The sequence below is a fragment of the Cibotium barometz genome, chromosome 7 (genome assembly GCF_041138505.1).
Source record: "Cibotium barometz isolate CiBa-2024 chromosome 7, ASM4113850v1, whole genome shotgun sequence".
Classification (NCBI taxonomy): Eukaryota; Viridiplantae; Streptophyta; class Polypodiopsida; order Cyatheales; family Cibotiaceae; genus Cibotium; species Cibotium barometz.
The window spans coordinates 29,775,747-29,919,925 of NC_141052.1; the positions used below are offsets into that span (position 1 = coordinate 29,775,747).

Genomic DNA, 144,179 nt, shown 5'->3' on the forward strand with positions numbered 1-144,179 from the left:
CATTAGTCATTTTGTGAAGCTTCATTCCCAACAATGCCCTCTCACTCTCAAGTTATTCTCTTTTCTCCTCTGATGAGAATTATCGAAATACTCATATGTGAGACCCACTCATATGTGAGACCGTGGGTCTCACATATGGGGGCCATTTAAGTTTTTCATTTAATTCTTTTTCTAAAGTTGATGTATTAACTTGTTTGTAGTTAATTTATTTAAATCAATTGCAAAATTTGTTGAAAGTTTGTACTGGGAGGAAGAATCCTAATTGAATCTTAATGGTGCAAAGAGTGGCCACTTAGAAGCTGACGTAGCCACAACATTTGTGAGAATGCATTGACAGTGTAAAGACTAAAACAGGCACCTCGGTGGTGGTGTTTGATGGGCTTCAATGGGGCAGGCCATGTCCTTGAGTGAGTTGGAAGACTGCGTGAGGAGGGGTTTCTCAGATCGACTGCTGGTTTCTCATGGCCTCTTCCGCTCCCCCTACCCGCGAGGCACCCATGTCAAGTGCGAGGTATGCCATACGTACACTGATCCCACACAGTCTCGCTTAGGAGCTATTTTTTCATTAATTGTTCCTCCATTTGCCTATTTTTTCTGGCTCCGGAAGGATTCTCAAATTGAACGTGCACATCATATATGGTGTTGGACTAGAGAAAATCAGCAAGGAAACAGCAATGATGCCTTTGATTTGGAAGGCTTTGTTTTTCTTCCGAAAGGGCAAGACCAGACAGCACGAGTTTGAGGAAGTAGCACCCTGAAAGCCCATTTTGACATATGTTTAAGACCTACTCCGGTGCTGATGACACGAGTGGGGATGTAGTCTATGCTATGCATGATGGAGTTGATGATTTGAGTAGACTCATGGAGTCAAGGTCTCACTCTGGTTTTTGTTATGTTTGGGAAATAACGTGGACTTCCATTGGTATATAAAGTTGAGATTCAAACCTTCCTGGTTTTGTTTTGTGGATGCTTCTCCATCCGGCATCAGAAAAGAAGAATTTTCTTGGGGAGCTCTACTAAGCCTTTTAGAGTGCCATTTTTGCATTCAATGTATGTCTAAATTGCTTTAAATACATGCCTGATGAAAGATGAACCCATCATTGACGACTTGGCGTGTCCTATACAGGTTGATTTGACAGAAGTTCCAACTTTGACAGAATGGTAAGTAGTGCTTATAACACGAACTCTTTCTGGAGTGGTAATTGTGAGGTTTAAAATGCAATACATCCGGATGTTATTAGCCTTATCTCTTGGCCTGTTTCAGGAAGGAGGATGACTCAGAGCTGGTTGTACAAATTGTAAAATGCTTTGAGGTTTGCTACAAAAGGTATATTTCCCTTTTGCTACAAAAGGTATATTTCCTTACTTGCTCATGGTGTTGCTTGAGTGAAGAGACAGCATGCTCTACATGAGATGCAGCCTTATTTCAGTTTTTGGATGAGGGTAATTTTGAGGACCTGTTTTTGGTTGTGATTTGGTGCATATAAATTAGATATAAAGTACCCGTGAAGTTTTACTGCTGAGAAGCTGTCTTTTCCTGAGCAGGGAGTGGTCAAATGAGACTGGGAACAGAGATGATCATGCGAATGCTGACATAAGAAGGGAGAATCCCAGTCCACGTGAGGTTATTGGTACACAAGGAGACTTAAAGAGCTTTCAAGGTTACTCTGATAGCCCAAAAGGAGCTACATTCTCATCTACCAAGCTCTTGAGTGCCTGCAAAGCCGATGCCCCTGTATTAATAGAAGGGGGTTCACCAGACAGCAGCTGGCATATTGGCCACCCGGCCCAAAATTTTGGTTCATTGGTTTTAAGTCTTATCTCCCAATTAGATCCACATGTCTCCCTTGAAGATGCTTCATTTGATGCTGTTCTGAATATACTACATCAATCATGTGTTGTGAATAGGGAAGATGGTGTCCCATGCTTCCCAAACCAGGCAAGCTCTGTTGAAGACTGTAAGTCCCGCTCTGAGAAGCCCGTGAACATGGAAAAATCTGCTTCCTTGTTTCAGAATACGAAGGGGAAAAATACTCATGCAAACATAGTCCCAATGCTAGGGGCTTGCAAAGTTGATGAGATCCTATTTCTCTTTTACCCTCCAGCACCGTTCACGTTGGAGAGCATTTTGCACTTTAGCCCAAAGGTTTTGGACGATGATTGGGACATCCGTTTTCTTGTGTACCAGATGCTTTCAGGTATAGCATTTTGCCATAATCGTGGTATTGTCCATGGTGATTTGAAGCTCTCAAATGTCCTGCTGACAGATATGCTGTGGTGCTGGATTACTGGCTTCCATGTGGATTCTCTTGGAAGTGGAAGAAAAGGGTTTGCAGACCCTCGTTGTAACCATTTGAACCCTGGTGTGCATAAAAATTTGGTACAAAAGGATCTTGCGGAGACAGATTTGGACAATTGGCAATCTGCTTTTAGGATGTGGTGGCAAGGAGAGCTAAGTAACTATGATTATCTCTTAATCCTGAATAGGCTTGCAGGGAGGAGATGGGGAGATCGCAAGTTTCACACAGTCATGCCTTGGGTTATTGATTTTAGTGCGAGACCTGACGAAATATCAGACCATGGATGGCGAGATCTAACCAAGAGTAAATGGCGCCTGGCCAAAGGAGACGAGCAGCTGGATTTTACATATGCTACTGCAGAGATACCACACCATGTCTCAGATGAGTGCCTGTCTGAGCTGGCTGTCTGTATCTATAAAGCTCGCCAACTTCCTCTCTGTGTTCTCAGGCGAACTGTTCGTTCCGTGTATGAACCGAATGAGTATCCTGTTTCCTTGCAGCGCTTGTACCAATGGACTCCTGATGACTGCATTCCTGAGTTCTATAGTGATGCTTCGGTCTTCTCTTCAGTCCATATGGGAATGAGTGATCTAGCTGTGCCATCCTGGGCCAAAAATGCAAAAGATTTCATTTTTTGGCATAGGGAAGCACTCGAAGGTGATCATGTTTCTAACCATTTGCATCATTGGATTGATCTTACGTTTGGCTATAAGCTGTCAGGTGAAGCAGCCGTCCGTGCGAAGAATGTTACTTTGTCAGCTGCTAATCCAGTGCTGCCAAGGTCACAAGGGCGATGCCACCTGTTCAATTTACCTCATCCAAAACGGCAACGTGCAACTATGTGTCATGCATACGGATGCAAAGATGGGAAGCAGACAGAAATAAGTCCAATAGACACAGATATCAGGAAGGCTCCATCTTGCATGACAGCCCAACCTGTACAGACTTGGCGGCGGTCAAATAATCCAGGAATGAGGCCCGGACCAGACCGTTCATTAGTGAGTTTGGAAAGTCTGGAAGAGGCCATGTTATTTTGTGAGAATTCACGACACCTGTCACCAGCATACAAATCAGGTACTGATTTGACTGCAGAACCAATGCAAGCAGGTGGGATGTTTGGCATTACAGAAACATTATCCCTGACATCTACGAATGACATGCCTAGCAGAAGCAAGCACAGGATTGCAGGGTTCAATCAGAATATTTTTGCGGAGCTTTTACAAGCTTTTGAGGTTGAAAGAAACAGTGAAGGAAACTATCAAGATTACCTGCTGTGGCAAAGTAAGGAAATGCATGACACCACATCACTGGAAGGTGCCTGCTGTGATATCTTTGCATTGGGATGCATTGTTGCAGAAATATACCTGGGGAGGCCGCTATTTGACCTGGTTTCACTTAGAGATTTTGACAAACATGGAGTGGAGCCTTCTTTGATTCAGCAGCTACCTGTTCATGTTCAAGCTCTTGTAAGATCCATGGTTGAAAGCAATCCAGTAAGGTATGTTTTTGATATGCTTAGCTGTATTTTCACTGTTTTATAGGGCTACCAATAGCTCCCATCCTTACATGTGGTATTGCACACACTATGTGCAGAAAATTATCGGCGGCACGGCTCCTTGAGTCACCTTTCTTCCCACCTACAGTGCGGGCAGTTCACTCTTTCGTCTCCATGCTTTATCTATTTGAAGATCAACAAAGTAGGCTTGAGTTGGTGGCCAGAGTAGCAAGTCACAGGGCTTTTTCCCTTATGGGATCATTGGCTGCTAAGAAATGCATCTCTTTCTGTCTCTCGCCTCTTGTTTTACCATCCAAGAACATTCCGGTGCAGGCGTTCATTGTTTTTCTGAATGGAGCCCTTGTGGGGTTAAAGCCACATGATGCAAAATTGTTGCTTTTACCAGTTATTCAAAAGTTGCTGCAGGTAAAGAATGTGGGAAAAAAAATGTTGCTACTAGCCTTACTTTCAGCATGTTTTTTGTCATGTGGGAGGTTTCTTTCAGGATTTTGGATTAGAGAAAGTAATATGAACGTCTTCAAAAGACCCAATGGGTCCATGAGACCAAAAGTAGTACAAGAAGACCATGGGATACTGAGCCATGGAAAAGACCCAAAAAATTCCAAAAGAGACTAGCTATCTGTCTATCTTGGCATCATAGTCATCAATGTGGATACATTTGAGAGTACACAATACAAGGTAGAGCTTATGTGAATATGAGTGCGAGTAGTAGCACTTTTCTCAAAGAAAAGATAGCCATCATTATGAGAATAACTTCCGTGAGGTGTCCAATTGTTTTCACGCAATTTGATCCATATTTCAGAAAAATCTGGATCAACTTCATAAGTTTCTTTCACAAGTACAAATGGTTCACTTTCAATAATGGAAATGTTGTTGATATTTGGTCTTCGACTCAAAGCATCGGCAACAACATTTTCTTTTCCAGGTTGATATTGAATCATAGGTTGGAAACTTTGAATGAAAGCTGCCCATTTGATATGCCTATCTGAAATAAGAGGTTGCGTAAGCAAATGCCTAATGCTTTGTTGGTCTGTCTTGATAAGAAATTCAGAACCCATTAGGTAATGCTTCCAGATTTTCAAAGCATGCAGTACTATTGCTAATTCCTTGTCATAAGTGCTATAATTTTGCTCTGCAAGCTTAAGCTTTCTACTTTGATAAGCAATAGGATGGTTGTCTTGCATAAGAACAGCTCCAAATCCTTTGCCACTAGCATCGGTCACTACTATAAAGAATGGTCTTTGAAAATCAGGTAGTGTGAGAACTGGTGCTTGTGTTAAAGCATTCTTGAGTGTTGCAAAAGATTTATCCTGCTTTTCAGTCCAATTGAAATTTGTAGCTTTCTTAAGGAGTTCAGTCAAAGGATGAGCAATACAAGCAAAATTCTTGACGAACTTCCTATAATAACTACATAGGCCAAGAAAAGATCTAAGATCATGTATGTTTCTAGGCGTAGGCCAAGAAGCAATACAGTCAATTTTCTTAGGATCTATACGAATCCCTTCAGCCGACACTATATGACCTAAGTGTTCAATCTCTTCTTGAAAGAAAGAACTCTTTTCAGGATTGACATACAATTCATTTTCTCTCAAAAGATTGAACACTTGTTCCAAGTGTTGTTCATGCTCTTGTCGATCCTTGCTGAAAACAAGAATGTCATCAAAGAACACTATAAGAAAACTTTGAAACTTAAGGAATATACGATTCATCATACGGCTGAAAGTAGCTGGAGCATTGGTCAAACCAAATGGCATAACCAAAAACTCATAGTGACGAGTTTGGGTTCTAAAAGCTGTCTTGAAAATGTCAGATTGAGTCATACGAACTTGATGATACCCAGACTTTAGGTCAATCTTGCTAAAGACCTTTGATCCTCTAAGCTTGTCAAGAAGATCATCTACCCTAGGAATAGGATATCTGTTCTTGACAGTAATCTTGTTCAATGCTCGATAGTTTACACACATTCGGTAAGTTCCGTTCTTCTTCTTAACAAGAAGTACTGGAGCTCCAAAAGGTGAACTACTAGGTCGAATAAGGCCTCTCTCTAGCAAGTCTTCTATTTGGCTTTGGATTTCTTTTTGCTCTAAATTGTTGACTCTATAGGGAGCTTTACAAGGCGGAGAATTTCTAGGCAATAAGTCAATACTATGATCCTCAGGCCTAGACTTAGGTAATCCTGGAGGCAGATCTTCCATGAAACAGTCACTAAATTTGGAGATAAAAAGATCAAACTTTGGACTTTTGGATGTGTCAGACTCAGCATCAAGCTGGTTAACCCATACCATATAAGTCTCGTCTCTTTTTCTTAGAGCTCTCTTTGCTTGAGTGTGACTCAACAAAGGACTCATTTCTCCTTTGACTTGACACTGGAGGATAATATTTTCATTGTCCTTCCTTAGAGAAATGCTATGAGTGTCATAGTCTATAATAGGATTATATTTGTGTCTCCAAGGCATACCCAAAATTATATCTACCCTTTGTAAAGGTGCAACTAAGAAATCTCTCTTTTCTGTTAAAGGTTTGATGCATAAATCCAAATCTTTCACCTCTTGCATGCAATTATACTTTGTTTCCTTAAATGCTGCTTTGACTTTATAGTGCGTAGGTGAAGAATGAAGATTCAATGCTCTAAGCGCCTTTTCAGAAATGAAATCATGTGTACTACCATCATCATGCAAAATAAGAACTTTATGTCCATTTATCGTTCCTTTTATTTTAAGCAAAGAATGAACATGAGGTTTACCTTCTTGTTCTGAGTAATCTGGATCGGAATTACTCTCTTGCTTGAATGATTCTTCTTCATTGTCGTCTTCTTCAATCATGTTGACTCGAGCTGCTGCTGCTGCTGGTGTTGAATTCTTGGTATGCTCTGGACAATTCGGGGCTATGTGACCTTCTTTGTGGCACTTGAAACATTTGATAGGAGATGTCTTCGGTTTGCCACCATTGACTTTCTTATTGGTACTCATGTTGCCTTTAGCCTCGTCCTTTCCTTTGTCATAACCTGGTTTATACATCTTCTTTGAAGTATAAAAAGATTTAGTAAATGGTTTAGAAGAAGTACCCTCCTGTGCTTTAATCTCTTTAGGAAAACCATTTTTACGTTCTGAATTAGTTGCCAAAGATATTGCAGAAGATAGTGAATGAGGTTGAAACATATTCACATCGGCCCTAATGGTAGATCTAAGGCCCGATATGAACTTTCTCTTTTGGTCCTTTTCGCTGACTCTATCCACAACCTGCACCTGTAATAAAGTATTCCAGAACTTTTTTACATACTGTGACATAGTTTCCTTTTCCAATTGATGCAAAGTGTTCCATTGGTGCCTAACTTTGGACTTGAATTGTGAGGGTAAAAAGTGCTTTTTAACCGGCCGTTGAAATGTTTTCCAAGAATCTGGCTTGTCACGACCTTGCTTTATTACACTCCACCATAAAGCTGCACTGTCTACCAAATGATTGACTGCACATTTAATCTTATCACTCTCTGAAAATTTTTCTCAGAAAAATAGTCATCTAGTTGACTAAGCCAAGCTAAAATGACCCTAGCATCCTTCTTTCCATCATAATTTTGAAATGTGAAAGCTTTCCGACTAATCTTGGATTCTTTTTGTGACCTTTGTGCTTGCAATGTAGCATTTACAGCCCTTTGAATAGTGTCATCTTCGTCATCAAAAGATAGCGAAGAGTCACGCTTGCGTCTACGACTCGTGAGCTGTCTTTCCAATTCAATACGCTTCTCTCTTTCTTCTACAATTTGATGTTGTAAAGAAAGGAGTTGCTCTTGAATTGATGGCGAGATAGGCAAATCTGCCATAGTGCTTGTGCAAATGATTTAGATAAATAAAATTTTACTTTATTTGATGTAAATAAATAAAGCAAAAATAAGTACTTATCTTGTTTTTCTCCCGCAATTTGATCTTGGTTGAAGCTGAACAAAGACGCTGTTCGATGACTGAATTGAATTCTCGTCGCCTCAAACAAATCCCGAATGATTCCGTGTGATTCAAGAGTCTTGGACTAGTCGAATTATTGATGAAATAATTTTTCTGTACTTTGAAACCTGCTGAAACAGTCCTGTAAACCTTGTCCAATCTCTGTAATATTTTCTGAAATTTTTTTAGAATTTTTCAGAAGCGATTTCGGAATTTTCTGGCCTTTTCTAGGCAATTTTCAAGCCTTTTAAAACCTGTAAATTACTTTTCTGTACCCAGAAATTTTCAGAATTAGAAACCTTTGAATTTCTCTTCAAATTTGAAAATAGGAGAAGTAAAGGTTCAAAAAGGAGTGATGTGACTTGCATAGGGATTGGGAAAAGTAAGCTTGATTAACCAAGATTAAGCTTATGAAGATTAAAGCTTATGGGATTAAGCTTGGAATTTTTTTTTTCTTCTCCAATCGCCGATTTGCGCCGGCAGGATGCGCCGTGCGCTTCTTCTCCATGAATTTCTTTGTGTGATTTTTTTGAATGGCTTTTACACTGATTTACCTCCTCCGTCCATTATAGATTTACTCATGCTTGAAGCTTTCTGATTTCTGAGAGAAACCCGTGAGGTTTTTGGCTATGAGGATTTCATCCATACGGTCAGATTTTGATTTCACTGAGTATTTGGAAAAACCACTTTTTGATAGAGAGGGATGGTTTTGTAGGGTGGTGAGTGGGTTTGAGAGTAGATCTAGTTTTGAATCTTTGATCTTTGGGTAAAGACCTACAAAGCACCCTTCTGTCCACTGGATAATTTCCTGCACTTTCTTGATTTTTGAGAAGTTGAAGCCCTTTCCTACCTTCTCCACAAATCTCCTAGCCCAAGCTCTGATACCACTGCAACCGGAATCTTATTCTAGGAATTGATTGTGGAAGAGTAGAGAATTAATTCAACCATAGAAACCATTGCTTGTAAGCTTCAACTAAATCAAATCAATTGAAAAATTAAACACTTAAACAAAAAATACTTAGCTCAAAAAGACCATATTGGGTGCAATCTTGCTCCCTCTTGTGCGTGGCCTCTCCCCACACAAGAGTATTTCTTTATTAGCTTTCTTTTTCACCAAAATTAGGCCATAGCCCCCAAAATATACAAGATGTGCTTTTTAGAGAGCACGGCACTCTTCTTTAACAAAAATAGAGTGTCAAATTGGGACTAGGGTAAAGCCATAGGCTTTAATAAATTCCACATAAATAAATGTATCTTTCCTAAAGTTCAAAATGGAAAAATCATTTGATAAGGTTACAAGCTACTATGCTTGCCAAAAATGAAATGTGATGAACCAAGACATTTCTTCCAAAGTAAACTCTTCAATTCCCATCGTCTTCATTACTTGAAAATATAAACCCAATTAATTATTAAATTAATCCCACAAATATTAAACAGGCACAAATCATCACCAACTCATGACTATCAGGCGTAAGTACCCCAGGAATCACCCTGCCATACAAACCTAACTGAAATAATCATAGGTGGCCTCAAACATACGTCATATACCGCACGTATTAATATTTATAGTGGTATCACCCACGATATTAACCTAGCCGGCATGACGCAAGAGTAATCTAGGCATCCCCAAATTACTCAAGAGGGGATAAATAATATTTTTCTAGAGGACTTAAAATATATTCTCATGACAGGTGAGGCTGATGTAGGCGGCAAAAACCAGCAGTAGTTAACGCTGCAAGAGAACCTGCTGTAGGCGGCCAAAACTAGCGGTAGTTAACGCTGCAAGAGAACCTGTTGTAGGTGGCGACAAGTGATGTGAGCCGTCTGTGTGTGCTGACCAGCAGGAGATGGCAAGGCACACTGTGATGTGCAGTCCACGAGATATCCAGCCTGCGATGAAACACAGATGTGAGGCGACCAGGGCACAAGAGAAACACAAATGCGCCCAGTTCACGTAGGTGGGTGGTCGTGAACACGAGAAGGGCCTCATATTTATATGAGAGTTTTAGTGGCCAGCATAGAAGTTGGCCAACATAGAAGTCGGCCCTTTTTGGGCTGAATGTCTTGGGTATATTTTCACACACCTCCTCTTAGACCAAAAAGGGATCATGAGAGAAGATGAGGGGAAAGAGATGGTTGTCGAAGATGAGGATTTCTGTGATTTGACCAAGGTAAAGGCATCTGGGATTGAGAAGTACTGGAAGAATGCCACAATGCAAGAGGTTTTCACATGCATGAATGCCCATTTTTGGGTTTTCATTCATACATGCGCTCCAAACACAAAAAACAGAATGCTATGCAGGATGGAAAAAAAATGCAATGCAGTGGGTTTTCACAGGAGCCGTGCCCTCGTGGGGTTTTCACCGACTCGTGCCCGATACAAAAATGGTAAAAAAATGAAGGGAGAGGTAGATCCCCCTCTCAATGAGAGGAGGGTGATGGTGGTGGACCGATGCCAATCCGATTGTGAAGACGCTCAAGAATGGGGTGGTTGACGGACTTCGTAAGGATGTCTGCTTGGTTGCTGCCGTAGAAATGTACTGGAGGCGGATGGTACCAAGCTCAACCTGTTCCCTGTTAAAGTGAAAATGGACACCCACATGCTTGGTACGGTTAGAAAAAATAGGGTTGCCAGCAAGGGCAATCGCACTCTTACTGTCGACGAAGATGGTAGAGGCGGTGTCGATGGAGATGCACATGTCGAAAAGTAGTTGACGAAGATACATAACCTCAGTGGTGGCATCATAGAGGGCTCGGTATTCGGCCTCTGTTGAAGAACCTGCAATAGTGTCCTGCTTTTTGCTAGACCAAGAGAAAGGGGCAGATCCGAGGGAGAACAAATAACCACCATGAGAACGTTGGGAATCGAGGTCACGAGCCCCGTCGGAGTTCGTGTAACCGTGCAAGGAGATCCTGTGACTGTAGTGAAGTCCATACAAATAGGTACCTGCTAGATAGGGAACAACCCTCATTGCTGAACTCCAATGTGGCTCCTTGGGAGCATTGAAATACTGGCTTAAAATGGAGGTGCAATAGGAGATATTAGGACGAGAATTTGTGAGCCAAATAAGTTTCCCAACCACTTATCGGTAGGCTCGCTCTTCATGTGGAGGTGAGTCCACTTCCTTTGATAGTTTAACGGTGAAATCCAATGGAGTGGCCACGGGGATAGCACCATCAAGAAAATAGGAAGTAATGAGTTGGAGACAGTAATTCTGTTGAGACACCAAAATACCATTAGGATGTTGGATCACCTCCATGCCAAGGAAATATGAGAGAAGACCGAGATCAGTCATCTCAAAAGTTTGTTTGAGCTGTGCCATGATGTCAACCATTTTGGCTTGATGGGAACCTGAAATAATTAGGTCATCGACATACAGTACAAGGTAAGCAAACCATCACCTGATCAGTGTGAATATAGAGATTGGGGTCACAGTGTGATGGGTGAAAACCTTGGCTGTGAAAAAATTTGTCGATGCGATGATACCACGCTTGGGGTGCTTGCTTAAGCCCATAAAGAGCTTTATGTAGGGAAAAAACTCTGTCCTCAAGACCAGGGAGAGGGAATCCCAGAGGTTGGTCAACGTAGACCTCCTCGTGAAGAATGCCATTTAAAAAGGCACTCTTAACATCCATCTGATAGATTGGCCATTTATGGTGGGCAGCCAGATTGAGTAAAAGACGGATTGTAGTCATTTGAGGAGTGGGAGCAAAAGTCTCGTCGAAATCAATGCCTTCTTTTTGGCGAAAGCCTTGCACGACAAGCCGGGCTTTGTATTTATCCAAGGTATCATCGGCTTTAAATTTGGTGTGGAAAATCCATTTGGTTCCAATGACCTTCTTATGACGAGGGCGATCCACAAGGGACCACGTGCCATTACGGTCAATGCTTTCGAGTTTGAGTTCCATGGCGTGTTTCCAGGATGGAATTTTAATAGCATCTTTTCATGAAGTTGGCTCTTAATGTGCCACATAGTCTGTGGAAAAAACAGAGGCAAATGAGGCACGAGGGGCGAGTCTGGTGGATCGATTAGAATAGGGTAGATGACCATAGTGAAAGTGCCATAGTCGTTCAATGTCGGAGGGAGCTTGGGTCACATAGGCCCGAACCCGATGAAACTCTGAGTCAACAGAAGATGGCTCAGTTAGAAAAGTGGACATTCGGTACAAACCATCCTTCTGAGCTTGTCCTTTGGCAACAACAAGACCAGTAGTTTCATCAATTACCTCAACAACTCGTTTGTTGAAGTAAACACCACGGTCGAGTTGGGTAAGCTGGGAGACAGAAAGAAGGTTGAGACCTAAATTAGGGACAAGATAGACATTTTCCAAGGTAGCTTGGTTGGGGCCATTGTTGGTGTCAAATAAGACGGTATGGTGAGTAGCGCCACTGTCACGTGCATCCCGCACTTGGATGCCACGTAGACATTCTGTACAGAAGGTGCAGGACCTGGGATGGTGAACTGGTCCCATGTGAGCCCAGTCCGGGACGAGTCAGCCAGGGATCCATCTCAGTCGTCCGAGGTCAGGTGTGCATTGTCCTGCACATGAGTCCAAGGTCAGGTGTGCAATGTCCTGCACAAGAAGCAGTGCCAGTCCGCGCTGTGAGTCTCCCTCTGGAATGATGTCAGATGTTCTGTGTATCTGGTTTGCAACTGGATGCCAGGCCTCTGTAGGCATGTAGGTTGCATGTAGAGATGGGGCCAGCCCATAGGGCTACCCCAGTGTAGGTGTTTGCATTGGCATAATTAGTATGGGCATGGGGGAGGCATAGAACCACCCCCAAGGGGCCAGGAGGGCCCACATTGTGCCCACCAGCCATGGCTTGGGCTGGAAGGACAGTCGGCCAGGCCTAGGGCTGCTGGACAGGCAGCCGACAGGGGTAGAAGCCCTGCCCAGTCAGTCGGCCAGGTGTGGGGGGCAGTCCCCACACCCATGCGCAGATGCCCAGCACCCTGGTGCTGTCCCAGAAGTACATGCGCAGGCTGGACAGAATTTATTATGGTGTGAATTCATTTATTGCACAAGACTCAGTCGTGGGGCTGATATGAAACCAGCCGACTGGATGTTAGGAGGGGTATAAAAGCCCAAGTCATAATTCATTTCATCCATCTCATAATTCACCAAGAGCTCCAAGCAACCAAGGGCCAGGACAGCCAAGAACATTGCTAAAGCTAAGGGGTGAAGGACTGAAGGTCAAGGGCAGGTTTTCCAGCCAAGAAAAGGTCAAGTACTTTGTATTTGTTTCAGATTTGCATCATTCTAATAAAGCAAATACACCATCCGTGGTGGGGGCCCTACAGAGGGTAATTGGGACCCAATACTGTGTCCTTCTCCATCTCCCCCTTCTCTCTCTATTTTCTGCACATCGTCTTTCAGGTTGTGCGTTAATTCCGTCGCGAAAAGAGTGCTGTTTTCTGAGTTTTGAAGTACCGATCCTTCTCCGAAGCTTCCGCATATTACAGTGGTATCAGAGCCTACTTCAAGGACGAAGATTCAGCAAAGAAAACCAGAAAATTTTTCGCTCGTGTGGTTGGTTTTTAGACGCCGGTGGACTACCCCTTTCGGAGTGACTCCTGTCCCTCGAAGGACGGTTGGTTTTTAGCCTCCGGAAGCCTCCGGAAGTCTCCCACACAGACAGTGGATGGTCAGATTGCGTTCCGGAAAGGAATTGCAGATTCCCGCTATGGCGAGCTTTGGCGACGAGAGAGAACCAGAACCATGGGACCAGAGTGCACCAGGCAGCCCAGCTAGGGCACCCGGCTTGAGTGTACAGGACATGTTCCAGCAGATGATGCGAGCAATCGCAGACCAGACAACCAAGTTGGACGAGCAGAAGGCGCGGATTTTGGCTCTGGAGGAGCGTTCTCGCTCTCCAGCGTCGCGTTTTCCATCTCCTCCTCCCTCTCCTTCCGTACCCCAGATACCAGATCCTCGTCACAGGGACCCTCTCGAGGGGTCACAGCCGCAGTCAAGCTCTTTGCTTGAGATGCAGATACGGGCATTGGAGATTCGACAACGAGAAGACGAAGCCATGCGACGAGTGGAACACGAGCGTTACCTCCGAGCTTTGGACGCCAGATTGACACCGGCGGCGCCCTCGAATCATTTTCCCGAGAAAATGAACTTCAGTAAGTATAATGGTAAACTCGATCCCACTACTCTGTATTCATGGTTACATCAATTTGAAGCTTACTTTGCCGCAGTTAGGAAAACAGATATTGACAAAGTGATCTTAGCCAGTTGGTATTTGGAAGGTGAGGCCATTCCTTGGTGGACTCAGTGGGCTCATGCCCACACCAGATCAGGTATGGTAGCTTATGGGTGGGACGAGTTCGTCCGTGACCTTAAGCAGCGGTTTTTACCGCCCCACTACCTTGAGCGACTCGAAGACGAGTTCAGGGGTGCGCGTCAGAATGCGCAACCAGTCCTTCAATTTGCCAATAGAATTTCGACCTTGTGTCTACAATTAGGCTTATCTGATTCGGACAAGAAAGGGCAGTTCTTGTATGGCCTGGACACGCAAATCCAATGGGAGGTGCGTATGTTTAGACCAGCCACCTTTGAGGACGCACTCTCGCTTGCGCAGAGTGCAGAAATGAAACACAATGGTGGCAAGCCCAAGACTTCCCAGCCGGCTTCTCCCAAGGCTAACACCTCGGGGGGCAAAAGCCAGAACCAGACGGGGTCTTCCCCAGGACAGAGCCCGGGAGCCTCTGGCTCCAAGAACTCGAACAATGCGTCTAAGCTTACTCCAGACCAGAAAGCGGAGGCAGGCAAGACAGGTGGCAAGTTGAGTGCTGAGGAGCTTGCTCAGTACAGGAAGGAGGGTAGATGTTACTTTTGTCACACAAAAGGACATACTTCTCGGGATTGTCCGAAGAAGCCTCCAAAGCCCGCCGCCGCCTCCACAGCTTCCGTGGTGAGCACAGCTCCGCCACAGATCCCAGCGGCTACCCCTAGTTCTTCAACCCCCGGTGCTTCAGTTGGAGCAATTATCAGCCGGGAGCTCGAAGATAAGCAGAAGGGCGCCCATGACCAGGAGTATGAGCGCAACGAATTGCTCAAGTCCTTTGGCTACATAGGTGGCCAGAGAGTCGTTGTCTTGTTTGACAGCGGCAGCACGGAGGATGTGATCACGGAAGAGGCCGCTAGGCGTGCCCGCTTCGAGCTCACTCCGGTGGACAAACAAGTTGAGGGATTTAGCACAGGTATGACTACGAGCGTCAAGTATGAAGCTCTAGGTGCTAAGTTAGTGATTCAGGGCATAGAGTTTGTGCGTGACTTTATGGTTGCCCCTCTTGTAGGAGCAGACATAATTTTGGGGATCCAGTGGTTTCACAAGTTTCTCCCTGATGTCAAGTGGGACAAGCACACGTTCCAGATTGATCGGAATGTGTCAAACACCCCTGTGACCATTAAGTGTGAGCCAGGTATTCCAAACTTTCCGCTCATAAGCCACTTGCAGGCTAAGAGAGCAGTCAGGAAAGGCGCACAGTGTGCGATGATTTACATCCAGACAGCCCAGACGGTGGCCAGTGCTTCCGAGAAGTACTCGGTTCTCCATGAAAAGTTCCAGAAGATTTTTCTTCGGGACAGTCTCCCTCCCCAGCTTCCCCCGTCCAGACCGGAGGATCACAAGATTGACCTCCTCCCAGGCTCGGAACCCCCGAGCAAGTTTCCGTATCGCCTTTCTAAGGCAATGGAATCGGAGTTGGACCGCCAACTCCAAGAATTGTTGCAAGCTGGCTTCATCCGCCCCAGCGTGTCGCCGTTTGCAGCACCGATCTTGTTTGTCAAGAAGAAAGATGGGTCTTCTCGGTTGTGTGTCGATTATCGTGCACTCAACAAGCTGACTATCAAGAGCAGATTCCCGATGCCTCGAATTGACTATATTCTCGAGAGGCTGAATGGAGCTAAGGTGTTCTCTAAATTGGATTTAAAGAGTGGGTACCACCAGGTTCGGATTGTTGAGGGGGACATCCCCAAGACAGCTTTCCGTACAGAACGGGCCCACTATGAATTTGTGGTCATGCCATTTGGTTTGACGAACGCCCCAGCTACATTTAACCGCATGATGATGCGTATTTTCCGGGAGTTGATTGGAGTGTGTGTGTTCATATTTTTGGACGACATACTCATATTTTCAGCTACAGTTGAGCAGCATGACATTGATGTGGAGAAAGTCCTTAAGTTGCTGGAAAGCAACGAGCTCTATATCAATGAAAAGAAGTCAGAATTTTATCTGTTCCAAGTACACTACTTGGGATATATAATCAGTGCCGAAGGCATTCGACTTGATCCGGCTAAAGTAGCCGAGATTGTTAACTGGGAAGTACCTCAGACTGCTTATGACATTAGATCATTTGTGGGTATATGCCAGGCATATTCCACCCACATTGACAAGTTTTCTGATCTCTCGGCAGACCTCACCGATCTGCTAAAGGGAGTGAAAACAAGGAGGCAAAAGATTCGAATGACTCCACGAGCGTTGGAGGCATTCCAGAACCTCAAGGTGGCTTTGTCAGAAGCGCCTTGTTTAGCCCTTGCCTCATGGGACGAACCATTCCAGGTGATCACCGATGCGAGTAACATCGCAATTGGCGGTGTATTGCAACAGAATGGTCATCCAGTAGCTTACATGTCTCGTAAGTTACTGCCCGCCGAAAAGAATTACTCAGTCTACGATCGTGAACTCCTAGCAGTCATTCAGGCCTTGAAACATTGGAAACATTTTCTGTATGGCCGTGACTTCGAGGTTCGCACTGACCATCAGGCATTGCGCTGGATTCAGACGATGCCAAGTGCACAGTGGAGTGATCGACAGCACCGCTGGAGTCAGATATTCCAGCAGTTTGGTGGCATGATTGAGTACCTTCCAGGAAAGGCCAATCCAGTGGCCGATGCTTTGAGCAGGAAGGGACAAGTATCTACGATTCAGACCACTAGACTAGACCTTGTTGGTACAGGACTAGAAGACATGAAGCACACGTACGCGGATTCCGAGGAATTCGGTACACAGTGGGAACAGGCATTGGATGCCACAGGACCATGCCATTTTCTGATACGCGATGGTTGGCTTTACTACAAAGGCCGACTGTGTGTCATGAAATCATTCCGGGCAGCTCTTCTCCATGATGCCCATGACGCCATTACAGGTGGTCATAGGGGCATGAATTCGACTCTGGAGAAGTTAGAACGGCAATACTATTGGCCAAAGATGAGGCGTGATGTGTTTACCTATGTACAACGCTGTGACATTTGTCAAAAGGTGAAAGCTCCTCGTGGAAAGAAGATAGGGTTGTTACAACCTTTGCCAATTCCTGAGGGCCCTTTCCAAGACATTTCGATGGACTTTGTCACAAATCTGCCTCCCAGTCCGAGTAAGCGTAATACACAGTGTTTGACTATTGTTGACAGGTTCAGCAAATTTGTGATGCTTATTCCTTGCAGGGCCAATGTGACCGCCGAGGATGTTGCCCAGCTTTTCATTCGGCATTGGTACCCGATTGGTGGGATTCCTAGAACCATAGTGTCAGACCGAGATGCCAAGTTTACCAGTCATTTTTGGAGGGCATTGTTTGATAATTTTGGTACTAAGTTGAATTTTTCCAGTGCATTCCACCCACAGACAGATGGCCAGACAGAGATATACAACCAGTTGGCCTTTGATGTGCTGAAGTGTTACGTCCACGATCAGCAAGGTAAGTGGGAATCGTTTTTGCCTTTAGTTCAAGCTGTTCTGAATGACTCTTTTTCTTCAGCTATTGGCAGGACTCCATATGAGGCAGCGTTTGGAAGGCCTTTCCAGTCGTTGTTAACCAGGACCTCGTCTTCAGTACCGGAGGCGAACAGAGTGACGGAGTCTTACCAGGAGATACTAGAGTCCGTCAAAGACAGGTTGACTAAAGCGCAAGAGGCCTACACTCGACAGGCCAATAAAGACCGAAGGGACATGAAGTTTTCGGAAGGAGATTGGGTATATCTTCGGATTATGAAGCAAAGATTAAAGCAGGTGGGCAAGCGATGCCCAAAGTTGTCTTTCAGGAGCTTCGGACCCTTCCCCATCCGGAAAAAGATTAATGAGGTGTCTATGCAGTTAAAGCTACCTCCGAGTTGGACTATGCACGATGTATTTCATGTCAGTTGGTTAAAGCCATATGCAGGTCCACCCCCTTCAGAGGTCAAAGACGAAGCGGAACCAGACATCATTGATGAAGCCGAAGTTATGGTTCCAGAACAGATCCTTCTGCACCGTTTCAAGCATGGCTCAGGCCGAAGACTACGACAGTTCCTCACGAAGTTTCAGGACCGAGGAACTCATGAAGCGGTATGGCTCGACAAAGAATTCTTCGAGGACTATCCGGCTTTATTGACGGATTATTTGGAGGCTATGCAGCTTCCGTCAAGTTAAGCAGAAGGGGATGTCACGTGCATCCCGCACTTGGATGCCACGTAGACATTCTGTACAGAAGGTGCAGGACCTGGGATGGTGAACTGGTCCCATGTGAGCCCAGTCCGGGACGAGTCAGCCAGGGATCCATCTCAGTCGTCCGAGGTCAGGTGTGCATTGTCCTGCACATGAGTCCAAGGTCAGGTGTGCAATGTCCTGCACAAGAAGCAGTGCCAGTCCGCGCTGTGAGTCTCCCTCTGGAATGATGTCAGATGTTCTGTGTATCTGGTTTGCAACTGGATGCCAGGCCTCTGTAGGCATGTAGGTTGCATGTAGAGATGGGGCCAGCCCATAGGGCTACCCCAGTGTAGGTGTTTGCATTGGCATAATTAGTATGGGCATGGGGGAGGCATAGAACCACCCCCAAGGGGCCAGGAGGGCCCACATTGTGCCCACCAGCCATGGCTTGGGCTGGAAGGACAGTCGGCCAGGCCTAGGGCTGCTGGACAGGCAGCCGACAGGGGTAGAAGCCCTGCCCAGTCAGTCGGCCAGGTGTGGGGGGCAGTCCCCACACCCATGCGCAGATGCCCAGCACCCTGGTGCTGTCCCAGAAGTACATGCGCAGGCTGGACAGAATTTATTATGGTGTGAATTCATTTATTGCACAAGACTCAGTCGTGGGGCTGATATGAAACCAGCCGACTGGATGTTAGGAGGGGTATAAAAGCCCAAGTCATAATTCATTTCATCCATCTCATAATTCACCAAGAGCTCCAAGCAACCAAGGGCCAGGACAGCCAAGAACATTGCTAAAGCTAAGGGGTGAAGGACTGAAGGTCAAGGGCAGGTTTTCCAGCCAAGAAAAGGTCAAGTACTTTGTATTTGTTTCAGATTTGCATCATTCTAATAAAGCAAATACACCATCCGTGGTGGGGGCCCTACAGAGGGTAATTGGGACCCAATACTGTGTCCTTCTCCATCTCCCCCTTCTCTCTCTATTTTCTGCACATCGTCTTTCAGGTTGTGCGTTAATTCCGTCGCGAAAAGAGTGCTGTTTTCTGAGTTTTGAAGTACCGATCCTTCTCCGAAGCTTCCGCATATTACAGCCACTGTCAACTAACCAAGTGACATGATGACCACATGGAAGAGTTGGATGGGCCTCAATAATGGGCACAGAGGGATTATCAGGTAACTGACAAATTTGAATGAGGGCAGAGGCCTTTCCTTGCTGATGGGCTTGTTTAGGCCTTCGTTTCTTCCTTTTTGTGGAGTGGTTGCTGGAATCAATCTTAAGTGTGACCTGAGCAATATTGGCTGAGGGTCCAGGATGAGGTGTGAGGGAAGACTAGTCAGACATTTCTTCAGGAGTGGTGAAAGAAACTGACTGGGAAGGTGGGGCATGAGCAACCTGACTATTAGCTCGCCAGTGGGAGGAACGTGGCCAAGTAGAACCATTTCCTTGTTGTTGGGTCCTTGGAGGGGAGCTTGGTAAAGTAGGTGCTGGATTGCTACCCCCTCTGGATCGCCGATTTGGGGCATTGCTACCACCTTGGTTGTTTTGGTGGGTGGAGGTAGTGGGGTTGGAGTTGTTGCCTCTATTTTCCTTGTTTTTAAAAACACACTCATCATCAACATGGCTAGGTATTTGGCAAGAAGTGCAAAATCTATTCTTTTTGGGAATATTTTGCCAGTAGGGAATGGGTGTGGAGGCAGGATTTTTGGAATCAGTGTGGTTGCCGGGAGATTTGCATTGATTTCCTAAGTTGTTGTTCCCTTTCCCTTGCTGTCCTTTTTGAGTAGAGGTTGTATTGGACTGAAATTGGTCATGCAACCTAGTGAAATGCAAGAGTTGGCATTCACACTCATATAGGTTAGGCATAGGCTCTAAACTAATGGTCTGTGTGACAAAAGTAAAGAAGCTAGGAGGCAACTTGTTTAGAAGAGTGATAACCTGATCATCTTGGGACTTGGCAAAGCCAGTGGTGGCGAACTCGGCTTTAAGGCGCTGATATTCAACAACTTTGACGGTCAGGTCATCCCCTTCTTTGATAGAGAAAATTTGAATTTGATGCTCAAAATCAATGCGACGCGTACGATCACCTGCGGCATCTCTCTCTGCAAGGTGTGCCCATCTGTCAGAGACATAGGGGAACTGCTGGAGTTGAGAATGGAACTCGGGCAAGAGGCCTTGCATGAGCTCCACTATAGTAGTGGCATTTCTAGCCTCCCAATGGCTGATGACTTCAGGAGGTACTAGAGAAGGGCCCTTTACGAGGCTCCAAGAACCTTGGGATGTGAAAACTTGTTCCATAAGATTAGCCCAGGTTGTATAATTAGACCCGTTAAAACGAGTCTTTTCTGTGAAAGCATTTCTAGACATAGAAACATGAAAGGAAGATGGTGGGGGAGTCGAGGAAGGTTGGTGGCCATATCTAGAGTGGTGTAACTTGTAAGTGTTGAGGAGAGAAACCTGATAGTCCACCAAGACCAGGCATGGATGAAGGACCCGTCGAGGGTGCTCCATAAGATGGAATCAAGTTTTGGGTACTCAGCATAGGAGGAATACTAGGTTGAGGTACGAAACTTGGAGAGGGCACATATTGGTAAAAACACCAGTGCTGCCAGAGATGGGTTGGTAAACCACTTGATACCCTGGAATGCTGGGTGGGACCGTAGTGCTAGAGGGCGTCGTGTTAAAAGATAACTGGGATGGGTAGAAACCATACGTAGGACCCAAAAGAGGTGCAGGCAGTGATGACTGCATGCCCAACACTAGTAGGAAGAGGTATGGGTTGGGAGGGAGGGTTTTGAGTTTGAATTTGGGCAGTATTCCATAACACATTAGGAGTTGGAACAGAAAGTGAACTAGAGGAGAAAACAATGTTACCTCCTTGAACACTGGAAGTTGGAGACTGAGTTATACTCCTAGACCCTCCTCTATTAGGGTTCACAAAATGCCAGGGATCGTGGGTAGTTGATGGCACCGTTTGTTGAACCTATGCCACAGAAGAAGATACCCATGCAGAGTTAGGAACATACGTACTAATAGGCACATATGAACCTGATGCGGTCACCGATAGGGATGATGATGGATCTCCGAACGATCGAGGAGGTACCTGTCCTTCGTGAGAAAGAGTCCTGTACCGAAGTCCAATTTGTTGGCTAAAATGAGAAGCAGAGCTCTCCAGTTGAGGCTGAATACCTGGGTCCAATACTGGCACACTGGCTGTGGGCATGTATCCTCCTCTGGAAGTAACGACTGATAAGCTCGGAGAAGAAAAACCATATGCCAAGGGTGTAGAGGGTGAATGGGTAAAAGTAGGCTGGTCGTCTCCCAATGAAAGACCTCGAACAGGGCTCTCCACTGAATGAGGAGTTCCATCCTCTGTGTGATCTATATTGGAATAAGGGGAGTCATTATCTGGTATGAAAAGCTGATCCTCCAGAATCGAGGGTAGACGATCCATGGTGTGTACTTTCTAGGTCTTTCATCCCTTTGGTCACGATCGCGCTGATACCATGTGAGGGCAAAAGAGACCAAAGGACCAAATATATGAAAGATCAGAGTAAAACACACAGCATGCAATGGTGATGTGAATATAAAAGATGAAATCGAGTGCAGGAGCTCTATGTGAGACTCCAAATAAGCAGAGAGAGTTGCTGTCCCATAAAACGCAGTTAACAGAGCTGGAGTGACCTTGATGAAAGCACTGATATAAGCCTGATATAAGACTGATGTGAGCCTGAAGTAAGGCTGCTGAAAAAACACTGATGTCAGCTCAAGGCAAACGCTGAAGACAGCCTGATGAAGACGATCAGTCCAGCAGTAGAAAACGCTGTAGGAGAACCTGATGTAGGCGGCGAAAAGGCTGTGGTGTGAGGCTGATGTAGACAGCCAAAACCAGCAGCAGTTAATGCTGCAAGAGAACATGATGTAGGCGGCGAATAAGCTGTGGTGAGGCTGATGTAGGCGGCAAAAACCAGCAGCAGTTAACGCTGCAAGAGAACCTGCTGTAGGTGGCGACAAGTGATGTGAGCCGTCTGTGTGCTGACCAGCAGGAGATGGCGAGGCACACTGTGATGTGCAGTCCACGAGATATCCAGCCTGCGATGAAACACAGATGTGAGGCGACCAGGGCATAGTGAATACTTACTGAAATATTGATTCTGATCCGTTATGTCAGTAATGGAGTATTTTTAGTAGAGGAGAAAAGCTTTTATGTCCTCACAAAATTTTTTTGGGTTTAATGACGGTTTAAAGTTGATCCCTCAATCTCTCATATGCTTTGTGATGAGTAAGTTACTCATCACAAAGCATAACTTACTCATCACAAAGCATTTATAACAGGGTTTAATGATGGTTCAAAGTTGATCCCTTAATTTCTCATATGCATGAAAACATGCACACAATGAGTGTGTGTGCACACTACAGTATAAGAAAAACCTCTTAAGTTTTTTTTAATTTTTCCCTTTTTTTGAACCTTAATATTAATTAATGCCCTTTCTCTGTTGGAGACAGGGTGTGGGCGGTGAACAGACTCCCATCTGTATCCTCTCACCTTTGGAAGCCGACTCCCCTGGCACTGATGAGTCTTTGTGTATAAGACCAAGTCTCTCCCTCTAAATGTCTCCTCGAACAGACCTGCATGTTGGGAAAAGCATAATGAGTGATAATAAAAGCTTAATGAGTTCATGGAGTGATGGAAGAGCTATGGTGGTTCAAGATAAGCCATGGTGGTCACATGAACAAAAGTGTAATTAACTAGTACTTAATCCAAGATTAAGAGAGCATAATGACAGCACAATAAGGAGCATTACATAGCATATAAAATTCGTGTTTTTCTCATTAGGAGGGCCACCATTTTATAGCCAAAGAGTACATGTTTGAATGACATCATTGCTTACATCTTATCAAGAGCATCCAAGGCCATCTCCCCCCACATGGCTCCCTAGAATATAGCCTCCATGGAATCTTCTGAAACTCGCCTACTTCAAGTGGGGTTTGACCCTTACATTCACCTGGATTCTCTTCACATTACATGGTCCTTTTACATTTTATTGAGTGCTTTAACCTTAGACCATGACATTGATCATAAATTCCAACATATTCCAATACCCTCCCTTGATCATGGCATGGTATATTGCCCTCCCTTGATCCAAACATTACATGAAAGAAAAAGCTTAACTCATAAGGAGTATAGCTCTACAGTACATAAAAGAAATTAGCATCGCTCATAGGGAGCATAGCTTCTACATTGCGAAAAGAAAATGACATGACATGAAAAACATTCCTCTCCCATACCCCATCATCATCATAGCATCATCATCATCATATCCATGGGCATCATCATCATCTGTCATCATTTGTTGGTCATGGAGACCCAACTCCCCATCAATCCCCCCTTGAGGGCTACATGGCCTACTGAGAGATATTGTGAGCATCATAAAAACACATAACCTACATCATCGGTGGTTAGAGGTGTCCATACATAAACATTTGGGTAAGAGAGGGCATAAACATTGTTGGCTTTAGAAAGTCCATTCTGCATCTACCTCTGCATCAAAGGAGGTAGTAACATTGTTGCATGCTTGGATTGCTTCTGCGGAATCATTCGAAGTGCTTACCATATTTGCCTGGTTGGTGTAACATTTGTCGGCGAGGTGACCTGGCTTTCCACATTTGGTGCATATTCGTGCATATTCGCTTTGGCTTGTCTTTATGGTAGCAATTCTTGGCAAGGTGTCCTGTCCTTCCACAATGTGTACATTGGAGTGATTTGCCGTTTTGCTTTTGAACAAGGTATGCCTGGTTTGAGACAAGATCAATGACTCTACCTTTCAGCTTCTTCTCTTCTTCCAAGAGAACACTCTCTATTTCCTCCAAAGTGGGATCCTGCATATACTTTAAGGTCGGCATGAGTGTATCATACTCGGATGGCATTGACTTTAGGAGGATGGCTATGGCATCACTCTCCTTGACTGGTTCATTGATGGCTTCGAGCTGGGCCATCAAGCTCTTCATGGTGTTGATGTGAGATGCAAGTGTCTCATCAATCTTGTACTCTAGACTGTAAAAGTCTACTTTGAGACTGATTTTGCTGTGGAGGCCTTGAGCACCAAAAGATTTATCCAGTGAATTCCACGCAATTTGTGAAGATGTTCCATTACCAATGTAATGTATATAACTATCTTCAACTCCAAGGGCAATGAGAGCTAATGCTTTCTCATCCTTGGTTTGCCAAGAGATTTCTCCTTCTCGTGTGGCAGGTTTAGGTATAGTGCCATTGACTATGCCCCAAACTCCTTCTTTCATTAGTAAAAATCTCATTTTGACTTGCCAAGTGTGGAAGTCATGACCGTTGAATTTCTTGATGAAAGAGGATGATATGTAAGTTGACTCCATGATTGGAACTGAACAATGCAATAGATTAAAAGGCTAGAGTCCCCCTTCACCATATAGATGCATGAAATTACTCAAGAATTCCCCAAACCCATAAGCCTTTGCATAGTGATAATAACGGGGCCTAGACTTGATCCTAGGTTTTCTAGTTTTGCTTTTGGGTTTCAATGATTTTTTGATATAATCTTCATTAGATGATTCAGCATCCGAATGCATGACTACAAAGAGATATTCAACTCAATATGCATATTAGAATGTCATCTCAATAGATAATTATATGATGATTAGTGGAGATGATTAATTAAAGAGGAAAAACTACCCCCAAAAATAGAGTGAGCTTTGAGCAATTGAATGAGGCTCTTCCCAAATGAGAAACATAAAATGCTTTAAACCAAGTGAAAACCAAAGTATTGGCTCTAAGCTCAGTACTCAAACATGCCAAGATGTTGCTTCAATCTCTGTAAATCTGCTCTGCAACACAGCATATACTGTCACTGAGAAATTAGTTCAAACAACAGCTACAGTGGACCATTGCTCATGAAAATCAACAAGGAGGAGCTTCATAGCATCAATGTCATGCTCATAAGAGGAATTTGCAAACCATGCTTTGTAGAGCTCCAATTTCATGAATTTCGCAGTGCAGCAGAGGCGGGCTGCTGGCAGAGCGAAATGCGCCGCGTGTACTTCGTGGGAGCTCAAATGGAGCTAGGTGTAGAAAGCGCCGGATGTTAGCTCTCTTTTGAATCAAAAAGCTTGAGATTTGGTGGAGTATAGAGCTCACATGAAGCAAAAGACCAGCAGGGGGTGCAATGAAGCTTTAATGGAAAGCTTGAAAAAATGAAAAACTAATCAATGTGGTTAATTACTATGCCTAGGGATAATCATGGCTCTGATACCATGTTGGGAAAAGCATAATGAGTGATAATAAAAGCTTAATGAGTTCATGGAGTGATGGAAGAGCTATGGTGGTTCAAGATAAGCCATGGTGGTCACATGAACAAAAGTGTAATTAACTAGTACTTAATCCAAGATTAAGAGAGCATAATGACAGCACAATAAGGAGCATTACATAGCATATAAAATTCGTGTTTTTCTCATTAGGAGGGCCACCATTTTATAGCCAAAGAGTACATGTTTGAATGACATCATTGCTTACATCTTATCAAGAGCATCCAAGGCCATCTCCCCCCACATGGCTCCCTAGAATATAGCCTCCATGGAATCTTCTGAAACTCGCCTACTTCAAGTGGGGTTTGACCCTTACATTCACCTGGATTCTCTTCACATTACATGGTCCTTTTACATTTTATTGAGTGCTTTAACCTTAGACCATGACATTGATCATAAATTCCAACATATTCCAATACTGCATCTGTCCTCAAGGCGCCGTTGCAGTCCAAACCGCAATCTCTAGCGAGAGAGAGAGAGAGAGAGAGAGAGAGAGAGAGAGAGAGATGAGATGGAAGCTCAAGCCATGACAATGGTCCACAGTTGTCGGGGGGGGGGGTCGGGGGGGGGGGGGGGAGAGGGGGAGAAATGAAATGAAATGAAATGTTAACGTCTTCAAAAGGCCAAAGTGACCTATGAGACCAAAGTTACAACCATGTGACATCTGATACACTGTCTGGAGAGAGAGAGAGAGAGAGAGAGAGAGAGAGAGAGAGAGAATATGTTGAACATTGTAGGGTCAAGGAAATTGTGACCTCAAGGTTGCCCTCCTCCAAGCCTCATTCATAAGAGAGATATTCAAGTCAGTTGGTATAGCCTTGTACCTTCAGCACGTGCACCATGCAGTTCTGTCTACTTTACAACAATCAATAGAAAATGGCCCTGTGGCTGCTGCTGCTTCAAGTGTATTGATTGAAACATGCCAAGAACTTGGTGTGCCCATCACCTGCTGTCAGGTTAAAGAGGATTTATGTTTTTCTGATTTCTTCCTTTAAGAAGGTCATGTATGCAAGGATTAATGCAGCGTGAGTAATTCCTTTTTAATATTACTTTACCTTGCAGACAATAGTGCCTTTGTTGCAGCAATTTGGCCGGGACATAACGATTTCCGCTATTGACACAGTGGTCGGGATTGGTATTTTCAAGAATAAAAGTTTTGAGTATTGGGCAATATTCTATTTTGGCCATTTCCAACTGACGTTTTTGGCAATACATGTGACGAGTCAGTAATGTTTTTTTGACAGGGAAGCAGCTTGGTGAATGTATGATCGTGAAGCACTTGCTTCCTTCATTGCGCACAATGGTCATCACATGCCTCCATTCAGTCTTGAAAGAGAAAAAGGGACCAGCTAAAAGCTGGCGCATGCTGGTTATGCATGATACAGTGACAGTCTTGGAACGCTTCCTCAATTCCCTCTCTCCAACAACTGTACTCATGGAGCTTGTGCAGGTTTTTTCTTCGTTAATGAACTCTTTGCTTCTCTAAAGGAGATGCACTTGCAAAATCTGCAAGGCATAAATGCATTGATTAATGGCACATATATATGTCATAGGTGTACGAATTTCCGTACATGTGATGGGAACCTTTTGGTCTCAAATTCTTAAGAACATATGTGTGTGTGTGTGGTTTCTGGGTTGTGTTGGTTGGTCCGTTGATGGGTGGGTAGGCCTGTAGTTATGCGTGTAGCATGCAACTGGTGCGTTGGGGGGTTGGTAGTCCTGTAGGTATGCGTGTAGCATGCAAGTGGTATGATCGTGTAACACATAGCAAAGCCTTCTTTATACCTTTATGTTTGAGTGAGTTTAAGCAATCCACCCTAATTCTTGAACAAGGAGATAGAGCTGTAGAGATAGAAGATGGAGAGTCAACACCAGATGGGGTCTTTGCAGATCGACCCTAAGAAGATGGGGTCTTTGCAGATCAACCCTAATTCTTGAACAAGGAGATAGAGCTGTAGAGATAGAAGATGGAGAGTCAACACCAGATGGGGTCTTTGCAGATCGACCCTAAGAAGATGGGGTCTTTGCAGATCAACCCTAATTCTGGAACAAGGAGATAGAGCTGTAGAGATAGAAGATGTAGAGTCAACACCAGATGGGGTCTTTACAGATTGACCCTAAGAAGAGTCAGCATAGTTCATCCTCTTTTCCCTTGAATGCAGCCCTGGGGACGGAGTGGGATTTGGAGTCTCTGGTCCCTAGCTCGGATGTAGTTGGGAGGCTCAGACCATAGAGATCAAGACGGGGAGGTGGTGTCCTCCAGCCTGGAGGTGCTGTTCCTTCATATCTTAGTTGCAGTACCCCTCCCCCCCTCTTACAGATACCTCCATTGTGATCGATGGAGTTTACAGTATGCCTACTCTCGCACTCGGACATAGTGGCGACAGATGGCGGATAGGATCCGCGCCCAATCGGCAAGCCTTTACCCTAGGACCAATGGTGATTACTCCCCGTCGAAACCCATGCCTAAGACACTTTGAGTGGAGGGCAATTCTGATAGTTCCGCCTCCCATAGAGATTGATATGTGGATAGCCTCATGGAACATTCAGGGTTTAGGGGGGCCTCAGTGCTTTTAGAGGTGAGGCGTCCTCATAGGAGAGCTACAGTTGGGGGACCCATCTACATTCTCTTTCTCTAGGAGCACCATGAAAGAAAGAGCCTCACTTGTTGTAGGCCCAAAGCACAAACTGAAGAAGGCTGAAAACAGTTGATTATTGCTGAAAATGAGCATGAGGGCAGCCCGTAGGTGCTTACAAGCATAAGAGATTGTTGCTACAACCAATGACCTCCCGCTGATATGCAAGAACATGGTTGTCACAGTACGAAAATACGATACCGTACGGGAATTTTTGGTACGATATGAAATTTTCGGATACCGTACGATAAAATACGGTTTTTATTTTTTACACTTATAACCTATGGAGCTTCAAGCTTGAATGTGAGGGAAGGTTGGGAGGGGAGGAGTCTACAGTGCTTGAGGAACCAGAACATGGATATGTGTCTCTCCCAATTAATTTTATCTCCGGATTGTCTCCAAAAAAGAACCTGGATGGGTAATGCAATACCAAAGGTCTCCCAGTGTAGCGTTTATGACTAAGGGCTTGCACAAATACAAGCAGTGCATCTAGGGTGATAAGTTTAGGGACTCCTCTCTAGATCAAAATGGCCATGTCCAAATCTTCTCCCTCGTACATAACTTGAGAATCTAATTGTCTAGCCTACCTATACCAGGGATCTCCAAGTGACGTAGCAAGATTCTCTCATCCTACCAATCAAGTGTACACTACCAGTCTACCTCGCCAGATTTTTTGGGTCTCTCAACAACCCCATATGGAATACTGAGTGGACACGAAAGTTACGAAGTATCGCGAGCATTTGGGATCCTCGTTAAGCAGGGTTTCTATATTTTTTTAAAGCATTTGGAAATTTTTTTTTTCAAGGAAAAAAAAATTTGGGGAAAAAAAACTCGTACCGTACGATATCGTACCGTACGAACCGTACGGTACGAATCCATTCGTACCGGTACGAGAAACATCTAGGTGCAAGAATGAGATGAAAAGTGAGGGGAAGGGTGAGCACCCTTATATACATGGTTATTTCTCGTACCGGTACGAACCTATTCGTACGGTACGAGTCCCCCTGCCCCCCCCCCCCCCGCCCCCCAAAAAAAAAAAAATCCCAAATACTCAACAAAAATAGAAATCCTGCTCAACGAAGATTCCAAATGCCCGCAATACGTCGCAACTTTTATGTCCACTCAGCCTTCCATATGGGGTTGCGGGCGGAGAGACCCAAAAAATTTGGCAAGGTAGATTGGTAGTGTACACTTGATTGGTAGGATGAGGAGAGAATCTTGCTACATCACTTGGAGATCCCTGGTATAGGTAGGCTAGACAGTCAGATCCTCAAGTTATGTACGAGGGAGAAGATTTGGACAGGGCCGTTTTGATCTAGAGAGGAGTCCCTAAACCTATCACCCTAGATGCACTAAACCTATCACCCTAGAATCTAGATGCACTACGCGTATTTGTGCAAGGATGGTCCCTCAGTCATAAACACTACAATGGGAGACCTTTGGTATCGCATTACCCATGCCGGCTCTTTTTTTGGAGACAATTGGGAGATCCAACTGGGAGAGACACATCTCCATGTTCTGGTTCCTCAAGCACTGTGGAGTCCCCCCCCCCCCCAACCTTCCCTCACATTCAAGCTTGAAACTCCATAGTTTGTAAGTGTTAAAAAAAATCGTATCCCAAAGTGTGGTATCCCAAAATTTCATATCGTACTAAAAATTTCCGTACAGTATCGTATTTTCGTTCCGTGACAACTATGCTTATATATATCCCTCTAGAGAGCTGATTGGCCAGTTGTAGCAGGCCGACAGTTGTCGAGTAGCATAAAATGCTTTAAAATGCCTAAAAAATGGTAGAAAAATACCAAATAATATCTGCTAAAATATGCAAATCCAGGGTCTCATAAAATGACCAGTACAAGCATGAAAAGGTGATGTAGACCCTCTAGAGATGATATATTCCAACACCACCTCTTCAGCGCCAGAGGGGCGGTCCAATACCAGCATGCTAAAGTAACACCTCCAAAGTAGCTCTTGGAAGTGGTTAGGTGAAGAGATCATCCTCCTTGGATAACTTGGCATTGGGATCCGTGGGACAAGAGAGAGGTGTACAGTTTGACAACTCATAAAGTGAGAGCAGCTTCTTCACATACTTTTGCTGAGAAATGAAGATACAGTCATCTTTCTGCCAAACCTCCAACCCATGAAAATAATGAGTCATCTTTCTGCCAAACCTCCAACCCATGAAAATAATGAAGGCCAAGATCAGTCATCTTAAATGTCTCTGAAAGCTTGGATTGAACCTTTGTGACCAACTTAGTATTTGAGCTAGAAAGGATGAGGTCATCGACATGCAAAACAATGACACAAATATCCCCATCAGAAAGAAGCACATAGAGATTGTTGTTAGCATATGCTCTCTCAAAGCCAAGAGATAACAAGAAGGCATCAATCTCCTGATACCAGGCATGGGGTGCTTGTTTGAGACCATACAGAGCCTTCTCTAGAAGATACACGTGGGTGTCCTGTCCCTGAATCACAAAACCAGGAGGCTGCTAAACATAAACTTCCTGATGGTGGTATACCCGGCTGTAGGAGCAAATGTCTCATCAAAGTCTTCACTTGCCTTCTGAGCATATCCTCGAGCAACAAGGTGGGCTTTGTACTTATCCAAAGTACCATTTGCATGAAACTTGACTTTGAAAATCCATTTCACACCAATCACACGATGATGTAAAGGCCATGGTATCAAAGACCAAGTGTGATTCCTGTCAATAGAGGACATCTCTGCTTCTCACGCTTCCGGCCACCCTGGCCGTCAGCGCTCCAATTGTCGACTTTGTGTTCCGGCCAGTCTACACCTCCGTCGACGTTCCGTTCCAGCCATCTGCCCCGTCGAGTTTCGTTCCAGCCGTCTGCTCCGGCTCGATCCCGTCGACGTTCCGTTCCGTTCAGGCCGTCGCCGTTCGCCGACTCGCTCGCCCGACACCACCGTGCCCAGCAACGCCTAGCACATCGGCGCTCTGCTCCCGTTCGGCCTCCGTCGAAGTCACCCGTTCCAGCCACCATCTGTTCGCGCTCAGTGCTCCCCGTGCTGGCCCACGGCTGCCGCTTCCGCCTGCTCGCCTGCCCGCCACCAACACGCCTGCTCGCAAGTCGACTCCAGTTCTGACCTGCTCGCCCGACACTTGCTGGCTGGGTCCGTACTTCACCTTCGCTTCCACCTGGCTGCTGCCCGTCGACAAAAGAGTTTACCTGCCAACAACTCCTCATCGTTCCAGGCCTCCCTACACTTCTGCCTGCTGCTGCTCGCCTACGACTGGCCCCTCGGCTGCCCACAGCCATCCGCTCGCCCTGCTCATGCATTCTCTGCAAACAGCCGTGTGCTCCCCGCCTACACTCTGCAAGTATGAGGTATTTCTAGTACACATTTTTTATCGAACCCAAATACAAAATCTCCAGACATTGCAGTGCAGGTCATATGCCGATTTTGCAGACAATGAATGCTGTGCAAGTCGGATTGAAAGGAAAATTGCAGGTGCAATTTGGGGAATTTACCAATTTCAGGACAAATTGAAAATTGGGCATTTTGCTTTGCCTGCAATTTGGGGGTTTTCGAAATTGAGGTCAAAATCAGCCAATTGAACCTCTTTCATCTGCAGAAATTTGGGGGTTTCAAAATTGAGGTCAAAATCAGCCAATTGAACCTCTTTCATCTGCAAAAATTTGGGGGTTTAATTGAGGTCAAAATCAGCAAATTGAACCTCTTACATTTGCAGAAATTTGGGGCTTTTGTGAAAATTGGCCAATTAGATGCACATTGAAGCGATTGGAATGCATAAAAATTGGGGATTTTCTGATTGGAGCATGTAATTGGGCATTACAGCTGCGATTTGTCGCGTATGTATACACATTGGGTGTAATTGGACAATTTGGTGCAGGTTTACACTTGCTTTGGTTTGCAGGCATACATTTGCACAGGACATTTGGTTGCCTGGCAGTGCACATTGGTGCTTGGTTTGCTTGCAGTTATACTTTGTTGACATGGCACAGAATGCTACAGATGTATTTGGTGTGCTCACCCAGGAGGACAAGCTGGATGGATCTAACTACTCCCTCTGGAGTTTTATGATCCGTAATTTGTTGGTAGCCAAAGGGCTTTGGGGCATCGTGTGTGGTGATGACACACGCCCACTTACCATACAGCCAGCCATGCCTCAAAGGGGAGGTGCTCAAAGAGCTCCTGATGTAGATCCTGCTCCCACACAAGAGCAGAAGAGATGGGACTCTAGAGATGCACAGGCCATGTCATTGATAGCCCTTTCAGTGAAAAGGACTATTATTCCGCACATTCGTTCATGCAAGACATCGAAACTTGCATGGGACACATTGGAAGCAATGTATCAGGTACGCAACGAGGCAAGAGTTGCCTACTTGAAGAGGCAATTGATGAGGTTATCCCAGACAGACAGATGGTCACCAACACTCTTCATTCTTTACGCCTTCCTACTTGGGCTTTCACACCTCTCTCAACCTCTCGATGAGAGGAGGTGGTGATCCCGTCACTTTTGAAGAGCTCGTGGGTTTACTCTTGCAGGAAGAGCAAACAAGAGCAAACTTATCGAGCAACCGTGGTGGAGAAAAGGCATTTACAGCCAAGGATAAGGGTAAAGCAAAGAGCTTTAAGCATGGGGGACAACAATCTAGCAAGGCTGGTCATGGACAGCCCTCTCCTAGTGGTGAAAAGTCTGACAAAGGGGATGCAAACAAGCCCAAAAAGAAGGGCAAATGTCACTACTGCCATAAGCCTGGACACTACATTAGTGAATGTAGGAAAAGGATTGCAAAAGAGAAAAAGAAAGAAGCAGGCAATGCATTAGCAGACTCTTCGGATGACAAAGCAAAGCAATCAGCTAATGTAATCCAGGAAGAGTATACTTTTTTGGTCACATGCACTAGTGACACACCAAGTGCTTCGGACACTGATATGTCTTGCATTGCATCTGACAGACAGAATGCATCATGGTATTTTGATAGTGGTGCTTCGAGCCACATCACTTCATGCAAAGATGTATTTCAGCACTTGGTTTATGCTTCAAATGGCCGCACTGTATCATGTGCAGATCATACCACATATCCAGTAAAGGGAATTGGTAATGTCATACTTATTGCAGCCAATGGTGCCAATATATGTATGAAAAATGTATTGTATGTTCCAGGAATAAAGAAAAATCTGCTCTCCGTCTCAGCCATAAACGACCAAGGTTTAAAGGTTGAATTTGAAGATGGGAAGTGTTTGGTAAAAGACCCATCAAAGGGTTATGAAATAGTCACTTCTGGAACACGATACAAAGGCTTGTATAAGCTGGACAGCTATGACAAACGCACTTATGATGCAAATACAGTGGCTGCCCACACTCCTGCTATGCATGATGCAGAGCTATGGCATGCTCGTTTTGGGCATGTAAATTTTCAAAGTTTGATGCTTTTGCAGAAGCATCATATGGTTGATAATATGCCGCCTCTTGAGTCTCCACCAAGACATGTATGTGGGGTGTATTTTGGGAAAGATGCAACGAAAACCATTCCCCAAAGATGGAGCTGTTAGAGCTGAAAGTAAATTACAGCTCATACATAGTGATGTATGTGGTCCAATGCGGACACCATCCATAGGGGGGCATCTTTACTTTGTCACATTCATTGATGACTACTCCAGGTTTGCTTGGGCTTACCCTTTGAAAGCAAAAGAAGATGTGTTTACATGCTTTCGACACTTTGTCGCAATGGCTGAAAATATGTGTGCATGTAAAGTCCAAACACTTCGCTCAGATAGAGGTGGAGAATACATGTCAAATGCATTCAAGGATTATATGCTTCAAAAGGGCATCAAACACCAATGTACTGTGCCTTATACACCGCAGCAGAATGGTGTAGTTGAAAGGAAAAATAGATCTCTCATGGAGATGGCAAGATGCATGGTGAAAGCACAAAAGTTGCCTCACAAATTTTGGATGGAAGCTATAATGTGTGCAACTCATGTGTTGAACAGGTGTCCAACAAAAGCTTTGAAAACCATAACACCATTTGAGGCTTGGTATAGCCGAAAGCCAACAGTGGATTATATGCGTACATTTGGGTGTTTGGCATATGCACATGTGCCAGAACAACTCCGAACAAAGCTTGATGACAAAGCAATTAAATGCATTTTTGTGGGCTACAGCAATGAAAGCAAAGGATACCGTCTTTATAATCCAACTACACGAAGGATTTTTGTGAGTAGAGATGTGGTATTTGCTGAAAATTCAGAACAGCCCATGGTCAGCTTCCCTCCCCCTTGGGGATAAGAAAGATCAAGCCCTCTGAAAAGCTCTGTGGCATCACCCCAGTGTCCAAAACATACTGAAAGCCCCTGCGGAGGCCTGGCCCCAAAAGGTCCCAATAGCGCATAAAAAAGGCAGGCGTCAATCCGTCCTCCCCAAGGCAACTATGGCGCGGAAGGACCCTCAAGGCATCAACAAGCTCAACCTGTGAAAGAGGCTCACCCAGAAGTGTGCGCATACGATCTGTGACCCTCCTCTGCACATGGGCCCACACAGTCTGTCTGCAAGCATCCTGAGCCTCAGTGGCTGGCTTTGTTGAAAGCAGGTCTCTATAGAACTCAGTGGGTATGGCTCTGATCTCCCGTGGCTCAGTGGCTACTGATCCGTCCTGCCTCCTGAGCTGGCGGACTCCTGCTCGAGCATGGCGGGGTCCAGTAATCTCAAAAAACTCCCAAGTCACTCTATCACCAAGCTGCGTCCACTGAGAGGCCTGGCGACGATAGTAGAACTCATGTCTCTGCTCCTCTGCCTCTCTAACCTCCTGGCGTGCCTGGCTCAGCTGGGACGCCACCCACTCACCTGTAGGCTGTTGCTTCTAAAGAGGCGCTGAAGCGAAGCAAAGCTACGTCTCAACTGACGCTCCTGCTCGCGAGTCTCTCCCAGCCGTGTCAAGGCTGCAGCGTGCAAAAAAGAGCTGAGCTCGATGAGTCCCTGGGCACACTGGCCTGCTGCATCCTGGTCAGAGCTCTGGCTATCATGCCATATCCTCTCAATGTCCTCAGCGAGACTACGATCTGTAAGTACCCTCTCTGGGATCCTCAACTGCAAGCTGGTCTCCCGTGTCCTCTCCTCAAGTGTCAAAATAACTGGCGCATGGTCTGAAAAAGAGGTGCCAGCGAGAATGCCAACGGAGCCCCCACGCTCCCCTAACCTGTCGCCCACATAGAAGCGATCAATCCGTGATAGATTAGTCCCTCCCTGCCGGCGATCCGACCGAGAGAAACTAAGACTGTCCTGAGAGCGGGAGAAAGCCTCATGCTGCCATGCATCAGTGATCCTCAGTGTCATGCAAAATCGCTCTCAAGCTGCAAGCTCCGTGCCGTGCACTGTAACATGACTGCCTCCCATCCTATCGGCCGGGTCCTCAAGCATGTTGAAGTCTCCCCCGGCACACCAATGTGCGGCCTCTGGCAATGCATCCGTAACCTGGGTCCAGAACTCTGCTCTGGCACTAGCATGGTTGGACATTGAGCACGCCAAAGAGCTCATCATGCATCCTCACAATGACATACTGTGCTCTACCAGGCACAATGATCCCGCGATCGACAATGGCCTGCCGCCGTACATCCGCAATGACCATACATACTCCTCCCTGCCCACCCAAGGGGCCAAATCCGGCAGACCAAAATGTGTCCCATCTACCAGGCATCACCGAACCGTATCTCCGGATCCTGCTCTCACCCAAATGGTGCTCCTGCATCATCAGAATATCAATACTGCCCCCAACCAGGCATCCTTGAAGCTCCTGCCTCAGGCAACCACGATAACGTATATAGTGTGCGCCGCCAAGGCCCTGTACATTCCATGAGATGATCCTCATGGATGACCTGCTGAGGTGGAGGCTGTCTCAGCCGTACGACGGGCCTTCGCAAGCGGCTTGGATGGAGAATAGTCCCCATCCGAGCGGCTACGAATCTGCCCACCCGGTGTGCTGCAAGAATCTCGGATCAGGCGCCAGTGGCTGTGCCCCATGGCGACTGCCTCCCGCTCAGATAGAGCAACCTCGCATATGCATACATATCCAAGGTCGCGTGCTAAGTCTGCCACTATGTGAACCACCAAATGTCGAATCCCGGAGGCATCCACACTCCTGGTATCAAAGAAAAAATGGGCCAACTCCAATAGTCGGCCTATCACGTTTGTCACCTCCAGATCGCTCACATGGTGAGAAAAACTCAACTGCCTGAGTCTTCAAAATGCTAAGAGCGAGATCCATAGTCCACTCCCGGTCGCTAGGGCCACAGAGAGGAATGAGAAGGCCACCGCTGAATCAAGTGCCTCCTCCCCTCGGGCCGGAGGTATCACTTCATGAACTCTGATGGGTGCTGGCTCATGGGGGCCCTCCGCTCCAAAAAGCCGTGTGAAGGAGTAATCAAAAGCCTCCGAGCGCTGTCTAGTGTCGAGGCGACTCAGCCGACTGTGGATAGAGGATATCCGTGAAGCCCGAATCGGCATGGTAAGTCTCCTGTGCGGTGCTCGAGCAAGGTCGGTGCTCAGTGTCCGCCGGACTGCAGGTGAGCGCCAGGGAACTGCCAGGGCCTCCCGGGGAGCTGAGGCGAGCGGGGGGGGAGAAGGGGGTGGAGAAGGAGCCGCTGCCAAAACCGGAGCGGGAACGGGAGGAGGCGAAGGTGGAAGCGAGGCGGGAGGGGGGGACGGGGGAGGGGGGGGTGGGGGCGAAGGAGGGGGTGCTGGCATCTCTTGGTCCTCAGTCGGCGCTGGGGTCTCCTCCTGGAGGGGAGCAAAGCTGTTCCTCACGGGAACCCAGTGATGTTGAGACTGTGGCTGCTGCTGCATCGGTCTCTGGGCGTGTTGCTGTGGCTGTCTCCCTCATCGGCGCCCCTGTCCAGGTTGCCACTTCGAGGTCTCTGTGGGCTGAGCAGGTGTCCCGAAGGCTGCCTGCCGAGCCGCATCTGTGGGCGGGCCATCGGGGGCCTGCTGCTGCGGTGAAGGTCGGGGTCTCCTGCGAGGGTAGGCCTTGGCCATGTGGCCGACTTGCCTGCAGATAAAACACTGGTTCGGGAGCCCCGAAAACTCCACTCTCTGATCAATCCATCCCCCCCCTATCCTAGGTAGCTGAATGACCTTCGGAAGGGAGGAGATGTCAGGAACCAAAACGCTAACTGAAGGTAGCCCAGCTGCTCTAGCCACCGCTGAAGCTGCTGTGGGGCCAGTCTCAAGCACCGAGCCCACCAATGCTCGTAGCCTTGAAAGGAGCGGAAGGTACTCACGGCGGAGTCTAGGGAAGCAAACTGTAACATGAAATAGGCGCTCTCCCTGCTCGGCCGCTGCTGGGTCAAAGCCATGCTGCCAAGGTCTGAAGAATGCCCGAGAGCCCCTGATGTCAAGGGGACTCATGGCTAGGACCTGGGCTACGCTCTGGGCTGTCTCGAACTCAATCTGGTAGTGTCCACCCCCCAGTAACTGAATGTCCAGGATCTTGCCCACATCTGCAAGAAGGCGGGCTTAGAGAAGATCCCGGATCTCCCCTCTGCTAGGGCGAGTGCCGACTATACGGCAGATGGTGGAATGTGCCTGGAGGCGTTCCACCTCTGCGGGGCAAGGCTCGCTTCCTCTTCTGGCGAAAGAGAAAGCCTGATGGGGGTATCCTCAGGGGCGGGCGAGGGGGCTGCGGAAGAGTCCCTCTGAGGTGGGGCGGGAGGAGCCTCCATCAGAGTCTGAAGCTAAGTCGAAGGCGGAGCGAATGCGGAGAGTCCTGCAAGAACCGAGCTGCACACAAAAAAGGGCGAAAGGGGAAGGCAGAAGGCAAAAAAACCCCAGGGGACCGAAAAAAGCAGAAAGAAGGGGAGGGGGGGGTAAGGCGGTGGCAAAGAAAAAAACAAGGGGGGGCGGAAGCAACGCGAAAGGGGGGTGGGGGGGAAGAGAGGGCGGAGGCTGGCGGAGGGAGGGCGGGGCGCTGAAGAAGGGAGGGGGGCGCGAAGGAGAGGAGCAGGGGGCGGCGGGCGCTACAGCGCTGGGGCGGGGGGCGCAAGAGAACCAGGCGGGGGGGGGGGGGGGGGGGGGGGAGCAAACGCGAGGGCGGCAGCAACACAGGGCAGGCGGGGAGAGACTCGAGGGTGGGAAGGGGGGAGGGCGTGCAGGCAGTAGCGCGAGCAGGGGGGGGGGGGGAAGCGGATGCTTCAGCGAACCAAAAAAAGTTCATGCTGCAACTGTTGTACACGTATCTTTGAATTCTGGTCTTCTTTTCCTAAGTATTGAGTGTGGTACTATCGCTCAACTCCTTGGAGGATCATCCTCTCTTGGAACCGTTGCCTAAAAGCCTTTCTTGATATGCCCCAAGTAGCATCCGATTCACAGGACTGGCATTCCCCTTGGGTCTTGTGGAACACCCCCAATCAACCTCCTGGGAACTTCTTCCATGTCTTGTGTTACTCTCGTTTTGGATTGTGCACCTTCATCTGGGACACCATTTTTTTAAAGCCTTGTTGAGCTTCATGCCCTATCCCTGAACACTTTCTTTGGTCTTCTTTTCCTAATTATTGAGTCTGGCACTCTCACCCAACTCCTTGGGGGATCATCCTCCCTTGGAACCGTTTCCTGAAAGCCTTTCCTTGTATGCCCCAAGTAGCATCTGACTCACAGGATTGTCATTCCTCTTGGGTCTTGTGGAACACCACCAACCAACCTCCTGGGAACTTCTTCCATGTCTTGTGTTACTCTCCTTGGACTGTGCACCTTCATCTGATACCAATGTCACATGCAGAAGCTTTGGGAGTCTTCTTTTACCATAATGCCTCCATGCCTCATAAAGCTGCTGAAGCTCCAAAATCTAGTCTTTGTAATGTTTATCTGCTGCCTCTTAGTGAATTAGCATTGGGAACTTGCATGTCCATGTGCATGCACATGACCGCGAAGAATTTAGAGTATTAGTAACTAGCTGCATGTCTAGTATGACTTCATCAATGTTCAGTAGTTGTTCCCTCAAATCCTTGACCTTGGTGAGATGCTCTGTCATAGAATCTCCCTCATGCATCTCAAGAATATCAAACTACCTCTTGAGATTTGCAATCCGTGCTTCATTCATTGTTTTGATACATGTTATCCAATGTGTCCCATGCTTGTTTAGTAAATCTACATGATTATATATGTGGTATGATAAATCTCTTGAGACAGACAAGGCTATCAAGGACCACGTAAGCATCACGGGAATCCCATCTCCTTTGTTCGTGCGGATAGGAGGAGGGATTGCAACATGTGCATCAACAACTACAACCGTTTGTGTTGCATTTCTAGGAAGTGTAGCTGGTTGATTTGTTGTTCTAAAGCATTTTCCTTCCTTGTGGTAGCTCTCTATTTGCTCATTGGTCAAGTTGTGCTCTCCTTTGTAGGAGTTTGGAATACCCCTCGGCTTCATAGGCTGAAACCTATTCTTGTAGTTCTCACGTTGCTCAAGTATCGAAGCCTTTTGATCTCCAATGCTCGTCGTTTTCTTTGGTTCGTCTACCATGGAGACCATAGTAGCAACTAAAGCTGAATGCAGCAAATCTTGGATGGTATCAATGTTGTCATGCAAACTGGCCCAATACTCTCTTAACTCAGGCTTCTCGGAAATCTTCTTAAAAGGAGTAATCTTGAGATATGCATCCCAAAATTTCTTGTTGTAGTGATCAACTGTCTCACTTGTTTCCATTCGCAATCTTTCCCATGCAAGGTGCACATCATCTTCAAACTTCTTAGGTAAAAACTGATCATAAAACTGCTGCTTGAATTCTTTCCATTTCTTGGGAGATGTTCCCTCAAACACGAGTGCACCCCACCATGTTGGTTGTCTCCGTGAGATATAAACTACCCATGCGAATCTTGGATGACTCCGAATAGTTTTCGGAACCAAAAACAAAATCAAATTGGCAGATAAAAGTGAGGGCTTTGTCTATGTAACCATAAGCTTCATCATATGGTGTAAACCGCACCGTCCTTTCTCCTTATTTGAACTCCTTAACTTTGTGCTTACCTTTCTTCCCTTTCTTTCCATGCTGTGGAGAGGGTGACCTAAAAGGGGAAGAAGCAGAAGAAGAAGATGATGATGAAGATGGGCTCCTAGACCTTTTTCGACTATGTTGGCTTTTCCCTCGATGAGAGTGGGCTGATTTGGAATGGCTCCTCTTCCTTCCATGAGAAGGTGGAGGAATTGGGTGATCTCTTTGAGGGATATCTCTTTGATGAAGACTTTTGATTCTCAGCCGCATCCTCCTTTGTTGGTTTCTCATCCTCGTTCTTCATTTGCTCGATCTTCTTAGATAGTTGGTCAAAGATTCTTATCAAGTCGGGATCTTGGAGAATAATGTCGAAATTGGTCATAGTTTCTTTGACCATGTGGGTTCTTAGGTCTTGAAGCACTTGAGAACAACGCTTTAAAATTCACTTATAGCCCAAAAGGCATCTGTTTAATAATAAAAGCTCTTCTCTTTTTAGTATTTAAAAAGCTTTTAATCTTTTGCTTTCAAAAGCTAGTCGCATCATTCTAGCAGAGTTACCAAGGAACAGGAACAGGGGAACATTTCGATCCCTGGAAATGGGGGAACGCCACGTCATATATTCACTTCTGAAATTAAGAAAAAAACCAAAATACATTGAAATTATAGATGTACAAAACATAATATACTGAGATAACTCCAAAATGGACAGGTGGATCAATAATACATGATAAATCAAAACCACATAGTACAATGATCAATGGGAATGATAGGTCTGCATATGTGGCATTGACAGAATCCACGTCAACTGCATCTCCCTATGCTTTGGGACTACCAATTGAGTCATCATCGCTATGAGACACGAAGCCAATGAAGCGCTCCTACATGAACTCCCTAGCAACCTTGTTAAGCAAACACAAGTTTGCATTAACAAAGACTTGTTCATTCGCCTTTGCTATGCCAAGGCGATTCCTCTTCTTTGATGCTATTTGACCAAATGAGCTCCACAAGCACTCACAAGGAGAGGAACTAGTCCCTTGGCTGAGAATGAGAATGGCCAACCGTTGCAACTCTGGGGTGTCAACTCCATAATCCTCCCACCATAAAGCTAATCCAACTACAAATCTATTTGTCAAGGCATTTGCATATGAAAATAGGCCCATTTTGTTACTATAGAAGCCCAACCGAGTTTTGATGGTTCTCCTCTGAGTCGGATCTAGCACCAATCTTTGTAGAGTCTTCTCCCACCCTCTGCCCACCTCTCCATTAGTCTCTTGCCCCTTGTCCTAAAACTCTGGATCCAATACAAATGCTACTGCCTATAAATGTGAGTGGTAACTATCCCACTATGACTGGCATAGCTCCCTCAAGTCCTCGAACTTGTCAGCATGTGGTTCAATCTCCCTAATGTCCTCCACCATCTTATCCAGTTCCTCATATACCTTGCCAATGCAAGAGTTATCACCATCCACAAGTCTCATCATGCGAATAGGTGAGACAATAGCAAGCACATGATGAACCAGTTCTCAAAAGCTCTCATTGAGTATAGTCTAAGAGCAACTTGTACCTGCACTAGAGTGGGATTGTGGCCAATGCACCCACTCATCACTCACCACAAGCTACCTTAATGCATGCTTGCAGTCATCCAGCCGCTCCAACATCAAGAAATTGTAGGCAAAGCGTGTGTTGGAGTACTTCAATAGATTCTTGGAGCCACTCTTGCGATACACTGCAAGAATATAATCATGGCGTGTGATGAAGGTCACCACCTCTCTCCCCATCTCAATGACAGGCAAGTAGTAAGGCAATTTCCCAATGTTCTTCAAGAGATTGTTAAGACAATGGGCAATGCATGGACTAAAACATATGTGGGGATAGCATGCTTGAATGATTGCTCCTGCTGCCGTGTTGGCATTTTCCCCATCTCCAATAAACTGCAAGACATTTGAGGCCCCAACATACTCAATGGCCTCACTCCAAATATCAGTAAGTCTCTCTACGGTCTTCCCTCCCTCAGAGTTGTCAATGGAACTCACAAAGTATGACTTACCCCGTGACTCGTGAGTATGCAATGATGCCCTATACGGAGCGAGACCTTGTGTTGCTCTAACCATCTCCAATGAGAGTGACTCCATGGTTTTGCCACCCCTCGTGGATAGTCTCCAATGCTAGCTCAATGGATGCCTTGTCATCCTGTAAAAGCTTGGTCCTCAAAGCCTCAAAGCTTGGTGGCTCATAAGTGGGACCGAACCTTGCAATCTTTTGAACCATCTCCTTGTAATAAGGAGATCTTGCGGCATTGAAAGATATGCCACAACTATAAAAGAAACGAGTGACAGCCGCATCTACATGTGCCTTCCTGCTTGGATGCCATGTAGTTGCAAGGCTGGCCTGCTTGCCTGATGGAATGGGAGTACGAGAAGGAACCGCAGAGGGTCCCACATGAGAAGCCCTGGAAGGAGTGGAAGAGGGGGCTCCACCTCCTCCTAAGCCTGATGATGAAGAAACAACTCCCCCCCCCCCCAAAAATAAATAAATAAATAAATAAAATGACGTGGCATTGATGACATGGCGGGTAGGTGCTAGTGGCCTTGCCAGTTTGGGTGCATCCAATGAAGCTGCGTGTGCAGTAAGAGAAGCCTTCTTTGCATTTGGAATGAGAGGGCAAGAGTTGATGCCATGGCTTTTCTCTCCAATGAGATGGGCACGGACTCTATCCGTTCCTCCATTCTTCTTGCTGCCACAATATCGGCACCTCCACTTCCTTGCTCCTCCCTTGCTCGAATATTTGCTGTTGCTTTCAACCTTGTCCCACCACTTTGAAGCCATGTTGCTTGGGGAGTCACGATGGATAGTGACAAGGCTGGGGGGCGATGAAAATGGGCTCTGGAGTTTGCTGGCACTGTGCAGGGCTTAAGATGCAGGCTGCTGTCCATGACTCCGCTATGCAGGCTTGCCGTACAGGCCTAAACTGGTGTCCGTGTGTGCTGGCACTGTGCAAGCTTGCTGTGTACACTGCAGGCTGCCCGCTGCTGTCCACTCAGGCTGCCCGCTACTGTGCACACTGCAAGCTGCTACGACTTCGGCTGTTGTCCGCTATGGAAACGTGGCATTGAGACGAGGAGTGGAGAGGCGAAGAGAAAATAACTTAGCGTCGAGCGATGAGACCGTGGCGTTACAGCAGGCGAAGAGCCATCGGAAGAAGCGGGCAACTGTCTCACGCACAGAAAAAAACCAGGCAAGTGGCGGGCACATAATCGGGTGTTCGCCATATGCAACATTCCAAGCCACACCTTCCGGAATGGCCCATAAGTGGCTGAGGGAATGTTCCGCAACGTTCCCACTGGCCATTGTGGGATTTGGAACGTTCCATGGCATCCCAGAGCGTTCCAGGGTACCTAGATCCACGGAATGGTGTTCCCACGTTCCGGACCCACGGAACGCCGTTCTGTGGTAACTATGCATTCCAGGCCTGTAAGGTGGCCCTGCGCTACTATCCTGTTAGGTGGGAGGGGTTTGTTTATGTTTTATGGTGCGTTGCGTTGCATTTTTGCATGTCAACAACCTCTATTTTGATGCTTTGGTGACATTGTGCCTAAGTCAACGTTGTTCAACAATGCAAAAACTACACTGCACAATTGCAAACACAAGTATCGTACCACGTATCCCAAAACTGTACTATGTGCGTGCAAGTATGTAGACCTGTAACAAGAATGTAGAACTGCACTGTATCAAAATGGTATACGTGATGACTTGCTTTGATGGTATTTGACTATTTGCTGTAGAGTAGATCTTGCCGATGTCGGAGCCACCTATGCAGAACCACGTCCTGTGCCCGTAGCTTCTAACAATTGTCGGTTGCTGCCTATGCAGCATTGTTATCTGCCAACTTAGCCTGTGCAGCGCTCAAAACTGCCACTTCAACTGGTTGTGCTGCCCACTTCTGCCAATGCCTCGTCCACTTCAGCCCCTTCCGCTGGTTGTGCTGCCAGTAGCCACTAGTGTGGTGCCCATTTCAGCCTTTTCTTTTGGTTGCCCCGCCTACAGCCGCTAGTGCAGTGCCCACTGCAGCCATGCATTGCGACTGCCACCTATGTTGTGCTGTTGACTGCTGATGCTGTTGCTGCCGTCGAGTGTTGGTGTTGTTGCCGCCAGCTTCTGCTGCTGTCGTGCCAACACTTGCTGCCTCTAGTAAAGGTGCGCCTGCTGCGCGCTACTGCTCCTGCACTGTCTGTTTTGCTTGGTTTCACTACTTGTTGCCTCTGCTAAAGGTGCGCCTGCTGCGTGCTGTTGCTCTTGCACCGTTTGTTTTGCTTGGTTTCACCACTTGTATGTTGCACTGCTTTTGCTGCACCTGTGCGGTCTGCTGTTGCACATAATACACAGCTCAGCACAGTTGCCTGCTTCTTTTGGTGTGTAGTGCTGCTCGCTTTTGCACTTGTTGCTACGAAGTGCTTGACCTCACTGCTTACAACACCTGCTGCTGCACAGCGCCGCTGGTCGATGCACTAGCACACAGTTGTTTAGAGCACCCGCTGCTCAGCCACTGCCAAGACGCCGCTTGGTATAGCAGTACCACCTGTGCCTAGTCAAAAGCAACAGAGAGCTTCACAAGTAGAACCCCTTGAACCTGCTTTGATACCAAATGTTGGTGAGAGGCAAGGAACTCGAGAGCAATGGAGAACTTGAACACAAAGGAAGAAGACACACAATAGACTGCACACAGAGAGAAGTTGGTAGTGGAAGGAACTCACATGTAAGTGTGTGAGGGAATCTCATTAGTATTAAAGTAAAAAAAAATGTCCCCCTACATCTAAGAACCAAGGGGTCCAAGTACAAAGTGCCATGTGTCACCAGAAAGCATTTAAGTGACACAAAGGTATAAAAAACTTCAAGTAAGCTAAGTGCCTAGCACTAATAAGCTTCTAGCTTCTACATCCATGTCCACTACAAAATGTGTAAATCTTCTACACTCATGTACATATACACCATAGTCTTGTCCGTTACCATAGGACGGCTGTCTCTCTTGTGCATAACCACTAGGGAATACATGTATTACATTTTCAGCATGGTGTTCTTTACTAGCATGTGTTCCATGGTGTATATTATCACCCACCTGTTTATCACGAGCTTGGCTTCTTGCATAACCATGCACACCACTACCATTAAGGCTGGCCATAATGCTTAAAAACACTAATAGTTAGTGTATGCAAGATGGGATCGTATTCCACACAGGAAGGAGGAAGATCCTAGTCTCTCATACCAATGTAATTCCCCTAGTCGGGGTTGAGCACAATCTTGACACACACTTCAACTATTAGTGCTCGTAATAAAAATGATTTGGCACAACACAAAACAAGATAGCAATGCTGAAAATTGGAATGACATTGCAGTAGGGACAGAAAGGGCCGAACCCCCTCGTAATATGATTTGTATTATCTAGGAGTTCTACATACAAGCTCCATGGCCAATGCTTGCCAGATTTCCAACAACATTCATGCATATGAAATCAATTTCAAACATCTTGTGTTGGTGTAGAGGTTGAATCCACAGCTTCTCTTGCAAAGGACCTCACTCCCAAATTCCCAATAGCTTACCACAAGTAGCTATGCTTCACTGGCATCCATTTGCTAGAACGAGACATAGGAGACCTTAAATGGCCAAGAACGCGGATGTAGAGTAGGTTCAAAGAACACAAGAGGCTCTTACCCAAGATTGGGTTGCCATTCATAGACACCTTCGAGCTTTAGGTCGAAGTAATGATGAAGAAATACTCCATAGCACTCCTGGTTGAAATTAGGGTTTCAGTAGTTTTTTTTTGCTTGCAAATCAGGGTTTTTGCATAATTAGGATTTCAGCATTTGGAAGAAATGCCAGTGATAGAATTGCTGCCATCATGTAAAAAGAGGAGAGAATTAGGTTAATCGAGGACTAGATACCTGTTATTTGACCATGAACAAGTTGCTCCATGCATGAAAACTTCCAAAGAGCAAGCAGGAGAGTGTATGGACGGGTTTTGTGTGAAAAACTCTTCCCATATGCTTCCTTGAAGTAGGCGCCCCATTCAAGAGGGAGGAGGGAGAGGAAGATAAGTTTTCCATAAGAAAAGAGGGTGGCCATTGGTCCATCTCAGCACATGCCACACCTCTCCCATGAGTGGGGAGGGTGCCTGGTCAATAGCCTCGCTGACCGGAGGGGTAAATGCCCAAAATTTGTTCGCACTTATTAATGAAGTGTGGATGTGCAAACTCACTTATAAGTTCTCTGGCCCTACTTTAATTATGTGTGGTATGTGTGGACATTCAAGACAACAAATTGAACTATAACTCTAGTAAGCTGAAGGAAAGAGTTTTGAGTACCACCTACCACTTGTCTACAGCCCACAAGTGAGATTAGAATACAGATTCACGTGCACGGTTCACGAGAGGGTGTCCCCTGCCCGTAAATTAGACACACAGATCTTGCAGGTAGTAAAATAGTTCAGTGAAAACAGTTTCAGGCATGTAAGTATGCCATGCATAGGAATGTGTTGGACAATCTCCCTTTCATTTAGCATGTAACTGGCGGTCATTCCAGGCGTAGACATTACGGTGGTCAATATGGTCCATAATTTCCCCATGTAATGGTAAGTATGGTGGCTGGCCATGCTGTGCGGCATAAGGGGAGTGCCTCGGTGCAAAATAACACACGACAGTGTGGACGACTCTCTCCATTACACAACAATGTGGATGACTTTGTCCCCAGTAAGTTGTAGCCGCACCCAAAGCTACCAAGTATACCGTGTGTGTCCTCATCCTTCCGGACGATGCTGAGATTCTGTCGGAGGTGAGGCTACCAAAGCTCCTTATGTGCGGGTCTTGCTGCACCTCTAGAGGATGAGGCATTTGAGGACTCGGCTACCGGCAATGACCTTGAGAGTGAGGCTGCAGAGGCAGAAGATGCAGATGAGGATGAGCATGAGGATGCAGATAGTAGCTAGCAACTGCCAGTATCATTTTATTTGGACATGTTCTTTATTTTGATCTTGGATTTTGAGTCATGATTCATCACCCACGTGGTGATCCTTTTGATTTCTGTTTAGTCATCAGTGATCACCCACGTGATTTGTGATATCATCATATCTTACATGTATTTTGTTTCTATTGAAATGAATTCAACGTGGTCTCTTATAAGTTACGTCAACAGTTTTTTCTTTTGTATATTTCAAGTTAAAAATATACATGCTTTTTCTATTTTGTATGAAACCTTTTTGTACCCGTTTCTTACCTTTTATGAAACGTTTCAAAACGTATGAAACCCGTTTCATACCTGCCGTTTCAGAAACGCCTGGCAACACTGGACGTGGCGTTCCACCGCTCCCCCCATCCCGGAAAATGTTCCCGTTTCTAGGGGTCGAAATGTTCCCCCGTTCGTGTTCCTCTGTAGGGATCCCAAACAAATAGCACAAGGGTGAGAGCTGTTAAGACCAAAGAAGGTAGGGATAGTTCTAGTGGGGGAGTGTCAAGGCTAAATTTCTCTCAGGAAGAGTTTCAAGTTAAGCAGCTGGTAGGGCATCATTTCAATCATGACTCCAAGGAGCACATTGAAAAATTTTGTTTGATAGGCACGAAGGAGCCTTCTAAGGAGGAGGCTTCTTTAGAACCAGAGGATGATCATGGAGGAGATACATGTCCGAGTGTCTTGGTCTCCTCATTGTAGGGGTTTTTTTTGCATACCAGTGTTATGCTGTCTGAGGTGGACGTGTACAGTGTTACGGTATTTGATGTGGGATTCCGGGAGCTGATTGAGTAATCAAGAGAGCCATGTGCAAGATTATGTCAAGTTGATGCAGAAGTGGCAAGCTGTGGGAGCTTCTCAAAGGGGGTAACCCCTCAACCATGATTGCCAGAGCGTAAAGCTTTTAGCCATGTATGTGAGGAAGAGCCTTGAAAGCCATCAGAGGTGTTTGGTGGAGAGTCTTCAACATCATTGGTGGTTTCTTCAGCTATAGTGGGGAGGAAATATATGTATCTATACACATATGTTCTTGTGTGTATGTGCACACACACACACACACACACACACACACGCACACCCCCACACACACACACACACATACATACATACGCTGTGTACATGTATGTGTGTGTAGGTATGTAAATAATGTATGAATGTATCACACATACGTGCATGGATGGATGTGTGTTTGTATGTACATACATTAACAACAATGATAAAACATAAAATAAATAAAATGGGTGCTTACTTCTCTACATATGACAGAACCGCAAAGTAGCACGCCGAACATGTAGATGCACCCACACCCGCACACCCCCCCCCCCCCACACACACAAACATATACATACATACGCTGTGTACATGTATGTGTGTGTGTGTACGTATGTAAATAATGTATGAATGTATCACACATACGTGCATGGATGGATGTGTGTTTGTATGTGTCAAATCCCCACGGATATCCTCGTGATCGATCTTAGTTCGAGACTCGAATCCTGCAAACAAACGAACAAACAAACAACAAGGGGGTGCAGGCCTGACTCACCTCCCAACCATGACAGCCGTGGGCGAGCCCACAGTCCTGGCTGTCCCCACCGAGCCAGAAGCTGAGCTAACTAGGTTGACGTACCGACCAATCTCCTCCTCGCGACGTCCCATACCGCCACGAAGCTGCCCTTGCGGGCCTCGAGACTGCTGTCGGCCTTCGCTGCATAAAGCAGGTGCACGTCTGCACTAGATCCAGGCTCCAAGACCATAGAGCTCTCACAAACTCGCGAGGCTCTCTATATTACAATAACTAACCTTGGCCACCCTTTTATAGGCTCTTGGCCGGTCATCGGGTGTTCACACTTGGGCGCCCGCCCGTCCATACTTGGATGCCCGCCCGTTAGTATTTCCGTAACTCAGCTCGTCAATCAGCGTGCCTAGCTCCAAGCTTCCCCAAGCCTCGAAACTAGTCTTGCATGCGTATAGCACACGGTAGATAAACACTGTGCACATGACATACTCCCCTTCCTCTAAGAGCTCACTAAAAAGCCAGGGTAATCTCTTTGAAGAGCAGTCAATGTCTCCCATGTAGCGTCCTCCCCAACACGATCCTTCCACTTGATCTTGTATTCCGTGATAAGCGTATTACGCAATCTTCGTTCACGAAATCCAAGAATCTTTTCAGGTTCGTGCGGAACAAATGTCATGTCCTCGACATCTATAATTTCTTGAGGAGTAACTAACTGATATGCTCCACCCAGTACTTCCTTAAGTCTACTGACATGAAATACAGGATGAACTTTCACATTAGAAGGCAAATCCAATTCATATGCAACTGAACCAATCCGTCGTGTAACACGAAATGGTCCACAGTATCTAGGGGATAATTTCGGAGATCTACATGTCCGTAAAGTCTCGGAATTTTTCGGAACTCGCAAATACACCATCGTTCCTTTAGAGAACTCTCTCGGTGAACGATGCCTATTAGAATAAAACCTGTCTCGGTCTTGAGCACTTCTAATAGATTCCTTCGCAACTTGTAACATTTCCTGCATATCTTGCAAAAAATTACGTGTTGCATCATGCTGAAGTCTTGAGAATCCTACTGTAACAGGTGATCTTGGTTGAAAACCATACATAAGCATGAAAGGACTAAACCCTGTACTCGTATGCTTAGTACTGTTATATGCAAATTCTAACATAGGAAGATAATCCTCCCATGAACTCTGTCTTTTGGATACATATGCTCGAAGCATATCCTCCAAAATCTGATTCACTCTTTCAGTCTGGCCATCAGATTGAGGATGATCTGAGGAACTCAAATTCAAAGTTGTTTCCAACTTCTCAAAAACAAGTTTCCAAAAGTCACTCGTAAACTTAGAGTCCCTATCATTGACTATGTCCTGCGGTAACCCATACAGTCTAAACAATTGCTCGATAAACTGCCGAGCTAATCGCGTAGCTGTAATAGTCTTCCGGATTGGTAAAAATCTAGCCATTTTTGTCAAGCGATCTACCACAACCCAAATAGAATCGTGGCCTTGATGTGTTCTTGGCAATCCGGTAATAAAATCCATGGAAATACTTTCCCATTTATTACCTGGGATTTGCAAAGGATGCAACAACCCAGCCTGTCTAAAGCGTTCAGCTTTATTTGCCTGACAAATTTGACACTTGAGAACATAATCTTCTACTACATATCCTTTCATCTTCGGCCAATAAAAAGTGTGTTTCACTAATGATAGTGTCCTGTGTACCCCAGGGTGTCCAGCAGAAGGGGCGTCGTGACACTTCTTAAGAATCTTGGACTTAATGTCCGGGATTTGTGGTACACAAATTTTGTCATTACGGAATAGCAAACCATTCCGAATCATCCACTGGTCTCTTGCAGCCTGAATAGTAGACTGCTCAGTCACCGAGTCTTGGTCAATCAATGAGCTCCCGTCCTGGATCTTCTTCCAAAATGGACCAAAATAAGTATCAGTCGTGCAAAGCCCTCTCAATGACTGAAATATGTCAGTAGAAATCTCGGTGAACGACAAAGTATTCACCTCTCTAATCCGACTAAGCGCATTTGCAATACTATTCATGGACCCTTTTCGATAACGGATCTCAAAATCAAAATCTTGCATTAACTCTGCCCAACGAGCTTTCCTTCCTCTCAAATTATCCGCATCACACACATACTTGATTGACTGATGATCAGTCAATACCACAAACTTGGAGCCATATAAATAATGTCTCCAAACCTTGAGAGCATGAATCACAGCATAAAGCTCCTTCTCAAGGGTTGGCCAACGAGATTGAGTGTCGTCTAGCTTTTTACTTTCAAAAGCAACCGGTCTACCATCTTGAAATAAAGCAGCCCCGATAGCATAGTCACTGGCATCAGTTTCAAGAACATAAGGCCGACTAGGATCAGGTAATGCTAAGATAGGTGCGTCCTTGACTTTATCTTTCAAAAGTCTGAAGGCCATATCCAAATCGTTATTCCAAGTGATAGGCTGATTTGACTTATGTCCACGACCTTTCAATAAGTCGGTCATCGGTAGTGTGAGCTGAGAGTACTCCCGTACAGATTTCCGAAGAAAAACTACAAAACCGAGAAAAGAACGAAGTTGTTTCACTGTTCGTAGTATAGGCCAGTCCAAAACCTTCTGAACTCGGTCATAGTCAATGCTCAATCCATCTCTAGTGATCTTGTGTCCCAAGTAAATGATGTCGGTCATAAAGAACTCACATTTACTTAACTTAGCATATAGTCGATTCTGTCTTAAAATAGATAACACTATCGTGAGGTGTCTGACATGATCCTCAAGAGTACGACTATAAATCAAAATATCATCCAGGAACACCACCACAAATTTTCCCAAATGTTGACGAAAAAGATCGTTCATCATTTGCTGGAAAGTGGCTGGAGCATTGGTTAATCCAAAAGGTAATACGAGAAACTCGTAATGGCCATACCTAGTCCGAAAGGCGGTTCTTTCGACATGCCTTTCATGAATATGTATCTGGTGATAGCCAGATACGTAAATCTAGTGATAGCCAGTACGTAAATCTATCTTCGTGAAATATTTCACTCCTGCTAACCGGTCAATCAGGTCATCTGATCTAGGGAGAGGATAACGGTTCTTAATGGTCAGCTTGTTTAATCTCTTGTAATCTATACACATTCTCTAGGTATTGTCCTTCTTTCTCCTAAGCAACACAGGTGCACCCGAAGGTGATTTACTTGGACGGATTTGGCCCATCCTCAAATAATCTTCGAGTTGTTTAGCCAACTCATCTTCCTCAGCTTGGCTCATCCTATAAGGTGGAATACTGACAGGATGAGCACCAGGGATCAAGTCAATATGATGATCTATTGCCCGTTCAGGTGGTAAACCCGATGGCAGTTCCTTAGGAAATACATCTTGAAATGAATCAAGTATCTTCTGTAATTCTTTGCTTTCAAACACACTTAATTCATTTACATCCATGGAAGGGATGAGAAAAGAAGAAAGTGGAATCAATACACAATGGAAAGCGGTATACAAAGAAGAATCCATTATATTTTCAAAATCAATTGTATTTACAAGAGGTCCCTGAGAGGGATGAATACAATCACGTAAAATACTATACTTGGTGTCCCTATGCTGAAAAGAAAAAATATGACTAGACCAATCTATCTGGACGTCAAGAGTCTTAAACCACTCAATTCCTAATAACAAGTCTACATTTTCCAGATGCATAACATAGCATTCCAGAGTATCTTTGTAGTCCTGAATCTGGATTGGAAGCATCTCTACCTTGCGATCCCAAACTTGCCTTCCGGCAGGTAGGCGTTGTCACTATTTGGGCATTCTCTGCGCTTCAGGCCTATGGACGAGTTCTGTAGGATGGACTGGCATCTTATGGTTGGGGACTTATGTCTACACCGAGAGCCAGTAGGCTGGATATATGGGTTGGGATTGTGTATCTGCGCCCAAATCCAGAGTGTGGTACCACGGACTACAAGCTAAATGAATAGGGAGACTGTTCAATGCATCCTTGCATAACATGTTTGCAAGTTAAAAATCCTGTCTTTGCATGAACTATTTGATTGCATGCAAGATTTGTTTGTGTAGTTTACATGTAGGGGACGCCCTCTTGTGAACCGTGCGAGTGAAACTGTATTCTGACCTCGTTTGTGGGCTGTAGACACGTGGTAAGTACACCACTTTACTCTTTTATGAGTTAAAGCAATGTATTCTTTGTTTTGCAGGTCCACACTTTAATAAGTGTGTCCGCCCAAGTTATAAGTGAGATTGGGCGTCCACACTTCATTAAAGCTCGGGCGGACAGACTATAAGTAAGAATAGACTAGAATTCCCTTCCGGTCGGCTAGGCGAGTGTCCAGGCACCCTTCCCACTAAATTTGTGTGGAAAAGGGATGGTTATGGACTGGGTGGCAGTATGAGGACCTGCCACCATGCTATTACTCATTTTGAAAATTACCTCTCTCTACACTCTCTCTCTAGAAATAGGCGCCCCCCTTCAAGAGAGCCTATTTTTGTTTTTCTCTCTAACTTTTTGCTTGGTGAGAGTGCTGATTTTCATTCCCTCTTGCTCCCAGCTCCAATGGAAAGCTTGAAGATTCTTCCTTTCACAGTTAAGCCTCCAGTTGCTCACCTTTTCACTCTATCTCTCTCTTCTAAATGAATATGGAGTCTCCTAACCATTCTACCGCCCCCAAATTCTGCTGAAACCCTAATTTTCAGAAACCCTAATTCTGCAGAAACCCTAATTTCAGAAACCCTAATTTTGGAGGAAACCATACCAAGCTGTGCCCCTTACTCATAGGCATCTAAAGAGCCCAAAATGCCCAATTTTGGACTCATATAACCTGCTTAAAACCCTAAAAATCAGAAACCCTAATTTCAGCCGGAAGTGGAAAACGGTCACATTCAAGCTGTAGTTCGTCCGCACGGAGGTGGAGCTCGACATTGATCGTCCAATACTTGGTAAGAGCATTTTGCAAGCAATTTTCAATTTGAGATTCGAATGCTTTGTCAATATGGTCTCCTATGTCTCGGTCCTGGCACACACATGTGTATGTGTATGGATGCCAGTGGAGCATAGCTGCGTTTGACAAGCTTCAAGGAATCAAGGAACGAAGCTACTCTCAAGTGAAGCTATGGATTCCATCGTCTACGACAAATTTGTTTGCAATGCTGTTTTCATGATCATGGATGCACTTGAACAGTTTGGCATGTGAATGCCCGTGAGGCTTGTAACAGTTTTCCTTGATAATAAAATCTATTACAAGGGGGGTCGGCTCTTTCCGGCCCTAGTGCAGTGTGCAAAAATAAAATTCAGCTTCTTACTCTATTGTGTTGCGCCATTTAAAATTGTTTAATTATGTTAATAGCTTAAGTGTTTGCCAAGATTGTGCTCAACCCCGACCGGGGGAATCTCATTGGTATCAGAGCCTAGGATCTTCCTCCTTTCTGTGTGGAAGACGGTCCTAATCTAGTTTACACTAGCTGTTAGCATTCTTAAGCATTATGGCGAGCCAAACAGGTACTTCACGGGATGTAAATCCAAGGAAGAGTACATATGTGAAGCCAAGAGGAGACAATGTGCATGATGATACTCAAATGCATGAACAATACACTGCTGAAAATGTTTTTCTTGGGTCACATGATGGTATTGCACATGCCGGACAGCCATCTTATGTTAGAAGGGAAGGAAATGCAACTCATGTATATATGGGACAGCCATCCCGAGGTAAGGAGAAGGCTATACAGAGTGATGCACATGATGCTATGCAGGTTGAAATTGCAGACCTCAAAAGGCAATTATGTATGATGCGAAAACAACTCAAGGATATGCATGAAGACTCACAGTCAAGGCATGTATCTCGTGTGTCAAAGCATTCTCCTTTTGTGAATGATGCATTGGAAAATGTTGCCATGGAATTGGGGGTTCAACCAAGAGATATGGCTGTCTCTTACCTCATGGGACAAGGTGATGTAGTTACTCGAAAGGAAGGAGGGCTTAGGTTTAAAAAGCCTCCTCTTATGAATCAACATGCAGCTGAAACATCAAAGCTTAAATCTATTGTGCGACAGGAAAGAGAAGAGGCGTCTGCTACCTCTCATCATGCCTCTACCGCACATGTTTCTCCTCCCCACAGGTCATCTATTAAAGCTCATGAAAGTCTTCTCAAGGAACCGACTCATAAATCAGCCCCTCCTCATGATGGAATTGAGCGATATGTTCCTACTAATGAAGCAAATAAGCAACCAATCGAGAGAGATGAAGAGGAAACGCATCAACATAAGAAGAAGAAGACTAAAGAGTTTACTGCAGGTGACAAAACAGTTAAGTTTGAGTATTTTCATGGAGAATATGATTCTACCAAAGCTCTATCTTTTATCTCCCAATTTGAAATTGCTTTTCATGAGGGAGAATTTTCAGAATCATCAAAACTCAGACATGTGGGCATGTACATGAAAGGCACTGCTGCTCATTGGTGGTTGGCCGAGAAGCTTTCCGGCAACACCATTTCTACATGGGCTGAATTCAAACAAAAGTTTTATGATCAATTTTTGCCTCCAAATTTTACTCAGGATATATGCAGGAAGTGGGACAGGTTGGAGCAAAAAGAAGGGCAATCCATTACCTCTTACGTCTCCAAATTTTGGGAGGTATTAATGGAAGTGTTACCCTTCATGACCGTTACTGAAGAAGAAAAGAAGAGGAAATTTGAGTCAGGATTGCAACCCATCTTCCAAAGAGGACTACAAATCTATCCAAACCAAACTCTTCGTCAACTCATAAACTCGGTCTTGGCTTCCGAAGAGCTTAATGTCAAATGGGTGCAATCTAGAATTGACCAAAGCTTGGGCAAGGGTAAGGAGAAAGCTGGTTTTAATGTGCAAAAGGGTGGACAGCCCTTTAGAAGAGATTTCAAAGCCATGCACAAAGCTGAAAATTCAGATTTGAAGGATGTAAAGCCCCCTCAAAGAGCTGAAAATGCAAAAGAAAAGAAACCGTGGCAGAAAAAGGGTGTTTATGGCTTGACTCCTCAACAAAGGGTACAATACATTCGTGAAGGCAAATGCTTTAGATGTGGTAGTAAAGATCACATCTCTCCACAATGCCCTAACAAGAATAAGAAGCCAGAAGAGCCTAAAGTGCATGTCAACATGGTATATGATGTACAGGGCAACACGGGACATGCAAACATGCATAGAATGGTATGCAAAGCATGGGGACAACTAAAAGACCAGCCAGCTTTATTCATGTTTGATGACTGCTCCACTGACAACTTCATCTCCACTGATATGGCTGCTGCCTTGGGGATTGAAGTAGGTGACATGGGACCCGAAATTCATGCATGTTCAGCTTTTCTGGAAAAAGATGTGAAGGTTACACCCCTTATTGGAAAGCTGCGAATGCATATCCAAGGATACCTCGACCACGAGAACTTTCTCGTTGCCCCTCTTAGTGGATGTGATGTATTACTGGGAAAACCTTGGCATGCACGCCTTGAGCCTACCAAGAATTACAAGACCAACAAAATCACTTTTATGTATAAAGGTAGAGAGCATCATTTAGATGCAGGTGTGTCGGGTGATACTATCCCCGTTGTATCTCATATACAAATCAATAAAGCAATGAAAAAGAGTGTTTCTTCGTACTTGGTTTTTGTACGTGATAATGTGGAACACAGTAATGTACATGTGGACACTCTTACTAAAGAGAGGCTGAAATTTTTAAGCCAATTCGGGGATTGTTTTGCTGACTCTTTACCTAATGTAATGCCTCCTTCACGGCCAGAAGATCACCGCATTGAATTAGTTCCAGGGAATTCACCTCCAAATAGGCCAGCATATCGTGTTAGTGCTTGCCAACAAGAAGAGATTATGAAACAAGTGGGTGAACTACTTGAGAAAGGCTTGGTGCGGCCTAGTTCTTCACCATTTTGTTCACCCGTTCTTCTTGTACAAAAGAAAGACGGTTCATTCCGTATGTGTGTGGACTACAGGGCATTAAATAAGATTACCATCAAGAATCGGTTTCCCATACCGAGGATTGATGATATCTTGGACAAGCTGGATGGATCATCTTGTTTTAGTCGCATTGATCTTAAAAGCGGCTATCATCAAGTGCGAGTGATGCCACAGGATGTACATAAGACAGCATTTCGCACTTCTTTTGGTCTCTATGAGTATTTGGTTATGCCATTCGGTCTTACAAATGCCCCGGCTACTTTCAATCGCATGATGGACCGAATTTTCAGAAATCATAGAACTTTTACAGGTGTGTTCTTTGATGACATTCTTGTATTCTCCAAGAATGAGGAGGATCACAAAAAGCACTTAAGAGTGGTCTTTGAAGAACTAAGGCAGCATAAGCTTATGATCAACGCCAAAAAGAGTGAATTTTTCCTTTCAGAGATTCACTACTTGGGACACATAGTATCAAAGGATGGTGTACGAATGGATCCTGCAAAGATCCAAACCATCAAAGATTGGCCAGAACTTAAATCTATTCATGAAGTCCGAAGCTTTCTTGGTCTATGTTCATATTACAGGAGATTTATCTTTCACTTTGCAATGATTGCTTCGCCATTGCATGAACTCACCAAGAAACGTCCTATGTTTAAATGGACAGAGGTTGAGATTAATGCTTTCAATAAGCTCAAAAATGCCATTATCACAGGGCCAGTCTTAATCATTCCAGACTTGCAAAAGCCATTTGTGGTAGAATGTGATGCTTGTGGCAATTGCATTGGAGCCGTCTTAAATCAAGAAGGACATGCCATTGCATTTGAAAGCAGGAGATTGCAAAATGCTGAACTTACTCTTGATGTTTATCAGAAGGAATTATTGGCCGTCATTCATGCTCTCACAGTATGGAAACATTACTTATTGGGAGCTGAATTTGTTGTCAAAACTGATCACCAAAGTTTGCGGTACTTTCTTACGCAAACTAAACTCTCTGAGAAACAAATGAGAATGGCCAATTTTCTCTCAATGTTTCATTTTCAGATTTTGCATACTCCTGGCAAGAAAAATGTGGTAGCAGATGCATTGTCCAGAAAACCATATGTGGCTGCAATTTCGGTTGCTTCTCATCAAGACTTGTCTACTATGCGAGAAATGTACCATTTGGATGCTGATTTTTCAGATTTATGGGCTGATTTAATGACTGGTCATACACATGCTTCTTATGTGGTCAAAGATGGTTATATCATGAAGGATAACTGCTTATGTGTGGTTTCAAACATGAGACAAAAAGTTTTGGGTGAATGTCATGCACCACCTTATGCAGGGCATAGAGGGATACTCCCTACTACTCAAATGATTGAGAGATACTTCTTTTGGCCAGGTATGAGGAAAGATATAGAAGCCTATGTACGTGCATGTGTCACCTGCCAAAAGGTAAAATTTGATAGGCAAAAGACTCCTGGTTTGCTTCAGCCTTTGCTTATTCCGGACCAGCCATGGGAAAGCATTGCAATGGATTTTATTATGGATTTGCCCCGCACCCCAAATGGCAATGATGCAATATGGACAATTGTGGACAGGTTTAGTAAACAAGCACATTTTCTACCTGTCAAAAAGACCATAAAACCAGAACATATGGTCAAAATTTTTGTGTCACAGGTATTTAAACACCATGGTATGCCCAAATCAATTGTGGGAGACAGGGATCCCCGAACAACAAGCCTCTTTTGGAGAGCTCTTTTTGATAACATGGGCACAAAGCTGAATTTTTCTTCAGCTTATCATCCTCAAACGGATGGACAAAGTGAAGCTGCAAATTCAGCTGTGTTGGATTTGCTTAAATGCTATGTGACAGATCAGAAATCTTCTTGGGAAAAGTATCTACCGCTTATAGAATTTGCATACAATAATACGGTACATGCTTCTACAGGCAAGGCCCCATTTGAGATCATTTATGGCAAAGTGGTATTGCCACCTATCTTACGCACAAAAGATGAGATATTTGCTGCTGATGACTTTGTCAGGGACCTTGATATTGCCTTTTCACAAGTTCGGACAGCCATTGCACGCTCTCAAGCAAAGCATAAGAAAGCTGCCGACAAGCATAGAAGGCAATTGGACATTAAAGAGAATGACTTGGTATTGCTAAAATTTGAGAAAGCTAGACTCAGGAAGAGGTCTGGCAAGGAAAGAGCATGCCCAAAACTCTCTACCAGGTATTATGGACCCTTCAAGGTGATCAAGAAGATCAATGATGTGGCTTTTCGACTTGCTTTACCGGATCATTGGAAGATTCATAATGCATTCCATGTGAGCCTCTTGCGCAAATATGTGGGACCGGAACCTTTGGAACCGGTTATGGAAGATCCACCAGAGGTGGAAGAGCTGGAAGAGGTATTGCAGCCAGAGCAAATTGTGTTTCATAAGGAGCGAAAGTTTGCAGGTGGCAAACTCCAGAGGCGCTACCTTGTGAAATTCAAGAACTATTCTCCTATGGATGCAAAATGGATGGATGAAACATACTTCCAGGAGTATCCGCAGCTCCTCCAAGCATATTTGGAAGCATTTCAGTTGCGGTCAACTGTTTAGAAGCAGGGGAGGATGTCACTATTTGGGCATTCTCTGCGCTTCAGGCCTATGGACGAGTTCTGTAGGATGGACTGGCATCTTATGGTTGGGGACTTATGTCTACACCGAGAGCCAGTAGGCTGGATATATGGGTTGGGATTGTGTATCTGCGCCCAAATCCAGAGTGTGGTACCACGGACTACAAGCTAAATGAATAGGGAGACTGTTCAATGCATCCTTGCATAACATGTTTGCAAGTTAAAAATCCTGTCTTTGCATGAACTATTTGATTGCATGCAAGATTTGTTTGTGTAGTTCACATGTAGGGGACGCCCTCTTGTGAACCGTGCGAGTGAAACTGTATTCTGACCTCGTTTGTGGGCTGTAGACAGGTGGTAAGTACACCACTTTACTCTTTTATGAGTTAAAGCAATGTATTCTTTGTTTTGCAGGTCCACACTTTAATAAGTGTGTCCGCCCAAGTTATAAGTGAGATTGGGCGTCCACACTTCATTAAAGCTCGGGCGGACAAACTATAAGTAAGAATAGACTAGAATTCCCTTCCGGTCGGCTAGGCGAGTGTCCAGGCACCCTTCCCACTAAATTTGTGTGGAAAAGGGATGGTTATGGACTGGGTGGCAGTATGAGGACCTGCCACCATGCTATTACTCATTTTGAAAATTACCTCTCTCTACACTCTCTCTCTAGAAATAGGCGCCCCCCGTCAAGAGAGCCTATTTTTGTTATTCTCTCTAACTTTTTGCTTGGTGAGAGTGCTGATTTTCATTCCCTCTTGCTCCCAGCTCCAATGGAAAGCTTGAAGATTCTTCCTTTCACAGTTAAGCCTCCAGTTGCTCACCTTTTCACTCTATCTCTCTCTTCTAAATGAATATGGAGTCTCCTAACCATTCTACCGCCCCCAAATTCTGCTGAAACCCTAATTTTCAGAAACCCTAATTCTGCAGAAACCCTAATTTCAGAAACCCTAATTTTGGAGGAAACCATACCAAGCTGTGCCCCTTACTCATAGGCATCTAAAGAGCCCAAAATGCCCAATTTTGGACTCATATAACCTGCTTAAAACCCTAAAAATCAGAAACCCTAATTTCAGCCGGAAGTGGAAAACGGTCACATTCAAGCTGTAGTTCGTCCGCACGGAGGTGGAGCTCGACATTGATCGTCCAATACTTGGTAAGAGCATTTTGTAAGCAATTTTCAATTTGAGATTCGAATGCTTTGTCAATATGGTCTCCTATGTCTCGGTCCTGGCACACACATGTGTATGTGTATGGATGCCAGTGGAGCATAGCTGCGTTTGACAAGCTTCAAGGAATCAAGGAACGAAGCTACTCTCAAGTGAAGCTATGGATTCCATCGTCTACGACAAATTTGTTTGCAATGCTGTTTTCATGATCATGGATGCACTTGAACAGTTTGGCATGTGAATGCCCGTGAGGCTTGTAACAGTTTTCCTTGATAATAAAATCTATTACAAGGGGGGTCGGCCCTTTCCGGCCCTAGTGCAGTGTGCAAAAATAAAATTCAGCTTCTTACTCTATTGTGTTGCGCCATTTAAAATTGTTTAATTATGTTAATAGCTTAAGTGTTTGCCAAGATTGTGCTCAACCCCGACCGGGGGAATCTCAGGCGTACCTCATAGGTATGGTCGCTGAGTGTCGTATCAAGACTCAATTTCTGCATAAGTTTGTAGTTAACAAAGTTATGCGAACTGCCAGGGTCTAAAAGAATGTGAATCTTATGGCCATTCACTTCTCCATAAACTCGGAGAAGATCATGCAAGCCAAATACCTTAGAATTGAACAGACAATCAGAACAAATACTAGGGCGAGAAAGTACAGTAATTGACGTACCTGTCAAAGACAACTGATTAGCTGCCTTTGGCTTGGGTCCTGCGTTTGGCTTGGTACCCTTTTGCTTTGGGCACTCGTTACGCATGTGTCCTTTTTCTTCGCAGATAAAACAATGTCCTTCCTTCTTGAGCTTTAAAGCCCTAAGGAGTCGTTTCTTCTTCGCTGGTGTCGAAGTGGAACTCTGCGAAGGCTGGTCTGAAGACTTTCCTTCTGTTGTGTTAGCCATAGATGCGGAGAACTTTCTTTTATGCTTGTTCCCCTGCTCGGTAACGGGTTTCGACTTGGAAGAGACCATCGTATCATCATAGATACGAGCTGAATGGATGGTCTCGTCCAATGTTTTACATTTGTTATTTTTAACCTGTAATTGGTACGAGTCTGGTAAACCAGCTACGAAAAACCCCAAAAGAGTAGTGGGATCCATCTTTGTAGCTTTCATCTGCAAGTCACGAAACTTCTGGAGGTAGACCTCATAAGTGAGGTGCTGCGAGGTCATGGTCAAAGCTGAAAACCGGGCAACAACATCATAATCATCCTCTTTCTTGAGGAATTCTTTCTTGAAAACATCTTCAAATTGTGTCCAAGTCGTTGGCTAAGGGTTGAGTTCCTTCCACCAAAGCAAAGCTTTGCCGGATAGAAAACCTGCTGTTAATTGGATCTTCTTTCCATCATCATATGGATGAAACTGAAAGTGAACTTGCCACTTATGTAGCCACGTGTCCACGATCTCTTTGGTGCGCTGCTTTTGCTTGCCCCCGAACGGTTCCGGAGTAATGTTGGGGCCTAAAGCTGAAGCCAAGGTATCCATATCTGAGAAAGTAGAGAGGGTAGTGGTCAAGAGAGCGATGGAGTTCTGCAAAGCTTGCACCTGGGCTGCGATTTGTGCCTGACGTTCTGTCGAAGAAGCTTCGAGAGCTACTTTGAACTCTTGGAAATCTGATTTTGACACAAAATCGTCAAAAAGATCGGCATCGGTACCTTCCGTAGCCGGCAAGCCTTCGCGTTCCACGAGGGGCTCCAACTCTGATTCTTGGGTCGATATTGTGAAGAGGGTACGTGGAGAGAAAATTCGATCTTTGCAGAACAAAAGTGCGAGCGAACTTGAGAGCTTGAGAGCTTGAAAACTTGAGAATTTGGGAGATGTGTGGCAAGAAGCCCACTTGAGGGGGTTTATAAAGGTTTCCCAAAAGCCAAAAATCTCCAAAAGCTAGGCTTAGCTTTTGCTTTGCTTTTGTGTTTTTTTTTCTTGAATAAATAAATAAATATATATATATTCTAAAGTCTTAAAAAAAATAAACACCTTGGAAACCTTGGAGAGGGGTTCTTTTAAAACTTTGAAAAAAATTTTAAACTCCAAAAAAAACGAAAGCTTTCCTAGGTTTTTTTTTCTCTCTCTTCCCTCCAGGATTAACGCTGGCGGCTTGGCGTCACATGCGTTGCTGCTTTCGCCAGCCTTCTTGTCGGCACCACGCCCGCCTGCCTGTCGGCCACCTCGCCCGTCGTCAGCCACTACACGCGGTCCTGCTGGTGCGTCCTATGCTCAGGCGGTCAGAGCAGCCTGCGGTAGCTTGTGCCCATGCTTGCCCGACAACACAGGCCTGGCCGCCTGGCTACGTGGCAGGTCTGGCCGCCTGGCTACGTGGCCGCCTGGCTACGCAGCCTTGGGCGCCTTCGCATGCTTGGCCGGCTACAAGCCTGGCCGCTTGCAACACGTCAACCAGCAGTTTATACAACGCCTCGCATACTTCGCTCTCTCTCTCACGTGCGAACCAGAAAAGCAAACCTGCTTTTTTTTCTTTTTCCTCTCTCTACAGTTCATGCGACTGCACAACCGATTCAGGCCTCTTCTTTGCAAAGCAATCAACCCTACTTAGACTAGCACCTCCCATCAACATGGGTGTCTTTGATGAAGAAAAATACATACTATTTCAGAAAACTGCAGTATGCACAGAAAAAACAGCAAGCTTTTTAACACATACCGTTCTTCGACCTCTTCTTCTCTACCTACCGACTTGCTCGTTCACGAGGTATGCTCTGATACCACTGTCAAATCCCCACGGATCTTCTCGTGATCGATCTTAGTTCGAAACTTGAATCCTGACAACAAGGGGGTGCAGGCCTGACTCACCTCCCAACCATGACAGTCGCTCGTGGGCGAGCCCACAGTCTTGGCTGTCCGCACCGAGCCACGAGCTGAGCTAACTAGGTTGACGTACCGACCAATCTCCTCCTCGCGACGTCTCATACCGCCACGAAGCTGCCCTCGCGGGCCTCGAGACTGCTGTCGGCCTCAGCTGCATAAAGCAGGTGCACGTCTGCACTAGATCCAGGCTCCAAGACCATAGAGCTCTCACAAACTCGGGAGACTCTCTATATTACAATAACTAACCTTTGGCCACCCTTTTATAGGCTCTTGGCCGGCCATCGGGCGTCCACACTTGGGTGCCCGCCCGTCCATACTTGGGTGCCCGCCCGTTAGTATTTCCCTAACTCAGCTCGTCAATCAGCCTGCTTAGTTCCAAGCTTCCCCAAGCCTCGAAACTAGTCTTGCATTTGTATAGCACACGGTAGATACACACTGTGCACATGACAGTATGTACATACACTGTGCACATGACAGTATGTACAAACATACATAGATATGTGTGAACATGTATATGCACCCACACATGCACACGCACACGCTTGTGTCTGCGCACGCACACACATGTATGTATGTATGTATGCTTGCATGCATGCATGTATCCTTGCAGAGAATAAAGGGCTATGAATTTCATTTTTCTGACTTTCGGTTCTGTAGGAGCCACATAATGTTCTTGAAAGCTTGCTGCTACACCCTGCAATAAAGAACACTTTGCAACAGGTCCTTTTCTTTTGCTTTTACCCTTATTTTCTAGATTGCGATGAAAATTACTACATAAAAGTCTTCACATAAATTTTTCATCTTCTGTGCCTTGAAATATAATAGCATGCAGCAAAGGCTCTGTTATCTGTCTGCCAATGCATCGGCCCAGATGCAACTGCAGCCTATGTTCTACCACGTCTTCAGCCGTTGTTTGCTTTCTTGGCTTTCAATGCATCGAGTGCAAGCAAAGATGACTTGGAAATCCACAGTAGTATAAGCTCTTCTGCAACTCGTAAGAGTAGATCATCTCAGGTTGAACCATCCATGGATCATGGAATCAGAGGGCTTTCAGCTGCTGCAAGCAGCCATAGTTCAAATCCACGTGAGAAACTGAAAGCTCAAATGGATCTGGTGTAAGATACTGTCCTAGATTCTCAATGTAATTTTTTACGTTTTAATATTTTAATTATCGTATCAATAAGGTATTAGCATATTTTAATAAATCAAAGTATCTACACATAAAGTCTATATGTATGAAGGCTGGTCACACATCTGTATAAATTGTAAGAATGTTTTCTTCTATGTGCAGGCACAGCCTTTATAGTGGCCTGGCTTCTCTTCTTGGAATAGAGAGACTTCGTCAGTGCCTCAGCACGTGGCTTATTTTGGAGCAGCTTCTTCTCAAACTTTACAGCTGGAAGGTAGTCAAGTCTCTTTTTCATACAAGTGTGATCGGTGTTTCGGAGATTATTTGTAGATAGGAAAATTAAGGTGCTACCATAAATATGGTACTGGTGTATGGTATCTGCACCTGCTCTTTAGCGCCCTGATGACGCGAGTGGGGATATTATACCAGGTACTCTTTTTGTATGTTGGAGTTGATGATTTGAAGCTTTGTGAGTAGACTCTTATAGAGTCAAGATCGCAGTTGGTTTTGTGTTAAGTTTGGGAAATAACCTAAACTTTCCATTGAATATATGGATTGAAAATGTTGGACCAATCACGAACAATATTGCTTTTAGATTGCAATACCAGGTGAATCAGGCTTGCAGTATAAAGCTTTTGTCTTCAGTTTTTTTTTCGAATTATGGATTTTATCACTTATTCTCAGAGGCAGTACACCTTGTGGCAAATGGGTTGGCTTCTCTCACTGGATATTACATCAAAGTAGGGAATGGTACTGAAGTTCCAAGTAGGTTTGGCCCACACCTTTCTGTGTTTCAGAAATTCTAGCAAGAAAATCTCTAAAATTTTCAGATATTTTTCTCCCCATGAAAGAGATCTTTCTTTTTTTAGATAAAAGTATAATCCGTGTAGAAGCCTGTGTAAAAGCAGACAACCTACAGGGTGTTGGGACACGTAATAGACATGTGTTGGATGTCTTGGGCAACCTGGGTCAGTGTCGTGTAGATAGGTTAGTGCTTTGGTTGCATGTGAACCCATAGTCTGTGTTACTAACAGAAGCCATGGTGAGCAGGGGAGTGTGCACACCCTTATTAAGAGCTGTATACAGCCTATGGGAGCCATATAGGTTCCCAAACTAGGTGGCCATGGGGCAAGGGCAAAGTGCAGCCCCTTTTGGAGGCCCATTTGCCACCCGACTACTGTGAGCATTACAGCCTGGCAGATCTGGAAAGCGAGATGCACAGAGGCGATTGAGGGCACTCAGAATTATGACACCGAGTGCATCTGTACTATTCAGGGAGATATCATCCATACCCTTATGGCCACTTGGGCTTGTATACAGGGGCCGTCTAGACAGTGCAAGCAAAGCGCACTATCTTCATGACTCCCATTGCATTTTCTTGGCATCATCGCAATTCTGTATTTGTTCTTTCTTTCTTAGTAAAAGTCTCTTTTCTGGAACTACCCTAATTTTGGGGAAACTCTATTCTTTTTCTTGGGGAAACTGTAATTTGGGGGAAATTCTAAATTTGTGGGGATGTGATTCCAATTACTCCGCCGGGTCTTGTACGCCATTGACCCCCCCTTCACCATGGATGACCTTGAGCAAACTCTTCAAGCATTACCCCTCAAAAAATGTCCTACATACGACAGACATGGGACCTCGTTAAAGTTAGCCTTTGGGTCGCTTTCAATGTGGTGATGCTCAAATTTCTTGCTTTTGTGAGAATTTGGATCTATCTCATGAAATCCTTTGTGGATGAGAAAGGTCTCATGCAGTCCCAGAGATTCAATCAGTTGTGTCCAGATATGCCTTTTAAGTTTTAGGCCAGGTTTTGAATGTAACTTGGGACAATGTCCGTTCTATGTGAACGTGTTTCTTCAGCTGGAGATCCTCTTCTACAAGTTGTGAGCTCAAAGGTAGGATGGAGGAGATTTCGGTCTCCTTTTGTGTGGGTTTGGGGGTACTTTTCTGTTACAAGTGTTCTTGTTCATGTCATGGGCCCTCCACTAGAGACTTCCATGTGAACAGAATCTTTGTGAGGACATTCTGGTGGAAGAGGAGATCCAGACAAGGGGAGAAGGTTGGCAGTTTAGTCTCTATCGTAACAGAACCGAGTTGGGAATTATCCTACATCTTTATTGTGGAAAGCCTGGTTAAATCATAACTAAGGCCTCATGTTAATTAGGGCCAATTCTGGTGAAAGGCAGAAACTTTGGGTGGGAAGTCCATGCAAGCATGGATCTTGTTGGTTTTCTTCTCAGGAGAGATGACCATAGGTGAAAGCCATTCGGAGTGTTCCACTGGGGAGATGATGTGGACTTCTCCATTTTTTACAGCTCCACTTTGACTCCCTGTGCGTTCTAGCACAGTAGATTTCCTCATGGGGTCTTGTGCTTTCATACCACATGGTGGAGGTTCTAGCAGAGACACCAGGATGCAATGGAGAGGTTTCGTGCGGAGAGAGACCTTATTGCCAACCTTGGCAAGACTAAAATCGTGGTCTTTTAACACATCCTACAAGGTTGCATCATGGCTATCCTTCTTGTACAGGGATGCCCCTGTGGAGATTGTCAAGAGGTATGTATATCTCAAAGTGACCTTTATGGGTTCCCTCGTTTGCATGACCATGGTGTTGGGGTAAAGGCGTTATGCCCACCCTTATAGTGTGTACAAGCCCATAAGTTATAGTACATAGTACACTTAGTACTTTTAATGTACTAAGTGCACTATGTGTACTAGTGCAATATACAAGTGTGATAGGGGAGTCACACACTCATGCAATTGGTGAGTTGACTTATCCCCACAACTCTCTCTCTCTCTCTCTCCCTTGCTTCTCTGTGTATGTCTCCCACATGAACTCTTAACCTAACCCTAATTCTCTCTCCCATCAACTGGTATCAGAGCCCTTAGTGATCCCTCCCTTCCTCTTCTCCTTGATGGTAGCAAGGAGTCAGGCGCAGCAAGGCAGCGCAAAAGGCAGCCAAAGATCCCCATGAACCAGTCGACGGCGAGTAGGTGAGAAGCTTCGCAGCAAATTGGTGATCGCCGTATTGCAGAGAAAAAGCGGAAAGTGTTGGGCATACAAGTCCGACGTCAAAGCGATGGCGCCGGTTGTGCGAACTCAGGCGAATCGGCTGCAAAGCGCATTAGCACTGGAGCCAAGCGAGCGAAGAAGATAGGCGAGCGAAGAAGCATCCAGCTTGTCGACTGAAATCGTGTAGCGCTGGGCATGAGACGGCTACTACGCAGGCGAAGGCTAGTAGCAACCATTAGGTGTGAGTGAGCGTTGAGCGAAAGCAGCACGTGAAGGAGTACTAGCTTTCTTCCCCCCGTCCATATTGAACCTCTGCAAGACTTTGCCAATGTATTCCTTCTGAGACAAATACAACACATGCTGATTTCTATCCCGAAGTATCCGCATACCCAAAATGTGATTAGCGCTAGGCGGCAGCAGCAAGTAGCCTACGCTGCCCAACAGGCCAGCCCAAGTTGCGTGTAGCGCCAGCGCTAGGCGGCAGCAAGAATTACAGGCGTGTTAGTCACCGGCGCCACACAACTGCAACTGGTCGTATGTAGCGCTGCTACTCGGTGAAGAGGCCAGAAGCGAACGCAAGGCAGCCGTAGGCGAACGAAGTCCACAAGCCAGCGCTCAGCCACGTAGGACAACCCACGCAGCCAGCCCACGTGGCTGCTCAGGCTGCCCAACCAACATACGTGGCTGCCCAAACTGCACAGCCAGCACACGTGGCTGGTGGGGCTGCCCAGCTGCTCCAGAAGCTGCCCAGCACCGAAGTCGCCGCCGAAGTCGCCGCCACCACCACCTCCGTCTCAGCCTGCAAGTCATGAAACTCAGAAAAATCAGAAATTTCAGAGGTATTTGCCTTCAATATTTTGGGAATTTCTTATCAATTCAAGCAATTGAACAGGTACAGGTGCCCAATTGCTCAATTTTTGAGCAAAATTGGCAAAATTGGGTGACATTGGTCACAATCAGGATCAATTTGCAGGACATTGGTCACAATCAGGATCAATTTGCAGGAAATTGAATGTCGAAATTAGGGGCTTTTGATGTAATTGTGCAATTAAGCACTCATACATGCTGTATGATGTGAAAAATCGCACATTTGGGCAAAATTGTAGCAAATTGCAGCAAATCGCAGTGCAAATCAAGGGCTTTTGTGCCGATTTGGTTGATTTGCATGTAGGCAATCGCATTTGATGCTGTGGATAATGTGTTGATGCCTTACAAGCACTCAATGTGCCTGTAAATCAAGGGGCTTTCATGTATTTGATGTATATGTGGCCAGGGGGAAGCATCGTGAACACTCTGGATGCCTTCATGTGCGTCAATGTACCATGTATGATCAAAAATTGATCTTAAATCAAGGGGCTTTTCAAGTTCGTATGCTTGTTGAGCTTGGCAAAGCAGCAGGCAAGACTTTTATGCCTTGAATCCTCAGAAATCAGCTTGCAGTCAAGGGGCTTTTGCCCAATTTCTGTTCGGGACTGTTGTATGCAGTGTACAGGACTGTAAAAGTCTGATTTTCACTCATTTGGACAGCCAGGAGAGCATTTATTGTTGTTGTACTTGCTGGTACAAATTTGGCACAACTTTGTGCAAGTTTTGGCATGGCTGTACACTGTTTTGAGTGACCAAAAGGTTCAATTTCAGCTGCTGTACTTGCCGGTACAGGTTTGGTACATCATTGGTGAGCACTTGGTACTGCTGTACAGTACTTTGGAAGGGCAATAGAGCACATTTAAGGTGCTGTCCAAAATCTGCAGCAACCAGATTTTGGTGATTTCATCACATAAAGTGGGAGAAAAGTTGCATTCTTGCTTCCGCAGTGGGAGATAAAGCTTGGGAGAAAAACTGTGAGCACTTTGTGTGCTTTTGGTGCAGTGTTTGCACATTTTGCAGGGAGTCAGGCATTTACAGGTTGCATTTTGCTATGGCAACCACAGGTGAGAGCTCTTCATTGCTTCACATCAAGAAGCTTGAAGGCTCGCATAACTATGATATTTGGCAAACCCAATGCTACAATGTGTTGCTCCAGAAAAAGCACCACAAGCCTATCAAAGAAAGGGGTGTGATGCCCGCTTCTCTTACTGCTGAAGAGTGGGAAGATATGGATGAGCTGGCAAGATCTACTATCATGTTGTCTGTGTCAGACTCATTACTTTTCAGCATTCGTGAAGAGAAGACAGCTTGGGGAATGTGGCAGAGATTGCAGGACTTGTATGCCCAACAAAGTGCCTCAAGCAAAGTGTATTGGTTGAAGAAACTCATAGGTCTTCAGATGAAGGAAGGGGCGTCTATGACAGCCCATCTAAATGAGTTTAATGGTATTGTCAGCCAGGTCATTAATCAAAAATTGGCAATGGACGATGAGTTCAAAGCCACTTTTCTGTTATGCACTTTGCCAGAGAGTTGGGACACATTCAGGACAGCCACTAGCAATTCGCATGCTATGCTGTCATATGCAGATGTTGAGGGTGCTCTTCTTCAAGAAGAGATGAACAGGAAAAACGACTCTGTTGGAAAGTCCAATGCAATGAATGCACGTGGGAGATCCCAACAAAGGGGAAAAAGCCAAGAAAGGGGAAGGAGCAAGTCTCGCTCCAAAAAGGATTTGGAATGCCATTATTGTGGCAAGAAGGGACACATTAAAAAACAATGCTACAAATGGAAAAATGATCAAAAGGAAAAGGGAAAAGGCAAAGACAAAGAGAAAGATGAAGCCAAAGATGTAAAGCCAAAGGGCAAAAGTGGAGTCAAGATTGAAGAAATCAATGTGTCACATGCAGGTGGCAGTGAGGATGAGGTCCTATTTACTTCTTCACTTGATGCCCATTCACTTCTTACAGGTGGTCATGGTATGCACTCATGGATCATTGATTCAGGTGCCTCCTTTCATGTCACAGGTTGCAGAGACTTGTTTGTCAGGTATACTGCTGGCAATGAAGGAGTGGTTTATGTGGGTGATAACCATGCATGCAAAATTCTTGGTAGAGGTGATGTGAGGCTTGTGTTTTCAGATGGCTCACAGCTTATGCTCCATGATGTCAGGCATGTGCCTGAGATCAAAAAGAATCTGCTTTCTACTGGACAGCTTGATGATGCTGATTATGTTACCACATTTGGTAGTGGAAAGTGGAAGATTAGTAAGGGCTCACTGGTTGTTGCCAGAGGCTCTAAGGTGGACACTCTTTACTTCATGCATGCTGGTGTTTGTCACCATGCTAATGTAAATGCAACCGAGCTGCCGGAAATTTCTGTGGCATAGCCGGTTGGGACACATGAGTGTCAAGGGAATGGAGCAATTGTCTCGTTTGGGTTACTTGCCTTCTCTAAAGTTTTCAAGTATTCAGTTTTGTGAGCATTGTATATATGGCAGGCAACTGCAGTGCCCCCACAAGAAAGCTCTTGGACAGAAAGATGCTCAGTTAGAGCTTGTGCATACAGATGTATGTGAGATGCCTCAGCTTTCTTTGGGAGGGGCAAAATACTTTGTGTCTTTTATAGATGATGCCACACGCAAGGTGTGGGTTTATCCTCTTCGTTTGAAGAGTGATACATTCTCAGTGTTTCAGAAGTTTGTTGCTCATGTTGAGAATCAAACTGGCAAAACACTGAAGGCTTTGCGTTCCGACAATGGTGGAGAGTATATGTCCAAACAGTTTCAGGACTTTTGTGATGCTAAAGGCATCAAGAGGGAGCTCTCTACTCCTTATGATCTTCCACAAAACGGAACAGCAGAGAGGATGAACAGGACCATTCAGGAGAAGGTCCGTTCTATGTTGTCACATGCTGCATTACCTCATGGTTTTTGGGCTGAAGCTGTTATGACAGCCGTTCACCTTATAAATAGGTCACCTAACACGAGGCTTGGTGGGAAAGTGCCAGAGGAAGTATGGACAGGGAAGCCTCCGTCATACAAGCACTTGAGAGTGTTTGGTTGCGTTGCGTACGTGCACATACGCAGGGAAATGCGCACCAAAATTGATCCTAAGTCTCACAAATGCATATTCCTAGGATATGGTGACAGAGGTGAAATGGGGTATAGACTTTGGGATCCCATGAATAGAAAGATCATACGCAACAATGATGTCATTTTTGATGAAACATGCATGTATAAGGAGCCTGCAAGGCAACAGGAGCCTGGCAGAGTCATCTTTGATGATGATGGACATCATGGACAACAACAAAGGGCTGTAAATCAGCCATTACAGCAGGAAAACCAGCCCTTAAATGGTGCTGAAAATGGTCCAAATGGACAGCCAGAGATGGCAGAAGATATCCCTATGGATATACCACAGTTGGAGGAGATACCGGGCATGATTTTTCAGCCTTATGGCATGGAACAGGAGCCACCAATGGGTGATATGCAGGCTGGACAGCAACCTGCAAATGATGGTCATTGGGTACGGAGGTCCACTAGACCCTCCAGAGCCCCTGACAGGTTTGTTCCAGGGGTTGACTACTTAATGCTCACTGACTGTGGGGAGCCCTCATGTTATAAAGAGGCTTTACAGAGGGCAGACAAGGCTCTTTGGGAGCGTGCCATGAAGTCAGAGATGGATTCTCTGCACAAAAATGGAACATGGAAGTTAGTGCCTTTGCCTGCAGGCAAGAAGGTTTTGCCATGCAAGTGGGTTTACAGGCTCAAAGTTGCACCAGATGCAAAGCCAAGATATAAAGCCAGGTTAGTGGCTAAGGGCTTTAAGCAGGAATATGGTGTGGACTTTGATGAGATCTTCTCTCCAGTGGTCAAAATGACCACACTTAGAGCTGTGTTAGCTTTGGTTGCACATGATGATCTGGACTTGATTCAGATGGATGTGAAGACTGCTTTTCTTCACGGTGATCTCGATGAGGAGATATATATGCAGCAGCCAGAGGGTTATGCAGTAAGTGGAAAGGAGAAGCTTGTATGCAAGTTGAAAAAGAGTCTTTATGGGCTCAAACAGGCACCAAGGGAATGGTATCATAAATTTGATACATTCATGAAATCTCAGAAATTCAGGAGAAGTGACATAGATCACTGCTTGTACACCAAGAAAGCTTTGGATGGCAGTCTATTGATTCTCATCTTGTATGTTGATGATATGTTGATTGCCGGGAAATCTCGTAAGGAGATGGATACCTTGAAGCAGAGGCTGCATCAAACCTTTGATATGAAGGATTTGGGTGATGCAAATCACATTTTGGGTATGCGGATACTTCGGGACAGAAATCGGCATGTGTTGTATTTGTCTCAGAAGGAATACATTGGCAAAGTCTTGCAGAGGTTCAATATGGACGGGGGGAAGAAAGCTAGTACTCCTTTGCCTCTATATGTGAAACTCAGTGCTATGGACAGCCCACAGTCAGATAGAGACAGGGCTGATATGGCCAAGATTCCGTATGCTTCAGCTTGTGGCAGTCTCATGTATGCCATGGTTGCTACTAGGCCGGACATTGCATTTGCAGTGGGAGTGGTTTCTAGATACATGGCCAACCTTGGCAAGAAGCATTGGGAAGCAGTGAAAGGTGTCATGAGATACCTGAAGGGCACACAGGATATGTGCATTTGCTTTGGCAAACAGGATGCATTAGTGCATGGTTACACGGATTCGGATTATGCCGGTCATCCAGATAACCGGAAGTCTACTACCGGTTATGTGTTTACATTCACAGGAGGTGCTGTGTCATGGATATCCAGGATGCAGAAGTGCACTGCCTTATCTACTACAGAGGCCAAGTATATTGCAGCCACAGAGGCTTGCAAGGAGGCATTATGGCTATCTCGGTTAGTGGTTGACTTGGGCTATACAGGGGATATTCCATTGTTGCATTGTGACAGTCAGAGTGCCATCCAGTTGGCAAAGAATCCTGTCTTTCATGCAAAGACGAAGCATGTGGATGTGAAGTATCACTTCATCAGAGAGGTGATAGAGAACAAGCAAATTCAGCTTGTTAAGATTCATACGGATGACAACCCGGCTGATCTGTTGACAAAGAGTTTGCCTCCGGAGCGGTTTGCTCATTGCAGACACTTGATGGGCATTGGATGAGGCCATTTTCAGCCTTGATATGGCCTTGTATATTATCATGTACATGCTGATTTTTTCTTTTCCTTTACTTAAGGGCACTTTGCCTTTAAGTGGGAGGTTGTTGGGGCAAAGGCGTTATGCCCACCCTTATAGTGTGTACAAGCCCATAAGTTATAGTACATAGTACACTTAGTACTTTTAATGTACTAAGTGCACTATGTGTACTAGTGCAATATATAAGTGTGATAGGGGAGTCACACACTCATGCAATTGGTGAGTTGACTTATCCCCACAACTCTCTCTCTGTCTCTCTCCCTTGCTTCTCTGTGTATGTCTCCCACATGAACTCTTAACCTAACCCTAATTCTCTCTCCCATCACATGGCCATCACTGATTGAGATGGCCTAGCTAGCGGCCACACCTCTCTAGCCCATCTAGAGAGGCAATGTTTCCAGGCCCACTTTCAGGAACCTGGCAAAAAGTGTTGGCTTTTTCACACTTTCATACGCCGAGCTGCCATGTATGGTGCAGATTTTTGGGGACTAGGGCTAGAGGAAGCTACCTCGAAGAACACAGAGGCTACAGGTCATGATGCTGCATCCCATGATCACAAGTAAGATGTTGGAGCCACATAGGGTTGTGCTAGTGAAATTTGGGTTGGCCCCACTCACCATAGTTGCCCTCTTTCAAACCATCACCTAGATCTGGCATGTATACACTCTCAATAGGGATCACCTTCCGAGGATGGCACTAAAGTGATCTATGGAGTTACTTCAAGAGAGGGAGTGGGAGCATGTTTGGTTGGCTGGATTGCAGTCCACCCTACAGTCATCTTCCGAGGATGGCACTATAGTCATCTATGGAGTTACTTCAAGAGAGGGAGTGGGAGCATGTTTGGTTGGCTGGATTGCAGTCCACCCTACAGTCATCTTTGGAGTTACATCAAGAGAGGGAGAGGGAGCGGGTTAGGGTGGCTGGCACCTCATGCCATCATTATTCTCGCTAGCATGGTGCTTGGAGGTAGTCGACGGGTTTGAGACATCAATCAAATAATCCGGTTGGATCTACTGTGGCTTTACATACATCAAACATGGATGTCTCCTTTCTCCAAGCTTGTCATGAAAACCCAGTTTTACAGGGACCACTTCTTGAGAGTCCGAGGGATAGTTTAATTGTGATCCCGAGATACATACATATCCATGTCACATGCCATGCATATCGTGATTGGCCAGCTCAGGGTGTCTTCTCACTGCCCTCAAAGTCGAAAGTGGCAGAGCTGTTGCTACCCCACATGAGGATCGGATATGCAGAGTATACACCACATGACATGTGGAAGATGAGGGGTGCTACATGCTTAGCTGCCCGGCCTACTGTGAGATGTGGGGAAGATTACAGTGTGTCTTCCGCGAGAGGTTTTGTCCACTCGCATAGGTGTGTAGTTTGATGATCAGAGATGCCTGGGCATGTACTTACTTGAGCTCAAATGTCATAGGGATGCATTGAGACAACATACCGAGAGGCAGACCCGACACGATACTTCCGAGAGGGCTATTACAGATTTCTTCAGTAGTTACATGACCGAATGGACGAGGTGGTCAATTGTATGTGAATGCTTAGGGAGAGGCCCTAGGCATCAGTCTGTATGTCTAAAGGGGACTCAGCCAAGCATGTGATAGAAGCCCAAAAGGGGGACTTCAGGAGAAGTTGTCGTGTAAAGGCTGGGTCATGGATGGGAGGTGAATACAGAAGAAATGCCTCTATCAAGGTGTGAGTGGTGATTTGAGTACTTGAAGCAATCAAGCAATTGGAGCTTGAGAAAGACCAGCGGGAGGTTATGTACCACTTAGTAGCTAAAAGGACTTGGTTAATCAACACGGTTGTGCCGGGGCCTTGGAAGCCGAGGTTGGGTCCTTAGTTGAGAAGGGTGCCGCAAGGGAGGATCAAAGGGAAGCGTAAGGTCTCCACAGACCACACCCAAGGATTATCTAACCTAGAACCGAAACCCTAACGAGGGTTCATAGACGCGACATCGTACTTATTGTATGACCGCCGCGATAGAATTGTGGCCAGCGACACACCACCCAACGGTAGGATCAGTGCCTCGAACCATCCCCGAGCTTGATCTAATTGCCGCGAGCTTGCTTGGTACCGATGGCCCCAACCTAGCATCCCATACCACTAGGCCAAGCCACCCACCTTGCAGCTCCGTGGCGTTGATCTTATCAAAGGTCTACTACAGTCCGTGCTGCAATATGTGGCATAGAAGAGACCGGCTATGCTGCTGCATGGTATGGTCTTATGGGTACTCATGGTAACATGAGAGATAATTTACATCATTATAAGGCCTACCAAGTGTAATTTTTTCTCAGTATAATCACTTGATACCACCCTTCAATATGGATTAACAGCAGGCACTTTTGTCTACGATTGTCCTTGGGTGGGAAAGTGAAGATCGCTGTGGTAATGGTTTGTTTGCATTAATATCATCAATTTGATAATAATTCTTTTGTCATCCCTCCTCTTAAAAGAAAAGTTATACTAGAGGCTTTTTGTACCAACCATGGGTGATTTTTGGCATTAGTCAAATATTAAATGATTTGTTCCATGTTACTTAAACAGCATTTGGAATTAAATTTGTTTTAATATAGTTTCTGCTTGTTTTTTGGACAGTGGGAGATGGGAGCTGCAGTATATCAGGGGAATTCAGAGAAGAAAGCATTGGCAAACCAGCCAAATTTAAAGCCAGCAGCTGAGTTTAGCCCAACTAGTTTGCTGCTGAATGAAATAGGTTGGTCAGTGCCACAGCCTTTATTGAATAAAACTAAGCTTTCAAATAATGCGGAGAATAGTAAACAACTCAAAGCGGGTTCTGAAGCTGGGCGAGATGATGGCCATGGACCATGGATGTGGGTTCCCAGTAGTGAAGATGCTTGGGAAGGTACAGAGTATCTGAATAGACCAGGCTTGGTATTTGGCGCTGGAAAAGATGAACGGCCTTGGAAAGTGAAAGCAATTGTGTCCCATTCTTGGCGTGCTCATCCTGGGCCCATAAAGGCAGTTGCGGTAGGTGATGGTGAAGCCACCATTTTCACGGCAGGTGTTGGGACTAGAATGAGGGGATTGGTAAAACAATGGCAGCTATCAACAACACAGCCTATAATGAAATATACAGGTCATGAAGAGGTTTGTACTTTTCAACTTTGATGTCTTCAGTAAAACACACTTTGCTGGCTGTGCCCATGTGTTCATCTTTGAATAGTTTTTTTTTTCCGTGGGGGGTGGGGGAGAGGGGTTTGAATATTGAACTGTCCAAGGGAGAAGAACAATTCTGGCTGATTAATGTGTACGGAGCACACTCATCTAAAGAAAGAAAGGAGATGTGGGAATGGATTTGTGGTCTTGACAATCAGAAAGCATGGATCATGGCTGGGGACTTTAACATGGTGGTCAGACAGAGGGATCGGTTAGGTTCCAACAATGTAGTTATGGGTTCGGAGAAAACCAAATGGGAAGAGCTTATGATGCAAAAGAGGCTGGTGGATTCCTGGGACCTTGGGGACTGGAGTTCTACACCAGGACATACATATTTCAGCTTGCAGTATATATCTAGCTCTTCCAGGATTGACAGAGTTTATTTCAACAAGGATGCAGAATGGATCCCTCACACCTTTAAGGCATGGGTTGACCACGCAACCACCTCTTCTGATCACTTTCCCCTGAGGTGGGTTTGGGAGAGCAATAATTGCTGGGCTGAGGATAGATTGTCTTTTCATAAGAGGAAACTCATTGTAAATAATTCTCTCATCAGGGAAGATGTCTTTGTGGATGGAACTAGAGCTGCAATTACAAGGTTGGAAGGGCTTATCACGATGCCCAGGCATGGGATAGATTTGTGGGAGAGATGCAATGCTTAATCAGAAAAGTGGGAAAGGACATGGCAGCAATGAGGAGAAAAGAACAAGAGGCACTGCAGGAGGAATGGGATGCTTTGATTTTGATTAGACAGTCTAGACCCCTGTCACAAGCAGAGTTGAGAGATTTTATCAAATGTAAAATATGTGGGAGGAGATAGAAAACAGGAGAGCTCAAAAAGGGAGATTATTGTCAAGAAAGTTGTACTTAGGTCAAGCTCAAACCCCTTCGAAATTCTTCTTCAAAGCTCTCAAAGAGAAGAGGGATAGAGAATACATATCCAATGTTAGGGATAAAAATGGTAAAATGATCTCAGACCCCAAGGAATTGGTTGCTGCCTGGACCACATTCCTTGGGAATACTCTAAGCCTGAAGGAGGATGAGTCCATGGAAAGATTCTTTGCTGAAAATTGGCTTCTGGACATTATCCCTCAGGCAGTAGAGTTGGACCAAGCCAAATGGATTGAGAGGAATATCCAGGAAGATGAATGCTTAGATGCTTTGAAAGCAATGGGGAAGGATAAATCCCGTGGTTGGGATGGCCTTACTGTGGAGTTTTTCCTCGAGTTTTGGTCATATCTGAAGGTTCCAATCACCTACATAGTGAATAAGACCTTCAAGCATCAACAATTGGAGAAAAGTGTGAAGGAAGGGCTAATCAAACCGATTCCTAAACAGGTGGCCTGCGAATGTTTTTCACATTGGAGGCCAATCACCGTGCTTACAGTCTTGTATAAAATCATAGCTAAAGTTGTGGCAATGAGAATGACTCCTTTATTGCAAAATGTGATTTCCCCCAGGCAACATGGCTTTATTAAGGGGAGATCCATAATGGACAACATATATGCAGCCCTATTAGGGAAAGAGTTGGCAGAGAAGAAGAAGCAAAAATGCATCATGCTGCAACTGGACCTAGAGAAAGCTTATGACGGAGTCCATTGGTCATTTCTTAGCAGAGTGCTTGCCAAGTTGGGTTTTGGACCCTTAATCTCAAACATTATTTATGTGCTCAGCTTTGGTGCTAAGTCAAGTCTTATGCTCAATGGCTTTGTGGTTGGCTCATTCAACCTTAAAAGATCGGTCAGACAGGGCTGCCCACTTGCTCCATTGTTATTTGCTGTAATTTCTTATCCTTTGATTCTAGCTCTTGAGTTGGCAGCTGATGAAAATCAAATAAAAGGTCTACAAGTGAATGATGAACAGCAGATGGTGATTCAATGCTTTGCTGATGACGCACTTCTCTTCCTGGATGCTTCCAATGAAAATGTTAAAGGATTTGGCAATTGTACAAGTCTTTGCAGATGCATCTGGCTCCAAATGTAACTTTCACAAGTCAAGGTTAATCAGTTTAACCGAGGATGAATCCTTTGATGTAACGAGATGGGGATGCCAAGTTGTGAACAAAGGCCAGATCTTTAGACATTTGGGATGCCCCATGGGAGTGGATGTCTCAGGTAAAGACACAACGGACTGGCTTATGGACAAATTCATAGCCAAATTTAGAGCTTGGGATAACGTATATCTTCCCTTTCATTCAAGGGTAGTAATAGTAAACATGGTGTGGTTGGCATGCTTTCACTTCTTTACTCCTTGTAAAGATTTTACAGCTTGCCTCTGGAAGAGAGCTCTAAGCTATGCTAAAGCTTTTCTATGGAAGAATAAGCAGGGCAAGAGACCATGTTCCTTCCTGGCATGGCAGAAGGTGTGTAAACCCAAGAAGGATGGGGGAATTGGCATCCTAGACATGGAAACACATGCAATGGTGAGTGCCAAAAATGTTGACTTCTTTTCTACAGCAGAGTCAACTTTGGACTAGGATGCTTAAAGAGCTTTCTCTGTATATGATTGTGAGTTTAGGCTAATGGAGGGGATTCTCTTGGATTGATAAGATTTTTTCCCATGCTCCACTTGTCTTTAAAAATATTCCCTTTGCTGAATTTCTGATTAAGAAATGGAAGAGGATCATTCCCCTCATTCAATGGCAAGGATCTCCCAGAATCATGGAAAATTCACTATGCATGTATAATGTTTGGAGGTCCCCTGTTTTTTTCCCTCCATTAGCCCTCATTGAGCCCAAAGTGAGCAAAAGACTCAACAACAGAGGGATAAGCAGATTTGAGGATTTCTGGGATGGTCCTCTTGTGGGGCGGAGAGATGATGAACAACTATCTGTCATGTATGGTCTCTCAAGATTTGATAAGAATCATCTGCATGTAATTATTGGTAAGCTCAAGACGCTAACTATCAATACTTCTCAGCTCACGGAAAGGTGGATCAAAGATTGGGGGTGGACAGATGGACTTCCCCTTGGTCGGGAATCAACTGCCAAGTTTTATCAGATGTTAATGCAAGAGAAGAGAGATTTTAAACATTTCAATACAATATGGAAAGTAGCTTTGCTGGACAAATGTTGGGAGTCCAGATGCAGAAGAATTTGGGGATCCAAAGTGCCAACACATGCTCAGACTTTTTTGTGGAGAATCGTGGTTGGAGCTCTTCCGTTAGGCTGTAAGCTGATGATCAGAAATATGGCCTCAGGGATATGCCCAAGATGCAAAGCAGCCATTGAGGATTTCAAACATGCCTTTTGGGATTGCCCGACATTAAGATCCTTTTGGACACAGCTCTCTAAATGGGGGGGGGGGGGACATTTCTGGGCTGCAATGTACATGGTTCCATTGGGTTTTGGGTAAAAAGATTGGTCCAACAGAGGAGAGTAATAGCCTTTTTGGATTTGCAAGATTTACATGTCTATGGGAGATTTGGTCTACGAGGAACACTCTGGTCTTTGTTAATGATGGCATGCAAAGTGTAGATCCTAAGAAAGTTATCTGTTTAGTGAAAGCCAATATTGCTAGTTTGGTGAGTGTAAACAGATGGGAGTTAGATACAATGGAACTACTCACTAAGAGGATATTGGATCGAGCAGTTTCTGTGGGTAGTTCTTCTCTTGATTGTTTGAAAAGACTAACCCACAGTTTATATGTACTCTTTTCATATTATTAATATAAATACATCTTCACAAAAAAAAACTTGTAATCATCAAATACTCCAAGAAATACAATTTGTATTGAGGGGGGGTCAGCCCTTTCCAACCCCAGTAGTGGTGTCAAGTTGTTTATTGTCATTTTCATATTTGTGGATGCTTATGTTGTTCATTAATTATCGAGGTTAAGTGATCTGAGTTTGTGCACTTGTTTTCGGATTATGGCTGGTCTTGCGTGGGGAGCAGTTGCATTGGTATCAGAGCCCGGTCATCTCTCTTTCTCAAGAGGGGACATGGTGTTTTGAAATTGGAAGTAACCACATAGACACTTGAACCAATGGACAGCCAAGGCAATCCTTTGGAAGTGCCAAATTCAAGGGGTCAATCAAGTGCCTCGCGAGATTTTGATGCATTGCAGGGAAGGCACAAGCCCCTTGAGAGGGTTTATGATAGTGCTTTGATGGGATAGCCATCTCGTGGAAAAGAGCCATGACAGCCCATCTAAATGAGTTTAATGGTATTGTCAGCCAGGTCATTAATCAAAAGTTGGCAATGGACGATGAGTTCAAAGCCACTTTTCTGTTATGCACTTTGCCAGAGAGTTGGGACACATTCAGGACAGCCACTAGCAATTCGCATGCTATGCTGTCATATGCAGATGTTGAGGGTGCTCTTCTTCAAGAAGAGATGAACAGGAAAAACAACTCTGTTGGAAAGTCCAATGCAATGAATGCACGTGGGAGATCCCAACAAAGGGGAAAAAGCCAAGAAAGGGGAAGGAGCAAGTCTCGCTCCAAAAAGGATTTGGAATGCCATTATTGTGGCAAGAAGGGACACATTAAAAAGCAATGCTACAAATGGAAAAATGATCAAAAGGAAAAGGGAAAAGTCAAAGACAAAGAGAAAGATGAAGCCAAAGATGTAAAGCCAAAGGGCAAAAGTGGAGTCAAGATTGAAGAAATCAATGTGTCACATGCAGGTGGCAGTGAGGATGAGGTCCTATTTACGTCTTCACTTGATGCCCATTCACTTCTTACAGGTGGTCATGGTATGCACTCATGGATCATTGATTCAGGTGCCTCCTTTCATGTCACAGGTTGCAGAGACTTGTTTGTTAGGTATTCTGCTGGCAATGAAGGAGTGGTTTATTTGGGTGATAACCATGCATGCAAGATTCTTGGCAGAGGACAGCCACTAGCAATTCAAATGCTATGCTGTCATATGCAGATGTGGAGGGTGCTCTTCTTCAAGAGGAGATGAACAGGAAAAACAACTCTGTTGGAAAGTCCAATGCAATGAATGCACGTGGGAGATCCCAGCAAAGGGGTAAAAGCCAAGAACGGGGAAGGAGCAAGTCTCGCTCCAAAAAGGACTTGGAATGCCATTATTGTGGCAAGAAGGGACATATCAAAAAGCAATGCTACAAATGGAAGAATGATAAAAAAGAAAAGGGCAAAGGAAAAGACAAAGACAAAGATGAAGCCAAAGATGCAATGTCGAAGGGCAAAAGTGGAGTCAAGATTAAAGAAGTAAATGTGTCACATGCAGGTGACAGTGAGGATGAAGTCCTATTCACGTCTTCACTTGATGCCCATTCACTTCTTGCAGGAGATGGTCATGGTATGCACTCATGGATCATTGATTCAGGTGCCTCTTTTCATGTCACAGGTTGCAGAGACTTGTTTGTCAGGTATACTGCTGGCAATGGAGTAGTTTATTTGGGTGACAACCATGCATGCAAGATTCTTGGCAGAGGTGATGTGAGGCTTGTGTTTTCAGATGGCTCACAGCTTATGCTCCATGATGTCAGGCATGTGCCTGAGATCAAGAAGAACCTGCTTTCTACTGGACAGCTTGATGATGCTGATTATGTTACCACATTTGGTCGTGGAAAGTGGAAGATTAGTAAGGGCTCACTGGTTGTTGCCAGAGGCTCTAAGGTGGACACTCTTTACTTCATGCATGCTGGTGTTTGTCACCATGCTAATGTAAATGCAACCGAGCTGCCGGAAATCTCTATGTGGCATAGCCGGTTGGGACACATGAGTGTCAAAGGAATGGAGCAATTGTCTCGTTTTCGTTACTTGCCTTCTCTAAAGTTCTCAAGTTTTCAGTTTTGTGAGCATTGTATATATGGCAGGCAACTCCAGTGCCCCCACAAGAAAGCTCTTGGACAGAAAGATGTTCAGTTAGAGCTTGTGCATACAGATGTATGTGAGATGCCTTAACTTTCTTTGGGAGGGGCAAAATATTTTGTGTCTTTCATTGATGATGCCACACGCAAGGTGTGGGTTTATCCTCTTCGTTTGAAGAGTGATACATTCTCAGTGTTTCAGAAGTTTGTTGCTCATGTTGAGAATCAAACTGGCAAAACACTGAAGGCTTTGCGTTCCGACAATGGTGGAGAATATATGTCCAAACAGTTTCAGGACTTTTGTGATGCTAAAGGCATCAAGAGGGAGCTCTCTACTCCTTATGATCCTCCACAAAACGGGACAGCAGAGAGGATGAACAGGACCATCCAGGAGAAGGTCCGTTCTATGTTGTCACATGCTGCATTACCTCATGGTTTTTGGGCTGAAGCTGTTATGACAGCCGTTCACCTCATAAACAGGTCACCTAACACGAGGCTTGGTGGGAAAGTGCCAGAGGAAGTATGGACAGGGAAGCCTCCGTCATACAAGCACTTGAGAGTGTTTGGTTGCGTTGCGTACGTGCACATATGCAGGGAAATGCGCACCAAACTTGATCCTAAGTCTCACAAATGCATATTCCTAGGATATGGTGACAGAGGTGAAATGGGGTATAGACTTTGGGATCCCATGAATAGAAAGATCATACGCAGCAATGATGTCATTTTTGATGAAACATGCATGTATAAGGAGCCTGCAAGGCAACAGGAGCCTAGCAGAGTCATCTTTGATGATGATGGACATCATGGACAACAACAAAGGGCTGTAAATCAGCCATTACAGCAGGAAAACCAGCCCTTAAATGGTACTGAAAATGGTCCAAATGGACAGCCAGACATGGCAGAAGATATCCCTATGGATATACCACAGTTAGAGGAGATACCGGGCATGATATTTCAGCCTTATGGCATGGAACAGGAGCCACGAATGGGTGATATGCAGGCTGGACAGCAACCTGCAAATGATGGTCATTGGGTACGGAGGTCCACAAGACCCTCGAGAGCCCCTGACAGGTTTGTTCCAGGGGTTGACTACTTGATGCTCACTGACTGTGGGGAGCCCTCATGTTATAAGGAGGCTTTACAGAGGGCAGACAAGGCTCTTTGGGAGCGTGCCATGAAGTCAGAGATGGATTCTCTGCACAAAAATGGAACATGGAAGTTGGTGCCTTTGCCTGCAGGCAAGAAGGTTTTGCCATGCAAATGGGTTTACAGGCTCAAAGTTGCACCTGATGCAAAGCCAAGATACAAAGCCAGGTTAGTGGCTAAGGGCTTCAAGCAGGAATATGGTGTGGACTTTGATGAGATCTTCTCTCCAGTGGTCAAAATGACCACACTTAGAGCTGTGTTGGCTTTGGTTGCGCATGATGATCTGGACTTGATTCAGATGGATGTGAAGACTGCTTTTCTTCACGGTGATCTCCATGAGGAGATATATATGCAGCAGCCAGAGGGTTATGCAATGACTGGAATGGAGAAGCTTGTATGCAAGCTGAAAAAGAGTCTTTATGGGCTCAAACAGGCACCAAGAGAATGGTATCATAAATTTGATACAATCATGAAATCTCAGAAATTCAGGGGAAGTGACATAGATCACTGCTTGTACACCAAGAAAGGTTTGGATGGCAGTCTATTGATCCTCATCTTGTATGTTGATGATATGTTGATTGCCGGGAAATCTCGTAAGGAGATGGATACCTTGAAGCAGAGGCTGCATTAAACCTTTGATATGAAGGATTTGGGTGATGCAAATCACATCTTGGGTATGCGGATACTTCGGGACAGAAATCAGCATGTGTTGTATTTGTCTCAGAAGGAATACATTAGCAAAGTTTTGCAGAGGTTCAATATGGACGGGGGAAAGAAGACTAGTACTCCTTTGCCTCCATATATGAAACTCAGTGCTATGGACAGCCCAGAGTCGGATAGAGACAGGGCTGATATGGCCAAGGTTCCGTATGCTTCAGCTTGTGGCAGTCTCATGTATGCCATGGTTGCTACTAGGCCGGACATTGCATTTGCAGTGGGAACGGTTTCTAGATACATGGCCAACCTTGGCAAGAAGCATTGGGAAGCAGTGAAAGGTGTCACGAGATACCTGAAGGGCACACAAGATATGTGCATATGTTTTGGCAAACAGGATGCATTAGTGCATGGTTACACGGATTCGGATTATGCCGGTCATCCAGATAACCGGAAGTCTACTACCGGTTATGTATTTACATTCACAGGAGGTGCTGTGTCATGGATATCCAGGATGCAGAAGTGCACAGCCTTATCTACTACAGAGGCCGAGTATATTGCAGCCACAGAGGCTTGCAAGGAGGCATTATGGCTATCTCGGTTAGTGGCTGATTTGGGTTGTTATACAGGGGATATTCCATTGTTGCATTGTGACAGTCAGAGTGCCATCCAGTTGGCAAAGAACCCTGTCTTTCATGCAAAGACGAAGCATGTGGATGTGAAGTATCACTTCATCAGAGAGGTGATAGAGAACAAGCAAATTCAGCTTGTTAAGATTCATACGGATGACAACCCGGCTGATCTGTTGACAAAGAGTTTGCCTCCGGAGCGGTTTGCTCATTGCAGACACTTGATGGGCATTGGATGAGGCCAGTTTCAGCCTTGATATGGCCTTGTATATTATCATGTACATGCTGATTTTTTCTTTTCCTTCATTTAAGGGCACTTTGCCTTTAAGTGGGAGGTTGTTGGGGTAAAGGCGTTATGCCCACCCTTATAGTGTGTACAAGCCCATAAGTTATAGTACATAGTACAGTTAGTACTTTTAATGTACTAAGTGCACTATGTGTACTAGTGCAATATACATGTGTGATAGGGGAGTCACACACTCATATCATTATGAGTTGACTTATCCCCACAACTCTCTCTCTCTCTCTCTCCCTTGTTCTCTCTGTGTATGTCTCCCACATGAATTAACCTAACCCTAATTCTTCCTTCTCCCACACATCCCCTTCCGCCCTGGGATGAGGTGAAGGAGCTCCATCCTAGCAGTCTCACAGGAAGCGCTGATGGTGTCTGTGACCTGATTCTCCCACCATTTGAGAATGATACACTTCCTAGTCCTGTAAAGTCTGGATCGCGGGTCTTCGTCCCAAACCGACCCTGGTGGAGCTACGCTCAGGGGGGAGGAGAAAGCCACTGCACTCCGATGTCAGCAGGGGCGGGGCGTGAGTGGTGCATGACTATGCAGACCTGGAGGGATGCCTGATCCTCGGAGAATTCCCCTGTCTCGAATGGAAGACGGCAGAAGAAGGCGTAGACTACTTGGTATCCCATGAGTAGGGAGGGCCTCCCCGGTGAAGCTGGGGTGAACTTGGTGATGCTGATGGAGAAGATGTGGGTCTCCATTGGGTTGGAGAAGCTCTGAAAGGATCTGCAGTGTGGGACTGGCTGTTGGGCCCACGAGGAAGAAGCCCGGTCTCTCCTCTGTGCCGTGGATGGAGGAGGGCCCAGGGGTAGCTCTGGAGAGATCTCCAAGGCTAATGGCTCGTAAACAGTTCTCTGACATGACCGTTGCCTCCGAGGTGAGGGTCCTTAGCAAATGCTGGCCCTCGTCGCACAGGTGGTTTTGGCCGTCTTGGCAACTCTCTCTGACACTGACTTTGTTGGGTTGGGGGGGGGGGTAGGGGCTTGAGCACCTACCCCAAGGTAGATCTGTTGATGGTATAAGCACTCCTTGGGGAGCCCAGAAAAGCAAACGGTGACAGTGAAGTTGGTGACTCCTGCCAAAGGGTTTGCATCTGGAGAGAAAATGTGGCTTCATCTGGCGAAGAAAGCATGTGCCTCCCAAATCAATATTGGGCTCTGCAACAAGGTGCTTTCTTCCAAGTCTGCCAAGTCGAACTTGATCCTGGTGTAGCCGCTGCCCAAGAACTGGGGGTGTGTGTGTGGTTTGGGGGACTGGGCCGAAGGTGGGGCAGGCAGCACACAGGAGGCTGTGCACAAAGGGGGCAGGCAGGAGATGGAGTCATGAGCAGAGTGAAGGGGCAGGTGGAGGGGGGTGTGCAGGGGAGAAGGCTACGCGAAGCGAGAGGGGCAGAGGGGGGGGGGTTGCTGTCGGTAGCTCCAGCTCTTTAGTCAGTGTCTAACTATCTCTAATCCAGCAAAGACATTTTCTTGTGTTCAATCATCCAAGTATTGAATGTTGTGCTTATAAATCAGCACTTGTATAGCTATAGAAGGTCTGTTCTCACGGGTCTCAAAGTGGCGACCTGGTTGGCCGCTGGAGTACAGTGGCCACCACTTTTGAGGTCTCAGGGATCGCACAATGGTGAGCTCGCGCAACTGTCAATTTTTCTCAAAGCAAACCTCCTGTCATATGACAATCAGCAGCTTGACGTCTCCCTTCTCTCGCTTGGGGCAACATAATATCTAGAAGAAAGCCCAAAAAGGGGGATGGGCCTTGAAAAACGGATTGTGTGGATCGATTCATGGTTGGATGGTAATTGAAGAAGCCCTCTTTGAGTTGTGAACTGTGTAGTTTTCAATCTCTTTGTTGAGGCTGAGTTATCTGCAAGTATGATCACTAAGTGATTAGTCTAAAGACTTGCTCTATTAAATATAGTATGAAGGAGGTAGCTTTTGACTCGTACTGGTAGAGCTCCTCATGGGAAACCAAGGTATGGCTAGTAGGGTGAGGAGCTGTTAGCAGGTTTTGTTGGGTAGGAGGGCAGCTAGCCTGCACACACACACACACACACACACACACAACCTCAAGCACAGAGAAACGTGAGAGTGCTGGAAAAGATGTACTCAATGAATGATAAAAGGAGGGTAGCTAGCCTGCGCGCGCGCACACACACACACACACACACAACCTCAAGCACAGAGAAACGTGCGAGTGCTGGAAAAGATGTACTCAATGAATGATAAAATGAAAGTACAAGTGAGTACTAAAAAAGCCTAGGGCTAAGTGCCCAACACACAAAAGTGTGCTCACACGGGGAAAAAACCTGTGTCCAGTCACAGGGAAAAAATGCCCGTGAGTAAGTTGGGTTCACACCTGAACTAGCCGGGAGTGGACTTGACCAACAAACCCCCCTCAAGTGAACGGTGTGAACTGGTAGCAGGGTGAGAAAGCTGTGAATGCTGCCCTGCACTATGCTCCACAATCAAGAGAGATCACGAAGGCAAAGATGAACTACAGTGCCAATGGGAAAAGAAAGCACTATATGACGGGGAAAAGGAGAATGCCCAATGTCATAATGCTAATGCTAGAGCACAGTAGTACATAAATGCATCACCTGAAATGCATGTCAAAGATCATGTGGACATCAACTACATCAAATCAAGAGGCATCACATAATACCCCCCCTGAAGGCAAGCATCCAAATGCCAAGCTGAACTGCATGTAATCCACATCAATGACAACAAGAGAGCAAAGCATAGCTTTGTAATTGCACCAGTGATAAGCATAAGAGGTAGCAGATATACGCATGTGTAAAGGCAACAAGATCCAAAAGTCATGCTTGTGAGACATGCAATGTAAGCTGCAAGAGAGAAACTCATCAATGGAGGATCCGATGAGGAAAAATCAACAATGGTAGGGCTGATAAAAGTAAAAATTCAGCAATGGGAAAAGCTGAAAATCGGGAGAAAAGTGGGGGCACGGGGAGGGCATCAGCCAATGCTATGAGAGGATGGGTAAACTCTCAGCGATGCCATGATCAGTGGCATGTAATGGCAAGTGTAAAAATGCATAATCCCACAATGAATAATATACATGTGACATGTCAAAACCATGAGGGCAAGCCAACATTGGCCAAGTGTGTAGAAGGCACTCCCAGTAAACATCACATGTGAGAAAGTGACAATGTCAACACTGTAGAAACAATCCCGTTACAACAAGGGAAAACACATAAAAGGCATCTCCAGTAGACATCACATAAGAGAAAGCGTCTAGCATAGACAAGCATAAGGGTCAACAAGCATACGTGACCATGAGGCATCACCAACTGCATGTGGGCAAGTAAAACCCCCCTTGAAATGCATCTGCCAGACAATGCATACCAAGAAGTACTGACTATAGAGCATAGTCATCAAAAGCAACAGCATCAGAAGATATCTCTGCAGGTGATGAAGATGTAGATCAAGGCTGATACATGTGTAGCCAAATTGGCCTGATCTGCACTCGTGGAAGAAGATGCCGGCTTTTTCTTTTTTTCACTCTCAATATGCTTCCTGCATTCCTCCATAGTGCGTCTTGTTTTCTTGCAATAATTACGACGCTTTTTCTTTTCAGGCTTGTCCTCTATCTTGGGAGGATCTGATGGGCTAGGTTTAGGCCCAGATCGATTCCCACGAAAGGGAGCAGCCATTGTTGACTCAACAGACATCATGTTGTTCTTGTTGGAACGGGATTGCTCTTCATTGAGCAAGAGAGTCACAAGGTTGTTAAAAGTGACCGCATTAGGTGCATTGCCAGCCAACAACCGTAGAGTGGTGCCAAATATCTGATAAGAGTCGGGCAAATTATGCAAAACTGTCTGAACAAGATATCCCTCTGTCAAGACCTCATCAATGTTAATGGGTTGCTCTCGTAGGTCTTTCGCATGTGTAAGGTACTGATTAATAGAGTCATCTTCAAGCATGCGGTTAGTCTCAAGCTTGCCCCGAAGGTAAGCTACACGAGCCTCATTGTGACTTGAATACAACACCGCCAAGGTATCCCAAGCACCCTTTGCAATGATGCAGGAACGAATGTGCGGAATGATATGCCTGCGGCACGAGAGAGCAATCAATGCATGGGCTTGAGCATCTCTAGCATCCCAAGTACGCTGCTGCTGGGTAGGAGGAGAACGAGGAGGTGGACCTGCAGGAGGGTGAGCGGGAATCACTTCACCTTCCGTTGGAGTAGGTGCTAGAGGACGCTACTCAGTGCCATCCACATATAGCCATACATTCTTAGCAACCAATACATGACGCATCATATAAGCCCACATAGGGTAGTTATCCCCATTGAGCTTGTCCTCTTGAGATAGCATGCCAAAGAGGTCATTATTACTGTTGGCCATGACAACACAACAAATCTGTCACAAGTCACCATGAGTAGGCAATGCCCAGCAAAACCGTAAGAATGCAGGAGATAAATAGCAGGATAAGCAATGGACTGAAAGGGAACTCCTTCACCACAAGAAATACATATGCATGTCCCAAATCTACAAGTGTACTGCATGATGATGCAAATCTGTCAAAGTGTCCACAATGGCATACATATACTGAAGCAAACCACAAATGTATACATGTGCCGTGAAAAACACGATCAGATGACACCTTTAAGAGTTGCAAGTGCTTAAATCCTAGCAAAATCAAAGGTAAATTGGTCGAATGCCCCAAAAATGGACTCAATGTAGAAAAGCCCCAATTTTTAGGCAGCCAATTAGACCAAATCTGAACCGGATCTGCACCTGTAAATCTGCTAAAGCAATTGTCACCTATACCAAATGCTGTAATGCCCCAATGGCAAGTAAATGTGCCTGTAACACCCAAAATGCTTGCAAATGTCTATAATAGACCTGCAAATAGTGCCAATTTTTGCAAAATCCCCAAATTTCTAGTGCAATTACGCACCAAATCTATTGAAATCAACGCCAATGTGTGCCAATGTTGCAATTGCAGGCTCAACGGTGAAAAGCCCCAAATTTCAATAGACAAAATGTGCAATTTCAGGTCAAAAACTACCAAATCCCACAAACCTTTAAATCTGTAAATCTGTGGGGGCTGAAATTTTTGAAAAATTCCAAATGCCCCAAATTTTGCAGTGTGCAGGTGGGCGGAGATCTGTATGCTGTCAGTGCTTGCCAGGTACAGTCGAGCAGTACGGGTTAGGCAGAAGGTGTAGGTTGGGCGGCATAGGGGAGTGGCGGCGCTGTGCAGAAGTAGCAGGCCGCGCAGGGCGTCAGGTTGGAAGGCGTTGGTACTGCCGGGCGACGGCGCTGGTACAATCGGGTGCACATGGCCGCTGGTTGGAAGGTGGCACAGGTCAGTGGTCGGGCAGTTCTGCAACAATAGGAAGAGCAGTAGCGCGGGTAGGACAGCAGCTGTACGTTAGCACGCCACAGCAATGTGCGAAGAGAGAGAGTGCGGGCCGCTGTAGAGAGACTTGCTCGTCTGTGTGCAATAGGCCAAAGCGTAACCCTAACCCTAACCCTAACCCTAACCAAGCTCTGATACCAATGTTGGGTAGGAGGGCAGCTAGCTTGCACAAACACACACACAGAAAACCTCAAGCATAGAGAAACGTGAGAGTGTTGGAAAAGATGTACTCAATTAATGATAAAATGAAAGTACAAGTGAGTACTAAAAAAGCCTAGGGCTAAGTGCCCAACACACAAAAGTGTGTTCACACGGGGAAAAATTCTGTGTCCAGTCATAGGGAAAAAATGCCCGTGAGTAAGCTGGGTTCACACCTGAACTAGCCGGGAGTGGACATGACCAATAGGTTTGGTGTCACATGATAGACCCATGAGCTGTCCTTGATAAGGACATCTATAACAAGGGTCTTCTAGAGACCCTTCAAGCTCTTGAACAGGAGAATCGTTAAGTGGATGATGGCCTTTGAGCAGTTTTTTTTGTTTTTATTGCAAGCTTAAGAAGAATGCCCTTTGTGTTTCCTTTAATGAGACCAGCATAGAAGGACGTTGCTGGGGTAGCTGGCTGAGGGGCTCTCTAAGTAAGTGACAATGCCACAACCCTGAAGGTTTCGGCAAGACTATGTGGTGCATAACAAAGTGTCTCATATCAATTTTCTCGTCTTAGTGTATTCGTGCTGCATATCGATTTTCTCGTCTCAGTGTATTCGTTCTGCATCGTGATTTGTTTCCAAGCTGTTGATACTGTGGGCCAGCTTAAAACTAGATTTTGTGTGGTTTGCAGGTAGTGAATGACATTTGTGTTATGCCATGGACACACAGAGTTGCTTCATGTGATGGGACTATCCACTTGTGGGACATGCAGACAGGAGAACGCATAGCTGTTTTTTCTGAGGCTATTGGAAGTTCTCCTCGATCTTTGAGATCAGTCCAAGCGGAGAACAGTAGAGTGCCGAATACTGGCATTGTTGGGACATCTGGAACAGCCCTATCAAGTGGGATGTTATCGACAGGACTTCATGGTAGTCATTACACCTGCATGCACCTCATGGAAGCGGAGGAGAGGCTTGTAGCCGGGACTGGAAATGGTCATGCAAGGCAAGAAAAGAAACTGTCCATGCTTTAGCCATTTTTGGCCTTTTTTGCATCAAGGTGTGCTCTAAAAAGTATATCATCAAGGCCTAACATCTCCTAGGTGTTCAGGTTTTTTGATTTGCCATCAGGTCAATGTCTTCATCTCTGGCGATGTGATTTAGAACTATCTGGTTCCTCCTTAGTCTCTGCCATTGCTTCCTCTGGAAAACAGTCTCATGTTGATGGAGGACGTGCTACGTCCTCTTCTTGGATAGCCATGGGCTTTGGTCTGGGTCAGTGTAGGCTGCTGGACTTGAGGTCAGGCAACTTTCTGGCCTCTTGGAGAGCTCACGAGGGATTTATTACAAAGGTTCAATCATTACTTATCATGCTTTATTGTTCTTTGGTTTTTCTTGGATGACTAATGGCATCAAAGTAAGAAGCAATCTATTCCTTTTTATGCAGCTTGCTGCATTTGAAGACCATTACTTGCTATCGAGTTCTTTGGACAAAACTTTGTGTTTATGGGATCTCCGAAGGTATGAACTCCTCAAATAGTAGTTCTTGTCAAACAATGTATGGACTTTTGGACATATGAGAAAAACTTTTTAGGAGACCTTCCAAGGCGTAACGGATTTACAATTTTATGACAAGTGCCGGCAGAAGTTGCTAGTTATATCGTGATAGCATCCAATGAACTGGAGCTCCCCCGAAATTAATTGAATATGTGCATTGGACAACCCATTTTCAGAAAATTATGGATTAAGATCCAAAGAGTGTTCTAATGGGCCAATAGGGTTAATAATCCAAGTGTTTGAATAAGAAAAATGCAAGAATAAAAGAAAATCCACCAAAAATGAGTAAATTCTCACATAAGATGAAGAGTGACTAGTACTGGCACTTAATAGTATAAAAATGGAAAATTTAAGACCTCAGGAGGGTGAGTGGAGCTCATGAAGGAGGCGCCTAGAATCCTCATCATTACCCCAATTTTTAATTCAAAAAAATGAGATCTTTCATCTCTCCTCTCTCCTCTTTCAAATTAGATCAGAAAAGTGAGCCTAACTGGTCCAAAACTTGTCCAAATTGGATCAAACTGAAGCTCCCCGCACCCCCCCTCCCCTCCCTTCTCTTCTTGGCGTTGCTTCCGTTTTCCACCCTTGTTCTGTTCCTTTCTCTTCCTGCCCACTCCCTAGCTTACAGTGTTTTTCAAGAAGAAGCTGGGAGGGCTCTCCTTCCATGGCAGTTGTTCCATTTACCCCGATTGCGACTGTCCTCAACTGCCAACTTTCAGAAGTGGAGCTCCAGCTCCTTTCTTCAACGGTAGTGGCCTCCCTTGAGGTTACGGCCTTGGTTTTTAAATTCGTCAGCAGCAGTCCTAGCCATAGCCAAATTCACGACCTCTTGCAAGCTGTCCTCGTCGACGACCAGGAGTGCATGGTGGATTACATTTTCTCCACAATGGCTATATCCGGGTCAAGTTTCACTTGGCGTCCTTCGCGGAGACGATCAAGTCGCAGAGCCTTGTAGCAGCACGGGGCGCCCATGTCTACTTTTCCGAGTAGAGAAATGGCTTCTCTCCGGACTCGGACCCATTGTAGGGGGGAGCGGTTTCCCGGTCATGGTGCGTTTCATGGTCTGACCATGAAGGGATACCCAGAGCTTCTCATGGCAAATGAGTGCTCTTTTGGCTAGGTTCCTGAGGCCTCAGGCCCCTCAGATAGGGGTGTGACCGACGCTTGGGCGGTTGGCCTCCTAGCCTGCAAGCTTTCCGGAGAAAGCTCCTTGGCATTTTTGATCTGCCGACTGTAAGCTCCCATTTCCTGCAACAATGGGCATACCGGAGCAGTGTTTTGTCTACTGACAGATCGGACACATTGGATGCTCATGTCTACAATGCCGCTCAGACATGGGACACTTGGTGCACTCCCCCAGTGGGATTAGAGGAAGTAGGCTAATACGGGTGGCTAAGGTTATTATTAGAAATTCATGTGTGCTGGCTATTTATAACAGTTTAGTTATTTATAGCAGCAGTGGGCACTATATAAGTGAAACATGGGCTATTGTTGTCATAACCTCCCTATTGGTCAGAGTTCAACCAAGACTCCTACTACGTGTATGGCAGAGCATAGATTGACATGCCGAAGGACTAGCATGGATCTGTGGGAGTCAAACCTTAGTCCCTGGCTTGGGGCTGGTTCGAAGCATAGAACCTACAGTTGGGAGGTGAGCTAGCCTGGACCCCTCTTCGGGGGGTTGTACTAATCACTTGTGTTTCGTGTTTAGGAGATCCATGAGTTTGTTTAATTGAACTCTTGGATGAGGATGTGCTTTGGTGTTTATTCCATGACCCATGTGTTGTAAAAGTGTAAACCCACGTCTTTTTGCGAGGATCCTAGTGATTGCAAAGGATCGATAGCATGACTTTGATAGTGTATATATACTATGCACTTATCTAATTTTATTTTACCGGCAGAGTTGTCATGATCGATAGTTCCTTCGTGCATCCAGAAATAACATTAGTTAATCCTGTATTGATAAACGCCAATCGGGAAGCCTCGATGAAGGAATTTCATCAGGCATTAGCTTTGATTGCAATCCGTGTGTTACAGCCGAGTGTTGGTGACGAGATTTGCGGCTACTTGTAGTTACTTATCAAGTTCTCACTTTCCTATATGATCATTGACCTTGCCTACTTTGAGTTACCTCCAACAGTAAACTTAGATCATGTATTTGATTGAGCACATTTCTTGTATGTAGTGGACAAGATCTTAGGGACGGTTTATTTACTCAATCTTTTGACAAAGAGTTTTCGGCTTTAAGCTGGGCATTCAGTGTAGCTTCATGTGGGTAGTTATTTTTGGCTGAGTTTGACTCATGAGGGAAGCATGTCTTGACTTTTGTCGAGAGGATTACATTGATGAGGTTTCTCTATGACCATGGATAACTTATTGTTGTTAGCACGGTGAGGATGGGCCGCTGTGCAATTTTTCCCTTGACGTGCACTAGGTATACTAGTGATTGTACTGGTACTTTTACAATGTGCAGATTTGGGTTTTGAAGAGTAGAGATCCCTTTATAGACCTAGATTCAGGTTTATCTTATGGAGTTGGATCGGTACTAGGTTTTAGTACCAGAGATGCTACCCGAGGTGGACAGGATATGTGGATGTGTGATATTTTCGAAATACCTTTGGCTCACATGTGTACTCTAGCTTAGGATCATAGCAAATGTTGGATAGCATTTGTTGTGGAGTTCTTGCATGCTCTAAAGCTTGGCAGGGTGAGGGTGCCTTTGATGGCTTTGCTGCATCGAGCTGTCCAAATGTGCCATGCAACAATACTGTTGCAAGTCTCCCATCTCTGGCTAGGACTTGGAGTCTAGTGATGTGTAGGTGGAGCTGGAACTGGCATTGCAGAAATATGAAGGTGAGAGACTTGAAGGGCTCGTCCCCCACCGTCCTCCTGATATGACACCACGGCTGTGGCCTTAGTGGCCCAAGCAAGTGTACCCCACGTAACATTTTTTTTTTTTTTGGGGGGGGGGGGTTGTCCATCATGAAAATGCATAGGATCTGTTGCCAAAACTGTTGAGCCCTTGGGAAATTCCAAAGACAATGATGCTAGGACTCTCGGCGATGGCCATCTCGAACATAATGCCGGCCTACCTCCAATGGCCAACCAAGTGCCAACTACCAAGCTCTTGTGTGCCGGCTGCTACGTATAGAGAGCAATCTTCCACGGCTGAAAACTATCCCACATCCTCCTTAGAAAATATGAGAGAAAGTGCAACGAGAGACCTTGGGACTGCCAGGGTCCTGCCAGGGTCTTGCCACTGCTAGAGTGCCCTTTATCCTCTAGCATCTGAATCCTATGGCTGAACCGTGCAGTGCTTGCAAAAAAGAGGGTTCTAGGGGTCTCCTAGATCATGCCATGTCCACTCCCCCGGGTCCCATTGGAGACACGTGAGAGGCCGGCCCTCCCAAATCCACAAATGCTAGAGTCTCTCTCTGGCCACCTTTGCCAGTGGGGAGGGTTGATGTGCCACTCGTGTACGGAAAAAAATCACCGTGACCCTCTGCAAGGTGCATCCCTTGAAAGCCTCCAAGGGGGGCTGTGCTCTCTCCAGTCTGCCCTGACGTCCAATACAGAAGGTGAGTAAGGTGGATCTCTCATCTGTGCCATGAATAGCCAAAAGGAGAGGAGAGTTCAGTATTGGGGCCAGCCAATCTAGAGGGATGGAAGAGTCGATGTTGAGGTTGAGTCTGCCCTTGCCCCGGATCTCAGTAGGGCCCCTCTCTTGGGCCTTTGGGGGCAGCTGTCTAAATGTAAGCCAATCTCCAAGTGACCTAGCCAAGCCCGTGCTAAAAGCTCCCCATGATACGTGCAGGTGAGCTCCAAGCATGTGACCACTAGGCAAACAGACCATGGGGTTCTAGATCAGAGGTTGTCTAAGGCGCTCCTCAGAGGCTATTGGAGCTAATTGTTGAAGGGCTGTCCTGAGATGATTCCAATCACGCTCATTGCAAATCTGTCCTCAAATGCTTGGCTAAAGCCACGAGCCCCCGCATCTTTGTGAAAATACATCTCGTGCTTTGCGGCCAAGGGCCTCCTAGAATCAAGGTGCAGGTGGAGATCATAGCTAGGAGGAAGTCCTTTCAGGGCTCACCACCTAGAAGAAGGCCTCGAACAATCAACTTGCCCAAAAGGGCACGGTTTTGAATGGAGGCGTTGATAATGGCCAAGCCCCCTCTGCGTCATGGGGTTGAATGATCAATGTCCATGCCACCTTGCCTAGGCAGGCCTCCCATTGCTGCCAGCCCAGAGAAAGTTGCGGATCAACTACTGAACTTGACCAATAGGAGCCTGGGAGAAAGCCCAAGAGGAGGTGATGTACCACATGGTGGCGAGAAGAACCTGGTTTGCCACCATGACCCGGCAAGCTAAAGAAAGCATGGCTGAACTCAAGTATAGCAGCTGCTTCTTAATGCTCAGAAGAAGAGGGGCTCGTTGCAACTCAGGGGAAATATCAATGCCAAACCTAGCAACCAAGATAACGAACTGGAGTGCCCCTTGGATCCACTGAAAAGCCTTAATTGGACGACAAGTGGGAGCGGGTGATGAGCCAACCCAAAATCCACACGTCTTGTGCTAGTTGATCTGCGCTCCGGATGCAAGACAAAAGATATCTATCGCCTCGGCGAATCTCTGGAGGTTCCCTTGCCCCCAAACAGGTATGCTGTTGTGTCATCGGCGAACTTGGCGTCAAGAAGCTCCTCTTGTACATGGATAGGAAGTGGCAATCCCTAGAGCTCGGTCTCCTGGGCGGAGAGAACACTGCGCATGGTCTGGCAACAAACAGGAAGAGATAAGGTGCTAAAGGGCAGTCCTGCCGAACCGAGCAAGAAAGCGGAAATTTGTTGCCTGTGGCGCAGTTCAGTTCAGGTGGATGGCATCGACTTGGCTACCCCACTGGAATTGAATTTCAGTAGCCTTGCCTCGTCTCCAACCTTACTCCACAATTCCCTGGAAATCTTTGGTATTCGGGAGGACTTCCCCTGTTTAGCACTCTTAGTGGGCAGCCAGGGTGTCATGTGCACAGTGTGTATCTACCGTGTGCTATACACACACAAGACTAGCTTCGAGGTTTGGGGAAGCTTGGAGCTAGGCAGGCTGATTGACGAGCTGAGTTAGGGATAAACTAACGGGCGAGCACCCAAGTATGGACGGGCGGGCGCCCAAGTGTGGACGCCCGATGACCGGCCAAGAGCCTATAAAAGAGTGGCCAAGGTTAGTTATTGGGACATAGAGAGTCTCGCGAGTTTGTGAGAGCTCTATGGTCTTGGAGCCTGGATCTAGTGCAGACGTGCACCTGCTTTACGCAGCCGAGGCCGGCAGCAATCTCGAGGCCCGCGAGGGCAGCTTCGTGGCGGTCTGGGACGTCACGAGGAGGAGATTGGTCGGTATGTCAACCTAGTTAGCTCAGCTCGTGGCTCGGTGGGGACAGCCAAGACTATGGGCTTGCCCACGGCTGTCATGGTTGGGAGGTGAGTCAAGCCAATACCCCCTTGTTGTTTGTTTGTTCATTTGTTTGCAGGATTCAAGTCTCGTACCAAGAACGATCACGAGGAGATCCTTGGGGATTTGACAGTGGTATCAGAGCATGCCTCGTGAACGAGCAAGTCGGCAGGTAGAGAAGAGGTCGAAGAAAGGTATGTGTTCAAAAAAGCTTGCTGTTTTTTCTGTGCATACTGCTGTTTTCAGATTCAGTATGTGTTTTTCTTCATCAAAGAAACCCATGTTGATGAGAGGTGGTAGTCTAAGAAGGGTTGTTTGCTTTGCAAAGAAGAGGCATGATTCGTTTGTGCAGTAGCATGAACGTAGAGAGAAAACAGAAACAAAAAAGCATGTTCGTTGCTTTTGGTTGAACGCGAGAGAGAGAGAGAGAGAGAGAGAGAGAGAGAGAGAGAGAGAGAGAGGAGGACACCGCCTGTTGTATGCGCAGGGTACTGCTGGCCGGGACATGCACGCTAGCTGGGACTTGTGCGCAGGCAGGCAGGCAGGCTTTGTACGCAGGCAGGCAGCCAGGCTCTGTACGCAGGCAGCCAGCCACGTAGCCAGGCCGCCAGCAGGCTGGCGGGCGCCTAGGCCTACGCAGCCTAGCGCAGGCGCCCAGGCCAGGCAGGCGCCTAGGCCAAGTGGGGCAGGCGCCCAGGTCCACGCCGCTTGTGGCCAGACCTACGTGAGGCTGGCGTAGAAGCTAGAAAGCAAACCGGCAGCAAGTTGGCGTCAGCAGACAGCACGCCGGCGGGGTTAATCCAGGAGGGGTGAGAAAAAAAAAACCCAGGAAAGCACTCGCCGTTTTGGGCTGCTTTCGTTTTTTTTAGTTTAAATTCTTTTTTAAAAGTTTAAAAAACCCCTTCTCCAAGGTTAAAGGTGTTTTATTTTTTGTAAGAAAATAGAATATATATATATATATATATAAACACAAAAGCAAAAGCTCAAGAAGCTTTTGGGGCTAGCTATGTAAACCCCTTAAGTGGGCTTCTTGCCACACATCTCTCAAAGTTTTCAAGCTCTTAAGCTCTCTAGTTCCCTTGCACTTTCATTGTGCAAAGATCGAATTTTCTCTCCACTTACCCTCTTCACGATGTCGACCCAAGAATCAGAGTTGGAGCCCCTTGTGGAACGCGAAGGCTTGCCGGCTATGGAAGATACCAATGCCGATAATTTTGACGATTATGTGTCAAAATCAGATTTCCAAGAGTTCAAAGTAGGTCTCGAAGCTTCTTCGTCGGAACGTCAGGCACAAATCGCAGCCCTGATGCAAGCTTTGCAAAACTCCATTGCTCTATTGACCACTACCCTCTCTACTCTATCGGGTATGGATACCTTGGCTTCTGCTTTGGGCCCCAACATTACTCGGGAACCGTTGGGGGGGGGGGGTGCGAGCAAAAGCAGCGCACCAAGGAGATCGTGGACACTTGGCTACGTAAGTGGCAAGTTCACTTTCAGTTTCATTCGCTTTGCATTGGTGGAAGGAACTCAACCCTAAGCCGACGACTTGGGCACAATTCGAAGACGTCTTCAAGAAGGAATTCCTCAAGAAAGAGGATGATTATGATGTTGTTGCCCAGTTTTCAGCTTTGACCATGTCCTCGCAGCACCTCACTTATGAGGTCTACCTCCAGAAGTTTTAGGACTTGCAGATGAAAGCTACAAAGATGGATCCCACTACTCTTTTGGGGTTCTTCGTAGCTGGTTTACCAGACTCATACTGTTTACAGGTTAAAAATAACAAATGCAAAACATTGGACGAGGCCATTCATTCAGCTCGTATCTATGATGATACAATGGTCTCTTCCAAGTCGAAACCCGTTACCGAGCAGGGGAACAAGCATAAAAGAAAGTTCTCCGTACCTATGGCTAACACGACTGAAGAAAAGTCTTCGGACCAACCTTCGAAGAATTCAAGTTCAACACCAGCGAAGAAGAAACAACTCTTTAGGGCTTTAAAGTTCAAGAAGGAAGGACATTGTTTTATTTGCGAAGAAAAAGGACACATGCGTGACAAGTGCCCGAAGCAAAAGGGTGCAAAGACAAACGCAGGACCCAAGCCAAAGACAGCTAACCAGTTGTCTTTGACACGTACGTCAATTACTTTACCTTCTCGCCCTAGTACTTGTTCTAATTGTCTGTTCAATTCTAAAGTATTTGGCTTGCATGATCTTCTCCGAGTTTATGGAGAAGTAAATGGCCATAAGATTCATATTCTTCTAGACCCTGGCAGCTCACACAACTTTGTTAACTACAAACTTGTGCAGAAATTGAGTCTTGATACGACACCCAGTGATCATACCTATGAGGTACGCTTACCTGCTGGAAGGCAAGTATGGGATCGAAAGGTGGAGATGCTTTTAATCCAGATTCAGGACTACAAAGATACTCTGGAATGCTATGTAATGCATCTAGAAAATATAGACTTGTTAGTGGTTTAAGACTCTTCAAGTTCAGATAGATTGGTCTAGTCATATTTTTTCTTTTCAGCATAGGGACACCAAGTATAGTATTTTAGGTGATTGTATTCATCCCTCTCTGGGATCTCTTGTAAATACAATTGATTTTGGAAATATAATGGATTCTTCTTTGTATACCGCTTTCCATTGTGTATTGATTCCACTTTCTTCCTTTCTCATCCCTTCCTTGGATGTAAATGAATTAAGTGTGTTTGAAAACAAAGAATTACAGAAGATACTTGATTCGTTTCAAGACATATTTCCTAAGGAACTGCCATCGGGTTTACCACCTGAACGGGCAGTAGATCATCGTATTGACTTGATCCCTGGTGCTCATCCTGTCAGTATTCCACCTTACAGGATGAGCCAAGCTGAGGAAGATGAGTTGGCTAAACAACTCGAAGATTATTTGAGGATGGGCCAGATCCGTCCAAGTAAATCACCTTGGAGTGCACCTGTGTTGCTTAGGAGAAAGAAGGACAATACCTGGAAAATGTGTATAGATTACAAGAGATTGAACAAGCTGACCATTAAGAACCATTATCCTCTCCCTAGATCAGATGACCTGATTGACCGGTTAGCAAGAGCGAAATATTTCACAAAGATAGATTTACGTACTAGCTATCACCAGATACGTATTTATGAAAGGCATGTCGAAAGAATCGCCTTTCGGACAAGGTATGGCCATTACGAGTTTCTCGTATTACCTTTTGGGTTAACCAATGCTCAAGTCACTTTCTAGCAAATGATGAACAATCTTTTTCGTTCTTTTTTTTGGAAAATTTGTGGTGGTGTTCCTAGATGATATTTTGATATGTAGTCGTACTCTTGAGGATCATGTTAGACACCTCATGATTGTCTTATCTATTTTAAGACAGAATCGACTATATGCTAAGTTAAGTAAATGTGAGTTCTTTATGACCGACATCATTTACTTGGGGCACAAGATCACTCGAGATGGATTGAGCATTGACTATGACCGAGTTCAGAAGGTTCTGGACTGGCCTATACTGCGAACAGTGAAACAACTTCGTTCTTTTCTCGGTTTTGTAGTTTTTCTTCGGAAATCTATACGGGAGTACTCTCAGCTCACACTACCGATGACCGACTTATTGAAAGGTCGTGGACGTAAGTCAAATCAGCCTATCACTTGGAATAACGATTTGGATATGGCCTTCAGACTTTTGAAAGATAAAGTCAAGGAAGCACCTATCTTAGCATTACCTGATCCTAGTCAACCTTATGTTCTTGAAACTGATGCCAGTGACTATGCTATCGAGGCTGCTCTATTTCAAGATGGTAGACCGGTTGCTTTTGAAAGTAAAAAGTTAGACGACACTCAATCGCGTTGGCCAACCCTTAAGAAAGAGCTTTATGCTGTGATTCATGCTCTCAAGGTTTGGAGACATTATTTATATGGCTCTAAGTTTGTGGTATTGATTGATCATCATCAGTCAATCACGTATGTGTGTGATGCGGATGATTTGAGAGGAAGGAAAGCTCGTTGGGCTGAGTTAATGCAAGATTTTGATTTTGAGATCCGTTATTGGAAAGGGTCCATGAATAGTGTTGCAGATGCGCTTAGTCGAATTCGAGAGGTGAATACTTTGTCGTTCATCGAGATTTCTTTTGACTTATTTCAATCATTGAGAGGGCTTTGCAGGATTGATAGTTATTTTGGTCCATTTTGGCAGAAGATCCAGGACGGGAGCTCATTGATTGACCAAGACTCAATGACTGAGCAGTTTACCATAGATCCCGGTCATTAGGTCCAAGATTGTTAAGGAGTGTCACGACGCCCCTTCTGTTGGACACCCTGGGGTACACAGGACACTATCGTTAGTGAAACACACTTATTATTGGCCAAAGATGAAAGGGTATGTAGAAGATTATGTTCTCAAGTATCAAATTTGTCAGGCAAATAAAGCTGAACGCTTTAGATAGGCTGGGTTGTTGCATCCTTTGCAAATCCCAGGTAATAAATGGGAAAGTATTTCCATGGATTTTATTACCAGATTGCCAACAACACATTAAGGCCACGATTCTATTTGGGTTGTGGTAGATCGCTTGACAAAAATGGCTAGATTTTTATCAACCCGGAAGACTATTACAGCTACGCAATTAGCTCGGCAGTTTATCGAGCAATTGTTTAGACTGTACGGGTTACCGTAGGACATAGTCAGTGATAGGGACTCTAAGTTTACGAGTGATTTTTGGAAACTTGTTTTTGAGAAGTTAGAAACAACTTTGAATTTGAGTTCCTCTGATCATCCTCAATCTAATGGCCAGACTGAAAGAGTGAATCAGATTTTGGAGGATATGCTTCGAGCATATGTATCCAAAAGACAGAGTTCATGGGAGGATTATCTTCCTATGTTAGAATTTGCATATAACAGTACTAAGCATACGAGTACAGGTTTTAGTCCCTTCATGCTTATGTATGGTTTTGAACCTAGATCACCTGTTACAGTAGGATTCTCAGGACTTCAGCATGATGCAGCATGTAATTTTTTGCAAGATATGCAGGAAATGTTACAAGTTGCGAAGGAATCTATTAGAAGTGCTCAAGACCGAGACAGATTTTATTCTAATAGACATCGTTCACCTAGAGAGTTCTCTGAAGGAATGATGGTGTATTTGCGAGTTCCGAAAGATTCCGAGACTTTACGGACAGGTCGATCTCCGAAATTATCCCCTAGATACTGTGGACCATTTCGTATTACACGACGGATTGGTTCAGTTGCATATGAATTGGATTTGCCTTCTCATGTTAAAGTTCATCCTGTATTTGATGTCAGTAGACTTAAGGAAGTATTGGGTGGAAAAGATCAGTTAGTTACTCCTCAAGAAATAATAGATGTCGAGGATATGACATTTGTTCCGCATGAACCTGAAAAGATTCTTGGATTTTGTGAAAGAAGATTGCGTAATACGCTTATCACGGAATACAAGATCAAGTGGAAGGATCGTGTTGAGGAGGACGTTACATGGGAGACATTGACTACTCTTCAGAGAGATTACCCTGGCTTTTTAGTGAGCTCAGGAGTGAGCTCTTAGAGAAAGGGGAGTATGTCATGTGCACAGTGTGTATCTACCGTGTGCTATACGCACACAAGACTAGCTTCGAGGTTTGGGGAAGCTTGGAGCTAGGCAGGTTGATTGACGAGCTGAGTTAGGGATAAACTAACGGGCGGGCACCCAAGTATGGACGGGCGGACACCCAAGTGTGGACGCCCGATGACCGGCCAAGAGCCTATAAAAGGGTGGCCAAGGTTAGTTATTGGGACATAGAGAATCTCACGAGTTTGTGAGAGCTCTATGGTCTTGGAGCCTGGATCTAGTGCAGACGTGCACTTGCCTTACGCAGCCGAGGCCGGCAGCAATCTCGAGGCCCGTGAGGGCAACTTGGTGGCGGTATGGGACGTCACGAGGAGGAGATTGGTCGGTATGTCAACCTAGTTAGCTCAGCTCGTGGCTCGGTGTGGACAGCCAAGACTATGGGCTTGCCCACAGCTGTCATGGTTGGCAGGTGAGTCAGGCTTGCACCCCCTTGTTGTTTGTTTGTTCGTTTGTTCGCAGGATTCGAGTCTCGTACCAGGAACGAGCACGAGGAGATCCTTGGGGATTTGACACAGGGCTGGCTACCACCATGGTACTTTCGGAGGACTATCCAGATTCCAGCCCCGCCTAAACGGGTGAAAGATATTTCACCATCATACATGGCATATTCATCTGTCTGCTGTTGAGGTTGCAAATGACCCCTTGTGGAATCTGTGGCTCCTTGTCTGACTTCAGTGGGAGTAGAGGGATCCCACCTCAGGACTGGAGTACCTAGGCATCCCCTTCTTCGGTACTCCGTCCTGCTGGGCCACCGCGTCCTTCTTGAGGAGATCGACGGGCATGGCTGTTACTGCCACACACTGGCAGGCCCATGGCCTCTCCCCTTTTTTGGCATCGGCGTTCGGAGAGCTTCTGCCCTCAGAAGATCCTCTTTTTTGTTGGTAGCTCACAGGAGGCTAGAAGTGGGCATGTGGTTGGCCATTACGGGTCGGCGGGCTTTTTCCAGATTGCCAGCAATGACCATCTGCTTTATTTGGATAGACTTCATTCAAAATTCACATGCTTCGAGGATGCTTAGAGGCTTGACTGATTGGATGCAGGGGTCCAAACTGCTTTTTTCGTACTTGGATCTTGGGCCCTTTTCTCACTCAAGGGAACACCGGTCTTCTTTGACGTTGTGAGGCAGCTCAGGAACACAAGAAGGCCACTATAGCTCGCCGACTCACCACCTTCAGAACACTCACAAGCACAAGGGGCACCACCAGCTTCTCTAGCTGGAAAGAAAATCAGCAACAGACCACACCTTTCCTCATTTCCCTACTCCTATACCCTCATTTATCCACCACCATCACACACCACAGGCTCAAATCGGAAAAGCAAGACACCTCTATTGCTTAATCTGCAATTCAATCAGCAGAGTACAGAGGGAAACTTACAATTGTCCAAACACAAACAGAAAATAGTGATAGAAGCTTGTCGAGCTCCAGCCTGCTGATCACATCAGCAGGCGAGCAATCACACAAAGACAAGATCACAACTGCCACCACTTCCGTTATTAACACATCACACATTCCCTCTCATAGCTTACACAGCATCACCCGCCTTGCAATCTTGCAATAGATTTGTTTCCCTTGTCTATGGCTGTAGCAGCCACAATCACCTTCAGCTCCCTAGTGTGTCGGTGTTTTCCAGTCACCACACACAAACAAACAAGGCCACCCAAGCCTGAAAGACCCTCTGTCTCCACAGCACGCTCACCCTCTCTCTCTCTCTGCCGAATCACTTCAACGCCTCCATGGTTGTGCCTGCAGAACCAGCCCGGCTGTATACTTACATCACCAAGGCGCCTCCAGCTTCTCAGCTCTGCACCAGCCTATATCACCAACCTTGTGATCAGCCCTTCACACCTGGGCGGCTACCTTCTTTGTCTGTCTCTGCTGCAGCACTCCAACGCCTTCTTCGCCACAACGGCTTCACCAGCCCCACGCACCTGCAGCTTGCCTCCACGCACCAGAGCCTCTCAGCTTTTCGTGCCCCTCCAGACCCTTGACTGCACCTGTTTGGGTCTCTGCAGCACCTCCGCGTCTGTCTGCATAAGCGCCCGCCTGCAGCCTATCAACACGAAGCGGCAACACCGCCTTGAGTCACCACCAGCCCTGCAGCTGCAACAGTACCTGCCCCGGCACTTCACACACACAAGGCGGCTATGTCTCTTGTTTTTGTCTGCAGCAGCCTCAGCAAGGCCGTCCACCAGCCACTTCTCTGCGCTCACCAGGGGCCGCCCCAGTCGCCAACTCTACACGCTCTCCCCTGTCTCTACACTCTCCAGAGGGTGCCTGTTGCGCCTCTTCTACTCACTATCAGCCCTGACACCTTCTCTACAGCAAGCGCGCCCTTCTGGTGGACCCCGGTCACCTTCTCGAAGCGGCCATCCTCTTCCTTTTCCACGCTCTCGCCAGCTTCTCCACCAGCTTCTAGACCTTCGCCAGCTTCGAGATGTTTATGCTGGCAGCCACCCAAGCTTCCACGTAGCTTTTTGTTATTGGCCATGTGATATATATATTTTATTTTGTAAAAGCCTCAAAGCCACAAAATAATGGCCACCCACTAATGCTAAAAGACTCTCCTTCTCCTTTCTTCGGATCATCACGCCGCGCCCATAACTTCCCAATAAAGATGAATGCAAAAAGTGCCCACCGCTTCGTGATCAGAATCATTATTTACCAAACAAGACAATTGCCAGTCGGTGCCCTGCTTTTAGCAACCATCCGCACACCATATGCTGCTATAAAACTTCCAAATCCCAGCATTTGCTCCCGAAAAAAGACACGTGCATATACCGACTCACTGTAAAACCACTTGGCCTGTACATTTGCCAGGGCATTCAGGGCAAAGCTTTATTGCATACCCTCATTTATCCACCACCATCACACACCACAGGCTCAAATCGGAAAAGCAAGACACCTCTATTGCTTAATCTGCAATTCAATCAGCAGAGTACAGAGGGAAACTTACAATTGTCCAAACACAAACAGAAAATAGTGATAGAAGCTTGTCGAGCTCCAGCCTGCTGATCACATCAGCAGGCGAGCAATCACACAAAGACAAGATCACAACTGCCACCACTTCCGTTATTAACACATCACACATTCCCTCTCATAGCTTACACAGCATCACCCGCCTTGCAATCTTGCAATAGATTTGTTTCCCTTGTCTATGGCTGTAGCAGCCACAATCACCTTCAGCTCCCTAGTGTGTCGGTGTTTTCCAGTCACCACACACAAACAAACAAGGCCACCCAAGCCTGAAAGACCCTCTGTCTCCACAGCACGCTCACCCTCTTCCACCGAAGATGCTATACTACAGAGATCACTTCATGAGTATCACTGATGATGGATTTATAGAGAGGCCTAGATACATGGAGGGCTTTTTATCACACGGCTCCCGAGTGGCTATTGGTCAACTCAGAGTTTCATCACACCGATTGGAGATTGAGACTGGCAGAGCAGCACGGATCCCCCGAGAGGAGAGGGTATGCAGATTGTGCAGAGAGGAGGTGGAGAGTGAGGAGCATTATGTATGCAGATGCAGAGCATATACAGCCATCAGAGAGAGATATCCCATTCTATTCAGAGAGCCACGTTCCCTACGCCAGATCTTTGAGGCAGCAGACCAGCGCATACTGGGGAGATACATTCTAGACATACAGCGCCACAGAGAGACATTATTACAGGCTCAGACAGCTCCAGAGGGGGGGAGACAGACACAAATTACTGCATTTTTTCAGAGATCCATCCCCCTCCCAGCCCCTACACGGCAGGGAATTACTCTCCAGAGAGCAGAGACACTTAGAGCCCGCAGGAGACAGAGGGCACCTGGCTTTCGGACACCACGCCTATACCAGAGAGAGATGACAGAGATCAGAGCTCAGTTTCACAGAGAGGGTGCGGAGCGACTGGCTCGCTTCAGAGCACACCCAGGCATGTTCTTCAGGGAGCTGTGGACACCCCCTTCACTGATGTATACCATTCTATACCCCCAGTATGGTACAGGATGGAGCTAGCTAGGTTGCATATCATGATTGTATACTCCATGTATATAGCTTTGCATTTTTCTCCTAGTAGTAGAGCTCCATCCCCCGCACACCCAGATTCAGCTTTTTTTTTTTGTTCAGTACTTTTTCATTTTGTTGGGATGACAGAGGATACCCCATACAGGTACTCCGATTTGTCTCATAGGCCGAGTTCGGTCTTTTGGAAGACGTTAATAAAATCTTTCTTTCTTTCTTTCTTTCTCTCTGCCGAATCACTTCAAAGCCTCCATGGTTGTGCCTGCAGAACCAGCCCGGCTGTATACTTACATCACCAAGGCGCCTCCAGCTTCTCAGCTCTGCACCAGCCTTCTATATCACCAACCTTGTGATCAGCCCTTCACACCTAGGCGGCTACCTTCTTTGTCTGTCTCTGCTGCAGCACTCCAGCGCCTTCTTCGCCACAACGGCTTCACCAGCCCCACGCACCTGCAGCTTGCCTCCACGCACCAGAGCCTCTCAGCTTTTCGCGCCCCTCCAGACTCTCGACTGCACCTGTTTGGGTCTCTGTAGCACCTCCACGTCTGTCTGCATAAGCGCCCGCCTGCAGCCTATCAACACGAAGCGGCAACACCGCCTTGAGTCACCACCAGCCCTGCAGCTGCAACAGTACCTGCCCCGGCACTTCACACACACAAGGCGGCTGTGTCTCTTGTTTTTGTCTGCAGCAGCCTCAGCAAGGCCGTCCACCAGCCACTTCTCTGTGCTCACCAGGGGCCGCCCCAGTCGCCAACTCTACACGCTCTCTCGTGTCTCTACACTCTCCAGAGGGTGCCTGTTGCGCCTCTTCTACTCACTATCAGCCCTGACACCTTCTCTACAGCAAGCGTGCCCTTCTGGTGGACCCCGGTCACCTTCTCGAAGCGGCCATCCTCTTCCTTTTCCACGCTCTCGCCAGCTTCTCCACCAGCTTCTAGACCTTCGCCAGCTTCGAGATGTTTATGCTGGCAGCCACCCAAGCTTCCATGTAGCTTTTTGTTATTGGCCATGTGATATATATATTTTATTTTTTAAAAGCCTCAAAGCCACAAAATAATGGCCACCCACTAATGCTAAAAGACTCTCCTTCTCCTTTCTTCGGATCATCACGCCGCGCCCATAACTTCCCAATAAAGATGAATGCAAAAAGTGCTTCGTGCATCCGCACACCATATGCTGCTATAAAACTTCCAAATCCCAGCATTTGCTCCCGAAAAAAGACACGTGCATATACTGACTCACTGTAAAACCACTCGGCCTGTACATTTGCCAGGGCATTCAGGGCAAAGCTTTATTGCACACCACGCATCCCATATGTACACTGACCCAAAATACCTTTCAGATTTTCACCTGACAACGTTACAGGCCCCAAGTGTGGCCCTTCCCCCAGCCCCCCAATGTAGAATTCCTTTAAGAGCGGCCAGCCAGGCAGGGGACCCCCTCTTTTTTCTTTTTATTTATTGACTTCTTGCGTGGGTTGTTGTTTGCTTTGAGCAGACACCTTTTTCCGTCTAATAGAAGTACCTGTTTGTGTGCGTGCGTGCGTGTGTGTGCGTGTGTGTTTTGGGGGGGTGGGGGTCGTCATGTGTAGTTTCCTAGGGGCAGCTGATCGTGTGGAAGTTGTGCTCGCATGCACACACATGGGGGGGGGGGAGAGAGAGGGAGAGTTTTTCTCTGCCTACTTGTGTAAGTATATACATTTCATATGTGGACAAGATTAACCCAAAGTTTTATGCTATTGTTATGTAGGAATGTACCAGCTCAAGTGCGTTCCTTTCAAGGGCACACTCATGGCGTATCAAGTTTTGCACTATGGAGCAGTCATCTGCTCTCCGCTGGAGGGAACAAGATAGGCTTATCAACTCTGTCTCATCTTGCTCCACAGGTCTCTCTCTCTCTCTCTCTCTCTCTCTCTCTCTCTCTCTGGTTGGTCACTTGAATGCTCATGATTTCTCGTGCTCTTTCTTTTAATGTCTAGAATGTGCAGGGCCAAGATTGGCAGACTGTTAAATGCCACAAGCTGTTCTCAACGGACTTGTCAAACCTAAATTTGTCAAGCATAACGGCGATCAATGTTCTCCCCTTTTCAAGGTTTTTCCTTGTTGGAACTGATGATGGTTATCTGAGGGTCTGCAAATGATCTACTCAAGTCCAACAACTAGAGAGCTTGTTGGAACTGATGATGGTTATCTGAGGGTCTGCAAGTGATGTACTCAAGTCCAACAACTAGAGAGGTTGCAGTGGGATTCAAGTGTGACCCAGAAGTTTGAATTCTCAATAAGAAGGGCACACATTCATGACAGTAGCAGTGGCTACCTTACAAGGACTTTTTAGAGCCTTACATACACTTGATGGCACCAGGCTTGATTTTTGACGCCCTTCAAAATTGACGGGTTTGGTGAAATATAGCATTTTTTTTTTGGTTTTTTGTTGTTGTATGTGTAAGTTTTGACGGGTATTTTAAAAATTTGCAAGTATTTTATGGCCAAAATGCTCAAAAATGGACGTGACGCGCCCGTCAAACAGCAACTATGCTTGATGCCATGGGCAAACAAATTGGTAGATCGGGTCGTTGTTATTGTACTAGTGCGAAAAGTGTGAGAAATTAATCCTCTCTTGGAGCTATTGAAAATACATGGGTATGAGAGATCTATCAATAAATGGTTGTGCAATATAAAGAATTGTTATTTTGAACTTGCAGTGGCGCTGGGTCATAAAGGACGAGGCTCTTGTATGTTTGTGCCGAGCTCTCTCTATGTCTTTGCATTCCCTCAACGAAGGAGAGCAAGAAGTCTACTTTGATGCAGATGACCCTTTCCTAAACCCTAGATCTCTGCAACATCCTCAGGTAAGCGCCCCTATAGCAACCTTGGGAAAGCTTTCAGTGTTTTTTTGGGTGGTGGTGTTGCATGGAAACCCAAACAGGCCCTTGTGATTGAGGATCTGCAGATTGCGCCCCCGCAGGCAGGGGAGGTCTGCTTTGCTCAATCATTAAACATTCTTTATCGGTTAATTTGCCCATTAGTATAGTGACTCTCAATCTCTTGATCGCATGATAAACTCTAAGCACATTAATCACTTTTTTATTTGCCGCAAATTATCTTCATTATTCCGAACCCTTGAGCTTTGAGATGCTCATCAATTCTGCCATACCAAGCTTGTGGAGCTTGTTTTAGAACATACAAGCTCTTCTACAGCTTGTAAACAAGATGCTCTATTCCTACTTTGACATAACCTGCAGGCTGCTACATGTAGACTTCTTCCTCAAACTAGCCACACTGAGGAAGGCATTGTTGACATCCATTTTCCCTAATTTTATTTTATAAAGAGAGGCTACTGAAAGGGCTAACCTGATGGAATTCATCTTGGCTACTGGTGCAAATTTCTCTTCATAATCGACCCCCTATTTTGAGCAAAACCATTAGCCACAAAACTTGTCTATCTTCCCTTGTTGTACTTCAGTTTATAGATCCATTTACAGCCTATTGCCTTCTTGTTGGGTGGAAGCTCACATAGATCCAAGTGTGATTTTTGTGTAGTCATCTCTTTATCCATTGCATCTCTCCATTCTTTTTTATCACAGGCATTCTCATAGAAGAGGGGTTCATCATGCTGCATCAGTGATGTTAAGAGAGCATAATTTGTTTGATCAAAGTCTGAATTATTACCTCTGTGATAAGTTAGCCTTTGGGGCTACCTCCTGTCTCTTGTAGACCTCCTCACAGACATCTGTGATATGTTAACCTTTGGGACTGCCTCCTGTCTCTTGTAGACCTCCTCACAAACATCTGTGTTAATGAGGTCAAGGACTCTTCATGCTCTACTTGTGCTTCTAGAAAAGGGTGCTTTAGATTTCTTGCCAATGCAATAGGCGTCACATACTTTATCAACTTTTTGCAGAGATGGTATGCCCAAAACCATCCCTTTTACTTTTGGTAGACACATGCTATTGAAATTCAGGTGACCATACCTTTTGTGCCATGATTGTGATGGAGATAAGGAGGTTGACCTATCATCTTGTAGTGTTGATAGTGTTGCTAGTGATCCACTCAACTTGAAGAGTTTGCCATGCTTTTGATCTCTTCCGATGACCTTGCAGTTGTGTTGAGGATTTTTGATGAAGTATTGTTGACCTTCACATTCCACTTTGAAGCCTTTATCCACCATGGCTCCAATTGAGAGTAAGTTCTTGGTGAGTGAAGGCACCAAGAGGACATCTCCAAGCTGCTTCCTTTCCCCTATGTTTAGCTCAAGCGAAACTTATCCTTTACCTATGATAGAATTAGGAGTGTTGTTTGAAGTATAAATCAAACCATCATGGGTAGAATCCAACTTAGAAAAATATTTAGCATGAGAAGTCATGTGGGTTCTTGCCCCACGATTAATCCACCATGGTTCTTGTTTGCTGCCATAGTCTACATGGTTGGCCTCTTTGATCTCTTCAATAGAGAGGAAAGTGTTGGAATTTGTGAAGATTTGAGAGCTGCATAGGTGACTAATTTCCCCTTTATATGAGCTTGCTTTTTCCTACAATCTTTCTCAAAATGTCCATATTTTTGACAATAATAATATTGAATGGAGTAATGGGAAGTTCTACCTCTTCCTCTCCCTCTTCCTCTATCTCTAGAGGAACAGTCATCTCTACCATTAGAAGAATAAGTACCTTCATGAGTACCTTAATTATTGTTGTTGTTGTTGGGCTAGTAGTTGTTATGTCTTCCTCGTCCTCTTTGGTTATTTGATCTTCCTTTGCCTCTTGTTGTGAAGAGGGTTTTGTCATTGTTACTTGCTGAAGTGTTGTTGCTACCATGGATGTTCTTCATGGTTGCTTGTCTTTGATCCTCGTCCCATAGGATCTAGTCCATTTCATCAAGTGAGGGTTTTTTCCTCAAAATGACGAGGCCTTGAACAAGACCTTCATAGCCTTCCTTCAGCTCGTTGTGTCAAACATCTTATCTCCCACATCTAGGTCTTTCACCCGCTTGATGAAGTCAGTAGCATTCTCATTAGGCTTCCTTGTTTTGTTGGTGAGTTCAGCTCTCAAGGAAATTTGTCTTGAAGTGCTTTTAGACTCATACACCTTCTTCAGATTGTCCCAAGCTTCTTTGGGAGTCAGCACCTCCTCAAATGGCTAAGGATGTCATCCTTCATACTCAACTTTATTATGTAGACAACAAACATGGCCTTCTTATCCCATTTTTATAGGGCTTTAGCAGTGAGATCAGTTGATCTCTCCATAGAAACCATCTTCCAACAATCTTGGAATAATAGGAGTGACTCCATCTTCAGTTTCCATGTTGCATAGTTTGTACTATTGAGTTTTTCAGCTCCCTCGAAGTGTAGGCTACTTAACTTTGGTGCCATTGAATCAATATAAAAATCAACTGATTCTGCCTTTGGGTTTCGACGATAGTTGAAGCTGACTCCCACACATCTGACTTTGAAAGTTGTTTCTAACTATAGTAAACTTGGCCAAGAAAGTAAACCAGGCCAAATGAGTAAACCCAGCCAAAAGTTGAATGCCAACTCTAGAATGCAAAAAGCTGTGTAGCAAAACGGGTGGCGATTGTAAGCACAGCAAGTCGCTAGTTATCAATAGTAGGTCGATGGCTTGTTAGTAGCAGGTCGACTCAAATGGCTGACTTTGATAGCTAATTTGGACAGCTGATTCTGTCAACCGATTCAGGAAGCTAATTCCAATAGTTGATTCAGGCAACTGGCTCTAGTAGCTAGAAGATGACATGGCATCGTAGGTTAACGGATGATGTGGCTTTAGATGGCCGAAAGATGATGTAGCTTCAAAAGGTGTGGAAAGATGATGTGGCTTTAGATGACTGGAAGATGACGTGACATCAACATATCAGAAGATAACATGACATCAGTAGGTCGGAAGCTGATGTAGCTTCTGCAGATTTGAGTCTGCAAAGTGGAAGTGGTTGATGCTGAATCTGCAACCCAAGTGTAGAATGTCAAATGCTAAAATGCAGAAGACTAACTTAGGAATTGTGCAGTGCCGACGCAGAGTAGAATGGCTATAGACATGAGGTGGCACAAATTTGAGGTAGCGTGTGACTAAAGCTGATGTAGATGCTGGTGTGCTTGATCTCAGAGGCTAGGTGGTGCCTAGGTAGACTCTACGCAATGACAATAAACAAGGCTCTGATACCATGCAAAATTGCAAGGATAAGGAAATGTATCACAATGACCAACAATCAAATTGAATGAACATGTTTAAAACTTTATCAACATTGTTTATATTACTGAATCAAATGAAATACAACTAGTGATAAATTCTGACTCTAATTTGGAAGGGCTAATCCCCAAAATCATATTCTAATGATAAGGAGCTCAATTAGCTTAGATTAGACAATTTATATAGTGTTGTGAGTGTCAGGCTCATGCTACACACTCAGCAAGGTAGCTTGTGCTCACTATCTTGTTCACTTCAGTTCACTGTGTTCAAGATAAGTAGAGCAATTTCATACAAGACATGCTTTTATAATGCTCTAGGTAGATGAACAACTCATCTCGCCAATGGTAGATGAGTCGTGATCGAGGCTTCAACTCTGTCGATGTAATCGGGTACGTGCGACGAGATCTGCAGCTTCCTGTCAGTTAAATCGCGAAACGGTTAGGTCTGATCTGCAGAATTAACTCATGGGAAGATGACGACATGCAATTCCTCCTTTGATGTAGGAATTCTTTTCACCAACCAAACGGTGTATTTTTCCAAGGCTTTGCAGACTTTAGATGGTGTGAACTTGCATCATTTAACAAATAGAGTGAGGATGTGAAGGATGAGCTAGTAAACCCACATGGGAAGTTGCATCTCAAAGGCAAGACGCGACACATGCTTCAGCAAGGCTAATGTAAGCTCTTGAATTTAACATAAAACTTTATTAATCTCAAGCTAAATATAATTTAATAACTCTCTTATGTAGATCTCTTCACCACTTTTACAAAGTAGCAAGGCATGTGGATGATGCCATACCGATACACATGCACACGCACGTATATACATGTGCCTAACTCGCCTATATCACTTGATGACATAATTGTTTCTTTTGTTTGAAAACTCCCACTAATTTTATGATATATTGACCAACTCACCCATATTGAGTTATTGAAATACCACATAGCTCACTCACACCACTCTCGCTAACCTTTACATGACTCTCCCCGTTTTCACCAAAATGTGTGCCATCCAAGGTAGAATAAAAGGGAGACTCACACACAAAGAAAATTCCCCCATCCTAGCCATGCCACTCATCATAATGTGAAGAGAATTTAGGACCTCACAAAGCACTCAAAAATTTTCCCCAAAACCTAAGTTGCACTCATAGGAAACCATGAGATACCTCCCTTAAATACACCTCAAACATAAAGACTCCATAGAAACAACCTCTTATTCTTGGTCGGCGCCTGAGCCCATGTTAGTCCTTTTCCATACACATTTTGTACTCCCCATCTCAAACATAAAGACTCCATAGAAATAACCTTTATTCTTGAGCGGCATGAGCCCATGTTACTCCTTTTTTATACACATTTTGTAGTCCCCACCCCACATTATATATAGCCAGAGCCCCCCTTTATAATGGAAGCTGGCCATATAACTTGTACATATAGGGATTATTTTTTATGCGAACTTTCTACTTTTGCAAGCTTTTTTTCAATCCTAAAAAGTTTGTGAGCATTAACACAAAATGTAGATATTTTTTCCATCATCACTAGTTCAGTAATTTTTAGTTTTTGTTTTTCGAGTGGGGTCGAGGGTAGAGCCAGAGCTATCCTTGGACTCAAACACAGGGCCACTTTTTTCATTAACTTCACCAAAAGCGGTTTCATTACTTCCTTAAGGGATAGCCTTGTGAGACCTATTTGCCTAGGCATAAGTGCCTTGTGAGACCTATTTGCCTAGGCATAAGCCATTTTCGTTACTCCCTTATAAGACAGTGACTCGGGAGACCTAGTTGCATAGGCATGATAGCCAAATCTTAATAACCGAGTAGTTTAATATCTCAAAACTTTAAACCACTTGATTCCGACAAAAAAAAACATTTTTAAAGATAATATTCATATGCACATGATTCCAAGAAATACACAAGTACCAAAATGTTTGCATTGAAAAGGAAGTGACGTGCACAAATATCCATAGCAACAAATCTTCATCAAAATAGTACACAGTGGAAAATCCATAAATATACATTGGTAAAATATCCAAAATGAATTCTACTCCTCCATTGGATCACATGTAAGATCCAGAGGAGAGTTTGGACAAGGGCCAACACACGCGGGAGCGATGTACCAAGGGTTTCCAGTTCTCCTCTCTAGAGCCATCTCCACCTCCACCCATTTCTTCTCATCATCACTCAAGTTTTCAAAAAAAATACATCTTGTTTGTTGTCCCAAACTTTTGAAATAGACAGTGAGTACGAGTGAGAGTTGGAGGAGTTGGATACAAGTGAGTACGAGTGACCCTATGATCCACAAAATCAAATAAGATGAGACCATTATGAAGAACCTGCTTAATAGAGCTATGAAGACACTTACTCATTTGTTGCTCTCAATGCAAGAAGCAACTCCCCTTCTCTATGTCTATCCACCTCAATGAATATACATTTGACCCTTATGTGTCAAGATGGGTAAATCTCATAAGCTACACAAAAACATATCCACCTCACATGTGATGCTAGAGATCATGCATGACTCTTAAATGTTGATGAATGGATCGATGATTCGGATTATATGACGGCAAGAATATAACTTCCCCCTAGTCAAGTAATCATCTTTATGATAGATGAAGAACCTACATTCTTAAAACCTCAAAGGATAGCAATGCTGCCACACAACAATAGTTTTCTTATATTAGAAGGCCCTCCAAATAAAACCTCACCTTTAGTAATGCTACTAGCTTCAACTCAAAGATGTGGTAACCTCAAAATCCTTTCTTGAACTGGTGGTTTCCTCCATGAGCAACATACCACGTCGAGGCTCATCAAGATCCAGTAAACCAATGGACCATAGAATCCAAGAGGGTCTAGGTACCAAAGTGTGCACTACATGCACAAAGTTATTACAAGGGCAATTGCAAATGTTGAATTCCTAGAAGTGCTGCTAAGGCAAAGTTGCAGCCCCCACCAATGCAAAAGAAAGCATAGGCCATCCTATAGATCCCTCATCTACAACCACAAACATGATATAATCAGAGGGGTACTTTGAAGGTCAAATATATCTCTAGCTTACCTCAAGGCATCTCTTGACGAAAGAAGGTACACCCAAGACAACCACACCAAGGATGGCATAGCAATGCATTGAAGCCGTTTGATGCATTGAAGGACTCCCATGAACACATGGGAGGCCTTTGCTTTATGGCATAGTGGTGCATAGAGGGCACATGTAAAGACAATGGTGAATAATACTGAATTCCAAGAATGTTGATGCCGGTCAGAACACCGACCGACCTCCCATGTGTTCATGGGAGGCCTTCAATGCATCAAAGGGATTCAATGCATTGCTATGCAATCCTTGGTGTGGTTATTTTGGGTGTGCCTTTTTGGAATTTGGGATTGGTGGTGTAGAGGGCACAAGTTATAAGGGAAATGGACAAAACTGAATTCCTAGAAGAGCTACTAAGGCAAAGCTAGAGCCCCCACCAATCCAAAAGAAAGCATAGGCCAGCCGAAAGATCCCTAATCTACAACCACAAACATGATACAAGTAGAGGGGTACTTTGAAGATCAAATGTATCTCTAGCTTACCCCATGGCATCTACCAACCAAAGAAGGTACACCCAAGAAAACCACACCATGGCATTCAAGCCCTTTAATGCATTGAGGGCCTCCCGTGAACACATTGACGCCGACCTCCCATGTGTTCATGGGAGACCTTTGATTTATGTTTGGTCTCATGGGTCTCGCGACTACACGGTAGTGAGAGCTACTTCACAAGAGAAAAGACAATGAAGATGTTTGGTCTCGCGGGGCTGCATGGCAGTGTGATGGTGGGCCTCACAAGACAAAAAAATCTCTGCCAACTTTGTTGATGAAAAGAAGGCCACTAGGAAGAGAGGTTGAGAGAGGAGGTGAGGAGAGAGGAGAGAGGAGGTTAGGTTTAAACTAAATTAAGTTATATACATATATAGATATTAATATGTAGAAAGAAACATATTTATACCTATAGACATTAATATGTATACCATCTTTCATAGGTCAATATACCTATACATATTTTTGTATACCTATATATATATATATATATATATATGGGTTTAAATATAGACATATTTATAGACATACATATATTTATAGGTATATTTACACATACAATGAATAGGTATATATATATATATATATACCAATACATATTTATATAAACCTATTCATTATATGTGTAAATATACCTATAAATATATGTATGTCTATAAATATGTCTATATTTAAGCCCATATATATATATATATATATATATATATACACCAATTCATATTTATAGACATACATATATTTAAAAATGCCCTACCACCATTGCCAAAACTTTTATGGCCACAAAAGTGCCTCACCACATTCGGTTATTGTCATGAAAAGTGCATGCCATGAATAGGAGCATGTGAAAATGATGCATATCTCTCTCTATTTTCTCATTCAATTGATGTCTCTAGAATTTCAACCTTTCTCCCACCATCAAACTTTATCACACCCTTCTCTTTCTTTCTTGGTTATCTTTACCCACCTTTCTCTTCTGGCTTTGTAATGGATACTAGTGACAAAGGGTGGATGGATCGAACGTGTCTATTTTGAGATGTTGACTTGCGGGATGGGAGAATCACTGTGAGTTCAAACTTTCTGCAAAACCTCCTCACTTTTTCAGATAAGTTTATTTCTCTAAATGCATTAATTGAAGAGATTTCACCTATGGAGGTGCAAGCTTCATCACAATGGCATGTTGATGGTAATGAACAAACACTATATATTGGAGTCCTCTTTGTCCAAGAGTTATGTGATAGTCCATAAATCACTCAAAGAGGTAATAACCCATATTGAGTCTAATCACATGACTGATGAAGAAAAGAGTGCACACAAGGTGGAATATATTCATGGTGGGAATTTTGTTGATCTAGATGAAATAGGGCTTTCATCTAAATTTTGGTATGAACCACAACGTGCAATAAGGTGAAGAACATCCATGCATTGATGATGCTCACGATTGTGGGCAATATGATGATTTGGATGAACCAGAATCTTCTATGCCCAAATCTCAACCCCCAAGCACACACAAAAAATATGCTGATGAGTCAGGGGTTATTAAGGATGGCATTGGCTATGTTGATCTTGAGGAGACTAGCATAGGAGAGAAGGTTATCAATTACATTCAATGGCTCTAGGAGAGCCCACAACACGTAATGTTATTAGACCTCATATTTATTTAATCAAGAAACAAATCAATGTTCTAAGACCTCATATTTATTTAATCAAGAAACAAATCAATGTTCTAAGACCTCATATTTATTTAATCAAGAGAAACAAATCAATGTGACAAAAGTCCCTAGTAGGGAATATAATGGTAATCTCATCATGGAATTCCCTCCAACATTTGGAAAGGTCAATGGAATGAATGGCATGGTAATCTCATCATGGTAATCTCATCATGGAATTCCCTCCAACATTTGGAAAGGTCAATGGAATGAATGGCATGGAGCAAAAATACGAAGGCCACATTTGGACAAGACCAACCACCACCACCATGTCCATCACAAGTGCACCATAAGAGTGAGCTATTGTATTGGCTCATTGGAATGTCATAGGAAATCTTGTCCTTTCCATGTCAATAGCAAGAAGTATGACAACATTCTTTAGAGGAAATCTATTTTTTTTAAAAAAAACCTTAGTCTTCTTACTTAGGATGGAAGTAACAAAATAGTATTCCATTTCTGTCCTCACAAGACTGCTTATTGCGTAGATACATGCAACTATGTGGTATAATATGTAATGCCATGTGAGAATAACATGAAAAGGTTAATGGTTTTGTGGTTGAGCATAAACATCGTGTTCAACCCAAGATAACTAAGGCCATGATTTAAAAAACAAATAAGCTTATCGCTAATGTCGTCAAAGTGGATAATGAAGCTAGTGCAAATTGGCTTGCAGCACTGAGAATGGTCTTCAATGGGGGCCCAAAGAATCACAAGGCAGAATCAGAGCATTCATGTCTATTCCATTTAGGAGCAAATCTTGCACCAACACACAAGGAAATTTGTGATGATAGATCTAAGAAAAATGAGCACATTGCCATGTGTGAAAGATGGAGATTATGTAGAACCAAGGAGGCACAAGAAGACAAAGTTTGCTATAATTAGGAAATGGTGGCAAGAAGGAAATGTACATGATAAAAATATCCCATCTATGGATATATGGTTGAGTTGGTGGGAAGTATACGGATTGCCCATTGGGGAAACCTTATGTTTGCGATATGAACCACAACCCTTACTTCATTTAAATGTATATGCATGGATTTTTTCGCTAATAGTTTTTTTATTAAACCATAGGTAATAAAGAATCCATTAGAAGAGGCATATACTTCAAGAACAAATCTTGCCAAGAGCATGCATGGGAGTTGGTTGGCTAGGGAAGGCTACAATAACAAGATTACTCTATATGATGTATGTGTATCTGACATGGCAAATGCCTTATTGCAAAATTCTAAGCAACATGCATATATGATGGATAAGCATGTTGGGAAAGGTCCTTGTTTGGAAGATGTGATTCAAAGAGTAGCCTTAAGGAGCACACCCACACCACCATAGGCTGCACAAATGATGCATGAAGCAGGGACACCAATGTATCATGGGGATAGGGAAACAATGCAAAGAAAGAGACGCAAGTCCACAGGGATGGATGTTAAGAATAGCTCACACCAGGGCCAAGATATATGATGGATAATAGAGAACAAACGCAAAGAGGTCGACCAAGGACAGTAAACTTTAAGTCTGAAGGTGAAGACATGGCTTCAATACAACCTCAAGGAGGGGTGCTTAAGGGGGGCCATTCATTTCTCGAAGAGGCAATCCATCAAACTTGGTGAGCAATTTGAAGAACTCCTATCAACTCCAAGGTCAAATGCATTGGTTTGATAGATGGCAATGTTAAGTACAATCGATACATTCAAATTGTGCAAGAGCACTATCGCTACTTGTTTCTTCTTTGAGAGACAGCACCCTAGACCAAGAGGTCTAAAAGTACAATGATGTGCTTTTTCAATGATGATGTCACTTATACATGTCACATAGATCATAATATCACACATGCTTGTGAACTTCCATCCATGTGGAAGGTAGACGCAAGAACAAAAATATCATCTATATAGAAATAAATGCCTTGGTCAATGGAGGTTTTAGGTTAGAAATAATGAATCAATCCATAAGACTTCAAGGCCGCAAATGAATACTCATGAACAATCTACACCATCACTAATGATGAACATCAAGGATCTGCATCTGCAGCAGCAGCAAGTCATGAATCTGAGCATATCATAGCATGACAATCACGGTGGAGGCTAGGATATCCAAGGAGGATGAAAAAAGAATAAAGAGTGGTGAATGTATGCAAGCTATTATCATGGGAGAGACAAAACTAGAGCCTTTACAGCATAGTATTTTCCATGTGCAAACACAGGGCTTCGAGAAGGCAGGGGTGATATATAATGTGCATGTAAAGACTAATTCCATGTGCACATGCCCTGATTTTAAGACAAGAGAGTCAATGGGAAAACCATACTTAGCATGCAAACATATATACTATGTTTCTTGCATGTATTAGCACTTCACAAAATTGAGAAGATGTATGTGCATCAACCCACCCTTTCAACTAAGGATGTATGTGCATCAACCCACCCTTTCAACTAAGGATGTTTCATCAGCCCTTAATCGTCCTTGAAGCAATCCCTAGTAGCCCATGCATCCTATCCCCTTTTGCTTTGTAGTATCATGTTCTATGTTTGTAGTAGTGATAACCATTTTTTCTCATCTCTTTTTGGTGGTTATGGTAATTATACTACTCCATGTTTTATTGTGAAATTCTAGAAGCAATCCCTAGTAGCCCATGCATCCTATCCCCTTTTGCTTTATAGTATCGTGTTCTATGTTTATAGTGATAACCATTTTTTCTCATCCCTTTTTGGTGGTTATGGTAATTATACTACTCCATGTTCTATTGTGAAATCCTACATCATCAAACTTTTGAAGTTGTAAAAGAGATTTGTGATTTGGTTAATGTATCATAATCTAAGTTGTAGATTGGAAGCATTCAAACTATGTAGTGAGGGTTTAGATGATAATTCTACATTGTGTATTGATTTAGATGACAATTATGATTTATTCTATAGTAAGGGGTTATGATTTCATATGTTGATCCAAGGCCAAGGAAGATATACTAGATAAATAGTATGCCAAATACACAAGTTTCCAAATTGCTTGCAAAATGCCAAAGTGGCAAAAAAAGATCGTACTACAAAGCTCATAGAAAAAAATCCCCATACATATAAAGAAAACATGTCACTAGGCACCCCATAAATATGGGCTGTTAGACAAAGCCTACATGTATATAGGTGACTTTTGAGGGTGTGGAAGGTCACTTTTGGCAATATAATTTACAATTGAGCTCAAGCTTAGGAGCTCCTCTATTCTTTCTTGTCTTATTATCTTCTTGTTTCTTGCATGCTTCCATGTCTATGTGCATTCTTGGTTATGGAGTCTTGTAGAGCTTACTTGCTTACATGTGTGAGTGCTTGAGTGTGTGTGCATGAGGTGAGATTGCTCGCTTGATTATTGCTTTGAGAATAGCTAGGTTTGGAGTGTGAGTAAGATATTGAGAGAGAGAGAGAGAGAGAGAGAGAGAGAGAGAGAGAGAGGGATGGAATGAGTAGAGAGAAATCTTGCTAGCTTCTCCCTCTTATGTGATTAGATTATGGAGGTCCAAGCATTGTGGATAGTAGAACTTGAGGGCTTGACAACCCTTGAGGTCTCTTAGCCTTTTCTTGCCTCATTGGTGAAGATGGTGGATGATTGAGTTAAGCTCCCCCTTACAAGATTAAAGCTAGCAATCTCTCTTGTTAGGCTTTTCCATTGACATTATAAGAATTAGATTATGTTAATTAGGCTAATTAGGTTCAATTTAATAAATTTTTACTAATTATGCTAATTAGATTAGGTTAATTAAGTAGGCTCAATTTAGCAAATTTTCACTATTTTCAAAAAGGTAGATTACCTCATTCACTCAATTAGTCTCACAATAATGATTCATTTATTGTTGAGGGATGAAATAATTAAATTGGCATAATTTCTAAGTCAATTAGGAAAAACCAGAGTAAAAAATAATTAAAAAAACTCTCTATTTCTATTGGAATCGTGGATCTAGTAGGATCTTTTCAATCCTAAAAGTGGGATCATTTGGGGTAGAATCACCCAATCAAACCTTTGGAGTCGGGTTGTTTTGATTGGGTTTAGAATCATGTACATGTGTTATAAGAAGCCTTTAATTGGCAATAATCATCATTAAATGTGGGTACTAGATGTGGGTAGTACTAGTACCTTAGTACTTACGAAATCAACAAGGAATACCTAGTAGACGTGTAATAATTGCACAACAGTTGGGCACAGCCTGACTAACACTAGCAGTTTACAGCTGAATGAGTCGATACTAAAAAATACAATCATTTAGATCCCAAAGGTAGGATTTCCCAATTCTTGAATTGTTCAATGGTTGAATCATTTAAGTTCGATCGCGCATGATCCCAAAAGCGAGATCATCAAAACACAAATGATTCTAACTAGAATCGGCTTGATCAGTGATTTCCTGTAGTATAAGCCTACAACTACAAATCCATCTACCGTCACACCATAACCACCACTAGTAAGTTTTGTCATAGTCAGTGTCGTATGCCAATATTCTTTGAAAGAAGAATAGGAAGTTCTAGAGCAAGGATTGTGACTAGGGCACAGGCCCAACAAAAGCAAGATTAAGCTAATCCTTAGTCTACCACCCAAGCATGGAAACTTCGAAGAGTGCTAAAAAGAAGAGACAAGACAAGGACCGTAGTAAGGAAAAAGCCACATTGCCTGCTCCCTAGAGCCAACAGAAGTAATAAATAAACCAAGGATCTCAAAAATTCCTAGTGGTAATGAGAAAAAGAAAAGGGACCTAAAAGACCATTTAGGTTATGCTGAGATTGAGGATGTTCGAGATTCAGTAAGTCAAATAACCTTAGATGAAGAGAAAGGATTAAAGGGTCCTGGTGGACCTATCCTGAGAGAACCCTAGAACTCTAGGAGAAAGCTAAAAGATCTTCACAAGCTCATAGGGAGGAACGAGCAAGCCCCATTGATGATTCAAGCTATATGGAAATAGGAATTATCCTTGAATCATCAATTCAAGTCACATTTGATGAAGAGAGGCGAGTAAATTGAATGTGGATTTATCATAATGGACCATAAGGACAAGCTTCTTGAAATGGCTAAGAAATTCATGCTGGAAGGTAAGTACAAATTCAAAAGCCTAGAAGAACCCCTTTCTAAGAAGTTCCAAGCTTACCCTAACCCGACAGAGTAACTGTCAAGATTAAACGACATGATGGAGTTGGTACAATAGACCTAGCTAAAAATAGAAGGGTCAATGGGACCAATTTCCATGTTCCCATAGAGAACCACTGTTAGAATGTTGTTTAGAGCTAGTTAAAAATAGAAGGGTCAATGGGACCAATTTCTATGTTCCCATGTAGAGAACCCTTGTTTACAATGTTGTTAGAGAGGAATCGCATGAGGGGAGTGTCTTGAGTGAGGAACAAGAAGAGGAAACATTGGGGGATGCAAAACTAGAATTGCCCACAGCAACACTTAAGCCTCATGAAGAGCTTGAAAATGAGATGAAAACATTGGAAGATCTCCAAGAGATTATAGAAACAAAGAATGTGAGATTGCTCCATGAGCACATCATAAGAAAAATGCTTGACAAAGAGAGGCATTGAATGTGAAACGGAGGTAGGCTGAGAGGATTACCCTCACGGAGAATCCCTATTGGGAGGATACGTAGAGAGACAACCTTTAGAATGTGTGTGGGTACCATGTAAATCTTAGCTCATTACCAACCATGCCATCCTACATGATACATATGAGGAGTCGATGACAATTGTGAATGTGCCATCTTTAAGGTTTGTAATGAAAGGTGAAACGAGACCTACCTCAAGAGCAATCCTCTCAACCCCAGTCACTATAACCATGGCTAAATACTTGGCATGCAGTTAGAAGGTTGGGGGATGAAGAAAAGCTTAAACCTATTAGAGAAGTTGAGGAGACCGAGACCAAGCTAAAGAAGAAAGCCTATGATAGACATCCAAGGATGTAACACTCACACAACTGTTGGAAAGTACTACAAAGGAGATGATATAAATGCAACCACCATTCCAATCAAATTGGAAGGAGTGACCACAATTACAATCCTTGACGAGGGAGAAAGAGTGATCATTGTGACCAAAGTTGTGGCAAAGATGGGGAAGCAATCCCGTTAAAAGAACTAAAATAGTCCTCAAGCTAGTAAATGAAAATTTAGGAACCCTTATGAGAAACTTGGAGGACATCGTGTGGTGTGACCTACAACATACATTTATTGTTGTTGGCTTTATCAGGCCCCAAGTTATGGCATAATTCTTGGAAGATCGTTTATGCACAATTGATGATTCATGATTGGGTTATGATGTCATTTACCTCTGTCAAGAGGGAAATATCATTAAGGTGAACCTAAAGGACCATACATACAAAGAAGTCACCAACCAAAACACCTATCTTGATGACTTGGGGTTAGATACAATAGCTTGCCAAAATGAATACATATGCACCACTTCAATAGACAAAGTTATAAAAGATGCAAGGTAGATGATGAAGCTTCCATAACTTCATTACTAGATCCTGAAGAGGAGGATTGGATGTACGTGTTAGCTACTGTAAAGCTATAACAAATGACACCCATGGGAACACAATTTTGTGGTAAGAATGTTAGAGACATAATTTCAGTCAAGATTGTGATCCCAATGATCCCAAAAATAGAGACACCTTTGGCTCTGCCAAGAAAGGAAGATTTAAAAATAGGGAAAAAGTCTTTTGATGAATCAAAAACTATACCAATCAAGGGCTTCAGTGTAAGTCTTACATTATGTAGCTCCTTTGATGTGGTGAAGATAGTGAAGATGAAGAAGGAGAAGTATCACCAAAACACTAGTCCCTTCTCAAGGAATTCCTTAAAAGAGGAGAGAAGCTCTACACAAAAGAGCTAAGAAACCAGCCAATATTAGAGCCAGAGTCCCACCAAGCTTCAAGGGGGAATAACATTACTTATTACAATAATGCATGGAAGCCTTAAAGGCCAACCATGGAGTTATACTCTAGTTGGAAGGATCTAATGAAAAGACTAGTGAAAATACCATGAAAATAGATCATCAGATAGCGCTAGCCCATGACTATTGCTGTGATACGGTTTTAATGGACTCCAAAAAAGACTTTGAATTCTAGAAGGAGAGACAAAACAAGGCCATATAAAGGAAGCGAGAGTCAAGATGGAGTTTAATCCTTTAATCTTAGACTAGTAACAACCAGTGATCAGGAAGAAGACTCTAAATAAGTCCCTCCTTGATTCATCAACGACTACAAGGTGAAAAACTGAAAGGTATGTGCCCAACAAACACCAAAAAGGGAAAAACCTGAGAAAGTAGGAGTGTCCTATGATAGACTAGAAATGTAAAACAAGTGGATTTAGGGAGGAACCCAAAGTGGTTTTGGATAGCCACTGACTTAACCCAAGAGGAGGTAGTAGAACTTCTAGAAGTGCTCAAGGAATACAGAGATGTGTTCTCTTGGAGCCATGGATATTTGAAAGGAGTACCTCTAGAGGTTTGCTAGCATGTAATTCCTTTAGTGGATGGAGCTAGGCTAGTAAAACAATGATCATACACATACACCTATGCCAAGGCGATCAAAGATGAAGTCAACATACTTATCAATGCATGTTGTATTGATGAGATTGAGCACATGGATTACGTGTCACCAATCATGATTGTTCCAAAAAAGAATAGTAAGGTCTACGTGTGTGTCGATTTGAAGAAGATGAATGTAGCCATGGTAAGAGATCATTATACCTAATGCCATACATTGAACATTGGCTAGAAAGAGTGGTAGGAAAAGAAGCATATAGCTTCTTAGATGGAGTTTTTGGCTACAATCAAGTATCCATATATCCAAAGGATCAGCATAAGATAGCATTTACTACATAATGGGAAACATTCGCATATAAAGTTATGCTGTTTGGTTTAGCCAATATTCCAACTATATTTTAGAGACTTATGTGCACAACATACAATGATTTCCTATGAAATTTCTTTTAGAGATCTTCATGGACGATCTCTACATACACTCAAAGTTGAGATGAGAGTATATACGCCATCTTTGGCTAGTGTTGGTACCAATGATATAGACTATGTCTGAATCTAGAAAAATGTAAATTCATGTTAGATAGGTTATAATCCTATGTTGGAAAGATATTAATGATATTGATTGTGTCTAAACCCAAGAAAGCATAAATTCATGGTTATATAGGGTATAATCCTGGGACACATGTGGTGTCTAAAAATGAAATATCCATGGACAAGGGAAATATCTGAGTGATCATAGAACTCGAAAGACATGAAACATCAAAAGTAGTGCAAAGATTCATGGGTCACATGGGGTTTTTAGATGCTTCATATTCATGTATGCAAAAATTAGTAGACAGTTATATGCCCTATTGATATGTTTTGTGTGGATTGAGGAGTGCAAAGAGTCATTCCATAAACTTAAGGAGGCCTTAATAATAACTACAATTCTCAAAGTGGCAAGGTGGGATGCCATTGTTTACGTACACATAGACACATCTTCTTAAGCTATAGGGCTAAACTTAGCAAAAATAACATGGATTTTCCTATTTGCTATGCCAGTAGACAACTTAATGAGCCAGAGAAGAATTATATAACCACAAAGAGGGAAGGCTTAACATTGGTTTATGTGATAAAAAGGTTTTTCCATTACCTTTTAGGGCAAACAAGTTTATATTTTTTGTAGACTATGAGGGTTTGCTTTACCTTATGAACAAACCATGCACCATAAGGTGAATTATGTAGTGGTGGGTGTTACATTTGATTTCACTGTATCGGTTCATAAGGGAATGTCTCATGTCAAAGAGCTGATTACCTATCAAGAATTTCCAATGGGGTTCCAGGATGATCTTCTATTTATCTGTTTCAAATAATCTTAGCACCAAGGTGGAGTTACGAGATTACCAATTACTTGGGCATTGGAATCCCCTTAGATGAGACCATGTCCTTAAGAAGAAAACGTCACTTGGTGATTGAAACCATGTACCATCTCATTTCAGCACAACTCTACAAGAGAGAAAAAGATGATGTCTTAAGACTCTACATACGTGAAATTGAGTACGTTGATATTCTTGAACAAGCTCATGCAGGAGTCAACCAAAGCACACTTCGAGGGAGGCACCACAAAGAGAAAAGTCCTCTATACTCTTTGCTGGAATGGAATACATTACGTTGTGATGAGTGCCAACCCTTTCACCATCCCAAAACAAAAGGACAAGATGCCACTATAGCCAAACATGCCTATTAGACCTCTTATCAAATGGAGTATTGACTTTATAGGACCAATTAGTCAAAAGCACTTAAGCACGATACATTATCATGGTAACTATGTGACCAAGTGGGATGAGACTATGGCCACAGTAAAAGCTGATGCAGAAACCACTACCAAGTTCATTTATGAGTACATCATCACTATTTGGATGTCCTTTGGAGATAATTAGCAACCAATGGACCAACTTCTTAAGTGACATGGTGAAGTTTCTTTTACAAGAACTAATGGTGATACACTATAAGTCTTCCCCATATTATCCATAAATGAACAAATGGGCTAAAAGTATGAACAAGGTCCTATGCATTGCACTTACAAAGATAGTAGAAGCATCTCTAATGTAGGATTGGAAGCATAAGCTCTCATTAATACTATGGGCTTATAGAACTACCTACAAAGATAGTACGTGCATATAGAATGGACTGGAAAAAGTGGAAGCTCTCATTAATACTATGGGCTTATATGCCTAACCCAGTCTTTAAACTTAATGCTATACTCCTAGTTGAATTTCTAATCCAAATCTTGAGAGTAACAAAGAAAATGGAATGGCAACAAGTTATTTGCATGACTCATAGAGCTCAAGAAACGAAACGAAACAAGGCTACAGTCAGTTATTATGGGCATATGTATGGAGAGAAAAAGAGAAGGAAAAGGTGGTTTGATGCCAATGTCAAAAACTAAGTTGTTTAAGGAAGGGAACTATTAAACCCCTAAAGATCTCTCTAGCTAATCACTATGCATAAACATACATAATCCAGGCACATACTCATCCACCTGACCACCCCCGAGCCCAAGGGTGCACACATCAACATAATGAAGAACCACATACCTAACTTTAGTGTCCCATACCACCAAGAAGTATGTCTTCAATCTAGCAACATAGCTCTAATATGAAATGGCAAGAGATTAGATACTATGCTCTACACAAGAGAACATCCCTTGAGAGTGCCCATGCCCCTATTATATAGGAGAGCACTCAAGTGACTCTTGACTCTCCATTTCCATGTGTGAAGAAAAATAAAAGAAAACTAAAACTAAGAGGCATAAGTCCTTCAGGATCTATGAACTCATGCGATTGGAGGAGCAGCACACTTGAAAACCCTTGATAGAGTCCAAATGGAAGGATTTCTCAATGGCAACAAACTCAAAAAATACTATTGGCCTTTGTCCCTATGAGCAGCTTCAAGCCATTCACAAAGCTAAAGAAAAGAGAAAACAAGAGGCCAAGGTGAAGACACAAGCACAATAGGAAGCTAAAGCCAGCGCAGTGGTTGGGGGCTTGTGTAATGAAGAGGGCTTGGTCTTCAACATAAATGGAGCCCATGGGCATGTATATGGACCCCATGGCATGGATATGGAGGCCCAACATTAAAGAGTGTGAAAAGGTGGACAAGTATATAAGTGAACAAATTGTAATTAGGAGAATCTAATCATTTGTCTAATCAAATCATACTTTCTTGGATATCCAAGCTTCCATGGCTATGGTGGTACTCCCTTGAGTGCATGTGGTACTCCATTATGAGTGCATCCTCTTTCTCTCTTCTCTCCCCACCATGACTACAGTGGTATCAGAGCTTTGTCTTTGATCCATCTTCATCTTAGATTCAAGAAAATTTGAGAGTTTCTTGGAATTCTTGATTGTCTTAAAAATTTTCTTGACTTTCTTGATTTTCTTGATCAAGAAATGGAGCATGATGATTGTGGGATGCTGGAAATTTCTTTGATTTTTGGTTTGTTCTAAGCTTTTGGTGGGGGTTATGGGTCACTATAGACCAAAATTTGGGATAGCCGCTCCAAATTTGAATGAGGGGACCAAAATTGGGAGAAAATTATTGTTAATCTTGATTAGCACTAATCAAAAATGTTTTGAATTTGACCCTCTTCTTGGTGTTATATCTTGATGGCTATAGAGTCCTTTCTTGAGCCTAATCTTTGCAATCACCAAGCTAGGTAGATTCAATAATTTCCAAGATTCATTGTAAGCTTTCCAATGGAGAATTTTGTGGAGAAAATCACTTCTTGGCTACTTTCGATTTAGCACCGTTTAGCTACGCATTTACTGTCATTTTTTCCCTACAGATCGACGCCTAGAAGCAAGATTATACTTGCTTAAGATTTGCCTAAGCTTAGGCAAGATTAAGTTAGGCATTAAGGCTCTCTTTACTTTTGGCGACTTATAGCGTTAATGGAAGATCTTGCCGTGAGGGACTATGCGCATTTGGCCGTGTTGGACTGTGTATTTTCTCCATCATCTCAACTGTGTGAAGTGGTGAATTCAACTGTGCACTGATGGAACCTAATCAAGGAACTGTGCATTTTTCTTCATCTCAATTTGGCTGGGTGAAGGCGATTTTGACTCACATCTTCAACACCTTCATGATGACAAGCAAAGGCAGCAGACAGCCTATGGTTTCTTCACACATCCCTTGATGTAAGGCTTCTTAATTCAATTGAGTGCCACTAATTAACACATTTCCTAATGAGAGCGTTATGATGCTTAAGGCTGCATCTTAAGCTCTTAAACACCACTGGCCTTCTCATTTTCCTTTGCTTGGCATTAAGCAAGCATTGCATCTTATGTTGCCATTGATTCATTGAAAATTCTATTTGCCATTTGGATGATTGTCTTGCTCATTAATGATGGATATGCAGTGAAGGCAAAGGGCTAAAGTGCTATCCATGAAAATAGTGAATTGTGGATTTGGCGAATCTAGCCTATGAACTGGTGCAAAACTTTGTGGCTACTCAAGAGAAATGGAGCTTTATGGAAAAATGCATGGCACTATTACATGTGGATTCATTACCTAAGTATGCCGAGGAATATCGGTACCTTTCCTTTTTTTGTGCCTAACATTAAGGAGAAGGAGAGCATAGTGGAATGGAAAGCACTGAAGGTCCCTGTTATGCTCTTCAATGGTTGTTCCTCTATATAACTTGATGGGAATATGTCTGCATACACAAAAGCATTTAAAAAAAAAGAAGAAGTGAACAACAAGGGTATAACAAAATGATTTGAATAGAACCACATTATTAACAAAATACTTGCAATTAAGGAAACTTGGTTTTTGCCATTTGAGGAGGAAGATGAATGTCTGAAGCCATGTAGACATGTTGAACCACTGCCACCATGCCTTCATTTTGAGTTTTCTTGAAAGCTAGCAATCTTCCTTTCTAATGATGTTTCAAAACACCACAAGCTTTGACTCTATGTGGCCCTCTTAAGCTTGGTTATAAGTAAACCCAATCATTAACCTTGAATCTCTCTCCAACCCACATGCCTTGCTCACTCCTAGAGTTGTTAAGAACATACTCAGAGATGGAATCACTAGGTCTCATATTCGATGTTTCCATGGTTGAGAATTTGCTTACAAGAGGATAAAGTGACTTAAGTGGGATTAGAGGAGGAATAGGGAGGTTAGAAGGCTGCTAGAGGATTAGAAAAGAGCTTAGAGAGCCATTAAACCTTGTAACAAGATTTACAAGTGGTTAGAGAGGGATTAAAGAGGTTATATCAAGATTAGTAGAGATATGGAAGCTTGCAAGAGGGTTAAAAACTTGCTACAAGATTAAGGAGAGATTAAAGACACACAAGAGGATTGGAGAGAGATTTACAAGCTCACAGCAAAGATTAGAAAGAGATTAGAAGGTTGCAGGCAAGATTAGAGAGGTTATAGTAGCAAGATTAGTAGAGATATGGAAGCTTGCAAGAGGGTTTTAAACTTGCTGCAAGATTAAGGAGAGATTAAAGACATACAAGAGGATTGAAGAGAGATTACAAGCTTACAAAACAAAGATTAGAAAGAGATTATAAGGTTGCAAGAAAGATTAGGGAGGGATTAGAGAGCTCTAAGACTAACGGTTTACATGTGTAATTAGTTTAAGAAGAGCATAGAAAGGGGCTAGGAAGCTTGGAGAATCCTTTTTTCACCATAGAATAATATGGAAGCACTTTTTTGGGGATAAAATCACATTTTTTGAGGGAAAACATGTTTTAATTTTTAGGGCTACTTTTTGGCCGTGCGAGTCTGGTGGGGCCCAAGGGAGGTGAAGTGACACTAGTGGGGCTACTAGATAAAAAAAGGTGATGTGATTGGGGTTACTAGGGGGAGAAGCCTAAAGTATATCAATAAATACCCCTACTTTAGGTCCTAAAGCTAGTGGATAGAATGTGCACTCCCCCCTCCCATTGGTCCAAACTTGATTTAAAATGTCATTAAAATTAATCCCGAAGGCCCTTTTGGTAGTCCATATTTTCCCTAATGGTGAGTGGGTATTTTAAAAAGGGAGATATATTTGATGGGACTAAGTACCACACTTTGGGCCATCAAGATGCAAATGGCTTTGATAGACAGAGAGCATTGGGGAATTGTGGAAATGACTAAAAGAAGGAAACCCAGTGCTAGGAATCTTGATATGGTTGTAAAATGGGAGAGCAATGATGCAAGAGCTCTCTCATACATCATCAATGGCTTAAGTGATAGCCAAATTCATTAAGTCAACTCCTCCCCTACCTCTAATGATGCTTGGTTAATGTTAAGAGCAATTTTTGGTCAAGTCAATGCTGCATCTCATCTCTTCTTAAGGAAGAAATTGTATAGATTGGAGAAAGAGGAGAAGATCACAATGGCTTTTCGCAAGTCAATGACATTCGTTGCTTGATAGACCAGATTACTGGTGCTGGTGTGGTGGTTGAAGAAGAAGAAGTTGTTTTCATTTTGCTTGTAAGTATGCCTAAAGCATATGAGCAATGTGTTAGTGTCATTGCAAATCAACCCAATCTAACCCTTTTCACAATTTCGTCTTCACTCATTCTAGAGGAGACAAGATTGGAAGGAAGGAAAGTCTCTAAGTCTCAACTACTTTACGTGCCAATGATTCAACCACCCCTCAAAACACAAGAGAGACAACTTTTGGGATGGATGGTCAAAAGAAGAAGTTCAAGACTCTAAGGTCTTGTTTCTACTGCAAAAATAAGGGCCATGTAATCAAGGATTGCTATAAGAAGAAGAGAGACGAGGAAAAGAAAGCTGAAGGCAAGAAGGAAGATAATACAAGACATGAAGCAAATCTTGTAGACACCTTGTTCTAGTAAATGGGCCTTTGTAATAGTCTTTGTTTTTTCACTTTGTGTGAGTATCTTGATCTACACACCCTACGAGGTATGTACGTAGATCAAGAGAGGGTGCTGAGATTTGATCTACATTAGCTATAGGCACCTTAGGATGGTGGATTTAATATTTGGAGACCTTAGACTATGATTTTATTAATCATAGTTCACTAGGGTAACGAGCTTGCAAGAAGCCTATGCAAGCTCTATGCATAAGCTTCATGCAAGTTTACAAGAAGCCTAGTCATAAAGCTTAGACTATGATTTTATTAATCATAGTTCACTAGGGTAACGAGCTTGCAAGAAGCCTATGCAAGCTCTATGCATAAGCTTCATGCAAGCTTACAAGAAGCCTACTCATAGAGCTTACATAAGCTTGTAAACTCTGTGCATAAAGCCTATGCATAGAGCTTACATAAGATAAGTAGATAACTTCAAGACCATTCTTTGAAATATAGAAACTCAAAAGTAATGAATGTGTTATTTTTCAAGCTTTGTATTAAAATCAATTTATGCATGCTATAGTGCCATCATTTTATCCCATTAATTTATTTGATCGTGTATGGCTCGTGGATCAGATTGAAGGGCTTGGAATAGCAAGATACTTTTAAGAGGAAATAAAAGGTGCACTTGATTACATCTATAAGTAAGGAGCTTCTTTTGCATGACCAAGAATTGGTGGAAATTTATGTACTTTATAATTTTCCACCAAGAATTGGTGGAAATTTATGTACTTTATAATTTTCCATATTGAATTAAAAAAATCAGTTAACATACTAATTAAGAAAGCAAATAATACAACAATCAAGGGTGCCTAGATTTAAAATAGGTTTAGGGTAAAGTGAGCTTTATTTGGAATGGTGCCCTTGTTTGTCACACTTAGAAATTGGACGGAGAGAGGGATTGGTTGGGCAAGAAATTGTAAATTTAGATGACACTAATATGGCATTCCGACTACTTAGACTCCATGGATATAGCCTTTCTACCGGTAAGGTACATATTAAATTGATTCATATAAAAATATTATCCATTGTATGTGAATACTTAACCGATCCTTGTATATGCAGATGTGTTCCATCATTTCAAGCATCATGAGAAGTTCTTCACTTTTGAAGGGGAGACAAAAACTTCTACCATTGCCACATTTACCCTTTTTAGAGCTTCACAAGTTGGATTCCCCCATGAAAGTATTTTGAAAGAAGCTCACATATTCAGTCGAGACTTCTTAATAGAATATATGAAGCTAAACGTTTTGAGGGATAAATGGGTTACAACAAAAGACCTCCATGGTGAGGTAAGTCAATGCCATCTTCTTAGGAAGCTTTATTCACTTCAAAACTTCAACGTAAGTGCAATCCTTAGAAAAAGAGTGGAATCATGTGCAGGTAGAATATACTCTTACATTCCTTGGTTTGCAAGCCTCCCACACATTGAGACTAGACAATATCTTGATCAACATGGAGTCAATGATATATGGATTGCCAAAGTCCTCTATAGGTAAGTCCTAATGTTCTCTACACACACACACACACACACACACACACTCCTCTATGTGTGTGTGTGTGTGTGTGTGTACATACACATATATAAAACAAAAGAAGCTTGTTACACCATTTAACATGCACCCTTACTCTCACACTCCACGTGAGGATGGTCTTGTGAAGTATGAGAAAAAGTTTTTAAAAATGAACAAATGAGGATGGTCTTGTGAAGTATGAAAAACCATTTTAAGAAATGGACAAGGTAGGTAGCCGATGAATTCTACTACATAAGTAGCTCCCCTCTTCTCTTTGATATTTATACTTCTATAATGCAAACGAATAAAAGCTATACTTATATAATGCAAACAAATAAAAGCTATACTTCCATAATGCAAACAATTATAAGCTATGTATATTTCACCTAAAAAATGCCACCTTGTTTCTAATACCTCCCAACCCTAATTGAAGGAAATATTTGTTATTACCACTCTCAAAGAATACGAAAATTAATTTAAGATCTTGAATTGTGTTGATAATATACACATTTTCAAGTCAAATTTTTGAACATGTGGTTGAATGCCCACATTTCTTAAAGAAATAGTTATGAGTGTTGAGCTGTGTAGATAATGTCTACACTTTTAAGCAAAAGTTATTAATAATTTGTGAACATAATGTTTATTTACTATTTTTATATTTTTCTAAATATTTTTGATTCCTCTGTTTATATTTTATACTAAAATATAAATGGGAACATGCTTAATCAAAGATATAGCACAACTCTAATATATTGAAATATTTTTTTTAAATTCAAGCAAATATATTCATATAAATATATTATATTCTATGAAAATTTAAATTATTAATCAAAGAGAAAAATTATTTATACTTTATAATTGTATTCATTAAATAGATCTATACTTTCAAATTATTATTATATAAAATAGATTAAGTTTTAAAATTTTATATAAAATTTTAAAAATAAATTAAGTTTTTAAATTTTATACAAAATCTCAAAAAAATTAAGTTTTGAAATTTAATACAAAATTTGATTTCATGTGAAATTATTAGCATTATTTATTCTTCTAATAATATTTATAAAATTTAAAAAGCTCAACACAAAATTAAAGAAATTATGATAGGGCTGCCTAAGTTTAAGGTTGATGGTTGCAAAAAGTATGTGAAACATATCAATTTAGAAAGCAGACAAAGCATGCGTTCCCACATGATAGAAATGTGAATAGGAATGTACTAGATGTGGTGCATACAGATGTATGGGGTCCTGCAAAAACTATGTCTATGGGTGGCTACAGGTATTATGTAACATTCATTGATGATCACACGTGGGTGTATTTCATGAAGGAGAAGAGTGAAGTTTTCATTCACTCATTTTCAAAATTTCAGATTGATAGGTAGCTGAAAAGCAGACATGAAAGCATGTGATGTGCCTAAGGTCAGATGGAGGGGGAGAGTACTTCTCCAATGAGTTCTCTGATTTTTTGTGGAAGAATGGCATTCAGAGACAATTTACATGTAGATACACTCTACAACAAAATGGAGTTGCTGAGTGAAAAAATAGGCACATTGTAGAGATCGCACGAGCATTGATGACATAGAAGAATATGCCGCATAGCTATTGGGCTGAAGTTGTTTCCACAACAGTTTATATCATGAACAGGAGTCCTATTGTTGGCAGCCATACATGATATAATGCCATACATGATATAACGCCAGAGGAGAAATTCAGTGGGACAAGAAACCTGATTTGTCTCACTTGAAAGTATTTGGATTGGGGATTACAACTATTAGAATACTTGGTGTAAGAAAGGTAAGAGAAGCTATTAAAATTCCAGGTAGTGATCATGGACAACGCAGGTTAGGGAGATTTAGAAAACCTGATAGGTTGACATATGATGGTTATGTTGCTCATCATTATACATATATGGCTAAAGTTGTGCAAGATGTTGAACCCACATGTTTTGAAGAAGCTGTTGGGAATTTAGATTGGGAGAAAGCCATGGATAAAGCAATGGCTACATTGGATGCAAATGAGACTTGGAGCTTGGTGCCATCGCCTGAGGACAAGAAGGCTATTGGATGCAAGTGGGTGTACAAAATAAAGCACAACTCAGATGGAAGTATTAGCAGGTATAAAGCAAGATTGGTTGCCAAAGGTTACGCTCAAACTTATGGCATTGATTATGAGGAGACGTTCAATCTCGTTGCCAAGATGGCATGGCAATTGCGAGAGCTATTATTGTGGTGGCTGCATCAAAAAGATGGGTTTTACAACAAATGGATGTTAAGAATGTGTTCTTGCATGGTGATTTGCAAGAAGAAGTGTATATGGATCAGCCACCAGGTTATAAAGATGTGGGTCACCCTGATTTTGTATGCAAGTTGCATAAAGCCTTATATGGCTTGAAACAGGCAATGAGAGCATGGTATGATAAGATAGCACAATATCTTATCACCATTGGCTTTCATGTGGTAGATGATGATCATTCACTCTATGTGCGGAAGAGTGATAAGATAAGATAGCACAATATCTTATCACCATTGGCTTTCATGTGGTAGATGATGATCAGTCACTCTATGGTAGATGATGATCATTCACTCTATGTGTGATAAGAGCCTTGTGGTCATCATAATCTATGTGGATGACTTGATTGTTGTTGGGGGTGATAGTGGAGAGGAAGTTGAGAGTGTGAAATGCCTCCTCAAGCATAAATTTGAGAGGAAGTTGAGAGTGTGAAATGCCTCCTCAAGCATAAATTTGACATGAAGGATTTGGGTGAGCTGAGGTACTTCCTTGGCATTGAGGTTATTAGGATGGCCAAGGACATATGGCTGCCACAGAGGAGGCAGTATGCATTAAACATAAACATGCTGTCCAAATATGATATGGCTAGTTGTAATCCAAATATGATATGGCTGGTTGTAATCCAAATATGATATGGCTGGTTGTAATCCAATCTCTATGCCTTAGATTCAAATGGCAAAGTTGAGTGCGATTGCAGGTGAGATTTTGGAGAACCCCACTATGTACAAGAAATAGTGGGTAGCTTGATTTACATGATAATCACCAGACCAGATTTGAACTATACAGTTGGATTGTAGAGTCAGTTCATGCAGGTTCCTCGAAAGTCATATTTGGATGGTAAGCAGCCACAACAGTTGCCTTGTCGAGTACAAAGGTAGAGTATAGGGGTGCTGCAATGGTAGCATATGAGGTAGCTTGGTTGCGCAAGCTACTTGGTGATTTGGGACTGCAGGTTGATAGACAGGTTGTCATCTATTGTGATAACCTTAGTACTATACAGTTGGCAAGGAACCTGATTTTTAATGCACAGACCAAACACATAGAGGTCCATTAGCACAAAGAAGTAGGTAGCTGACACTTTCATGAAAGCCCTGGGAGCAGAGAAGCTTCACAAATTTCAGACTATGCTTGGAGTCCTGGAGATGGAGTTGAGCTTGAGGGGGAGTGTTGAGATGTCAAGCTTAACATGAGCTGACACTTATGATATGCCTAGGTGATCGTTTCCATCACTTACATCACTGGCATCACTGGCATGTTTGGTAGGATGCTGACATGATAGATCTTTGCTAGTGATTCTATAGTTGGACTACACTAGCTACTAGTCCACCACCGAGTTATGGCATACTTATCTTGCCAACTCACTCACTTAGCATGTTCACATTATGGATCGTATGCACATAGTACTTTAGTACTTATTATTATTGTGTTCACATTATGGATCGCATGCACATGGTACTTTAGTACTACACCAGCTACTAGTCCACCACTGAGTTATGGCATACTTATCTTGCCAGCTCACTAACTTAGCACATTCACATTATAGACTGCATGCACATAGTACTTATGTTGTATTTCTATTATCTTTTGGTAGAACCCTTTTGTTGAGAAGAAGAAGAAAAACAATTTTAGCCTCTCATCTTATGTGTTCTCTTCTAGGGTTTGTGTGAGTGTGTGTGTGTGTGTGCTTGAAATAGCTCAAGCTCTCTTCCTCCCTGCATCTTTTCACCAATAAGGGCATCTGATCTAGGTTCCTTTTCTTTGATTGAAGAGATTTGCTTAAGATGTCTGCAAACATAGTAGTATTAGAGGGATTGTTGGATGAATGATAAAAGAGTTTACAAAGAGTCTATTGCAATATGAATATATTGCAAATATGAATATATATGGATGAATGATAAAAGAGTTTACAAAGAGTCTATTGCAATATGAATATATAAGGGGAGGGTGGGGTGGGATGTGTGCCTAGAAGAAGAGTATTGGAACATAGCAGTCTTACTATATAACTTCTCAGAAATAAAAAATTAATATTTTAAGCATAAAAATAAATATTTTAAGCACAAATATAATTATTTTAAAGTCTCTCTCAAACGCTCTTTCTCTCTTTCACTCACACTCTCTCTCGTGTCCTTTTGAGATCTCTATCCATCTTGCTCCATCTCTCTCAATTGTTAATTTAATTATCTAAATGGTCATGGAAGAAGCTAAAAACAATGCCATTGACATAATTTGAGTGTACAACAGTAATGTCTAAAATAATATATTTCTTTCATTACAGCAAGTGAAATACATTAGTACGGACGTCACGGGTGATGGTGGAAGAAGGAAGGTGGTATGGGGTAGGGAGCTCAAATGGTGCAAGTGCGGGTGGGAATAGCGGCCTTTCAAGTTCAGGCCCGTGGTTCCCATGATGAGGGCATTGTAAAAGAACCCACAGGTGATATGTGTGGCATGACATATAGATATTAGAGTTTCCTTGGAGCACCAGGTGGCCATGACGAGGAACTTGACTGTGCTGGGCTCATGGGTATTGGGAAAAGTGGAGCATATGGGTGAGGAATGTGTGGAGATGATGCCCCCATGTCCATCTGCTGCTCCCATTGAGCATACTCACTGACCTCACCCCTGAAAAATTGTTGACCCAAATCATTGTGAACGTAGGCAAGTGGTCGTACACAAACTAAGGCCCACCTCATTGCTCTCCATCATACTGATGCAATGTCATTGAGCAATATCCTGCATGCTCTAGCCATGGTCCTAGTACCAGAAAAGCAATCTAGGACTACATCCCGAGTGATCGATGAACATCCCGAGCAACCACTTGCCATAGTACAAGCTCACAATTGGCATATACATAAATGGACAGAAATATAAAAGACAATGATTATATAACAATTACACTACTCGAGTTGTAATGAAGTGAGTGCTATAATTACCTTGCAATCGCTACACTCAACAACATCTTGGATGGGATTCCTGTCCGCATATCCAACTGGTATGGAAAGGTTCCCTCGTCGTTTTGGCTCCAAGAAGATATTGTTGCCCACCTCGAAGCATGAACAATCTGCACAGCAGCTACCTCACCTCCCCGCATGTCATACTTTGGATGATTGGACATACTCTCATTGGGGTGTGTGAAGATAGCGATGACCAAAACACTGACCTACATACTAGTAAGTACGCTAAAGAAATCATTGAGCTTCACTTAATAAAAACCACTCACTCCTTCACTGACCTCTTCTTGGCCATCTTATGAAATAACATACAAGTATCACGGGAAGTGAAAGAACAAATTCCTTCGCAATGTGAAGTTCCAAGTTCCTACCTCTTACATAGCAATCCCTAGGTGCTCCGCATGTAGAGTGCACACCATAGTGCCGTCGGCGTATAGGAATTCTACAGCAAGCACAAAAGCTGACTCCATAAGTACCTCCCTAAAAACATTACATCAAGGAACCATAACCTTGTTCTTTTAGAGACAAAGATTTGTTGGAAAATTGGCCCACACCAAAGCACAGGCTCTCCAAGGCTATCAAAGGCATCCATGCTTCCCCACCTTGTCAGCGATCCCAATGAATCGTTGCAATACTGCAAGATTCCTGGAACAACAAAGTATATAAGTGGACTGCTGTGAGATCCCTCTGCCCCCTCCGTGCACCGCACTCCCAGTAGAGCTGACAGTGGAAGCAGCCCCCTCATGCGCGGGGCAGGGTTTCTCACTCGGGACCTCGCCCTCGAATGTTCGAGCACGAGAATAGGTTGGTGGTCACTCCGAAAACCGAAACCGAGAAAATTTCCCATGCTCGGAAAGCAGGGACGATTCCACCTTTTTGAATTTTCTTAATGATTTTTTCTAATCAATTCTAAACTATCCTTCACCTGAATAAATCAGATAGAAGGAAACTATCACTGATATAATTTGATCATCTGAGTAATTTCAATGCTTTTTTCCTAATCAAGATCAGGCACACAGCCGTTGATCCACTCAATTGAGAAATTTATCAGGGACTTAACTAGCTACTCGAATCCTAGCGTAATCTTAAGATTTTTCAGTTTGATTATTAAAACTCCACTGATTCCAGCCTAACGGCCCATGGGTTAGCCACCACCCTACCACTGGAATCGGTAGAACCAAACAAGTACTCACCCACCCATAATTGAAATGCCTTTCTTAACTTTAGCTTTAGAAAACAGATACGCATACACTCCTCTTTAAAACTTTAATATAAAAATAATCCATTGACAAAACAGATATGATCACAGATTTCATAACTCAAAATTTCCATTCAATCCCTTATTTCACAAAAACAGTACCACTCTGGACTCTTCGTTGGGACACCAGCTGGCCAGCAACGAGATCCAGTTAACAGATTACAATAATCATTTCGTCAACATACATATATATATCTTCCTTGACATACGTATGGGTGTCCTAAGCACCGCGAGCCCGTGCATCGCCTGGTCATAACCCTCCAGGATCCTCCTTAGGTGTCCTGGTACTTCACTCAGGGACCGCTTCGTCGGCCCTCGCCCATCGTACCAAAAGCACACCATTTTTCACCTTACCCAGGCTGGTCAAGACCTGGGCAGGTTTTTGCCGCGTGAGCTGTTCCTTGAACACTCCCCGCCAACTGTTGCAACCGAACTTCCCTTAGATAAACATATATGCCAAATGCTCCCTCCAGTATTCTGGCGTAAGACAGTCCTTTAAAAAAACAGGGTTTCTATGCAAGTTTTCAATTTTGATTTGTTTGAATACCATGAATAAATCTTAAATCCGTATCCCAATACTTCTAGATCCAGGTCTGAATTCCTGACAGAATTCCTCAAATTCTGTTAACTTGATCCTCAGATCAAAATCAAAAGTCTTAACTTAGTTTCGGATTCGGTGGGTGTTTTGAGTGCATTTTTCCTGAACTGGGCACATCGTCATTGATTGAAATTAACGAAGGAATTAGGTCTTGGTCAATAGTCTGAATCAGAGTTTTGGGTCTGGAAAGGTTCTTCCTAAACTATCTTTCTTGAAAGGTAATATTTCAATTTCTCTTTTTCTAAATTTCGTCCATTGAATATTTACTTACAGATTTCTAAACTAAACATGAATTCCTAGGAGGAATAAAATAATCATTTATCTCGATCTCCGACTTCGATAGTTTATTTGAATTTTCTCATTCCCATCTTAGTGAATATGAAATGATAGAATTTCCTCTCACATATCATTTTTCTCAAATTTTTACGAAAATTAACAAAGGGTTAAAGAGAACCCTTATTTAATTATAAAGATTCTATATGCATCTAATTATGCATGAAATCCAATTCTGATGAAAGTCACACTTTTATCATCATAAAAATCATTTATGATGAAAATCACTCTTTTAACATGAAAGAATTTCTTTTATGCATATGTTTATGCATACAAATCATTTATGATAAAAATCACTCTTTTAATATAAAAGAATTTCTTTTATGCATATGTTTATGCATATTATGATGAAAATTACTCTTTTAATATAAAAGAATTTCTTTTATGCATAAAAATCATTTATGATGAAAATCACACTTTTAATATAAAAAAATATCTTTTATGCATATGTTTATGCATAAAAATCATTAATGATGAAAATCACACTTTTAATATAAAAAATATCTTTTATGCACCCATTTATGCATAAAAATCATTTATGATGAAAATCACATATAAAAGAATTTCTTTTATGCATAAGTTTATGCATAAAAATCGTTTATTATGAAAATCACACTTTTAATATAAAAAAATATCTTTTATGCATAAAAATTATTTATGATGAAAATCACACTTTTAATATAAAAAAATATCTTTTATGCACCCATTTATGCATAAAAATCATTTATGATGAAAATCACACTTTTAATATATAAAAATTATCTTTTATGCACCCATTTATGCATAAAAATCATTTATGATGAAAATCACATATAAAAGAATTTCTTCTATGCATAAGTTTATGCATAAAAATCATTTATGATGAAAATCACACTTTTAATCTAAAAAAATATCTTTTATGCATATGTTTATGCATAAAAATAATTTATGATGAAAATCACACTTTTAATATAAAAAAAGATCTTTTATGCACCCATTTATGCAAAAAAAATCATTTGAAAATCACACTTTTAATATAAAAAATATCTTTTATGCACCCATTTATGCATAAAAATCATTCATGACGAAAATCACACTTTTAATATTTAAAAAAATATCTTTTATGCACCCATTTATGCATAAAAATCATTTATGATGAAAATCACAATTTTAGTATAAAAAAAATATCTTTTATGCATATGTTCATGCATAAAAATCATTTATGATGAAAATCACACGTGTAATATAAAAAAATATCTTTTATGCATATGTTTATGCATAAAAATCATTTATGTGATGAAAATCACACTTGTAATATAAAAGTTATATCTTTTATGCATAAAAATAATTTATGATGAAAATCATTCTTTTATGATCAAAATAAAATTTCAATAAGCTTCCTTCTATACATAGAATTTAATTCTAAAGAAAGTAACACTTTCTTTTTATAAAATATTTTTAGTAAGCATTTTTCTATACCTAGGATGAAAAATAACACTTTAAGAATACATATACGATGGGAATTACTCTTTTTGAATAAAAAAGTAAAACTTATTTTTCACAATTTTAGAAAAATTTTGCCATAACCTCCTTTGTATGGCTGACCATTTTTCATCTTTTAACTCTTTACAATTAATTAGAAGTTCACCAAGAGTATTTAAATCATTCTAATGTAAACATTTTCTACTTTATCAAAGAGAAACATTATGAAAAACTTGATTTTATCCATTAATCATTCATCTAGGATAAGAATGGTTGGATTTACTAAAGAAGAGAGGGGAATGCCTTTTTTCAATGAGACATAACATCACATTCAATTTAGAGAAGATAAAAATCATAAAAGACCATAAAATGAATAGAAAGAGAAGAATCTCCAACTTAGGAAGGAATTTGAGAGGTTTCCTTTGGCTTGATGGTTTGAGGGTTCTACTCTTGTTGAAACAAGAGTGGCCACCAATCTTTAGAAGAGGGAAGGTCAAAAAACTAATGAATTATGAGTAAATTCATAGTTTTTTAGCTCTTGGGAGAAGTAGGGTAACAGTGCAAAAACACTATTAAGCTTCAACAAAGGGGAAGGCTTCTATTTGTAGGAAAAAGTGAGCTTCTTACCAAGCCAAGAATTTTCTAGATCAGTTTGGTCAATTTTTGACCATTTTTGGGTGAGTTTAGTTCACTTTTTGGATCTAGTTGAAACAGGAGAGAGGAGAGATAAAAATATCCATTATTT

At 43.7% G+C, this 144,179-nt stretch overlaps 1 protein-coding gene across 6 annotated transcripts; it reads left to right on the forward strand.

Moving 5' to 3' along the window:
* Window positions 1-239: 239 nt before the first annotated feature.
* Window positions 240-109,703, forward strand: LOC147636874 (protein serine/threonine kinase). 6 transcript variants are annotated; one of them, XM_086800448.1, is made up of 17 exons: window positions 240-511; window positions 1,127-1,161; window positions 1,265-1,327; window positions 1,546-3,798; window positions 3,894-4,221; window positions 26,230-26,448; window positions 26,555-26,627; window positions 26,737-26,942; window positions 63,802-63,864; window positions 63,970-64,259; window positions 64,436-64,547; window positions 75,962-76,474; window positions 91,279-91,592; window positions 91,698-91,938; window positions 92,034-92,107; window positions 108,962-109,097; window positions 109,191-109,703. In XM_086800448.1, the coding sequence occupies exons 1-17, from the start codon at window positions 386-388 to the stop codon at window positions 109,350-109,352; spliced, it is 5,208 nt and encodes a 1,735-aa protein (XP_086656574.1). In that variant the 5' UTR covers window positions 240-385; the 3' UTR covers window positions 109,353-109,703. The 6 variants fall into 6 exon arrangements, with proteins under 6 accessions (XP_086656574.1, XP_086656576.1, XP_086656577.1 ...); XM_086800450.1 differs by having other exon boundaries at window positions 109,200-109,703; XM_086800451.1 differs by lacking the exon at window positions 75,962-76,474.
* The last annotated feature ends 34,476 nt before the right edge of the window (window positions 109,704-144,179 follow it).

Coding starts and splice junctions, on each gene's coding strand:
- LOC147636874 (XM_086800448.1), top strand. CDS start 386: ATGGGGCAGGCCATGTCCTTGAGTGAGTTGGAAGACTGCGTGAGGAGG. Junction 26,628..26,736: donor TGACACAGTGGTCGGGATTG/GTATTTTCAAGA, acceptor TTTTTTTGACAG/GGAAGCAGCTTGGTGAATGT. Junction 64,548..75,961: donor TCAAACTTTACAGCTGGAAG/GTAGTCAAGTCT, acceptor TTTTTTGGACAG/TGGGAGATGGGAGCTGCAGT.